The following is a 144,179-nucleotide window of genomic DNA, read 5'->3' as shown; positions in this document are numbered from 1 at the left end:
CGTGTATATGTTTAGCCGGACTAGAGTCGTACTTGGTGTTCTGCACATGCACCAAAATTCCCTCCCCCGGTATTTGACCTGGAAGTAGAAGATATTTAAACTTCAGTGCTATCACGATTGACATACGTTAACAGACATGGGAAACATACAGGACTACAGCACGGTCCATCTCACCGTCCATCTCTCTGTTCTCTGTTTTTCTGTAACATAAAGGTCAACAGGTAACTGATTAGATACACACTAGCTTGTAGAGAGATACAGCGCCACCTACAGAGGCGGAGTCAGACATACATGGCCAATAAATCGATAAGAATGTTGTCCGATTGCTTGCTCTCTCTCCCTCTGCTCTCATTTTACCTTATACGACCTTTATCAGCACTAACACATGATAGTGTTTGATAAAGCTTCCACACAACCTTTGCCAGAGATCCAGAAACCTTCCCCTCCAGGACCTGAGCCATATCAGTGGCCATTATGTGAACTCTGCTGTCAGTATCAGGGCTTTTATTTACACCAGGCGGACAGTCCTGAATTAGCTTATGACCTCAGCGAACTCTAGGCCATGAAACTAGGAAGGTGTTTTCATATTAGTCAGATTATGGGAAGAAGAAAAACATACTGGTGTGTTTTATTAATGTGCTGCACCTTATGCAAAACACCCTTTAGGCCATGTTGCCAAAAACATTTTTTTATCTCAATGTATTTGTCATTGTCTCATGACTTAGTTCAGGAATGCATTCAAAAACAACTCCCAAGAGTAAAACAGTGGTGTTTTGTATTGTTATTATTATTATTATCTAATACTAGAAATAAAGTCAAAAACATGAGTGCAGCTGAGAGCCTTTTATTCACCATAAAAACTCCAAACGAGTTCTTTAAATTGAGTTTCTTCCTCGTAGGCTTTTTGGATCATTTTCTCCCCAACTTTCATTAGTCTCCCATCTTTTGTTATTTCAAGCCTACACCCATGGAAACTTAGGTCTCTACTCTTACTGACATAGACTGTCATTACATCTGACATAAGAAATCAGCAAGTCTCCACGATGGTTCACCAAATAAGGACAAAAGTGCGCCCATGCATGTCTATGTGCATAAGTGTCACCTTTTAATCTCTTTTTACATCAGCAAAGACATATTGGGGGGGGTCACTTTTATTGAATTGGAATCCCAGCCTCTACACCCATACATGACATATGCAAAGGATATAAGGGTAAAAACAAATTTGACTCATTTGATTCAAATATTTTTTATGCTGATGTTTGTGATTCACCCTTTGAACATATTGGAGTTTGTGTTGTAAGCTATGCCTGCTCCAACATCTGTCCCACATTACATCACTTCATCCACACTTAGGTCAGGCACTTGTCCTTTGCCTCAGTACCTTCTGTCCTCAAACATTCTGCACACTCAGAGGCTGACTCTTTTGTCTCACCTCGTCTTCCTGCTCGTCTGTCCATCTGTCTTTGAGACTGACTTTGCTGATTTAACATTCATGGGGGGGTGGGGGCAGCAGGTGTACGTTGCTGGTGTATGTCTTGCACATTCTCCCAGATTACCACACACACTCCGTAGTTGCTTAGTGTTCTTCTGCCAGCGTATTTCACCAATAAACATTTATGGGTTTCAAAAACTGTCCTTATCAGTTGCACATGGCCTTTGAATAAACCCTATACTACAGCAATCGATGATGATGTATAAACAATGGCTTGCATTAATGTTTTTGTGTGTGTGTGTGCGTGCGTGCGTGCGTGCGTGCGTGCGTGCGTGCGTGCGTGCGTGCGTGCGTGCGTGCGTGCGTGCGTGCGTGCGTGCGTGCGAAACCCACAGATAATATAACCTGACTCTTTAGTTTGTCATCATTCCCTATGAGGCTCATATTTTTCCCTCAGCGTCAATAGTGAACCCTAGCATGTTCTTATCCTTGAATTGTCTTTAATCTTAAATGGTAAGAATCTCAGAAGTGTTCTTCTGTTGATTTTCATTTAGTATTCAAAATGGCACACTACAATGAGGTGAACAACATAAAACAACACACTGTGCATTTATTGTCACCATAAAAATGACATTACTGTAACTGTTTAAAAAAGAAATTGCAATGTGCAAAAGTGCAACAATTAAAGAGATATAAAAATAGCACTATAATGATTCACAAACAAATGCACAAAGGTCAAAGGTAAAGAAATAATAAATAAAGAGATGGAAATGTACCAAGATAACAAAATGGTTGGTGGTTGTGACCATAAGGAGTTAAAAGAAGAGTACAGTTGTCAGTCATAATTATACTCGCTGGCCGGCAGAGGTCCTGCCTTCCCAATTCTCCCAGTTTGCAGTGGGCAGATTAAGCCCAGCATGCCAGGCACATGGAGAGCATTGTCCTCACATAGAACTATGAATCAATTAATTTCCGGTTTGTGAATGCAGTTCTGTATAATATTAATATATTTCAATAATTAATGACACTGTGTTGTTGGAGCTGATGTCAGGTATCAGCTCATTCCCACTGTTAGGCTTCAAGCCTTGTCCTTTTATGTAATTGTGCCCTTTGGTCTTTGTGTGATTTCATCAAAGTGGCGATGAGTTAGAGGGAATGAACAAATGAACTTGGATCATGTATGCAAGCTGCTGTTCAACCCTGTAGAAGAAAACGTAACTAAAGAGGCAGGATGAAAGAGAGCAGGTGAGAAAACAACGGGGAGAACTGAAATCCAGGACAACTTCTTAGGGTAAAAGTATAATAAGAATAATAAGAATAACGACCTGCAAGCAGACACTTGTCAGGACCATTAAGTATGAAAAGTAAAGGAGCAATAACCCTAAGATACAACCAAGATCAAAATTAGTCCATAAAAACATTACAAACTTTTATTTATGATAACATGAGTCATATAAAAGTTCTAAAAAAAATTTTTAGAGGACATAATAAAAATTGAGCCATCCTCAAAGATGATTTGCAGGTCAGTAAAATATCAGCCACCTTAACTAAAAACAGAAATCTGTTTTATCCATTTGGATTCAATTGGGATACACTTTGTTTCATCTTAATATTTTAAGATTATTCCATATGCAAGCCATGGCAATCAACGTAAGTGTGAACACAAAAAATATTCAACTGTCAGCATTTCACCACATTTATACTCATTTATAGCACCAAGATGTTAATTATTACTGTGTTTTAAGTGATTAACCACCTTCCGCTCTTTCTCTCTCTGTCTCTCTCTCCAGGCCTTTGCTCCAAACCAAGTGAAACCTTACATTTGCACTAAAGAAGCCTGTCCACCCCGTTTGTTCATAAACTGAGATCCAGCAAAGGGCTTCAAAAGAAAAGGAACTGCATTTGTAAAAAAAAAAAAAAAAAAAATTGATACATAAACACAAAAAAGAAATTCAAGAAGGCAGCTAAAGCTTTTTTTTGGACAACAAATAACCAACCAAGTCATCAACACGTGGCAGTTTAGGTAGAGTCAGTCATGTTTCAGCGTCTGAGCAACCTGTTGTTTGGGGAGGTGGAGGAAGTGGCAGCCGAGCTGAAGGGACCCAACCCCTGTGTGACGGAGGCTGACGAGGAGGGATGGATGCTCGTCAATCTGCCTGGTGAGTCTCAGCAGAGGGATTGCAGGGCTGCAGAAATACATCTGGAAAATACATGCATGCATCTGTTCATTTTACTGACATAGGTGTACAAGTTTGAAGTGTGTACTGAGAGTAATGATGGGTGGGGGTGAAGAAAGAGTCAGGGTGTGGCTCAACTCCAGTGTTGCGTGCCCATATTTCGACTGCAGGAAAGCTGTTATCGTACCAGAATGTAGAAACAAACCTCCTTCTTCCTCTTTGTTAATGACCTCGATTGTGACAAAAAAAAGGCAATTAATGAGTATGAAATTCTGCTTTGCCTGTTCAAACATCCAAAGCAACATAAAAGTGCCTCTCTGGCAGAGTCAAGATAATTAACCACCACCTTAGAGGGTCAGCACAACTAATGATATGACTCTTTTATGTTCTGTGTTTCCTTACCCCCCTCTTCTTCCTACCCCCCTCCAATTTTTTAAACACCCCTACATTCCCCACACTGGTATGTGTGCGCGTGCGTATGTGATCCCTTTAAAAATTTTCCTCCTTCAACATGCATTGCTTTAAAAAAAAAAATAATAATCACTAAATTTGAATATTTTTTTTACAACCTGGCCCTTCTACCTGTCTTTTTTATTGGCTTTCCCATCCCTGATGTCATCACTGCCATGTGCTCAGTAGAGGGTGAGACCGGAGCACCGCCGATAACACATTCATCCCCCGACAGTAGCCTTTCCCATCATCAAGACACACATTCTAGGACTGAATGCCTGACCCCTATTCCCCACCCGTCTCGCAAGCGCCGTAGGACATATAAAGGTCAGGCGCGGATTGCGGTGGCATCATCGAACCCTCTGTCTTGCCCTAGCGCTAGCCCATCAGTGAGCCTGCCAAGGCGGGCCAGACTGTCCACACACTCGTCCACCCCGTCAATGTCCCCTGGCTCTGGGAGTGAGTGTGGGAGCAGTGGGGGTAGCAGTAAGGCAGGATCAGAGAGAGGCTGCATGGATGAGAGCTGGTTTGTCACCCCTCCCCCCTGTTTCACTGCAGAAGGCGCAACGGCCGAGGCCAGCCCGATGGAGGACCTGCTCATCGAGCACCCCAGTATGTCTGTGTACGTGTCACCAAACAACTTGTCCATGGTCTCCAACAGCAACCTGTCTGTGGTGGGAGAGGAGAGCGTGGTCAGCCTGGCGAGCAGCATGAGGTGAGAAACAGCATTTGTTCATGCTAGCTTAGGCTACATCCACACTAGCATTTTTGGATGAAATAATATCTTATCCAGACCAACACACCTGAAGAATACAGTAAGTAATGCAACAAGTAAGAGTGACATTACCCACGAGTTCAGTTGAGAAGTCGGAAACATAAACGTAACTGGGGCTGCCATTGTTAGCCATCGTTAGTAATACAAATTCCAATCAAAGCACAGTGCTCTATGTCGTATTTTGCACACAAAACAGTGTAGCAACATGTCTATGTCTTTAAAAATCAAACAGTGTGAAGTGTACGACTGATTTACTGTGGAACAAATCAATATGCGATTAAAGCTCACCTAGACCGGAAGTTCCAATTAACGCTGTTTTTTAGTGTGTATCTGCGTCATTACCTTGTTTACGAAGCCCTGAAGTTTCGAAACAAACAGTTCAGCCACTGCTGAGAATGCCGTGTTTTATTGTAATCTCGGGCTCAGCGAGATCTCTGAAAAAACCCGGTCCGGTTACGTAAACACAGTTCTCCTGAACAGCAGATCCTCCTGCACTAATCCGGGCACATCCGGTTGCGTACATTGAACTGCAGAAGAAGAATAACGTCCGTTGTGGAGGTGTTTCACAAACGACAGTGTCTTCTGACTCTGGGTCTGACTCCGGGTCAAAGTCATAAAAGGGACTGCGGCGGGGAGTCGTGACGAAGCTATTTTTAAACACTGTTAAAACAATGTTTTGATAATGAGTAGCTGTGCATCCACCGTTCAGAGGGGGGTGCTGCGCTTCTGAGAGCGGGTGTGCTGAATATGTCACTTCCGGGTACTGGCCAATCATAAGACAGTTGGGAAGGCTCTACACTGGCTGGCCAAAACACACTTTGTCTTCTGGGTGTGAGATTTATGTCTGAAATATCGCGGCTCAGGACAGCGTCAGAAAAGACAGATTTCTATCGGCTCATTTACAGCAACTAGGAGGTTAATGTATGTAAGTAGACCACCATAACTAACATATAATGTGCAACAGGACCACTCTATGTGAGCTTTAATGGTAAAAGTACTTTTTGATCAGTTGGGATGTGTTATCCCCGCGGCGTGATGCGCAGTGCAATGCAATGCAAATACATGTGTTTCAGCCCAGCTGCGGATATTCACCTTGACATTCCACAAGTGATAGGGTGCAAGAATACGTCTGACATTAGCTATGGTTGATGGTGAAAGAAGAAATAGCCATTACTTCTGTCTTCTTGGCCACACGGAAAAGAGAGAGCCAACATTATGCTACCTGTTCTGTTAGGCAAACACAAAAACTAACTTAACTGTGTATGAATGTATGTATCTAATCATGTAAAAAGTCCAGTTAGCAGCACTAGCATTAGCAGAAGTTTGGTTAAGTCCAATGCCATTACATAACTGGCTCATGTAAGCACACTTTCTTATCGGCCCAGTCCAGTTTGCACTAGTAGTGCTAGCATACTAGCTACTAGCTAGACTTTTAAAAGGCTCACAACTATAACACCTTTTCTCTCCCTGCCTCTCTCTTTCTTCTCCTACAGCAGAGTGACTGAGACAGCTTCCGTCCCCGCCACCCACACCACCATGCCCACCAGAGTGAGCCGTGGAGCCGCTGCCCAGGCTGGAGCCCTGGCTAAGGTCACCCAAGTGGCCAGGGTCCAGCGTAGCAAAGCTCGCATTGAGAGGCGCCATCTGGGCCGCAATCGCATCCAACGCCAAAACCGCACCAGGGAGCAGGTCCCGCGTCACGCAGCCCACGTCAGAAACACCTTCCTTCACCAGCCCAGCAAGCGTAACGTCTGCCACTGAACCCCCCAACACACAGGGGGCGTCATTCACTCTGAGGGCATTAGACACACATGATAAAAAATATATTGACCCACTGCATATTCACTTTCATTTCTGCACATTATATCACATTAACTCAGATACCAGTAGACCAGTAGCTCTGATGGATGTTTTGGTTATAGACAAAGAGTTATGCCCCACCCTGCTCTCATGAACCAAGTCCTCTGAGTAGTTAGATCTTTATTATACTCTTATGTCCATTGCAGTATCCAAACAACAAAAAAAATCTTCAAAATATTTACACAGGCTGTACTTAGTAACAATAATGTCTGAAAAACAGCAAAAAAAAATAGCTTTATTACTTTTTCTTTCTTGCTCAGTCAAATATTCTCCTTTCTCCCACTTTTCTTGAAGGCATGTTTTTGTCCAATCAGCCGTGACATCTCCATGAAGCTTCTTAAATGTGGAGATAATGATTTGAAATTAAACAATTTTTCTTTTTGATTGAGGAACAGGAGGTCTTTTTTGTAGGAGCCACGCAGAGACAGAGTTCTATCCAATTATAATTTTAATATTACTTAGTTTTGGTGGAGGGGAAAAAAATACCGTGTGTGAGAGACGAGAGGGATGGGACAATCACGAGACATTTGTTTGCCCTTCAGCTTAGTTTGCCAACATGCAAAGTATTAAAGCTGTGGCAAGCTGTTGCATCATGGGAAACACAATGCAGTGAGAATCCTCTTTTCTCACTATTTTGAGAAGGTTGAGAGGAAGTAGAGGATGGTGTGAAGAGTATGAGCAAAACAGACTAAAGAGTGAAAGAAATGACACTGTGGATTAGAACTAGAATGTGGGTCATGTGGAACTGGTCACAGGAAAGTTATGTAACCCCGAGAGCAGCCTGTGAATGTGCAGGTGCAGTCAATCCAATGGGGTTATTCTGCTGTCTCTTTTTTGCACAGATTAAAAATATTTGTGATATCAGCAACTGTGAGTGTAGCACAGGGATGCAGGGCTTGCCTCTGGGTTACAAGGTATATTAGGTTAAAGTAAGTATAGAAAGCGGGTATCCAGGGGCGTTGCAACAGGGCAGGCAAGGCTGGGGGGGGGGGGGGGGGCACGCTGAGAGGGGGCCTTTGTGAGCAGCTGAATACTTCCACTCATGTCCACGACAGTTGAATTTTGTGTCCAATACCAATTTAGTCCGAATTCAGTCTTATACTTCTATTAAACAACTAAACTGTTAATAAGACGTTTGTGCTAATTCATTTTTTTTTGTTTGCTGTAAAACGAAAATGGTTGACAACCTTCCAAATATTACTCCAGATGGTAACACACACCTAAACCAAGTTATATGAAGACGACTTTCTTACACTTTAGTTGAATGAACTTAATCCATTTAGGTGTTGAAGTGGTATTTTTAAGTTTGTCAACCACTTTATTCTTTATTCAAGCAGCTGTTTAAAACAACTGCAACTGTGTGAAAGACATTTGCACGGTTTACAGATTTGTACCAAATTTGACTTTTATTCTTTTTTCGGAAATCCAATCCAGCGATTTTCATCCAGTATTGGACGAATATACAGTAGATACTATATAGTATGATACTGTATAACACACCCGGCTACTATTAGCCCAGGTATAACAATGCCTGAGCTAACTACTTCATTGTAGTTTGCAATCATCTGTGAATCTGAATCAAGTGACAAATGTACATAAATGTCCTTTGGGATGTTTAAAGAATCTCAAACATCCTAGCCATTTGTGAGGTACAACATTTAAATTCAAGCGACTGAAGTGATTGAGGCAAATTTCATGTTTTGACCTAAAATCGTGCATTGACTTTGTATTTAATCACAAATGTCATTGAATTTTTGTGATTGCTTTTTCGCTTCCTAATTTCAAAATGGAAATGTATGAAGTCAAAAAAGTAAATCAGTTGCTTCAATAGTGGGTCCCCTCAGCTTCCATTTCATCCAGGGCCCCCCAAAGTCCCTTGAAACGCTCCTGGCGGTATTGGCGTTAACTCTTTATTTTGTTTTGTGACTCTGTTTTCTGCTTCTTTAGTTCTGTTAATTATAAGATATCATTGTGAAAGTTTTCTCTGTCTCTGTGGTTCCAACAAAGAAAAAAAAAAACCTGCTCCTGTCAGACAAAGAGGAAATATAATGTCTGGCTTTCAAAGCTGACACAAAAAAAAAACAAAGAAGAAAAGAAAACAAAAAAACGCTGCTTGGTGGTCAATCATTTGTTGTTTGTACATTGAAGTCAAGTGCCCAGCACACATCGAGTCACATTCACCCCCACACTGCGTGTGTGCTGTGTTAGTCGTGTGAACATCAGAGAGAAAAAAAGTGCGTCTACACGTAACTGACGCAATAGTTTGGCGAGAAGTAAAAAGGAAGCAAACTTAAACCCCGACTATACAAACATCTTCCCCCCATACATCTCCTGCTCATTAAACTGTCCCTGTCTCATCCAACAGTGTCCACCTAAAGATCCAGCTTACTGATATGTGTTCTACAACAATAGTAAACAATGGTGCTGAAGTGTATACTAATGTTTGTAAATTATTTGAGACATGGATGTAAGTTTGCACTGTTATTATTATTTTATTTTTTTAATTGTTGTGAGTCCCAAGTTTTAGCAGTGTGCCGTGTGCTTGTTTTTAATTCTCGTTTTACATTTATTTTGTTTTGTTTATTTTCGTTTGACTTGAACTGTGCGTGAGAAGGTGTACTGACACATAAACTGCTAGAAACTCTATGAATAATGGTCATTTATTTCTCTTGTAAATATTAAAAAAAAGGAAGAAAAAAAGAAGAAAAGAAAGAAAAATAATTTATTATGCTTCGTTTAGATGTCAAAAAGCCTCTCAGGATTTGGTGTCCAATGGGACTGATGAGAATCCTCTCTCTCTGCCTCACTCACCTCTGAGGGCACTTGGGTGGCCAAATGTGGCGTTTTTCACCCCCCATGGCCGTGCACCAACCACACAGAGCAGCACAAGACTCAAAGCTGATGTGCCATAGGAAACGCTGCCCTCCAGGGGCTCCTTTTAACACTGCATCTGCTGTACAGATGCTGATGAGGATGCAGTACAATCTTTGCTGGTGCGTTCAAGTGACATTGAGACTTTGGGAGAGTGGGAATTTGTTTGCATTGTCCGGGGAAATGTTCTCTCTTTGCTCTCTGTTCTCATTTTGATCATCTAGAAGAAAAAAAAAAACTGATAAACCATTTTTTTCCTTTGACTCTTGTTCCTTTTCTGCCACAGTATCCTTATAAATGTCTGTCAATTTACAGTTTATTATTATGTTTAAATGGTGTACCCTGTTGATTCCTATGAGTAGTGAGCAAATGCATCTGAGGTGAATATGCACGCACATACACGTGTATTTGGACAGCTGTCTTAGTGAGGACACTCATGGGCGCAATCCCTAAAGTCTTAACCCATAAACAGCTCTTTTATGGTGTGTCTGAAAGTGAGAACCAGCCCAAAATGACCTCACTGTCCCACAAATGTCCTAATTTCCTATAAGTAAAATTGGTAATTTTTGTCACACCCTCAGGGCTGACGATAATATTGCCTGTCTGTTTGAAACTATATAATATCACTTGTGTATGTGTATGTGTGTGCGTGTGTGCATCACCACAGATTCCTGTGCTGCTGCAAACCTGTCCATGTTTTCCTCCATTTTCTTTTTGTGTCAGCCCAGTTTTTTTTTTTTGTTTGTTTTGTTTTAAACAAAGTGTTCTTGGGTGTGTAGTGTAAGAGTGTGTGAATGTCATTCAATAATTAGGGGGAGAGGGTGTGGTCACCCAGTGTGTGTATACAACCTATATATGACATGAGAGATATGGTGCAGGGAAAGGATGAGGCAGGAGACAAAATAGTTTCTATATATTTAAAAAAAAAAGATTTAATGTATGAGAAAAACACAATAGAATATGCTTGTATTTTCCCCCGTATAGGTATTGGAACATTTCTTCACCGTTCAGATGTTCAATGAAGTGCTGAATGTCTGGGGCTTTCATATGTTTTCGTTGTGCCCTGAAATAATGGCAGCTTTTAAACACTTGGGGGTTTGTTCCGTCTGAACTAGCACACCCACCAACCCACCTGTGAAAAATGTAATATATAGGCATATAAAAATGTTGGTGTATCTATCTAGTATGGTGATTGTGCCTTTCAACTTATCTCTGCATGGTTTTTGTGATGTATGGACTTTTCCATCCCTAACGGTGGGCAAGTTGTCCACCGACAGGCAAGACTATGCAAGAGTCAACGGATGGGTTTTTTCCAGCATCCATTCAGAAAACACAGGTACTCGCCAAAACAACAACAACAACAACAACAACAACAACAACAACAACAACAACAATAATAATAAATACTCAGGTTAACACCTGAATCTTGTGTCATTATTTCCATCACGCAGGACACGGGGGGGGGGGACATGGTTTAGAGGAGAGAGTGTGAATTGAGCTCTAATCAGAACATTTACTTTAAGCTCGAAAGACACATTTGTTTGGCTTTAACTGGTCAATATGATGTGAAAAATGATTTACTTTTATGCTAATTTCCTCCTCCCAACACCTAGGAGTCACCTCTGCAGAAATGTTGATGTATAAATTGCAGTAATTATATTATAATTGTGTTAATTACTCAAAACCTGTGTAAAATCACAAAAATGGCCTTGTTTTAATGTATACTAATTGGTGGTGATACAACAGCAGACATCACATTTGCTGCAAACCGTGAATCAGTTTAATAGCCATTGTTAAAAAAAAAAATTGGAACAGATGCGCAAATTCGCATTAAATGTGCAAATATCTTCAACTACAAAATAAAACCAAATAACTTACGATTAATACTATTTAGTTATTTGAATGTGTCTAGATTTCTTATTATGTTAAAATGTTTCTCTTGGGCATGCTTTACTAGAGCAATGTTGCTGTTGCCTCCGTCTGACTTGATATAAAACATACATATGACTTCCTGTGTGCAGTGCAGGAACGTCGCCGTGGCAACACAAGCGTTAGACACTGCTGCTGTCATTTGCACGCATGTTAAAAGTCCAATTCAAGTCGGGCTAAGACAGTAATTTGGTTACGTGATGTAAACACATTAGTCCAACTAAAATCGAGCTATGTCTTAGTCAGACTAACATACCTGGATAATGCGATTCATAGTCAGACTGGAGTGGGACTTGGTGTTTTTCAGTGCCATAAATAACTTTATTGACAAAATCTCGTTTATTTAAGAAAAAACAATAGAAAAATGTGCAAATATGCCAAATGTTTTACATTAATCCAAAGTTTTCATAAAAACCTTTCCATAATTTTTGGAAAGGTTAATGTGAACATGTGATTTTGCCAGTCAAGAAAATCATGTTAATTATTTGTCAAACGACACAGTGAAAGTCCATTTATATGAAATAAATAATATCCCTGTTAAAGCACTGAAATAGAGACATATCTTTCAGAAAATGTATTTCTCTTTTATTGATGAGTTTCTTTTCCTTTGTGACCACATTCTGTCCTTAATTTAAACTAGGTCTATATTAATAATGTTTAGTTTCCTTTTGACCAGAAAAGGCTAAGGATAACACTAAAATCTCTTCAACATATTTGACCAATTTGTATATAATTTGCTAAGAAGTTATAGCTGCCTGATTCAAGTGCAAAAAAGTACTATATTTCCTGTCAAATCCATTCCATGAATCCATTATTGACATCCTCAGAGATAATGAGATTACTCTAAGCAATAAACAGTTGGGTGTGGTAATGCTGTCTAAATATGAGAATAGGTGTGGTGCCACCATGCAAAACATGGATGCATTACTGAGGATTAGATCAGGTCGGGGTGGGTAACTTTGTTTCCTTTCCAGAGGGCCACACCTACATGAATGAAGCAAGTGAAGAGCCACAAATTAAAGGTTTTGAAGAAATAATACTAAGAAATAATTAAACCCATCTTCATATGCAACAGTTTATTCCATTTTGAAAGTAAAAAAAATACTGTAAAAGTCTGACATGTCTCACCTTCACCTTTTAATGGGCAAAAAAACAACATATATTTGGTAACTTCTGCAGACAGCCAAACAGTTCTGAAGCAGTTCCAAAAGGCAAAAAGTATACGGTCATATGGCTCCTGCATCTATGGTTATAGCTCAGAAACTAATTATGGTAAGGTGATTAAACCAATCACGTGTGTTGGAGCAGGGAAACATCTAAAACTTGCACAGGGACAGGGGTCCCCAACGATTGGGAAACGCTGTTGTTTCAAATGTTCTAAAATAATGTTCCTTTCATTTTATTTTTACCATAGAGGGGCAAGGAACCATATGTGGTCCCTTCATGGACCTACATTAGTTGTTAAAAGAGTATGCCTTGGTGACATACAAAGGTCTGGATGGGTTCTTAACATTTGGTATATTTGAATGAAAAGAAGACAGAGGTGATGGTTTTTGGTGGAACAACTTCTGCTGCTTTTATGCCTTTTATGTATTCTGCCTTTTGTTTTGTATTCTAGTACAGCTCTTGTTGGTCCACTGTGCTTGTTTTCAAAGTGCTTTGATCAGACTTGCAAAAAACATTATTTAGATGTTAAAAACAACACATTCTGAGGCGCGCCGCTCATCTGTCATCACAACTGCCAACATCACAGCGTTGATCTGTCATTTGAGCTGAGCAAGAGTCACCTGAGGACGTCCTGTGCTGGATAAAACTGGTTTGCCCCAGAGCCTTACTGTATGTTGACTGTGAGTGTATTAGATGCTTGAAAAAAGGAGGAAAACGGTCGGGATTGGTACAATATTCAGTATAAGTATCGGCCTGATACTGGATTGGATATCGGACAAATGAAAACATAAAATGTGTTACAATCGAAAAAAAATCCTATAGGTCACAGATTGTAAAAAAAATTAAATACAAATCTGTTTATTTCTTCTTTATGGGAGAAGACTATTTGTTACGCAGTTATGACAATTATGTCTTTGAAATAGTTTGAAATGGCACAACTGTTGTGACATCTGTATCGGACACAACAAAAGTGGTGTCGTGCCATCCCTAGAAAAAAGGAAGCATGGTGAGCAGAGTGGAGGTGGTTCGTGTCACGGTACTTATGGTTTCCTCCCACAGTCCAAAAACATGCAGAGGTTAACTGTGGACACTATATATTGTCCGTAGGGAGTGAGTGTGAGAGTGAATGGTTGTTTGTCTCTATGTACAGTATGTTGTGCCAATAGATCTCTTCCGTGAACGCTGACAGCTGACATGAAGATGTGAGTTATAATAATCTGTTTGAGCTTATGCATTTCAGTTCAATTCAGTTAATAAGAAAAACCTGCAAAATTGTGGGCAAGTGTCAAATAATGAAGTGTTCTATTTGCAGTGTGTTAAACATCAAAGCCTGAACTAGAAAAGCACTCGGAGAGCGCAGACCTCCGCCAAGGCAGCTCACCCTCCCCCTTGGACTTTGAAAATCTACTCCTGATAACGTTATGGTCACCCAGTGAGTGTTGTAACCAGTGATAGCATCTACAGATCACGCCCAAAATTGTTCCTGGTCCCATTGCGGACATCTTCTGAAAATGTCATCCAAATCCGTCCGTGACTTTTCGAGTTATATGTTGCTAACTAACAGACAGACAAACAATCTCCGACGAAAACATAACCTCCTTGGGGGAGGTAATAATGTCTTAATAAGGTCAATAATTGGATTATTATTGGTGGATTGCCCTGCGATGGACTGGTGACCTGTCCAGGGTGTACCCAACCTTTCCCCCACTTGCGCAGTTGGGAATGTTGAACTGAACTGAGTGTGTTGGACCAGTCATTCCTGTTTCTGTCATGTGATCCTGTAAGATGAGAATCTCTCCACTCTGGACCTCTAACTCTTCTTTGGCATGGTTATTACGAACCAAAACTGCAGGCAAGGGTGTCGATAACAAATAAAAAAGATAGGGATGGCTACCGATACCAATATTAGTCCGATACAGTATTTTTTTACACCGTCTAAACTACAAAGCTGTTAACAACACCTTTGTGCTGATACATTTACCAACGACAGCCATTTCAAGCAACTTCGAGATAATAATTGTCCAACTGTGTCACAGATATTCTTCTCCCATAAAGAAGAAATACACAGTCCCCGAATATGACTTGGCTAAAATGCTGCTGATGATTTTTATTTAATTTTTTTGCAGTCTGTGCATAGTGAATTTGATTGTTCATACATATGGGAGAAATATTGGACAAAATGTCAGACATTAAAAAGTACAAAAAAACAAACTAAAAAGAATGTAGGGGATAGCAGCCAAAATATAGTTTATATGGTATAATTTAAGACATTTACTGTAACAATTACATATAAATTATGTAGTTTATATAGTAAATATAAACTCTTAAGTTAACATTCTTGGTTGCTTGTGAAGTTTGTTAGTTGACAACATTGAGTAATCCCTAATAACTCTTTAGAAAAAGGCTGATCAATGGTCAATTTCCTTTGGTTCTTCTGTCTGTTCTTGCTGCTTACTACGCTCACATATGGCATACTACATCAGGGGTCTCAAACTGGCGGTTGGGGCCACATGATTACATGCGGCCCCCCAGTTATGTCAGTCTTGTAGAAGTAATTACTATTATTATCTTTTGTAGAGCTTTTGTGGCCTCAGGGAAGTTGACTCTACAACTTGTTTATCCAGTTCTACAGTGTAACAAAAACAAAGAGAGTTAAAAGTTCCCACATTTCCTACAGTTTTATTACTGAGGGTGGAAATGGATACATTTACATGAACAGAGACCATAACTGACTTAAGTGCCATGTCAACATTTTGTCATTATTGTAAGGTCATACGACAATTCTTTATATAAAATACCAGAGGTGTGTACAGTATTTTTTAATGTATTCTTACATGTAATCCAAATAAGACGATAAGATGTTTACATGGACAGGGAATATTATGACTTATTTAATTCTAATTCAATCATTCATCAATGGAGGTTGAACTTACTCACTCACTTACATAATGTTGATTAAGACAGTTAAGAAAGACCTGCAGACCTGCAGAATTGTATAATAACGTGTAGCGTGTTCCATTTGCAAGTGTGTGAACATCAAAGCCTGAATATTTTCATAATAAGGTCAATAAGTGAGTTATTGGTGCAGTGAATGGGATGACTTGTTCCGTGTGTGTGTGCGCGCGCGTATGTCCACAGCAGCAGTCCGTATTAGAGATGTACCGCGAAGTCGGTCTGATACTGGGACAAGACGGAAGACAGCCAGTAGCCGAACTTCTTTCACGAATACGTGTATCTCGAGGCAACATTTTGTACATGCATTCTTTGTAAAAAAAAACTAATTTGAAAAGGGTGTATTGTAAACATTTTTACAAAAAAATCCTTTCTGCCAGACAAGTCCTACCGGTTGTGCGGCGCTGTTGAAGCTAACTTCTCTGTGTGTGTGGCAGTGATGGCGGTGTAACGACGATGGACGGGAGCTGAGGTTGTCTACTGCCCTCACCTCACCCGGTTTAAACCCTGAACAAACCCAGACCAGGATGTTTTTTCATTTGACCACGACAACAGTAAGTAGCGTATAGCTCTTTTAGCCGTCTAGCTTGTGCCAGCGCGGCGAAGCAACGTGATATATGCATTTAGATAATAGCAGCGCCTCGGGGCTTGACTCTGTTTTAGCTACACTCCGTTCAACCGTCAGACATAACGCGAGGAAAGAGTCGTTTCAGGCATGTGACAGGGACCGTGCTAATATTTACTTTGAATGTAATGCTCCCACAATTTAATACATAACACAAATGATGAGATAACTGCTTCCTGAAGACGAGGCAACTTGCTGTGTTTTCGTCTGCAGGTGCACGTGAGCGGAAAATGCACCATCATCATCATGATCTGAGCTACAGAGAAGAAGAAGAAGAAGAAGAAGAAGAAAAAGCACCTGCAGTACTGATTTGGTGAAGGAGTTACTCAGCTTGTACCGCACGAGAGAACTACAACTCCCAGCAGCAGGAAGAGGATGATGTAATGGGATATTAAAGGTAATTCATCAGCACAGCCTGCGTCAGTGGTGCATTCAGGTACATTTTGAATGAAAGGTGTGTGTGGAGCTCATTGTGGGGGTGTGAATGTCCTCCCTCAGCTCCCACAAGACCGAGGCAGTAAATATCAGCTCAGCTGTGTGGGATCAGCACCATGCACAGTCCTGCTCCAGATATCATGGCAGGATACCCAAGTGGATCTGTGGCAGCAGATAAAGACGCAAATCCAGAGACAACCTTGGGAAGCGCCTACTCTCCAGTTGACTACATGAGCATCACCAGCTTCCCCAGGCTCCCAGAGGATGATGTGACGTCCGGGGAAAACACCCTTAAATCATCCCGTAAAGATGATGACAATGTCCTGAGTGAGCAGGATACAGGTCAGTCACAAACATCTATCTACAAGTGTCTTTTTTTCTATAAAGAAAAAGATATAAGGCAGTGTGACTGTGGTTTTCTGATTTGTCAGCTTGTAGAGTATTTTCCCGATTATTCAATTCATTGTTTTGCCCCATAATCCCCTCGTATTCCACACCTCGAAATGACGTTCTCAAATGTCTTGGGTTTGTCCACAAAGCAAAATTATTCAGTTTTAATGATTTCTTTGTTATATGGAGAAAAGAAACCAGAAAATATTCACATTTAAGAAGCAGAAAATCAGAGAACTTCTGAAGAATCAATTATCAAAATAGTTTAGTTTAATTTAGTGCTGGATAAATCATTGCAATCCTAGTGGTCTCCGTTTAAGTACGAACCAGGGTCTGTCTGGGTTTGCAGATTTCTTTATTTACAAAAAAAAAACAATCTGCCTTTTGTCAACATAGTAGCCAATTAATTTAGTAATTCATTAATGATGATGGTAATAATAATGCAGCCTTAATTTGTACCATAACAGAATAAGGTCAATAATCAGATTTATGGTGTCCATTTAACCTCAGATAATATCTATAAGGTAGAAACCCTGAGGTCTACATGTTAGCATATTGTCTCTCTTTTAAACATGACCTTTTTAAAATTTGACATCATTTTGCTGGAGTTTGTTCTGAGGAAGCAGAACGTCTTAAGGCTTTTTGTTTTTGTGCTGTATGTCACAGACCCAGATCTGTTCCTGAAGTCGGCTCGCCTCCAACGTCTCCCCTCTTCAGCCTCAGACCTGGCCAGCCATGATGTGTCACTGCAGGAAACCAATAGAGACCCCTTTAAAGAAGACTGCGCTTGCCAGCGTGATGGACTAACCGTCATCATCACGGCGTGTCTCACTTTCGCCACTGGAGTCACTGTCGCTCTCATCATGCAGATCTACTTTGGAGACCCACAGGTAGAGACTTCAAAATTGTCATTATGAGGCCAATCAGTCCTCTCAGTGTCAAAGGACTTTTATAGGGTTAGATTATAGTCTAAATTGTCAGGATTTAAACCGTACAAGAAGCCCAAATTTATGTACTATGTTCCACCAAAGCATCTTTTCGGAAACATCTGATTAGAAATGTGACTACAAGTCAATGAAATATGTATGAGTTAACAACCTCTCGAAATCACAAAATTATTCAAAGCCAATTATGTCCCTCTAAACTCGAAAATTAAATCTGATATTCTCAGATAACTCATCTGCCATTCCTTAGTCTGTCTTCAAGGATTGAGTCAATTAAAATGGTTATTTTACTGTGTCTGTTATATAATTTACAATGTGCATCTGGATGGGTAAGAAACCAGGAATAAAATATAAAGTTGATTATAATAATACAGCCCAGTTAAGACCTTTATGGTGTGTTTCCACCGGCTGGACTCCCCTTGCATCAGCACGGCACAGTTAAGTTGCGTTTCCATTAGCATAGTTTTAGTACCCGCTCTGGCGACGTTCCAAGCACGCTGAGTAGGTACTGTGGCGACCGTCGCCAGGAAGAGACGTCCCACAAGTGTCAAGCCAAACAATGACGAACTGTAGGTCAGTTAAAAAAGACTTGTCAGTCCTAAAAATGACCAGGGAAATGTCTAAAATCTCAATATTTAATAGAGGAGTCTGGTGTATTTAGACAACACTGCTCATCACAACCCTACTGCTGTATTTCAGTCCAGTGGCTTGTGTGTCACTTGCAAAACGAAGTCGCCTTGCAGGAAAAGGGCCATAAGTGTGTGTTCAGGTCCCCCAGTCGACACCCCCCCAGTTTCTCAGAGCAGAGAATGTTGCTGAATTTTACATGATTATATTTTCAGCTTTTTTTAAACGTTCAAATTTGGTAAGGTGGTTATTAACACACTTTTCTGTGGGCTGAAGATCAGAAGATATATATTTTTTTATCACTTTAAAGGAACTTTAATGTTGGGGTAAAGACAAAAAATCCATTATGTCTATTAGTACAGGGTTTCCTCCAGTGGATTATATGCCTGGCGGGCCACTAACACAGTGAGTACACTGTGGAACAGCACCTATTAAACGCTGGAAAGTCTCTTGGCGCCAAAGCGAAATGGCGCAGATTATGAACTCCCTGTGACATTAAATTCACACCACAGATCATTCTCTCTCTTTGAGCAGTTAAATAAAGAGATCAGCTCATCTGATGTATCTGTTATTCCCTTAATTACAGCGTTAAAGCATAGATTGAGACCAAGGAGTGAAAACTATGAAAAGTGCGCTCTGCTCTTCAGAGTCTGTCACCACGTTTTACTTAGATCTACTTGGATCACCTGCACTTTATCGCGACTGTACTCCATCCTCGTCATAAAGATAATTATTTTTATGTGGGGATAAAACACGTAAATGATCCAGTCTGCTTTGGAGACACAGGAGCGACAAACGGCGCAGGAGAAGAGAACAGCGCAGGGACAGTGCGCAGAAATAAAAGGGCCGTTTGTCTGCACCAGATGAGGCAGATGAGGTGGCACTACCACTTTTTTATTGATGTTTGATTTATTATTTGATTTATTATTACATGGCTTGTTTTAAGATTCACTGGTCAATTTCTTCATTAGTATTTAATTTAAGTGAAAAAAAATTTATATTATTTATATGTCTGTGTGCCGCTGGTGGGCTGCCTGAGAGGTCGTACCACCAGGCTTAGTAGGTTTTCTGGGGGAAAACCTGTATTTTAAATGTGTGTTGCTTCTCACAGATGTCTTGTAACCATGTTGCAATGTTGTTTCTCTTCTCAGGTAGGGTTAGAGGTGACCTTACAGGTTTCCTCCAACACATGTCTGACTGCTTGGAGACATTTTAACAGCTTCTTTCTTTTCTGTTCATGCAAGATCTTCAACCAGGGAGCAGTGGTGACGGATGCAGCTCGGTGTACGTCTCTTGGTTTCAGTGTTTTGGGGAAGCAGGGCTCCAGTGTTGACGCCGCCATCACTGCTGCCCTCTGTTTGGGAATAGTGCACCCTCACACCTCTGGGATAGGAGGGTGAGTGCTAAAACAACCTACACAAGACTCACACAGAGGTTTTTTGAGTTGTCTGAGAAACTAACTTGACTATCTGTGGGTGTTTCTATACAGTGGTGGAGTAATGCTGGTGCATGACATCCGTAAGAACGAGACAAGAGTCATCGATTTCAGAGAGATGGCACCGTCTGCCATCCATGAGGAGATGATGCAGACAAACCTCGCTCAAAATGTATGACATTTTTCTGGAATGCTATATACAGGGTTCCCATTGGTCCTTGAAATCCTTCAAATAGACATTGGTCATTGCTTGTTTTTTTCAAGAAAGAAGTCATAAGTTGATATTTAGGTACATTTTTCCACCTACTGTTTCATGCGCTCTGCATCCATAGCTTGGCTGCCAACGCAGAACAAATGCAGAGTTGTACTTACTAGCGGTGTTGTGGGCACTGTCCACTGTCTCTCTCTCCCCTCTTGACGTGAGATTCCATGCAGAACAATGAGTGAGTAACGTTAAGCAAGACGGAAGCAAATTACATGATGCTTGGGAAATGCAAATCCGAAGATTTCTGGCTCACCAAAGAAAATTACAAAGACCGTCTTGTCCAAGATCACAAGGACAATCAATTGGCCGGATGCAGAGCGTGTTGCAAATCAATTTGCCAAAATGGCCGACTTTCTGTTGAGTTGAGGCCATGGTTACGGTCAACTTTTTGGTTTGTCTTGGTCTATAACATCTTCCCACCAAGTTTGGGGAAATTCGGTGGAACTCAATTTTGCCTCTCTCACCTTAGGGGGCGCTATAGAGCCCTTGAGCAATGAACACGAACTATGCCAATATCTCTTTTTCGTCGGACCTGACCTCCATGCCAAGTTTCAAGAGTTTTTATGCACGGAAACCCCCTCAAAAATGACCGGAAATCCACAGATATAATAATAGGCTCCTCGCACAAATTTGTTCCAGTAGTCGTTTCGACTCCTGCCTTTCGTGGCTCTGGCCCTAATAAGCGAAACACAATTAAAGCAATACAGAAGCAATAAAAAACAGCTGACACTATATTGCTAAAGGTGAAATAAATCTTGTTCTAATCATGCACTGAAGTAAACTCTCTTGTTTTTCAGCCTGGCTTGTTGGTGGGCATACCGGGCATGCTCAGTGGGCTGCAGCAGGCTCACCAGCTTTATGGCAGGTAGGTGCCATCGTTCACTAAAGGACAGTCCTGCCATTTTCTTTTTCCATTAATGTTGCTCGTTGCTTTTGAGACAAAATAATAATGAAAGCTACGTATAATCTCTGAAAAGCCACTTCTCGTGTCAGTGTGTGTTCAGAGCTGAAGCTGTGAGAGGATGATCAGCTGTGTTACACAAAAACAGGTTTTTTTTTAAACCACAGTGTTGGGCTGCAATTACTCTCATGCTGTGTTATTATCCCTGTCCTAATGCTTCAGCTGCTGGAGGATGTTACAACACTCTCTCCTACTAACTTTATCCTCTGCATTTACATAGATAAAGTGTTATGCCAGGTTGTTCGGTGTTCGTACGGGTGCTTGAAAAATGTATTTTGTAAACTGCTTGAATTTAGGATAAAGGGGTTTGAAGATGCTTGAAAGTGTGACTATTTATAGCTGTTTTACAACAAATAGCTATCTGATGTTTTACTTATTAGATGGAGACTGCTCTGCTGGGACTTGCTTGCTTGTGTGATTGTGACAAAATATTAACCAGAATTGTGGTTGTTTTAAACACAATTCAATCTTAATATCTAAAATAATCATTTCAGAAGCATGTATGTATTATTAGGGCTGCCACGACTGATTATTTTTCCACGATTAATCAGTTCATCGTTCCAGTAAAATGTTGATCAGTGTTTTTCAAACCTCAAAATGATGGATGTTTTCAAATGTCCACCAAAACCGAATGATTCAGTTTTAATGATTTATTTGTGAAACAAAGCAGAGAAACTAGAAAATGATTACTTTTAAGAAGCTGAAAAAATCATCAGAGAACAAAAAAAACCCAATATCCATAAACCAATAATCGATTATAACATTAGTTGACAATTAATGTAGTAATTGTTGCAGCCCTTATTTTTCTTTAAATGAAATAAGTAATATACTACAGCTGTACATTGCTAGAAAAGCATGACAATTTACCTTGAAAGTAGGGCTGGGGATTAATCGATTTTAATTCGAAAATTGGATTTATTTGTTTTCCCTTTTTACCGCGGTCGCTCAGCTCCATTCCCCTCCCCTCACAAGGCAGTGTGCGCGGAAAACAGTGACAGTGCCGTCACAGGAAGAGACCTCCGACACAAGAATCAAGCCGAACGCTGCGGAACTGTAAATCAATTAAAAAAGACTTAACGATCCTAAAAACATGGGTTAAACTCCAAAAATTACCAGGGAAATGTCTAAAATCTCAGGTGTCTGGTCCGCCACCGGCATCACACCGACGCTGTATTTCAGTCCAGTCTGTGCTCCGGTCATGGAGGACGTACTGAACAAATTGTTTTACAAGTCATGAGACGCTCGTTTGTGTGTGCATGCACGCTTGTGTGTAAAACATAATTTATTTGCATAATTATAATAACAAATGTAAAAATTATTTTGTATTTAGTAGTTTAAAAAAATCGATTAAAATCGGATCTGGAATTTAAAAAAATTAGGGATTTTATTTTTCGGCCATATCACCCAGTCCTACTTGAAAGTGCCTGAACTTAACCTTGGGTTTATATATGTTAATATATTTCATAGTAATATTCAAACAAATCTTGAGTTACAACTCCAAATTTTTGTTTTTACTGTAGCAGTCAGGAAAAATTGCAAATTACATATTTTCTTCACATTTGTTTCCACCATTGAGTGAATGTGTTAAAACTTGATGACCTCAAATTTCCCCAGAATGCAGTGGAAGGATTTGGTTACCATGGCAGCAGATGTGGCCAGAAATGGATTCAATGTGACTCAAGACTTGGGTAAGGATTGTGTCATGATGTGGTACATACCAGTGGGCAAAATTCTACTGTTATGAAGAACAGCACTTGCCCTTGTTGTTGTTCCTCAGCAACCTGACATTGAGCTCTTCATTCCTTTTCTTCCATCTTTCCTTCTCCACAGCTAGCTCTCTGGCTAAAGTTAAGGACCAAAACGTTTCGGATGCATTTCGCACGTTGTTCCTCCCCAATGGCCAGGCTCCGCTCTCTGGACTGTTCACCAGACGTCTGGATTTGGCGTCCATTTTGGACGCCGTCGCAGTCAAGGGGATATCGGAGTTCTACGCTGGAAATCTGACACAGGAGATGGCGGCTGCGGTGAATATCACATTTTCTCAAATATTAATTCCTGTTGACATTTTGTCATGGCTGTGGTAATAATTCACTTCTGTTCTATTGTGATCATAATTGTGTGGACTTTATATAAATATATACACCTACATTTTTTAGTGATGAGCCGAAATGAAAATTGTTGGCTGAAACGGAAAAAATCATTATGCAAATTCTGTATTCTGTGTCATTGTTTTTTTTTTTTAGATTAATTATGAGTATTTGATTATGAAAATAGTCGTTCGTCGTTAACTGCACACTTACAGCTTTAATTTGAGGGTATTTGCATCCAAATCAGGTGAACGGTGTAGGAATTACAACACTTTCTGTATGTGCCTCCCACTTTTTAGGGGACCAAAAGTAATGGGACAAACTAAACAATCATAAATCAAACTTTCATTGTTTAATACTTGACATAATGAGGGAATAGCCCACACCTGTCCATAAAATAGCTTTTCAGTCAATTGTCCCATTACTTTTGGTCCCCTAAAAAGTGGGAGGCACATATAGAAAGTGTTGTAATTCCTACACCGTTCACTTGATTTGGATGTAATTACCCTCAAATTAAAGCTGAAAGTAGGGATGGGACTTTTTTGTCGACAAATCGACCGACAATCGACACGTGCGCACCTTGACAAGAAAATGAAAAGGAAAAAAATCGAAGTGTCACAAAAACGTAAAGTTCACAACCACGGAGGTTAAAGAAGCTGTGCGCGAAAAGGTGATCCTGCTGTCCAGGCTCCCTGCGCTCTCACATGATGGTGCACGCGTCACCGGCTCGTTCTCTCGAGTGCCTGTGCGCCTCTAAGCGTGTGTGTGTGCGTGCAGTGCGAACGAGGTTGCGCTTAAGTTTAGGACGGGGTGGGGGACATAACACAAGCGCTACACAAATGAAAACGGCATCTCACCCAGTCAGGATCACTGTACTTCACTCTGGTGGACACCTTACGAGCGCAGGTTCAAAAACCTGAGCCGTCTGGCGAGTGACGACACACGTATTCCAGCGGAGAGTCCGCTTTTTTTCCTTTCTTTTTGCCCCTCATTTTAATTATCGCTGTTCTGATGGTCAATAATGGACATTACAGCCATGTTTTTGAGCCTAAAATGAAGTAGTACACTGTAGAATAATTTCCACCCCCGCATTGTTGCTGCTGCTGTAAAAAAAAAAAAAAAGTCGACAAAAACTTCAACACGTGGACCTCGACAATCGACTCTAAAAATGTGTGAAATTCCCATCCCTAGCTGAAAGTGTGCAGTTAAAGCACATCTTGTTCGTTTCATTTCAAAGCCATTGTAATGGTGTATGGAGCCAAAAAGAACAGAATTGTGTTGATGTCCCAATATTTATACACGAGATGTGTTTTTTACGTGGTCTACTGAGATCAGTGCCGGTCAACCGGTTGACCTAGCAGCAGTTTTACTACTTTTTACTCTTCGTAATACATTTCTGAATCTAATAGTAGTTCTAAATCAAAGGGCATGCATATTTCAGCGGATTAATTTCCCTGACAGTGACGGGATAACTTGTCAGCTTTTAAATTTAAACACTTCCTGCATTTTTAATAGGTGCAAGCAAAAGGTGGAGTGCTCACAGACAATGACTTTGGAAACTACACCACGGTCTTACAGCAGCCAGCAGAGGTTACCTATCAGGGTAATTTATATTTTTATTTCATTCCTTGTTTTCTGCAGCTCATTTTTCCATTTTCTGTTTTTGTGTATTTTATTGTATTTATAAAGAGAAAACCCATGAAATTCTCCTTTTTAATAAGATTATTATTCTGGTTTGTTGTGGTGATTTTGAAGGACATCACGTGATGGCGGCTCCACCTCCACATGCAGGTGTTGCCCTGATCACTGCGCTCAACATCCTGGAGGGCTACAACATCACCAGCCAGATGCCCAGGAACAGCACCTACCACTGGATTGCAGAGGTAGTGCACCACCTGCTCCACTTGACTGAACAGTACAAACACAACATACCAAGTGAAACCAATGTCTGTTTGTGTTAATATTATGTTACTTTACAAGGCTGTGAAGATAGCTTTGGCTCTTGCTAGTGGACTGGGTGACCCCCTGTATGATGCCTCTGTGTCAGAGACTTTCACAAAGATGCAGAGGTAGAGAACATTCATTAGTTCTACGTATCCTTCTCAAGTCGGTGAGGAATTTTCTTTGAGCGCTGCACTTTTTTGTTCTCACTTCCAAGCAAAATGCAGGCTGCCCTGCTCCGCCAGATGATCAGTGACTCTCAGGCGTTCCCCGCTGACCACTACACTCCTTCATTTACCTTGGAGGAAGGTGCAGCAGCTGCCCAGGTCATGGTCATGGGTCCAGACGACTACATTGTGTCATTCATGAGGTATGGTTAGCTTTAACCAAACTGCTGTAGTTGTATTTGTGCTGCTGCCTGTCTTGGCCAGGTCTCCCTTATAAAAGACATTCTTAATCACAGTGGGATTTAAATACGGCTTCTCTGTCATCTGCCTTCATGTTGTCCTTTCTCGTGTGTCCCTTTCTGTTCTTCATATCCTCCTTCACAGCAAACATGAACCTTCTTCTCTGTGGTCTTCCTCATTTCCTCCTGCCTGGCAGCTCCATTTTCAACCTCTCCTGTTAATTGACACTACGAGAATTGTTCTAATTGTTTTTATTGTCGTTGGCTTTTGTAGCTCTTTGAACAAACCGTTTGGCAGCAGGATAGTGACTCCCTCAGGAATATTGTTGAACAGCCAAATATTGGACTTCTCCTGGCCAAATAAAACACAGAGTTCATCACCAAATCCGGTAATTTCACCTTCTTTGGAGTCTCACTGACAGGTGAATTATATCATTTGATTTGGTACTCATGGTGTTTGCTCCAGCACAACAGAATCCAGCCTGGGAAGAGGCCCATGTCCTTCCTGATGCCCACAGCAGTGAGGCCAGCTGTGGGGTTATGTGGCACATACGTGGCTGTCGGATCGTCTAATGGAGAGAAATCTCTCAGTGGCATCACACAGGTGAAATACACAGATGACTAATCATTAGACAGTTGATTCTTATAGTTCCCTGGTCCCTTCTTGTGGAAACAGACCTGGGAGGAGTGTCATCAAATGCACTGGTCTGGAAGGGGACAGAATCCCAACCCTGTGGGATTCTAGATTTTATTAGCTAAATAAACTACTGGATGTTCTGGTTGCTAAATACTGAGGAAGGGTCTGAGTTGGCCCCGGGGGCCAGATCAGGCCCTTCAAGCAATTTGGACCGGCCCACGGTCCATTAACCAATAAATAATGAATGTATTATTAAAAAGCCAATAAAACCATAGCTTCGGTTCCTGGCACTTTGCGACACTTCGCGACACTTTGTGATACTTTGCGTCCCTTTTTGGCAAATGCTAGTACAGCTGTAATTGTAGGCGGCCTAGGTATGTACCAGAATATTTTGCACTATGAGCCAACTGTAGCGGTACCCGTGTCTTGTCGGTACTGTAACTTTTATTTTTTGCATTAAGAGCCAACTGTAGCAGTTGTACCTGAATATTACTGGTACTGCTACTTATATTTATGTAAAAATAGCCTATTGTGGCCATTGCACCTTAATGTTGTTTATATTGTTACCTCTAATTTTGTAAGCGCCAATTATGACTATTATACCCAAATGTTGGTGTTACTTACGTTTTTAGCAGAAAACTAGCCGCTATTTCAATACATAAGTTCTAAATAATTGAAAACATTTTGTATCTTTTTATCTGTTTACTGTACATGCAACACAATAGTAGCACAGGGGTTGACTGGCTGGACAGCCTCCTGAAAAGCTAGCCTTCTGGAAATTTTAGTTGAATAGCCCTGCTGTAGAGAGTAATCTCTGGATCGCTTAGACTGCATTTTACACTGCATGGTGCAAGTGAGCCCCAAAAAGCTCTTATATTTAGATATTGTCAGATCGGATTCAGGCCTCATTTGTATGTGGAAATGAATCGGATCAAAATCAGATATGTGCAGATCAGCGTTGAGGGAAACGGCGACAAATGATATAAATACACATGTACACTATTATGATCACATGATTGGAGTGTACTGAAAGACAAGGGCTCAAACCAGTGGACTCATCCCGATGGTTCCATGCCTTTTTAGTGTTTAAAGCAAGGATTTTTGGTGTAAATGTGGATATGAGTCACTTTTGAAAGACAACGTAAGCAGAACCTCTAAAGAAAATATGATATAGGCAACAAATCAGAATTGACCTGCAGTGTGAATGCAGCCTCGGATTAACTTGGATAGATGATTTATGAGTGCCTGCTGAGATTGAAGATCAAAGCAGTCACTTATATTTAGGGATGGCTCAATGCTCGATACCTATAACGTAACATTAATAATATCGTTCCAATAACTTTTTAAAAAAGATATGCATTACACTTCAAATAATCCTCTTCATTTTCCAACTTGCAGAACGATAACTTCACAAAGGTTAAAGTGAGGTGGGGCCCCTTTAGGGAGGTTTCCTACTGAGATGTCATTGCAAATCGCCCATTGTTGTTTAAGGGCGACGGGGAGGCGGCTGGTCACTGCACATTTCAGTAAAAACAGCCCTCAGGCTCCAAGTGTCGGTGCTTAGGGCCCCTATAGCAGTTGCCTGCCTTGCCTGTTCACAAGCTGCGCCTCTGTGCATTTACCACCTACAGCCATTTTAAGCTAATTCAAAGATATAATTCTCCAATTGTGTCTCTCCAATAAAGAAGAAATAAGCAGCCTCCACAGCACGACTCTGCTAAAATACTGTTGCCAGTATTGGACTGATACCAAGTATCCCACTGGCTCTTGCCAGTTTTTTGTGATAGTCATTGTATTTATTTTTTATTAATTTCATTCATATTTAGCCAGTAACTCATCTTGTAGCCAAATCTTATCTTCAAACACACAGTTCAATCTGTCATTCTTGAGTTATGGCTCTTCTCAGCGTTTTTGAGTAGCAGTGAAAAAGAAATGAGGATTCTGTTTCCCTGGCGTCCTGTATTTAGTTCAAATGATGTCCACCAATCGGCACATGAATATTGTAGTTTATCTGTACTGTTTTTTTCATTCACGTTTTTTTTGTTTGTTTCACAGGTGCTGATGAACGTTTTGTCTTCACGTAAAAACATGAGTGACAGTTTAGCGTACGGGAGACTCCACCCACAGTTGCAGCCCAACACCCTCCTGGTGGACTGTAAGTTTTCCCATTTAATCAGTTGTGTAGTTTGATCCTAATATGAACAATTTAGTGCAGTGACTGTTTTTGACTTGTGTGTCATCAGATTAGTTTTGTAGACATTGATTGATTGATATTGAAGGGAAGTAGGAAAAACGGCAAGGACGCTTGTTGTCGTCAAAAACACAGATGGCATACAGCAGTGGGATTATCATAGTACAATATAATGTTACGCTTCCCCCTGTGCTGGGTTTTATTTTGTTGGAAGAAGCTAAAAATTGGAAGGGAACTTCCTCTAGGCATTAATACAATTTATATCCATCTAATCTAATGTAGAACAAGGGTCTTTCTGCATGGAGTTTGCATGTTCTCCCTGTGTGTGCATGGGTTTTCTCCCGGTTCTCCGGCTTCCTCCCACAGTCCAAAAACATGCAATATTGGGATTAGGTAAAATTGGACACTCTAAATTGAGAATTGAATAGGTGTGAGAGTGAATGGTTGAATTATTGTTTTGTCTCTATATATGTGTGACCCCGCCTATCGCTCCAATGTCAGCTGAGATGGCACAGCACCATATAGCGTTACTCTACATTTAAAATGACCTTTTTGCACATAAAATGATGGATGTAAATGGCTTCATAGATATTGTTACTTTTTTTTTTTTTTTTTGTCATTCCTTTCCTCCTCCTAACTTCTGACCTTCTTCCTCCCTCCTGAACTTCAGCTGAGTTTCTAGATGAAGACGTGGAGCAGCTGAGGGCCAAAGGTCACAATGTGGAGAGGACACACATTCTCTCATTGGTGGAAGGAACACGCAGAACAAATGACCTCATCATCGGTGTGAAGGATCCCCGTAGCACGGACGCCTCTGCCCTCACCATGTCCAACATGCCCTAGTGTGTGTGTACCTCATGCTCACGTGGGAAAAGTAAGATTTACACCAGGATCGATGAATAGTAACGTGAATGAATAAAAACAATTGAATGCAAAGTGCTGCTGCTTGACTGAGAAAAACGTTCAACAAATTGTGCATTTTTTTTGCGAAAGTAATGGGGATTCACTGAAGTTAACTGGGAAAAATCACAAAATTGCACCATATGTCACACTTTAAAATTAACAACTTCAACTTATCCACAGTCGCAGTGAAGTTTGTGTTAAAATCAAATGTTCAGTCAAAGTTTGTGAACTAAATCGCAGAGAATCTGATGCATTAGTACATGCAAGCAATGTAAATCTCAGCAGGTTTATGGTGGATTTATTAGCAGGGTGTGAGAAAAAGAAAACAGGAAAACATCACAATGTTTAATGGTCATTTTTAATATCTTACACTTACACTACAGAAAGAAAGCCGCCTTTACAGCAGTTGCTTGGTCCTTAATTTAAACCATCCATGATAAGTCCTGTGCCGTCACATCTGCACCAAGGCCATTTTCCACTTCCTGCGCTTTACTTGATGTGTGACTGTGGTTTGATGTTTTATCTGTTGCTAATAAAACCGCATTATTCACACAACTTGTTGTAAGACCTTGACAACAGGATCTGCTTCAGTTTAACAGATGAATAGGAGTAATTGTAGCTGAACTGTATTTAAGTATATGATTTAAGACATTTGAATTGTTGCATACTGTAATTTAATTTTTATTTAAAGCTTTAGAGTCAGGGTACTTGTTTTTAGAATGGGACTAATTCATTATTTATAGATGGATTAAATGTAATGTCTATTTTTATATGAATGAATTATTTGTTGGGCTGTTGTACATTATTTCTTCTGGTTTTCACCTGCTTTCTTTTAGGTTTTCCGATGTGGTATTGCAAGTTCTTAGTAGTTGTTATATGTAAGTAACAACCATCCACTTAGTGGATCCAGCTTAGTGTTGTACTTTATAATTTGAATTGTGTCCAGAATGGCCAATGCTGACTGATGAAATATTTCCTCAACCTTTTTTGTGTCTGTTGCTGGGTACTAGTGCAATAATGCTGTCTCGATGCTTGTTTCTTGTACTGTAGAGTACCACGCCTTAAGGCAAACATTTGCACAACACCTGATGTTTCATTACATTTGTATTTGATTTGAACAGAAATCAGCATTGTCAAAACTCAGTAAATAAAATGTTTTCACACAGGCTTTCACTGGAAATTTTCTGCCGCTTTTTTTCCTACATACATTTTTTTATTTATTCATTTATTTGATTCAAGGCTCCAAGGACCTAAATAATGAATTTTGATTGCCTTTCTGCATGGAGTTTGCATGTTTTCCCCGTGTGCGTGGGTTTTCTCTGGGTTCTCCGGGTTCCTCCCGTGGTCCAAAAATATGCAAAATGGGGATTACACTCTATTGGACACTCTAAATTGACCGTAGGTGTGAGTGGATGGTTGTTTGTCTCTATATTTGGCCCTGTGATGGACTGCAGTTAATTGTCAGAGGAGCAAAGAAACAACTAGGCATCCACATTTAAGTAGCTGAATGCAGAGAATTTATTTTAAAATGTATAATTTATTGAAATCACTTGAACTGATTCATATGGTATGAAAACCTTGCAGCAGTGGGTAATTTAATATAGACATTTTATTTAAAAAAAATATATATAATTTTGATTCAAAGTATGGAGAAAACAACGCGAATTGAGGTTTTATTTTGAAAGGCTCCACCGGAAGCGGTATTTTCCGCTTAGCTGTTTGACATAATCGTTTCAGGCTTGCTTGTACTTCATGTTTTGTTAGCTAATCTGGCTAGCAGATGTTGACCGGTTGAACTTATCGTCAAATGAATATATGTGGTAAGCATTTTTGCTTTTCTCATGCGCAGAATACCGCTGTTGATATTTAGCGTTTCGGAGCAAACCGAGAGGGAAGTAATGTAGCTGTGGTCCTGTGTGATTTAATGAATTACGTGCAACGCTACCCAGCTAACATAGCTAGCATTTTGCTAGCCGGGGATTTTGGGGAGAAGTCAGCAGGAACCGCCACTTCGTTCACGTATACCTTACTGCGTGTGCGTTTTCTGTTTTAAACGCATTAGTTGGACATCTACGTGCTGTTCGTACAGATACGGAAATGCACAATGTCATGGTTCGCGCAATGTTTGTGTTAGCCTGTCAACTCTGAGCGCTGAAGGTTAGCTTACGTTTGTGCTAAGGCCCGTGTTACTGCAGCAGGGCCGATCATGTTCACCAAGCTGCACACACCGTTAATGGAAGTGTATTCCCGATCATCATTTTTATTAATTCACGCAAATCAAGCAGCAGTGGCGATATAAAGACGGCTTGTGTTTTTGTTTTTTTGACACCTCTGCCTATACAGTAGCATCATCGGCCATAATGATGTCATAGCTACTGCACAGGTGTGCTGTGATGCCACGATATCTAATGTGAAGATATATTAGTACCGCGTTAACAAACCCACTGTACGATAATTATGACAATGTTGTGGCGGTAATGCAACCCAAGTCCGACCATCTGTGGTGATTAAAATGCACCCTGGTTGCTAGGTGGTGTAGGAAAATATTAATACTATATCTATATATTGTGATATTCCATAGCTATTATATCAATATTTGACATGGAAACGTTCTCAATAGTTGTTTTGTATTGTATTTAAACCTCAGACAGGATTTCAGCCATTTGCCTCTGCCCCCTTCTTCCACTTCTTTTACTAGACAAAGAATATTGCACATATTGATATTAATTTATTTTTTCCATGAAAATGTTCGTAGAACATAGCCTTTCTTATCATAATATCTTGCAGTACGTAAATGTTCATTTACATGGACTCTGTCCTGACCATTACACCAACGGGGACTGTTGAAATACAGAGTTGCAATCAGAATTATTCAACCCCCTCACCTTAAAAGACATTATAGTGATGTGGATGAAAGATAATGACAATAAATACTCAAAAAACTCATTAATCAACAACAAAATTATTGATACATACAAGTTATTTTGACAACAGAAGTTGACTTAACTTCGAAGTTAAATTGAATAATGTAACTCTTTTAAAACATGTGCATGTGCGGTATTATTCAACAATATTTTCTGGTACACGCTTAAGCTTTTTTTTATCATGGTTTCTGTAATGTTGACAAGATTTTTACACCTCTCCATTGGAATCATTGCGCATTCTTCATGTGCAAAAGCTTCTAGCTCAGTGGTGTTCGATGGCTTCCTTGCTGCCACTGCCTACTTTAAATCCCACCCCTTCAGGCAGGTCTCGGACCGCTTTATCTGCCCTACTTTGGTACGGTTCCTCTGGTGTGAAAGAAACCAAGCCAAATGGGACAAACGGTCTGATAAAATGCACGCATCACAACTCCGTTTATTCATATGCCATGAACTGACAACAACACAAACACGTCACCCTTCTCTGACGTCACACCTGCACGACGCATACATTAGCTCTGTTTAGCAAGCTTGCCGTTTGTATGACAACTTCATAACAAGCCTACGCCTCTCTGAATTCACGGTAAAGATGAAAAATGTGTGGATAGGTTGTGTTGATAGACCAATGGAATACCTAGTTGCTGTAAATGAGCTGATAGAAATCTGTCCTTACTGACGCTCTCCTCAACCGTGGCGTTTCAGACCGAAACCTTACACCCAGAAGACAGACTCTGTTGTGATTGGCCAGCCAGCGTAGAGCCTTCCCAACTGTCTTGTGATTGGCCAATACCCGGAAGTGACATGATTAGCACACCAGCTCTCAGAAGCGCAGCTCCCCCCTCTGGAACGGCGGATGCACTGCTCCTCATTATCAAAACAATGATACAATTAACAATGTTTAAAAATAGTTTTGTCACAACTCCCCGCGGCAGTCCCTTTTATGACTTTGACTTGGAGTCTGACCCAGAGTCAGAAGACACCGTCGCTCGTGAAACACCTCCACAGCGGAAGTTATTCTTCTTCTGCGGTTCTATTTACGCAACCGGATGTGCCCGGATTAGTGCCCGGACCAGGAGGATCCGCTGTTCAGGAGAAATGCTGGTTACGTAACCAGAAGGGTTTTTTTCAGAGATCTCACTGAGCCCCTAAACAAGGTAATATCGCAGATACACACCAACTTCATTGGTCGAACTTCCGGTTTAGGTCCGCTTAATTGGAGAAAATGACCTACACTTGCAATGTAATGCGTGAGGATAGAAGCTGTTCCTCCATGTTTATCAGAGGTGTCACGTTAGTCTGGTTCCGGTGCCGATGGTCTTCATGGTCTATTTTGGTTCGTTTAGAACTATGCATATGCATTACTACATTGTAATTTTTTTCTGACTGGTGCAGACCAAAGCAATTGAACTATAGGTGTGAAAGCGCCCTAAGTGGCGATCAGCGGTGCTGTCTTAAAGCCCAATTTATACTCCTGCGTAAAGTGCTCTGCGTAGGTTACGCATAGACTCTGCGCCGACGCAGAGCCTGTCGTAGAGCCTCTGCGTCGTCTCCGACTGCACAAAATATTTTTTAAGTGTCCGTCACTCCGTCAAAGGGACAATGAAGACGGCAAGAGCTGCGATTGGTCCTCAGGACAGGCCGAGCGGAGCTGCTCTGCGCCGGCTCACAGTGAGCACCGAGCGTCCACAGATGCGTGGCTGATCCCCACCGAGAATGTCGCTGCCAAACTATAAATACATCATATCTTAACACACACAGCACATGTTTAGACTCTAAATGGCCAATTTCTCGCCTCAAATTGAAACGGCCACTGTTTCAACAACAACAGTCTTTCTCTTTCTTTCTCGGACGCCATTGCTCACTGTAGCCTGAAGCACAACAACCTTGCGCAGCGACCCCTACTGATCAGGTGGAAAATTGCAGCGCATATCCGTCACCACGACGCAGAAGTATGAAGGCTCGAGTGGTCTCTGTGGTTACGCAGTCGGATAACACATAATTCCAAGACGTATTGCCGCTGCTGATTTTGGATCCGACTTGGGCGAACTGCGGTCTGGTGGGCAAACTTCGCGAAAGAAATCGTCCTCCCGGAGGAATGGCCTGAGAACTTCCGTGTTAATCGTTGTTGTTGATTCTGAGGATTCTGATTGGCTTGCATGGCTTTATCCTTCTCCCTACACTGCTGCCCATAGGTGTATTTATGCTGGTTGATTAAAATTCCAACTTTTTTTATTTTTTAAAGCGGAGCCGAAGAAATATTTGTTTCTCTAAATACCCTGCTATGTATAAACGTGGCCTTAATTAGGCTTCAACTCCACTTTAGGCCATAAGAACTGTCAGACAGTTTTGAAAACAAAAATATTAAATAGGGGTTGAATAATTGTGACATGGCTAGTTAATGACTAAAATAGACTGTTAAGGCGGATTTCCACTGGGCGCGTTACAGCCGCGGCACGTCAGAGGCACGGTTTTGCTTCATCCTCTGCCCGGTGTCAATCCCCACCGGGCGTGTTACAACAGTGCAGCGGTGCCTTGGGAGCCATCGGTATTCACGGAAGATCACGTAATAATCCTGAACGGATGCGAGTTTGCGGGATCCTGCGATAGACTGTGTGTATAAAGGAAACAACAACACAGCTTCTTTCATTCTCCAACATGGAAGAACTGTTGATCTGGTGTCATAAATGATTTAATGTTTCTCCACTTCAACAATCAGTCTCTCGTCGTACATTATGACTTCCGAGATGCTCTGATTTATTGACTGTTGACCTGGTAGCACTGGTCACGACGTAATGTTGATGTGAAGTTGTGACGGGCTATATGACCTAAATAGAACTGCTACCTATCGATAGCGCTGTGGCGCGGCGAGCCGCTTCTGGGACGCTGCTGAGACGCTCCATAGCACATCCAGTGGAAATGCTCACATTGATTAGAATGGAAGCGTTTGGCAACAGTGACCACACCGCTGGCGTGCTGCGGCTGTAACTAGGGCTGTTAAGTCAAAGTTGACTGGTCGACTGATTGGTCGACACGCTCTGGCTCGACCAAAATTGTGATTGGTCGACTAATTTTTTAAAAACTATTATTATTTAATTTTTATGGTGAATTTCATTAGGAGGAAAGTCTAATAGGGGTGTTTTAGAGCACCCGTTTTTCACAGGTACCAGCCTGTCTTCAGTGAACACCCCCCTTGTTTTCCACTATTTTGGTTTAGTCCAGCCCAGTGGGTTGTTGTTGCTCCATGGCTAATGAGCGACAGACAGATTAGCGCTGCCAATAATTAGATGTGAATTTTGAGCTTTTAATTTTAGGCTACAGTCAGTCCTCCTGTTGCATCAATGTCAAAGACATCAGCAGTGTGGTAGCATTTTTCAAAAGTAGATGACGGTAAAAAAGTGGAATGCAAACTTTGCAAGCAACAGTTTGCTTTTCACAACTCTACTACAAACATGGCATATCATTTAAAAATGGTAAGCTAAGGTCGCAATGTCCGTTTTGAGTATGAACATATGATTATTAGCATATTTCAATGATTTAGTCTAATAATCGTTGATTGGTTTTATAACTGCAGACGCACCTGCCCGGCCCGCAGCAGCGTCCCGCGGTCTATTTGTGTCTCAGCCACAAAGCTGCGCTCCTATGTTCAGTCTCGCTCTGTATTCCTCAACAGTTATTGTGCTGATATTACTAGTTTACATAGTACATTAATTTAGGATATTATGGGCTATGATATTGCGCAGATGAACGTAATGCAAAACGCTGTCAGAGCCGTCAGACTCTGTTGAACTCCAGCCGCGGCTGCTGGTCTTTTCAAATCAAGAGCCGCAGGCGCACAGGTGCTTTACGGGTGCGGCTCTTTCAAATTAAAATAGCCACACTAACCCCTCACGATTAGTCGATTTTTAGTCAAAATTTCAGGGCTTTAGTCGACCAAGAGTTTCTTTGGTTGATTGCAGCCCTAGCTGTAACGTGCCCAGTGGAAATCCGCCTTTAAACACAAATACTACATTATGCATTTTCTCTGTTGATTTTATGTATCACTCAACTCGTAAATAAGTAATTTAAAGCAGAATCTTGCTCTCTGAGAAAAATTTAACTGATAAATCCATTACATTTTTGGGGGTTGAATATTTCTGATTGCAACTGTACATATACAGGACAGGTGTGGCCAAATACTTCCATATTGTGTATCTTATTGTCAGACTCTTGCAAATTCAAAGCTCCACTAATTGTTACCTTTGTCTCTTTTAGAGCTGAAACGATTAATCGATTATTAATCGATTACTAAATTAATCGCCAACTATTTTGATAATCGGTTTGAAGCTTTTTTCATGATTAAAACATGATTTCTGATTGTTTTAGCTTCTTAAATGTGAATATTTTCTTAGTCTTTGCTCCACATAACAAATAAATCATTAAAACTGAATCATTTTGGTTTGTGGACAAATCGATTCATCAATTAAATTTAGAAAATAAATCGTTAGTTGCAGCTCTAGTAGCAGAGTCAACCAGTATGTTTACATGCACAGTTTAAGTGAGGCCAATAGTCTAAGACAGGCAATGGGACAACTTGCTAAGTCCAAGTATATATGTGTAGGAGAAAATCGATTTATTAGCTGTGTCTGTCTGACTCCGCCTCTGTAGGAGGCGCTGTATCTCTTTATACGCCAGTGTGTATTGAATCAGCTTCCCGTTGACATTTATGTCACAGTAAAACAAACTGTCTACAAGATGGACGGTGAGGTGGAACGTGCTGTGGTTCTATATGATTCGTACCTGATGTACATGCTAAATCTTCATCAGTCCAAAAGTGGGTCTTCTCCGTAGTTTTCTCTCTAGCCGACACCATCATGTTGTTTGTTCTTTTAGCTCCATTTTAGTCAGACTAACATTTTTACACTGACATTGAGGAAGCCGATTATTGTCTTCGTCTGACTAACAAAGGACTTTTAACATGCATGTGTCGATATCTCATATAATGTCTCTGTCAATTTCAGCATGAAACGGTTCAAACGCCACTCCTAGTCAGGAAGGAGGATGGCACATCGCCCCGCTCTACCTGAGTTGTCCCAGAGGACAGAGCACCTGGAACTAGATAATGATTCCGACAGGGACTCTGGTGTTGGGGATGATGCAGGAGAGGATGCTGACAGTTGCCATGGAAGCACAGAAACACAAGAGGAGCAAGTCAACACACAAGATGGCATGGAAGAAACTGGAGGGGAGGGAGATGTCTTCACAATTTTTGTTGCCTTTCAAGGGAATATGGAGGATGAGGACTTCACACAAAAACTTGACTCTATCCTTAGTGGGATCCCTGACATGCTTGATATGGGTCAGTTTTATGATTTTTCTTTATTTTTTCTTTTTTAATAATAGGAACAAATAGTATAGCATTACTTGCGAACGCAGTAATGGAGATATGGGCAAAAAAATAATATATTGATATTTTGTGTTTATGTCAAATAAACATGATGTCTCAGGATAACAATTTTTATTTCCTATAAAACAATTTCAAAGACTTAGTTGTGGAGGCTGGTGTCGCTGTGTTTTCTCCCTATTGGCATAACCTCATGCAGCGAGCCAGGAGTATGGCACAGAGGATGCTGGCGAGAGGTCATGTGATCACTTATGTGACACTGAATTCTGCCCACTGCTGCAAGGAGAGCTTCTGCTGCATGCATTCAGGGAATGTGGGGACTGTGCGTTTCATTGATTTTATTATTTTGAATTAATTAATTTAAATAACAATAATTAGAGTCACCTTATGTCTCTCTCCATCCTAATCTAATTCCGCCCCTGTGAAAAGTCCATTACTGACTTTGCTCTGCCTTTTTACACCACTGCATTTTAATGTTGGTGATAATGGTGTTACTTCGAGAGCTCAATATTTTCTGCGGTGGTATTTGGTATAAAAAGTTTTAGAATCACTGTTTTAGATGATCTTGCCTAACTCTACTGGTATGTCATATTCTTCTGTATCATTCTGTAAGTGCTTATTTTATGTTGTAGCAATATTTCTGTAGGATTCATGCCTTTCTCATTCGCATTCTTTGCCCCCCCCCCATTTAAGGCTCTGAGAGGCTAAAGCCACAGCATGTGGAGCCATGGAACAGTGTTCGTGTTACCTTCAACATTCCTAGGGATGCTGCTGAGCGACTCAGACTGTTGGCCCAGAACAACCAGCAGCAGCTCAGAGACCTGGGGATTCTCTCTGTGCAGATAGAGGGTAATATCACACCTTTTACTATTGTTGAGACTGAAAAAAAATCAAGAATACAAGCTGGACCTCATGGGGTAAATGTGAGATTTTGACATGCCTGCTTTTCATCATCAGGGGAAGGGGCCATCAATGTGGCCATGGGACCAAATCGAGGACAGGAAGTAAGAGTGAATGGACCAATTGGAGCACCTGGCCAGATAAGGATGGATGTCGCCTTTCCAGGTCAGCCTGGACCAGGTATTAGTTTCATTATAATTTAGGGGTGTGCATCTCTTTCTAACAGGATTTGATACATATCTCGATATATGGGCTTCTGATTCAGAAATTATTAGGGATGCACCGATTGCCATTTTTGGGGCCGATTCCGATTACCGATTTTTCAAGAAGTATGACCTGCCGATACCGATTTTAGCCGATTCTGATTTCAATTTTTTAAACCACTTTTCAGCATACAGAAAGATATATATTTTTGCATCTTTTCTCCTTAATAGAACATTTTCACATAGAAATACAATCAGTTCACATCCAATATCCAACTAAAAATACAAAACGAATCACTATAAAATAGAAGTATATATAAAAATACAAAAACAATTGTCATGATACATTTGAACATGCTACCATGGAACATAATAACTTAAAGTGTGACTTTTTGAACAGATTACCACTATAAAATAGAACTAAATAATGCTGTGGAATATTCACACACACCTTAAAAGTGCAGTGTTATGGAACCATGTTGTTCACATCCAATATCCAACTAAAATACAACAATGAATCACTACCTGTATGTGTAGTTTATTTAAGCTTAAACATATTTCACAAATATGACAAATGACCTCACTCTCTCTCTCTCGCTCGCTCGCTTTCTCTCTCTCTCTCTCTCTCTCTCTCCCCCGCCCCGTGCCAACAATGCCTCGCGCTCTTTGCGCGCACAGGTTTAAATGACAAACAAACAAATGCTGATCAAAAGTTTTGTGCAAGTGATTTAAGGTCCTGACTCTTGTCTTAAATATGACAGGCTTCATTCAGTGATTGAAACAAATATATAAACATTAATGAAACGTTTACATGCAGAGCGCTCACTCGCAAAGCAGACGGCAGCGGCGCAGCACCGCCACAGCGCTGCGGGTGCGCGGATGTTGTGTAATCAAATACACCGGTACGGCCGCATATTAAAAATTATATCATAAAGGAAAAAAAACGTATTCAGTGTGAACTCGTTAACCACCATACACTCTACTACATGTGTGTGTACGTGTGTTGCTGATGCTGCGCGATGCGGGTGCATTTTGATCGGCTTATTAAAATCGGAATATTCTGTCTGATCGGCCGGTCTTCGTAGTCTATTTGTATGTTGAATATCTGACATAGAAGTGAGTAGGGAAGTGATTAGTAAGCATGTGAGAGATGCATATTAATTATGTATCAGCCAAAATGACAAACCAAAAGGTCATTGAAAATGGGATCATTTTTGGGGTGCGTGCGCACACTGCACTGCCTCCACATGCAAGACAATAACTATAACATTCACAGTAAATCCCTGATAAGTTGCTACTTTTTTCAAGGTTCGCAGGTCTGCACCAGACTCCTATGTTAAATATTGAGATTTTAGACATTTCCCTGGTAATTTTTGGAGATTAACCCACATTTTCAGGATTGTTAAGTCTTTTTAACTGATCTACAGTTCGGCATTATTCGGTTTGATTCTTGTGCCTCTTCCTGTGACTAATCAGTGCACGGCACTCTGACAACGCCACATATTTTCCCTAGTTATAACATCACGGGTCGAGCTAGTGGAACAATATCAATAAGCCCATTATGCAGGGCCATGTTCGGGCACTTTACTTGAATGCCTAATTGAATGTTTCAAATCTTTTTTTTCACGAGTGCAATAAACATTTCGATTAATGATAAAAATGTGCCAGAGAATTGTGATCTCAATTCTAAGCAAAAAAATTGTGGTTCACATTTTTCCCACAATTGTGCAGCCCTACCCCTAGTACACTTGGTTACTTCATATCGTATAAAATAGAATTCAATAGCCTTCCATTTTACAAATATGCAAATATTTGTATTAAAATATTAAATTCAAATCTTTGGAAGTCAAATACATCCATATAGACATTATAACTGTATAAATATTGGCTATTCCGTTTTACTCACTCGATATATTTAAGCTATTTCCTTTTGTGTACATAATGTTGTGTTTATTCACTATATTTCCCTAAGGAGGAGTAAGGATGCCTAATCCGCAGATGGCTCCTTCTGGTCCAGGTATGGCAGGTCAGGCTGTCATGCCAGGCAGCAGTGGACAGATGCACCCTCGCATTCCAAGACCATCTTCGACAACAGGTTGAGGTCTTTTTTTCTTCCTAAAATGTTGTTGTAGTTGGAAGTACAGCTTGGGCTGTACATTCATGGAAAAACATATGTATCCTCCATTTTCACAGATGTGATGGACCCAATGATGCCGGGTATGCCAGTTCAGCAGCAACAGCAACTTCAACATCAACAGGCTGGTCCCCATGGCCCTGGTCCCATGCCTCCGCAGGCAGCCCATCACATGCAGACCCTGCAGGCTGGGCGACCACTCAACCCTGCTGCACTGCAGCAGCTACAACAACAGCACCATCAACAGCAGCAGGCCCAGCAGCAAGCTCAGCTCTCTCAGCTCGGACCGAGACCTCCATTCAACCCAACAGGCCAGATGGCCGTGTCTCCTGGCTGGAACCAGTTGCCTGCTGGAGTTCTTCAGCAACAAGCTTCCCAAGCAGGTCCTGCCTGGAGAAAGCCCCCACCCCAAGTACAAATGGTTCAACGCCCCCCTTCCCTTACTACAGTTCAGACTCCCAGCCACCCTCCGCCCCCATACCCATTTGGCAGCCAACAGGCTGGGCAGGTATTCAATGCCATAGGACCAGGACAGTTACCTCCACAACAGCAGGTGGGAATGGGCCAGTTTGCTGCTCCACAGCCTAAAGTTCCACAGGGTGGCCCTAGTGGTATTGCAGGACCCAGACCCCCGCCACCACTTCCACCAAATTCTGGACAGCAGGGCAACCTTACTGCAAAATCTCCTGGTTCTTCTTCGTCCCCTTTTCAACAGGGTTCACCAGGCACCCCCCCTATGATGGCTCAGAGACCTACAACTCCACAGGGTTTTCCCCAGGGTGTTGGATCACCAGGAAGATCCGCTCTTGCCCAACAGGGTAACATGCAACAAGCATTTGTGGGAATGCCCCAGCATGGTCAGCCTGGGGCCCAAGTTCATCCAGGTGCGTTGCAGTTGGTCCATTTTCCTTTTTAGACTGTAACTCTCTATATAATATAATAATAATATCTTTTTGGGCAGTTATTCAATAGTGACATCAATCATTGCTGATTACAGGTATGCCAAAGCGTCCAATGGGCTTTCCAGCACCAAACTTTGTCCAGGGTCAGGTGAGTGTCAGCACTCCGGGAACACCTGGTGGAGGACCCCCACAACAGCTACAGACCACTCAAGCAATGACTCATGCAGGTAAAATGTTTGAAACATTGCATTTGTTTGGGAACATGTTTTAGCGAAAAAACAACACCAATTCTGGATGTGCTAGGTAAATCAAAAATGATTTAATATGATAATTTTTATGGAGTCATTGAAGGTGTACACTTGTATTTACTTTAATCTGTATGTTAGCGACAAGTAGAGTAATTCCTCTTCGCTCTGACACAGGAAAGCAACATTTGCATTAAAGCACAGCAGGTTGTCTACATAACAGCGCTGTGTGGGTATGAAGCCTTTGCTTTAGCAGCTTTAGTAGGTTGGCAAGGTTTTCCACATCGAGTTGTTACTCTTAAGTTTTGGTTGTCTAGTTAGTGGCAATATCACAAACCTTTGTCAGAGCTCGTTCTTCCTTTGGTAATTGAATCCACCATATAGTTGAGATCAAGTACCGTGAAAGAAACGTTAAGTGGCCCCATCATTCTTAAAATTATTTAGAATTAAGTTAGAATGACACAAATGCCATGTTTCCTTTGCTGTTAAATACCTTTTTTCCTGTTTCAAGTGGTAATGCATCAGTCACACTTGAACATGGTGAAACAGCCATAACTCAAACACACCAGGATAACAGAGTCTGTACAATAAACACATGTGGTTGTATTTGGACTTTTTTGCTCATGTATGGCAGTGCATGGAGTGGGTTGTATTTTATATTAAAGAGTTTGGGGGATTGATCCCGTCACCACATTGCTGGTAGTGTGTGAATAGGTGTAAATGATGTATAATAGAAAAAGCCTTGCAAATAGATGTTTGTATGAAGGGCAAACAAAAGCTCCTTTTTTTCAATACTAGCTCTATTTTGTTGCACTTTTAATGTATTGCTTAAAACTAGTTGCCCTAATGATGGAGACTTAAAACAGTTTGTTCTGGGTTTTTTCTACATGAAGGCTTGATAAACTAATAACATTTCTCAGCATTAGGGCTGCACAATTGATTGGAATCACAAAATCGCAATGTGGCCTCCTGCAATTTTCCACGTTTGTTAATGCCGAAATGTGTCTCAAAATACAGTTTTAGATTAAATATTGTGACCTACACATCATATTCTACAGTCTACAAAATCACAGTGATCATTTTAAAAACATTTGTCAATGAAAATCTAAAAAATTCTGTAAGTATTACCATTCCCTTTAATATTGAGAATCATAATACAATTATAGTCAAAGTAACCCCAATTAAGTATTTATTCAAAATCGCTTTTTTTCCCTACATGCACTTAATAGAAGGCATTTTTGATTATCACCTTTAAAAACCCATTTAAGTAATTAAATCATTTCCCTCTCCATTTTACATCAGGATCTCAACCTTCAGCCTCTACACCAAACTCAATGCAGAGTCCAGTCCATGTCCAACCCAATGTCATGGGGGTACAAAGCAGCATGTCAGGTGCACCTCCTGGTACAGCTGCTGGGCCTAGCATGTGCCAGCAACAGCCTGGCCTCCAGACCCAGATGATGGGCCTCCAGCATCAGGCCCAGCCCGTGTCCTCCTCCCCCAGCCAGATGGTTCAAGGCCAGGGTGGTGGTCAGACTGTCCTCACACGGCCCCTCAGTCAAGGCCAGAGAGGAGGAATGACCCCACCCAAGCAAATGATGCCTCAACAAGGCCAGGGGGTGATGCATGGGCAGGGTCAGATGGTTGGAGGCCAAGGGCACCAGGCCATGCTCCTGCAGCAGCAGCAACAACAGCAACAAAACTCCATGATGGAGCAAATGGTTGCCAATCAGATGCAAGCCAACAAGCAGGCATTTGGAGGCAAAATGCCAGCTGGGGTCATGCCTGGCCAAATGATGCGTGGCCCATCTCCGAACGTTCCAGGTAACATGGCTCAGTTTCAGGGCCAAGTTGGCCCACAGCAGATGACTCCACAACAGATGACTCCACAACAGATGACTCCACAACAGCAACAGCAAATGGTTCAACTCCAACAACAGCAGTTACATCAACAGCAACAGCACCAATTGCAACAGCAGCAGCTTCAACAGCAGCAGCAACAACAGCAACAACACCAGCAGATGAACCAACAGCAGCCCCAACAGGTTCCTATTCCTGGAAATCCTAATCAAGCTATGGGCATGCATGGGCAACAGATGAGACTTCCTGCCGGTCACCCTCTAATACAACAACAGCTGCAACAGCAGCAGTTACAGCAGCAGCAGAAACAGCAACAACAGGCCATGCTGCAACAGCAGCAGCAGCAGCAGCAACAACAACAGCAGCAGCAGGCAGTTCAGCAACATGCACATCCTCTGGGTGATCCCAATAATTCCACAGGTGACTTAGGTGTCCAACAGATGGTTCCTGATATGCAGGCACAACAACAGCAAAGCATGATGGCAGGCCCTCAGCACATGCAGATGGGAAATGGCCACTTTGCAGGTCATGGTATGAACTTTAACCCTCAGTTCCAAGGCCAGATGCCAATGGGGGCACCCTGTGGCCAACCAGGTGGCTTTCCTGTTAGCAAGGATGTTACACTGACTAGCCCACTACTTGTCAACCTACTGCAGAGTGATATCTCAGCTAGCCAGTTTGGTCCAGGAGGAAAACAAGGTGCAGGTGGAGGCAATCAAGCAAAACCAAAGAAAAAGAAACCAGTACGGAAAAAGAAGCCGAAAGAGGGAGAAGGACAACAGCAAGTAGAGGGACTTGGGTAATGACTAGTGGTTACTGTGTCTTAGTTTGAGTCACACCCTTACATTTATTTTATAATTTGACTTCATTTATTTATTCCATTTTGTAGTGGTCTTGATGCATCTGCTGGTTTAGACGATTCCGATCTGTCAAATCTGGGTGGTGAACAACTCGGCTTGGACAACTCTGGTCCAAAACTGCCTGAATTTGCTAACAGGCCTGCCGGTAAATCACATTATAAATGATGGATTTATGCAATTATTTTCTGCTATTATTTATTTTTTAGTTTAGTCGTTGCTTTGTACTTTACTTTTCAGTAAATGTATTTTTTATATATATGCCTTCTCTTCATTTCAGGGTTTCCTGGCCAACCTGGGGAACAGAGAGTGATGCCTCAGGTTCCCATGCAGTTTATGCAGCAACAGCAGCAGCAACAACAACAACAACAACAACAACAACAACAACAGCAGCAGCAGCAGCAGCAGCAGCAGCAACCACCACAACAACAACAAATACAGCACATGCAACAACAGCAGATACAACAACAACAACAACAAATGCAGCAGCAGCAACAACAAATACAGCAGCAGCATTTGCAGCAGCAGCAGCATTTGCAGCAGCAACATTTGCAGCAGCAGCAGATGCAGCAACAGCAGCAGATGCAACAGCAGCAGATGCAACAGATGCAGCAGATGCAGGGTCTCCAGAATGTTCAAGGGCAGCAGGGAATGATAGGACCACATACTGCAGGTCAAGGGCAATCCCAGATACACCCTCATCAGCTGCAGCAGCAGCAGCAGCAGCAGCAACAACAGCAGCAACAGCAAGTGCAACAGCCACATCTGCAACAACAGGTAAGGCTACCATTATAAAAAAAAACACATTGATAAATATGTGGAATAAATACAATGGTTTATGGTCCATCCATTAACACCATACCTCTTTATTTAGCAACAGCAGCAGGTGATGATGATGCTGAAGATGCAGCAGGAGCAGGCAAAAAATCGGATGTCTATCCCACCAGGAGGCCAACTCCCTCCAAGGGGCATGGGCAATCCATCTGAGGTGCAAAGGCTTCCTGTCTCACAACAAGGCAACATGCCTGTAATGATCAGCCTTCAAGCACACGGAGGGGTTCCAGCTTCACCTGACAAAGCCAGAGGGATGCCCCTAATGGTGAACCCACAGGTGAGTGCCAAATGCAGTGGCAGATGTTTAAAAAAAACAACAACATTGCATCTTATAATCACATTCTCACAATTTCCATTGGATTCTTCTTTCTAGCTTGCAGGCACTGCACGACGAATGTCCCATCCTGACATAGGTCAGGGTCCCCAAGGCACTGGATCTGAAGAGGCCTCTGGTGGTACTCACCAGAAGCAGGACAGGCCTGGAGCCCCAGAGGTGGGGGTGCAACCTGGAAATGGGACTCAGCAGATGATAGCCAATCAGGGCCTCAACAATCACATGATGAAGCAAGGCCCTGGTCCACCACCACCAATGCCACCTCATAGTGGAGCCAGTCCCCAGCAACAGTTACCCACTCAGCCACAACAAGGAGGCCCCATGCCTGGCCTTCATTTTCCCAATGTCCCCACAACCTCACAGAGTTCCAGGCCCAAGACCCCCAACAGAGCTAGTCCCAGGCCATACCATCATCCCCTTACTCCAACTAATCGTCCACCCAGTACTGAGCCCTCTGAAATCAATCTTTCTCCTGAGAGGCTAAATGCCTCAATTGCAGGATTGTTCCCTCCTAAAATCAACATTCCTCTGCCACCCAGACAGCCCAACCTAAACAGGGGATTTGATCAGCAAGGTCTCAACCCAACAACTCTGAAAGCCATTGGACAGGCCCCTCCTAGCTTAACTCTATCAGGCAATAACAACAATGGCAGTACGGGTGGAAATAACACAAACAATGGTCAACAGCCTTTCTCTGTCACAGGAGCAGGAGTTGCAAGTGCTAAACAGGACAAGCATCCCGGAGGGCAGGGTAAGAGGGCAAGTCCCAGCAATAGTCGGAGATCGAGTCCAGCCAATAGCCGTAAGTCGGCCACCCCAAGTCCAGGAAGACAAAAGGGAACAAAAATGGCAATCACATGTCCTCCTCCTCAGCCGCAGTTGGTTAGTACTCAGGGGCAAAACATGCTGCTAAACCCGACTTCAATACCCCCAAGTCCAGTATCTATGCCTTCACAGGTAAGTGGGGGTATGGAGGCACAACAGACTCAGAGTCCCTTCCATGGGATTCAAGGTAACCCTGCAGAGGGACATAGGGAAAGTCAGGGTATGATGACAACACCGGAGCAGAGACCGATGCCTCAGCCTCAAGCTTTGAGAGAGTTATCAGCCCCTAGAATGACCAGTCCACGTTTTTCTGTGCCTCAGCAGCTTAAACCTGACATGGAACTGCAAGCAAGCACAGTTGACCGACAAACAACACATTCTGCACCTATGCAGGATTCTGAGGTCTCACCTGCTCTCAAACCTCCAACATCCCTTAACCAGCTATTGGATAACACAGGTGTCCCAAATATGCCTCTTCGCTCCATGCAGAATAATACTCTTAGGGATGTAATGGCAAAGGACAGCCCCAAGTCTGTTTTGGATTCAGACAGACAACCCCAGAGTGCAGATTTGTTGCCCTCTGTTCCTACCACTACAAGTACAGCTGAATCAGAAACTAAATCCAGACCTGTCATTTCAGTTCCTACCAGCAGTCCTAACTTTCCGTCTGCTTCAATTCCCAGCTCATACCCTAGCGCTATCATAAACTCCACTACTACCCCCAGCCTTAATCAAAACCCAACCCCAAGTCATGGTGTGAATCCCAGTCAGAATGTAAACCCAATAGCTACTCTCAATAACACCCTCGGTGCTAACACTAATACCACCTCGAGTGTAGGCCCCCATCTTGTCTCATTCAGTCAGAGCGGTTCTGTCTCAGCTGTAAATACCAGTTCTAACTACAGCTCTGTTCTAACCCCAGTCACGAATGCTTTAAAATCAAACCCTAGTCCTAAACCTGTGACAAGTGTTCACTCTGTTATACAGATCCCTGCGTCTTCTAGCACCATATCCCCCAATCAGATAACAGTGTTTGTCACTTCCAACCCCATCACATCTACCCCCACTTCCCAGACACCCACATCTATGGTATCAACTATGATGGCTGTTCCTAACAAGAACATTAGGCCTCAGGACATCCGACAACAGACCCCCGTTCCCCGACCTCAGTTCATTACCACCACCCCTGTATTTATTAACCCAATATTCCAGGTACCAAGTGCGTCTGTGCCTCCCAGTACCTCAGTGGTTTCACAGCCTATGACCATGGTGGGGTCAATCCAAGTGTCAACCACAAACATTCAACTTTCATCTTCCCCAATCTTTACCCAGAGCTCCTTGGGGGTTAACAAGACCAGCACTCAGCCTACCAGAAGTACTGCTGGACAGGTCCAGATTGCCAGTACTATGCCCTTGTCCTCTCCTCAAGTTGGTACTACCACAGCTCCTCAACAAATTAACCAAGGGATTCTTAAAATGGAAAATCTTGGTGAGGCAGGCTCTGCTCAGAGAGGAACTCCTCCAGTTCAACAGCCATCTCTTCATCAAACTCCTTCAGCATCTTCTCCTTTCCAGCCACCCAAGGCTTCTCCACCACCCTGCTCTAGTCCTGGGGCTGTGAACACCATTCGAAAGACCACTATGTCTCCTTCTCCTACTGCCCAATTGAAAAGCAAACCTGCACAGTTAGCTGTATCTGTTTCTGGTACAGCTGACTCGGTGCAGAATCCTGTGGAAAGGTCTGTGCAGGGGCCTCCTGTGGCTGTGCCAGCTAAGGTCTTTCATCCTCCTGCCAGTCCTGCTACTCAGATTGATGTACCGATGTCCCGTCCTATTACTGCTGCGCCAAACAACATTTCTCTACCTGCACACTCCTCTCCAAACCCTGTTCCTGGTCAAGTTGCTGTACCCACTCAGATTGTTAGCCAGATTACCATTCCTGCACCAGCTCCAGTGCCGGGCCCAGCCCAGACTATAAGTTCTCAAGCTCCTGTTGTCAATATAGTTGGTACGACCACAAACGTCACTTCTGCTACCTTAGTTTCAACGGTCACGCCTGTGCAAAGTCCTATACCGTCCATCGTTCCAATTGTTGTTGCACCTGGGCCTGCCCAGGAGGTTGCCCCTATCACAAGGTCTCCAGCTGCTAATCCTAGTGGAGTTGCACCAGTTCAGTCTGACCCCCCAGCCGTGGAGCCTCCTATGCCTTCAGCGGCAGCACCTCATGAATCCACTCAGACAACTGCAGGTAAACACATGGTTATGAGTTAGGAAAATCGTGTCCGTGTTGTATGTACCATGAAAACAAAACTTGGATCTTATTTTTGGCCATGATCCTGGGTAATATTTAGCTTATTACAACACATATCCTGTGTCTGCTATGGTCAGGGTTTGTTATTATGTTTTTAAATGCAAGAGGAAAAAAGTTTAGTTTAGGGTTGCAAAAGGGCATTGGAAAATGGTTTTCAGCATGGTTGAAAAACTTAAACGTGTGTTTTGATCAAATTTTCTGGTGCTGTAGATTATGTCCCATTGAATACATTATTTGATTTTAGACTTTGCAAGTGATTTTTCTCTTCAGAGCCCTCCCTAGTGTTTACCTACCCTTTCGTCCTTCTCGTCCTCCCTTCCCTTTTCCGGGCCATGTGCCATTTTTTTCCAATGGAGCTGGCGAACACAAGCCATGGAGCCATTTTCAATGCCGATGGAAGAACAGCCAACCACCCACTGAAAATAAACCAGCAACAGACAGCAAATACACATAAATACATAGAGAACAGATAGTTTATCCCAAAGACCTTGTGAGACCTCCCGATTCTGAGGAATCCATGTCAGCGGCCATGATCTTTCATTCTCCCCGCAATAGTTAGCAAGGCCTCTGCTAATTGCCCACTTGACACATACAGTCACTTTATTTATAATTTTAATTGAGTAGTCACTGATACGTATAAATTGTTTTAAATATTCATGTGTAACAATTAAACAATGTAAATAATTTTTTAGCACCCGCTCAGCAAGATGTCCCACAGTCACAAGAACCTATTGCCAGTGAGAAAATGAGTGAGTATGGTCGTCGTTTTAGCTGTTAAGACTACTTGCTTTGTGTTTTGAAAATACAATAATTAAATAGAATATAATCAATTACTCAGAAAATGATGATGGAAATACCTCTTTTTTTTTTTTTTAGGTGAAGAGGTCTCAACAGGACAAGGGTCTTCTGAGCAAGGGTAAGCTCTCTTTTAACACTTGTCCTCTTTTCATTGCTGTGCAATGCTTCGTGTGCTGGGGGTGTTGAGGTGTTCCTTACCGTTTGATCTGTGAAATGTTGGCCTCGACCTAAAACCTTTGCTCTTGAAGGAGAAATGCTTAGACATTTCTAACGCTACTGAAACTCTGGAGTTGATTTGCTTGTCCATGGGGGTACAATCAATGAGCTGCGTGGCCTCAGCACTTGGTATGTATGATTAGCATGCACATAAATTTACTAATGCATGTCTGAAGCTTGAGCAAAGAGCAGCCTATTGCAAAGATATTGGGCACAAGAGGTGGACGTCTTGGCTGATTAAACAACTCCAATGGGGGATTTTTACAATCTGTCAGGATCCTTGGACCCTGCTGTGATGGCGCGTGATGGCTGAGCTGCCTTCGCCCATCATGTGGAGAAGCACAGGCCTTTGCAACTACTGGTTAGCAGCTAAAAGCATCTGTCAAATCTACATGACAGACTGCCAGAATGAGACTATACAAATTCAGGCCGATTTTCAAGAGGTTTGGTTGTGACCAATACATTTCCAGTGTTGGAAATGTGTTATTATATGAACGTCAGGACCGATGAACAGACGTGTAGTGTATCATAGATGAAGAACAGAGCTTTGCCGCTGGGGACGCTCTGCGACACCACAAAGAGAAGTCCAGCATAGTGAGTTTTCGTGCCCAGTCTGACATATCCTATGATGTACTCCTGGACGTTAACCAATAGGATAATGGAGTGCTCTGATTGGCATAACAGACATTAACGTTGCAAAGAAGAAGAGGGATGCTCGCTGGGATTTCGTTGAGCCTCTGCAACAATACCCTCCTGCCTCTTTAACATCTTTTTTGTGACCATGAGCACCACCCACAACGCTTCAGTAGCCATGATTGACGTCGTATAGTCTGATTCCAGCATTAAAGTCATCGAGATGCCTTCAAGGGACCTTGTAAATGTCATCATTCCACAAAAACACACATGGATTAAACTAACCAAATGTCTGCTGGTGCCAGCTTATGGTAATAGACGTACTACTAATTCGGTTGTCATTAGCTATGTTTACATAGTTCGGTGCTATCCCACATGTCCAACATGTCCCAATCAGAACTAATCTTTTCGGAATTAAGACATTTTGCACATGTAAACATAGCTTCTGACTGATCTGTCTTAATTGATTGTCCAATGTGTTTTTTGTTTGTTTTTGTTTTTCTTTGGAAAGGGCAGGTGTGGACTATCAGTTGACTCATTGGCTATCAACTTTTTCCTACTTCATACTTTCATAATATTGGGGAAGTGAAGCCATGTTTGTTCATTAGAGTTTATAGTTTACCGCTGTTTTTCCACTTCTATCACAGATGGGCAAAGAAAAGAAAGACGCCCATCAACTTAGTCCCAAGGTATGTATTTTAACATGTTTAGGCTGCAAAAGACTCGAGCAGTGGTCATGTCGACGTAGTGGATGCTGTCGGGATGAAGACGGACAGTATCTGTGGTAGAGGAGGAAAAACAGCAGACCTGTGTGGTATTCTATATTTCTCTGAGTAGAGCAGAGTTAGCTCCCACCATTGCATGTTTAATAACGCATCCTTGTGTTATCCTTGTCATTGTCTTTCTTTCTTTTCTTTTTTTCTCTCCTGTCTGGTACTCTCAGAGCTGCAGTGGAGAAGCCCAAAGGACCGAGCAGACGCAGCTCCCGGGCAGAGAAGGAGGTGGAGGAGGAGCCAGTAGCCGACAGCGGCATTAGGAAGAGATCAGCCAGGCCTGGTGCCAGTGCTGCTGTGAAAGGTAAAGACACTCAGGCAGATTTACATGACAACTGGGGTTGCAAAATTCTGGGGATTTTCAAAATTGGAAATCTTCTATGGGAATTTATTGGAATTAAGTGAAAATCTTCAACATTGAAGGTTGGGAACTTAATGTAGTTGGTAAATAATATATTGTAGCATAATATTGGCTAAAACAATAATATTTAATGCAAATACAGTTGAATATCAATGCTATTCCTCAATCACTGGCACATAGCACACTACTTACGGCAGGGCTATTGAGGCCACGCCTCCTACATGCACCGTGTATTCCTCCATCACATGCCATGGATGTATTACAAGAACTGGATACAGTCACAACTCTGGCTTGCGAATGCTGTCCAGTGGTACTGCAACAAAAAATAAAAATTTTCCCCATTGACCACAATAGTAAAAGTGATGCCTGCTAAACTGTTTACAGGACACCTCGAGACATGGACATAGACGTTTATAGATCGTTATAATCTGCTTCTTATTTACGGAGCTTCAATTTTGTAAAAACCTTTCTTAAGGCCATAAAAAGTCCAGAAATATTGTATTTCCATGAGTGAGTCAAATACGTTTTCATGATATTCTAAGGTAGGTATCTCACCTATGGTGTTTAAGTCTAACTAGCAACTATGAACAGGGTTCCCACGGGTCCTTGAAATCCTTGAAAGTTTGTGAATTTGAAAACGGCTCATTGAAAGTGCTTGAATTTTGTGCAAGAAATAAATTGATATTTAGGTAGATGTATCCCAAATGTTGACTCACTAGTGGTGTTGTGGACACTGTCCACTGTCTCTCTCCACCGTTGATATGAGATTCAATAATGAGCCAGTAAGACCTAAGAGAGAGCAATTACATGATGCCTGGGAGATGTTAATTCCAAGATCTCTGTCTTGCCAAAGAAAATTACTTTTAATTACAATATAAAAGACTGACTTGCCCAATATCCCAAGGACAATCTCTTGTCCAGATGCTGAAATTACTCTTAAGCTAAGTGCATTCGATTCGGTTGACAGAATTGGTCCTGGAAAGTCCTTGAATTTGATGCCAACTAAGATGTTGGAACATCTACATATCCCTCTATATATACAAAGTAATCGGTGTCATGTTTTTGTGATTGCATCATTTTGCACGCACACACATCTGCTTATGACAATACACAATGTTTTTTATTTCTATATGACACAGTTTCTACAAATTATCCAGCATTTCCCAATTATTACTCATTCATTCCCATGGGAACTTTCCTGTTTGCAATATTGCTGAATCAAACTTCCTATGGAAAGAAATTGATTTCCCCTTTTGCAACCCTAATGACAACATATCTGGTACCTAACACCACACACCTATGTGCTTCCTAACAGAAACTGGAGCGAGCCCCACCCAAGCCAAACGAAGGAAGTCTAAATAGGCACAAACAGTCGTGGCGACCTGTAAACTGTACTGTAAATGTTCTAGTTTTCCGCTGTGAATCATTTGAATCTCTCTCTCTTTCTATCTCTCTCTCCCTCTCTCTCTCTCGGATCATGAATTACCGTCAGAGAGGAGGAAACCATGTACAGATTATTTTAAAAAGAATTATGCTATTGTTTTGTCCATGCTATTATTTTTAGACCGTAGTTAGAGTGCGTGCCTACAGTATGTGTTTGTGTGAATGTGCTTTTTATATTAAATGCTGGATTAATCATGTGAAAACTGATAACGGAGCTTGTTATGATTGTATAATTATGCTGTAAAACTGAATTAAATTTTTTTACTGCTTTTGTTCTGTGAAACTCAATGATGTATTTCTTACGGCCCTCATGTTTTTTGTGGGCAGAAATGCAGATCTATACAATCATGAATTGAAGGTCCTACAGTAATTTTCTATAAGCAAGTTGTGATTGTAAAAGTACCACAAATTTCTGGAATTATATTTTACAGGTCTGCAAATATTTTTCAATGATCATTTCTGGCTTGGTGGTACGTTTCATGATTTTTAATTCTAAGCCTTGAGGTTTTAATGAAAAGTTAAATTTGAAGTCTTAACTGGGATATATTTTTTTTAAAGATTTTTTTTTTTTTTGAGTATTGGGAAACAAGCTGAAGATTACAGGGGTTGTAGGGTGTAAACAAATATTGATAAATATAAAATAATAAATGCCCAGGAAGACACAATGTTGCCACAAAGTCATCCAAGAATACCCCACAGTGAGTCAAAAGTGTTATCAAGAGAGATAACATGACGCAAAAAGACACAAGGACATGATATACAAAAATGCAAAATGTAAAGAAAGGAGCTAAATTGCCACACAAAATGTGTCCTTATTAGCCTTTAGTTCCCATTTACAAGATCCTAATGATGTGGGTTTATATGTCCAGTTATTTGCTTGTACTTGCCTTTGCTCTCTTGTTTTTATCTGATGTGAAGTGTCCGAGCATTGTTCAAAAGCACTATATGAATAAATTTTATTATTACGTCTACTCTAATTTCTCAAAAGTCTTTCATAAATTTTCACCTGGTTAACAAACCGTGATATGAATTTATTTAGGATTCAAGAACTTGTTTGTGTTTGGTGTTCAAATGAGAAAAAGCCTCAAACCAAACTGCATTGTAATAAAAAAGATTTACAAACAAAATATGATAATCGACAAAGAGAGAGAATACCATGTGTAGATAATGAAATGTAAAAAGAACACGGTAGTAGGGCTGCAACAATTATTTCATTGTTAATCGACGACTAAATTAATCGTCAACTATTTTGATAGTCGATTATAGTTTTATATTACAATTAATCCAAGCATTCGGATTTTTCAGCTTCTTAAACGTGAATATTTTCTGATTTCAACAAATAAATACAACTGAAAAGACATTTGAGAACATCATGATTTCCAGGTTTGGTAAACACTGATGTATGAATGTGAACATTTCTAATCTCAGAATGTGAACATTTTCTCATCTCAATGTGAACGTTTTCTAATCTTAATGTGAACGATTTCTAATCTCAGAATGCGATCATTTTCTAATCTTTGAATGCCAACATTTTCTAATCTCTGAATGGCAACATTCTAATCTCGGAATGTGAACATTTTCTAATCTCAGAATTTCAATATTTCCAAATCTCAGAATGTGAATATGAACATTTTCTAATCTCAGAATGTGAATGTAAACGTTTTCTAATCTTGGAATGTGTTCATTTTCTAATCTTGGAATGCGAATGTTTTGTAATCTCGGAATGTGAACATATTCTAATCTCGCAATGTGAATATTTTATTATCACAGAATATGAACATTTTCAAATCTCAGAATGTGAATGTAAACGTTTTCTAATCTTCGAATGGGAACATGTTAAATCTTGGAATGGATTTTCTAATCTCAGAATGTGATTTCCAGTTTTGGTAAACAATGATCGACATTTTTCAACATTTTCCTACATTTTATGGACAAAAGTATATTCGATTAATCGAGGAAATAATCGTTAGTTGCAGCCCTACACGGTAGCAGTGACTGATCATGATAATAATGAGGTGGAAAGTAATGGATTATTTCATTTATAAAGTGTGATTTAGTGATTTGCAGCATGAATTCACTGTTGACTGTGTTTGTTGGAGAAGAAAAGGAGAACCATCTACAGAATATGCAATTTATGCCACCTTTAATAGTTTAAAAATGTTTTATGGGATGGTCTATGTTAAATTGACATAATAATGTTCCTTTAATTGAAAATGACAATTATGAGATTTGTCCTTTTCGCAATATAGAGACTGACGACCCAGAAAATACAAGAAATATACATGTAGTATAAAAAAAACAAGTTTAAACTGGAACTTTAATGTCATTGTCCTATTGTTTCATGTTCAAACTGGGTTCTATAATGAAGGTCTATTATGTCAGCTTTATTCATAAGACTACATTTCACATCCTTCCATTCAAACTTCCAGAATCTTATAGATTTCAACAGAAATCATAATTTTGCTCGCTAAGAAAAATCTACAAACAGCCTGGAAACTGGAGATGTGGCATTTAGGCTGTTACAAAGTCATTTCTTCTGCAATGAGAGTCTGATTGAGAATTAATTGTTTTATTTTTCAGCCTGACAAAGATCCCGAGCACAGTCGAATCATTTGGAACTGGAGGAACAGCTGATAAAGCACCTTCACAGAGTCTGGACAGGGAAATAATTAAAAGACTAAAGAAAAAGAAACCTTGTTTAAAATAACTGAATTTAACTTTTAAGACGGTTTCACCAAAATGTTGCCTGGAGAAGCATTCTGTTCTAAAATATATATTATTACACTCTAGTGTGCATACCCTATAGTTGTATCTTAGTAAAGAGACCAAATATATGTATGTGTAGTCATTAAAACTATATTATTAAATATACTGCATTACTAGGTGTACTAGTGTAGTGCAGTATAGTATAGTTCAGTAGTGTAACGTTGTATAGTAAAGTATGTGTCCTGGTTCAGGTAGAGAGAGGGTGTAGGTAGGTTAGTATGTGTATAGTAGACTAGAGTATGTTTATAGTATAGTATAGCATTGTATTGTATACTACAGTAGTATAGGTAGTATGTAAGTAGTATAGTACATGTACAATATATACTAGTGTAGTAAAGTAAAGACTGGTACAGTATGTGTATAGTGTAGAATAGTATAGTACAGTGCAGCATGTGTATAGTAAAGTATGTGTCCTGGTTCAGGTTGGGAGACTGTGCTCAAGTTAGTATGTGTATGGTATAGTATGTTATAGCATTGTATTGCAGTTTATAATACAGTATGGTATGTGTATAATATAGCATTGTATTTTATATTATTGTATAGAGTAGTACAGTATAGTATGTGTATAGTACAGTATGTGTGTCCTGGTTCAAGTTGGGAGACTGTGCTCAAGTTAGTATGTGTATGATATAGTATGTTTATAATAGTATGTTTATAATATAGCATTGTATTTTATAGTATTGTACAGTATGTGTATAGTACAGTATAGCATATGTACAATGAATAATAGTGTAGTATAGTAAAGACGGTACAGCACAGTATAGTATGTGTACAGTGTATAATAGTATGTTATGTGTATAGTAGAGTATGTTTATAGTATATAGTATATAGATATGTATAGTATCACATTGGTTTGTGTAGTATAGCAAAGTATGTGTGTCCTGGTTCAGGTTGGTATGTACAGTATAGTATGTGTATGGTATAGTAAGGCATTTTATTGTAGATTATAGTATGTTTATAGTATAGAATGTGTATAATATAGTATTTTATAGAAGTATACAGTGGTATAGCATGTGTATAGTATATAATAGTACAGTATATTATGTGTATAGTGTAGTACAGAATAGTATGTGTATAGTGTAGAATCGTACAGTATAGTATGTGTATAAAATGTGTATAGTATGTGTATAGTGTAGTACAGTATAATATGTGAATAGTGTAGAATAGCTCAGTATATTATGTGTATGGTGTAGAATAGTACAGTATAGAATGTGTATAATAGCATTATATTTTATAGTAGTGTACAGTATTATAGCACGTGTATAATATATAATAGTACAGTATAGTATGTGTGTAGTGAAGTACAGAATAGTATGTGTATTGTGTAGAATAACACAGTATATTGTGTGTATGGTGTAGAATAGTACAGTATAGTATTTGTATAATAGCATTGTATTTTATAGTAGTGTACAGTAGTATAGCATGTGTATAGTATACAATAGTACAGTATGTGTATAGTGTAGAACAGTATAGCACGTGTATAGTGTAGAATAGTACAGTATAGTATGTGTATATAATGTGTATAGTATAGCATGTGTATTGTGTAGAATAGCACAGTATAGTATGTGTATATAATGTGTATAGTGTAGACTAGTACAGTATAGTATGTGTATAGTATAGTATGTGTATAGTGTAGAATATATATATATATATATAATAGCATTATATTTTATAGTAGTGTACAGTATTATAGCACGTGTATAATATATAATAGTACAGTATAGTATGTGTGTAGTGAAGTACAGAATAGTATGTGTATAGTGTAGAATAACACAGTATATTGTGTGTATGGTGTAGAATAGTATAGTATAGTATTTGTATAATAGCATTGTATTTTATAGTAGTGTACACTAGTATAGCATGTGTATAGTATACAATAGTACAGTATGTGTATAGTGTAGTACAGTATAGCACGTGTATAGTGTAGAATAGTACAGTATAGTATGTGTATATAATGTGTATAGTATAGCATGTGTATTGTGTAGAATAGCACAGTATAGTATGTGTATATAATGTGTATAGTGTAGACTAGTACAGTATAGTATGTGTATAGTGTAGAATAGTACAGTATAGTATGTGTATAGTGTAGAATAGTACAGTATAGTATGTGTATATAATGTGTATAGTATAGTATGTGTATAGTGTAAAATAGTACAGTATAGTTTGTGTATATAATGTGTATAGTATAGTATGTGTATAGTGTAGAATAGTACAGTATAGTATGTGTATAGTGTAGAATAGCACAGTATAGTATGTGTATATAATGTGTATAGTATAGTATAGTATGTGTTTAGTGTAGAATAGTACAGTATAGTAAAGGTATAATAGCATTGTATTTTATTGTAGTGTACAGTAGTATAGCATGTGTATAATATATAATAGTACAGAATAGTATGTGTATAGTGTAGAATAGTACAGTATAGTATGTGTATAAAATGTGTATAGTATAGTACAGTATAATATGTAAATAGTGTAGAATAGCACAGTATATTATGTGTATGGTGTAGAATAGTACAGTATAGAATGTGTATAATAGCTTTATATTTTATAGTAGTGTACAGTATTATAGCACGTGTATAATATATAATAGTTCAGTATAGTATGTGTGTAGTGAAGTACAGAATAGTATGTGTATAGTGTAGAATAGTACACTATAGTATAGTATAGTATGTGTATAGTGTAGAATAGTACACTATAGTATAGTATAGTATGTGTATAGTGTAGAATAGTACACTATAGTATGTATATAGTATAGTATAGTATGTGTATAGTGTAGAATAGTACAGTATAGTATATTATGTGTATGGTGTATAATAGTACATTGTAGTATGTGTATAATGTAGAATAGTACAGTACAGTATATTATGTGTATAGTGAAGTACAGAATAGTATGTGTATAGTGTAGAATTACACAGTATATTATGTGTATGGTGTAGATTAGTATAGTATTTGTATAATAGCATTGTATTTTATAGTAGTGTACAGTAATATAGCATGTGTATAGTATACAATAGTACAGTATGTGTTTAGTGTAGTACAGTATAGCATGTGTATAGTGTAGAATAGTACAGTATAGTATGTGTATAAAATGTGTATAGTGTAGAATAGTACAGTATAGTATATTATGTGTATGGTGTAGAATAGTACAGTATAGTATGTGTTTAGTGTAGAATAGTACAGTATAATATGTGTTTAGTACAGTATAGCATAGTGTGGTACAGTATAGTATGTGTACAGTACAGTATAGTATAAGTATAGTGTAGTACACTATAATGTGTGTACAGTACAGTACAGTACAGTACAGTATAGTATGAGTATAGTAAATATGTGTCCTGGATCAGGTAGGGAGCTTTGCGCACGCGCAGTCAGTAAACATTGGGACTCCATTCCAGTGAGAGTGAGGTTTCCCTGTTCTCATCACCATCCTCCTCCTCCTGTCTGTCTGTCTGTCTGTCTCTGTGTGTGTGTGTCTGCGGAGGTAACTTCAACTCCGTTACTATAAAAACCTACACAGCCATGAGTGGAGACCACGGACAGGTACTTATATCTATTATTAAAATTATGTTTTTAGCACCTTTTTTGGGGAGGTTCAGTTGGTGTGAATTCCTTGTTATGAAGTGACATGATGTGAAATAACGTTAGTAAGTGACGCTGTCTTTGTGAATTCACTGGACAAACGTGTATAGTAGTGTGTCTTTGTTTTGTTTTTTTTGTGTGTGCTTTTATCATTATCAGCAGCAGCCGCAGAATCAGGACAAATACAAATCAGATGTATTTTGTCGGTGACATCTCTGAAACTTGAATATGCCTCAGCTACCGGCATTTTGAAAATTGCGATATTAAAAACGTGTTTCCCCACATTTTGCAGGTGAATTCCGGCTGTAAAGAAAGCGGTAGGTCCTCTGCTGAGGCTTTTTTTCATTAAATTCACATGGACTCTTTATTTTCTACTGTGTCCACTGTTAGTTTGTGAAAGGACAGAAATGGCGTCCCAGAGACTAAGTCCCTTCTCCTCCACTCTGTTGCGGCTATTGTTCAAAAACAGGCTCTGAATGAAAGCCTTGCCGCCCGTGTTCGTTGAACCTGACTGGATATTCGGGAAGGGTCTGGCGTCGTCTTTCATTTGCATGCTTCACTATGGTGTAAATGACGTGCTACTTTTGCGAATTTTGCAGCCGAAAGTGGCGAAAATGAGGCTGAGGACTTAGTCTCTGCGCCATTTTCTTTTTCACTGTGTAGCAGCCTGAGCGCCGAGCACTGAGCCAACTGTCTGCCGTGATATGGAGGCGAGAGCCGGGGCTGTGTTTCCTCTCTCTGCCCCTGTATCTCCAGCAGCAGCAGCAGCAGCAGCAAACCCTCACACACACACACACACACGCGCACGCACGCACACACACAAACAGGCAAGGCTTAAAAACAAGTCAAAGTCACACTGAACAAAGTTATTGTTGATGAAGAGCAGATGCTTCTCTGAGGCTGAACAGTTGCACAGACATACAGGTCCGGGTTTTGCCAAATTGAGAACAAGATAACAACATTTTTTTTTTTTTTACAGATTTACGATAATAATCAGAATCTAATATTACTAGATCATATTATGACATCAGGGAAATTAACTTGTTTCACTAGCAAAAAGGTTCTGGAGTACAAGTACAAGGGGAAATAATAAGTAATACAATACTTTAAAGGCAAATGCAAAATAGAAATAAAATATCAAAGTCAATGTCAAAATTATCTCATAATTTCAAAGTACAGTATTTGAAAGCATGTAATACAGATCTTATATATTTTGTTATTTTATTTCAGGGTATCCACAGTGTAATGTTATGTCACGCAGCTTTATATAGCCCTCAATACTGAGGTATTATTTACGATCACAGTACAATATTGGTTTCACTGACGTAATTATATATTTGGTTTATATTGAATTATATAAAAATATTTTATCTTAGTAAGATTTATTTCCTCACATAGCCCAGCCCTAATAAACAGTACAATAATAATATATTATATATACAAGAAAATAGGGCTGGGGGTGATCTGAGCCAAAACTTTTATCATAAAAGATACACCAAACAATAATTGGAGGAAAAACAAGGTGTGTTTGTCTAATGCATGAACAATTTATATTTAAAGAAGTGAAGTAAGTAGTTTATAGTGACATCTAGATGAGAGGCTGAAATTTACAACAACGAACTGCTCCTCTGCTCACCCCCTCCCTTCCCTGAGCGCTACGGTATCCTCAGCCGGTCAAATGTCGTCCTCGTCATCTTTCTCCATGTCAGCAGATGAGGTTCTAGTATTTATTCAGATGTATAAGTGTGTCTTTTGTATATCATATCTGCTCCGTCAGTGGAGGCGGGACTTCCGCTACAAGTAAAGCGACGCTTGATTTGTTCTCTCTGGTTTGTCTATACAGGCTCTGGTAGAAACATGGCGTCTTGCTGCTAACAGTGGCCCGTGACCATGTTATTTTACATGACTTTTTGAAAATGAAACAAAAACTATTATACAGCGACTAGACAATGCAGGACGCAGCACATAATATGTATAAAAAATTGGATTTTGGGTTATATAAACATAAATACTATGCAGTGTCCCTTTAAATTGTCTTATATTGACATCAAAGTGTAATATGTTGCAGTTTAATTATCATCTGGCCCTTGATGAAAGTATTAAAATGTTATTATTTCACTTGGGAATGCACAATATTGGACATTTTTTTGTCTATATGTGATACCAGGATGTAACGATAACCGCTACTCATACTGGATATATATATATATATACACACACACGTATATATATATATTGAGTCAGACGTCTCTTCCTGTGACAGCACTCTCACCAATCAGTAACCCTAACCCATGTCACGCATAGTCAGACTTTTAGCCAGCAGGGCATCCGGGCATCCTGGGACCTGTACTGAAAATAATAAGAAATTAGACAACCTACTTTTAGGCAGGATAAAAAAGACGCCCTATTTTTCTTCCCTCGGTAACTTGGCTAAATGTGATCAAAATTAGGCGCAGGGTTTTTTCTAAACCTGAGGAACAAGGGCGCTGCGCCCCCATGTAACTGGTGAGAGCCCCCTTGTCCAACCCAAGTTACACTATCAAATACATTATTATTACGGTTATATTCCTGCCAATAAATATGTTATAATTAGGGATGCACCGAAAATTCTGCTTTTATCACAGAGACAAAACCACCGAAACGATGTTGTGATGACGCATGCAAAAACTGCGGCCAGCACGCGCCTGTCTATACACGCTGTCTGTCCAAGATCAATAAAACGGTTCCAACAAGATGTGAGCACACTGTGGAACAGCACCTATTAAATGATGGAAAGTCTCTTTGTGCAAAAGCGAAACTTGGATGCTTACGACGCAGATCATCAAGACTTCATTGCGACTTTACTTGATCCTCCTCCTTAAGATCATTATTTGTATGTGGGGATAAAGCTAGAGAAATGATCCAGGCTGCGTTGGATGGGGGGGCTACTTGGAGACGGAGAAGCGCACAACGCAGGGGCGGTGCACAGAAAAAAAAGGCCTGTCTGTCACCAAATGAGGGGCACACTCTATAATATATATGTGTGTGTGTGCGCGTGTGTGTATGTATATATATATATATATATATATTATAGAATGTGTATATATACTATAAATGCAATGACTTGACTTAAGTGAGGTCACCATAACAAATAAACAAATAACAAAAAATTCTGATAAACTAATAATAGTAATCAGTAGAGTCATCTTATCTCTCACTCCATCTTAATCTAATGTCACTATACCAGTGTGACGTGAGGAAGAGGAGGATGATGATGAGAGATCTTGACTAATGAGTAATCCGTATCTGACATTGCTCGACCTATTTATACCACTATGTTTTAACGCTTTGGTAATGGTTTTACTTCAAGAGCTCTATATTTTCTCAGGGTGGTACTTGGTATAATCTGCTATAATATATTTGCATCCCTACTTTCACTACTAACCCTGAGAACACAGAGTGTTTAGGCTGCAGTTTTCTACTTACTAATTACTGTGTTAAAAAGTATATACAGAAGCTATAAGAATTTGCAATATAGAGTGTCTTTTATTCTTTTTTCAGCACAACCCATTGGCAACCAACTGTATAGACCAGTGCTTTTCAAGCTTTTTTGAGATGTTTAAAAAATGATACTCTGTAGCCTATATATTAACAATTTAGTCATTCTTATCAAAGTGTCTTGAATATTTATATCCATATTATTTGCAGATAATTAATTATTTGTTTTCAAAAAATGTTTTAGACCAATTAGGTGAAATTGGATAATTTCCCACGGCACACCTGACGATCTCTCACGGCACACTTGTTGAAAAACACTGGTATAGACACACCTGAGCAAAAATGACTCATTCTTTTTAAAAAGAAAAATCGGATTGAATTTGTGAAATTTAGGAATATGTCCCATTTCATATGAACAAAAATAAAATTTGGTAACACTTAAAGGGACAATGTGTAGTATTTATGGGTTTATATAACCCAAAATCCACTTTTTTTATACATATTATGTGCTCCTGCATTGTCTAGTCGCTGTATAATAGTTTTTGTTTCATTTTCGTAGTGTTTCAAAAAGTCATGTAAAATAACTTGGTCGCGGGCCGCGGTTGCATAGCCACTGTTAGCAGCGAGACGCCATGTTTCTACCGGAGCCTGTAAGGACAAACGCGAGAGAACAAATCAAGCGTCTCTTTACTTGTAGCGGAAGTCCCGCCTCCTCTCTCTCCGCTTCGTCTGCTACGGCCGCCGTAGCTCGCCCTCTCCCTCCCCTCACGAACCTCATCTGCTGACACGGAGAAAGATGACGAGGACGACATTTGACCGGCTGCGGATACTGTAGCGCTCAGGGAAGGGAGGGGGTGAGCAGAGCAGCAGTTCTTTGTTGTAAATTTCAGCCTCTCCTCTAGATGGCACTATAAACTACTTACTTCCCCTTTAAAATTAGGAAACACATTCACCATTAACTTATGTTAGTAAGCCCCTAGTTAATGGTGATATGCTAGTATGCTACTTATATATTATATAAGTAGCATACTAGCCCTTTATTAGTAATCATTAAGTACATATTGACACCTTATTCTACATAATGTTATTCTACCTCTATTACGACATGACTTAAGATTTTTCCTACATAAGGTGTTAATACATGCTTAATATTTACTAATTAAGGGCTAGTATGCTACTTATATATGTTAGTAAGTACCTAGTTAATATTTAATACGTGTTGCCTAAAGTGTTATTGCTACTCCCGGTTTTTTAAAGCGGGTGATTCATTTTATGTGAAGTAAAATAAATCATAATTTAGACTCAAAAACACGTAAGACACTTGAAAAATGCATTTTGTAAAGCCTGAAGATGTGACCTATAAACACACACACGCACACGCACACACACACACACACACGCACACACACACACACACACACACACACACACACACACACACACACACACACACACACACACACACACACAGGATGTCCATAGAAGGAGTTGTGTATTATTCCCATGGCGATTTTGGTTGCGTGGGAACAATTAAGGTTTAGGGTGTGCCTGTGGCAAGGATCTCCAGTCACATTAGCATTAAGGCTCATAATAGTTTGAAAAAGTGCAGTGAGACAGGATTGTTGCACAATAAAATGTTATTGCACTTCTTTTAAGATGTGATCAAGCATACAGGTGATTGTTTTCACAGTGTTGTGGACTATAGCTGTTCAGTTTGGTATGTATTTCTTGGAGTTTCCAGCACCAAAATAACTGTTCACAAACGTTCCATTTTTGACACCCTTCCTATGGGGCACCAGAGTAAAATGGTACAGAATGGTCTGGATGGAGCTAGACTGTTTTTCCAACGTATGCAGTTTTTTCTCATACAAAGTTTGACATCATATGACATTACACCGGTAATGACAGGCAATAAAATGTTGAAATGGTTCGTATATGAACAGGTAAATTGTTCCACACATAAAATTAGATAAGATAAGGTGAAACATTATTGATCTTATGGTGGGGAAATTACTTGACACTGGACAATAAATATTGATATGAAAAATATGTTCAGCGCAAACAAACAAGACACATCTCATTACATTTGTTTACATTTATGTAAAAACCATAGTCCTACATGTGGTTATGCTTATACGTCACTACATACATACACACATTGGACTTTATATACATCACAAATGAACTACAGATTAGGCTAACAAGCATAATAGAGGAATTCAGAGGTATCTATTGTGATAATGGTTTGAGTACATAGTACAGTTCAACACAGTGACTTCTGTTAATAATAGTTAATAATAAAGTATAGTATAGTATATGTTTTTCCTTGCGCCCCAACTGCAGAGGTCATTAATAAGCTAAGCCTCAAAATGTCCGTCTGTACTTATTTTAACCATAAAAGGGCCAGAATAACTTTCAAATTATTCGGCAGTTATTTACAATTGTAGAGAGGAAAAAAACAACAAAGAAATATACATATTATTTTGGAGTTGAAGATTGCTCATTTAGTGCACATTTGCATCTATTCATCTATTCTAAGTTTTAAAAACCAATAAACTGGTTTGCTTTGCTTCACTTGCAATACAAAAGAGTGCAAATCAATTCAATTCAATCACTTTCTGTGATTTCACTGCTCTCTATGGTTCCAGTCCATCACAGGGAGATCTATACGGACACAACAACCACCCACTCTCACACCTACGGTCAAAGAGTGTCCAATTTACCTAATCCCCACATGTCATGTTTTTGCACTGTGGGAGGAAGCAGTAGAACCTGGAGATAACCCGGGCGCACACGGAGAAAACATGCTATGTCTCCAAGACAAAATCGTAAAGCAGGCAAAGAGACACATGGACATGTACGGTCATTTAAGAGACAACTTGGATGTTTCAAATGAGCAAATAGTGACTTTTTCTTTATCGCCGTAGATCCTCACAAACATAAAGATAAGCACAAGGACAAGGAGCACAGACATAAAGACCACAAGAAGGACAAGGAGCGGGAGAAAGTCAAGCACAGCAACAGGTGGGACATTTGCATCCTTATTTCTTTATGACACACCCAACGTGATGACCAGACCTTAGCTAATTAAGGCAGGATTTGTTTGTTTTCATCAGTGTACAAATCCAGATGATTAAGACAAACCTTAAAGGAATACTTTTTGAAAAATTTTGCTTCCCAACCTCAGTTTCCCGTGAGTCGGGAAATATCTTCATTCTTTTTTTTTGTTACATGCCCACCAGTGACACTGTTAGAGTAACTGTTAGCAAAGATGGCGGACACTGTTTGCATTCTGGGAATGAGGTCCCATCTCCCTGGGTGAGTCTAAATATTGCGGAATTAGCATTGCAGTTTCAAGCCGTAACTCAGGGGAAACTGAGGTTGGGAAGCACAAGTTTTCACAAAAACTACCCCTATTCTCTTAATACAAAGCTACATGCAAATCTGTGAAGTATTCCTTTAAATGAGAAGAATAAAAGTAAAAAAAAAAGTATTCCAAAAGGATTCCTAAAATATCTGCTTTTATGAACGACATCTGCAGTGCATTCGTAATGTGAAACATTTGCTGTGGTTTCTCTTTGTCTTGATGAAATACTCATGGGCTGTGACACATTAAGCATTAAGAGTCACGACTTCTGTTCCGTGCGTGCGTGCATGTGTGTGTGAATGTGCATCACTGGTGGTTGCTGCTTTCTGCTTTGTCATCTCTGCATCAGGTTCAGCAGGTTATGACCTCTTGCGCTCACTTGTGGCTTTTTCTGTTTTTCCAGCGAACATAAGGAGCACTCAGAGAAGAAACACAGAGACAAAGAGAAGCTGAAGCACGGCGACGGCAGCGCAGACAAGCACCGGGAGAAGCACAAAGAGAGGAGGAGAGAAGAGAAGGTTTTTTCATAGTCACTCTGCCTTTTTTATTCATGGTTTTATTGAGTGGTTAGCTTTAACCCCACCTGTGCCTCACAGTAAGGATGTTCGATATGCAGGCTGGCCTCCTTTTTAGACATAAAGAAATGGACATTTCCTGGAGTTCCCCAACAGTAGAATATCCAAAACATCCAGGATGGGGGGATGTAACTTGGTTTATAAACCAAAATAATGGTGATTCACGATATTGTGATGACTGTAAAAAATATATTGTATTTAGATTCTTAAACTTTTTCTGTCTGCACTCACAGTGGTCAGAAACATTGCAGATACTTTTTTGGGGTGTGAAAAATAATGACTTGTGATAAGTCATGAGGAAAGATGCAGCTCCTCGGTGCAGCACATATAAAAAATAAATATTTATTTCCCTCTCTCAGATCAAATCATCCCATGGAGACAAACATAAAAAGGAGAAAGAGAATGGATATGTAAGGTATGAGCAGCAGCAGCAGCACTTCTCTGTGTTTCATATGAAATAAAAGTACCTCTTGCCACCATATTTATCAGTTCAAAATGTTATCCTTTCACTCAGAAACACTAGCCCAGCTGCCATAAAGAGTGAGCCTGAGGAAGACAACGGCTTCTGCCCCTCCCCCAAACACAACAAGAACTTCAAACAGGAGTACGATGATGAAGAGTGGGTATTGTTCAAAGTGGCACATGTTTAATATGTCCTCATTTTTTTGCTGTGTTCTGTATCACAATGCGTTGCAATACTTACAGATTTGAGCACAAGCCCAAAAAAGTCAAGGCGGAACCCGACAAAAAGGCGAAGAAGAGGAAACGGGATTATGAAGACGACGAAGAAGACGAGGTTTCTTTTGTTTTTATTGTCAGATTGTTCCCTGTGCTGTTAGCAGTATTAGTATAACACTCCCTCCTCCCCACGTCAACTTATGAACACATTTGGGGGGTGGGGCATTTATTCTGTGTTCCATTTACATCGAGCTCGGAAGACTTTCCACTTGAGAAGTCCGAAATACAAACATAACCCACATTTTAACTACTGCATGTAAAAAGTGGACATAGATCTCCTGAAAGTGTCAATTGACTGACGACATGACAGGTTTCAGACGTTCATAAATCACATAAACTTTAATTAGGATCCAATTGGGTGATACCAGCTGTGAATCACACTGGTGTCTGCTTAAATGTTGTGCTTTGTTATCTATTTTCCTCTAAAATGTAAACATCATTTACAAAGTTGTCATTATGTTCTACTAAAAAAGACCTCAAACTATTGATTTAGACCATCGACTACTCCTGGGGTCCGTTTCACAAAGCAGGTTTAGTGCAAACTCTGAGTCTGTTAACCCTGAAATGAAGGAAACAAAGGGAGGTAAGTCAAACCAGAGAAAGTAGGAGGAGTAACTCTAGCCTGTTTCACAGAGAGAGGTAACTTAACCTCTCGGTCAGTTACCATGGTAACATGCTCTTTGAAACTAACCTGGTCGGGAGCAGGTTTTTCTCCGCAAACCTTGAGTTTCTCTCTGTCTCCGCCCTCTTTCAGACACCCACTTTATTTGATTTCCTCATTCATTCAGTCAGCAGCGTTTTGGCGTAGTATAGTTCTGCGTCTGTTCTGCGTCTACATTAGAAGTTAGATAATGTGTTGTGGAGACTATTTTCACTACCATGTCCTTTTGACAGTGATCCCGTGGATGAAGGTGCAGCTTTACTGCGCAGAGAATTAAATATAGATGATTATCAGACCGCGCATAGATGTTCTTACATTTCCAGACACTTATCTTTTTGAGCGGAACTGTTTCACTTCACAGTTCATCATTTACATTCACAACCTAATCAGTCCTTACATTTCCAACATTAACAACCGGAGTCATGCTCTCACATCACAGCAGAAACTGTGTTGCGCTGTGGTTTTTTTAAATAATTTTTTTTATTTACAAATTTTTCTTTTATACAACGTCATAGATGCAGAGCACTTGAACGTGATATAAAGAATGAGAAGTCATTTATGTGTGAAAACATCATTATGTTGGTGATAAAACAACTGTCCAGTCAAACAGCCACTTCATATTTACTTTATGGAAAACATGATCAAATGATCAAAATGAGGTAATCCCATGAGATTATACCGAGGTTTTACCTGTTTGAACAATGTTTTTATGTTTCATATTAAACTTCTGCCAAGTGCGCTTCTCCCCCGCGGGATTACACCTAAATTAAATAAATTAATAATCTACAACTCAAGCAGTTTCCTCCTGTAATATTATCGTGATTGTGCAAAGGGCGACATTTAAACTTCCGCATCAACAGCAGTGTTCTCAGACGCCGTCTCCCTCTCTTTTGCTGCAGTTACACTTCCTTCTAAAAACATGCTCAAACTCACGCATTAATATTTTCAACTCCAGTGGGTGAAGAACGTGACCCTCCGCTTCCCCGTTGTCATGGTGACTCGTCGAAACGGGGCTCCATTCATTCTGTCTTTTTATACTTGGTGCACGCGCTTAACTCGAGGTGACACTACTCTGAGTTGAACAAACTAACTCAAATCAGCTGTTCTGAAACCGAAAACTCAGAGTTTCCTATCTCAGAGTAGATCAACTCAGAGTTCAGGGTTAGACTGAGAGTTTGTTGAACCTGCTTTGTGAAACCGACCCCTGGTTAGACTCTCCCTGCAAACTTGAAGACTATGTTCACTTTTAATAGAGTAACTTCTCCATATTTATTCTCTACACTTGTTTTAGGACACCAAGCCCAAAAAGAAGACAAAAGGCAAGAAGGTAATAGAGGGAAAGAAAGTCAAAAAAGAAGAAGCGGAAAAGTGGAAATGGTGAGATAATGTGTTTTTTGTCCACTGTCACAAACAGCTCTTAAAAAACAACAGTGATGCCTCATGTTTGTGTTGACTTTGTTGTTGTTGTGATCAGGTGGGAGGAGGAGCGATATCCTGATGGAATGAAATGGCGCTTTCTTGAACACAAAGGTCCAGTGTTTGCACCACCGTACGAACCTTTGCCCGACAAAGTCAAATTTTATTATGAAGGTGAGTTTGTGTGTGTACAACACACACTTATGTACTATAATATAAATGACCATTACTCCAATCTACAGTCTTATTATTATTCTGTATTTGTAGGTAAGCCTATGAAACTCAGTGCTCCCTGTGAGGAGGTCGCTACCTTCTTCGCTAAGATGTTGGACCATGAGTACACCACCAAGGACATCTTTAGGAAGAACTTCTTCAAGGACTGGAGGAAGGTGAGAAGATAAGATACGTGTGTGTGTGTGTGTGTGCGTGTGTGTGCGTGTGTGCGTGTGCTTGTGTGTAAAAACTTCTGATGGCCCTTTTCCACTATAATCCCAGCTTGCCTTGGCATGGCACAGTTTACATTGGTTTTCCACTACACTACTGCAGTTGTTTTCAGTGTAACTGAATCATTAGAATCAGTTCATTAAAATTATTTGTTCAGTACATGAGCACAGACTCCGCCTGACACAGTCACTGTACTGAAGTACAGCAGCAGGGTTTGTGATTCCGCTCGTGATCAGCAGTGTTGTCGCTAAATACACCAGAATCCTCTGTTAAATATTGAGATTTTAGACATTAATTTCCATGTCTGTTTCTTTGAACCTCTCACTTTGTTTTATTTTTTGACACATTTCACATATTCTAATTTAAGAATATAATAGAACTTCATTGTCCACTGAGGTGGAAATTTGCCTTTGACTCACCAGCATTCAAATCATATAGAGATAGTCATAAAAACAGGAAATTGAAATAAGAGACAATGACAGTAAGACTGACACAGACAGGGCATTAGCATTACATCAAAAACTGCTCTTTTCTACATTCTCTTATCCCAACTTTTATTTTCTTTGTATCTCGATTCTTACATTTTAGTCCATTTTACCTCATCCTCTTATTAATATATCCTCCTTTAGTGTATAACCATTATTATTCATTTGTACATTTTTCTGTTTGCTTATGCTATGTGGCCCAGACTCCACCATCCAAGTAAAGGTACTGTTCATAGTGGAAAAAGCCTGTGTATCAAGACTACCGTCACTGCATTTGTTTCCTCGATTCAGTAACTTCTTATTCGATGGATGCATAAGAAATATATATACTTCATGATAATTTGTTGTATGTTGTCTCATATCGTAGGAAATGACATCAGAGGAAAAGTCGAAGATCAGCGACCTGAGCAAGTGCAAATTCAGCGAGTTGAGTGAGTACTTCAAGGCCCAGTCAGAAGCAAGGAAACAGATGTCAAAAGACGAGAAACTGGTAAACCTTTCTCTCATGGTGCTTTTTCTCATATACAGTTCTAGCACTACTATTTTTTTGGCTTTTCCATTAAGGGATACTTCCTGGTACCTGGTGGTTTTCTGGGGGGTACTTTTCTCTGGTGAGGTTCTAAGCGAGCTGAGCCGATATTAAAATGTGACGTCAACAGACTGTCGGCCTCTGATTGGCAGTTGTTGTCACTGCAAGAGTCATGAGCGCGACGTCCGGCACAGGAATCAAACCAAACAATAACGAACTGTCAGACGGAGTCTGTGCTCCAGTTTTGCAGGAAGTTCAGTTACACCAAAAAGAGCTGCTTTGCTTGCGCTTGTGTCGCATGTAAAATGGCGTCACAGTAGTTTTGTGCAGCCATGCTATGAAGTAATGTTAAAAGACGTGCCTGATACCAAACTGAGTAGATTTGAGTAGAGTTGAACTGATAAGAGAAGTGCTAGAACTGTATCATGGAAAAGCACCATCAGTCTCTCTGCATTGAAAGTATCATAAAAAGCTTGTCTTCTACATAACATAACTGTAATTTGATTTTCACATGCTGTAGAAAAACAAAGAGGAGAACGAGAGACTCCTGCAGGAGTACGGTTTCTGTGTCATGGACAACCACAAGGAGAGGATCGGAAACTTCCGCATTGAGCCGCCGGGCCTCTTCCGAGGACGAGGCGACCATCCAAAGATGGGAATGTTGAAACGTCGCATCAGACCTCAAGACATCATCATTAACTGTAGCAAGTGGGTAATCTGATCATCTCTAGCTGCACTCCTGTAAATTTTTTTTTTTTTTTTTTTTTATTTAAATTTTTGATCCATGAGAAGAACATTTAGAATCTAGTAATCTGTTGATTATTGTCACGATTAATTGAGCATTCTTTTTGTCTATAAAATGTAGGAAAATGTAAATGAAAAATGCCGATCAGTGTTTACCAAACCTGGAAATCACATTCTGAAATTAGAAAATATTCACATTGGGAGATTAGAAAACATTGGCATTCAGAGATTAGAAAATATTCACATTCCAAGATTAGGAAATTATTGCATTCATACGTCAGTATTACACCCTTCAAACCTGGAAATCATGATGTTCTCAAATCTCTGGAAATCACATTCAGAAATGAGAAAATATTCACATTCAGAGATTAGAATACCCTGGCATTCAGAGATTAGAAAATATTCACCTTCAGAAATGAGAAAATATTCACATTCAGAGATTAGAAAATGTTGGCATTCAGAGATTAGAAAATATTCACATTAGAAAATAATGACATTCCAAGATTAGAAAATTATCAGATTTCTTTCTCAAATGGAGCAAAGAATCCAGAAAATATTCACATTTAAGAAGCTGAAAAATCAGGGGAAAAAAACAAACTCTAAAACCGATTAATCGACTATTAAAATAATCAAGTAGTATAAATCTCTCTTTTCCGTAGGGACTCTAAGCATCCTAAACCTCCCCCAGGGACAAAATGGAAGGAGGTTCGCCATGACAACAAGGTTACCTGGCTGGCATCTTGGACAGAGAACATCCAGGGCTCCATCAAGTACATCATGTTAAATCCCAGCTCTAGGATTAAGGTACCTGTGCTCTCAAGACTGAGCCTCTTTTCTCCTTATTCTCTAAAACTGTATCACATTCTACCAATTTTCCCTCGATGATGCGTTTGTGCAGGGGGAGAAGGACTGGCAGAAATACGAGACTGCTCGGCGGTTGAAGAAGTGTGTGGATCGCCTTCGGACCCAGTATAGAGATGACTGGAAATCCAAAGAGATGAGGATCAGACAGAGATCTGTGGCTCTGTATTTCATCGATAAAGTGAGCAAAATAGAGTCAAACTATAATATAAACATGCGGGGCAGAAGGAAAAAAAACAAATTTTTAACTATTTAGTATTTGTAACTATTCAAAAAAAAAAATTTAAAATAAAAAAAAAAAGGCTCACCCAATAAAATCTCCACCTGACAGGAATTGGGTGAGAATTAGTGACATCTAATGGTGAGACTGCAGAGTGCAACACTTTAGGGAAGTACAGTGGCTTTCTAAATGCTCATGTTATACAAACATACCTTTAAGTAGTATTATACATTCTCTGCCATCTTAAATGTTACACACGGCAGAGAAGAAGCAGTGGATGGCGTGAATCAATGATGGACTCAAAAATATATCAAAATAAAGTGTAACCAAAATGATTTAAAATTGGAATTTTAAAATATATATTTAAAATAATTACATAACATACTTATGAGTAGTATGTTTATTTATTTTTTTATCAGTGAGCCCCCTAAATGTTATACACTAGTCTATATCTTAAGAACACAAGCTTCCCCTCCTCATCATCACCTCAACATCACTAGCCAGTAAGGCCAATTTTCATTTTAAACTCTAGTTTTATTGTCATGAAAGCTGTTTAATAGTGAGAAAACATAGCCAAGTACATTTTTATGATATCACAGAGTAAAGCAGTCATAAGAGGTGTTTAGTTATTTTTATTTTTTTTACCCTAATTGCAAACAGCCTATGAAACATTTGAGGAAGGACATATTTAGTCCTACTTGTTAGCCAGTGTGTTGCCTTTCATTTGTGTGTATTTGTCACTAATGGATCACGACTTCCCAGGATCCCTCACTGCTTTCTGACAAACTAGGTATTTTGTTATTGTTATGATCGAGAGACCCCTGTCGTTACATACTGTGTATTTAAATCACAACGTATGGTGTTTCCCCTGCAGCTGGCACTGAGGGCTGGTAATGAGAAGGAGGAAGGTGAGACGGCCGACACGGTCGGCTGTTGCTCGCTGCGAGTGGAGCACATCAAACTGTATCCCAAATTGGACGACCAGGAGTATGTGGTCGAGTTTGACTTCCTTGGTAAAGACTCCATCCGGTACTACAACAAAATCCCTGTGGAGAAGAGGGTAAGACATCGGGGAGAGAGAGGAATTAGATTGATTTAAAGGTGTAGTTGATTTGGGTCATCCATCCATCCATCATCTACCGCTTTATCCTCCACCAGAGGGTCGCGCCTATCTCAGCAGACATTGGGCGATAGGCGGGGTACACCCTGGACAGTTCGCCAGTCCATCACAGGGCCACATATAGAGACAAACAACCAATCACTCACACACTCACACCTATGGTCAATTTAGAGTGACCAATTCACCTAATCCCCATATCGCATGTTTTTGGACTGTGGGAGGAAGCCGGAAAACCCAGAGGAAACCCACACGGGGAGAACATGCAAACTCCTTGCAGAAAGGCCCTTGTTCCGAAGTTGTTCCAAACGGGGCTCGAACCCAGGAACCCGGGCACTCTTGCCTTTGCAGTCTTCTTGCTGCAAAGGCAAGAGTGCTAACCACTACACCAACTGGGCCCTGATTTGGGTCATGTGAGCTTGAAATATGGCTGCAACGGAGGCTTTACCTGGCTGCCTTCTCTGACAGAAAGCTAAAATCTTGTGTAGCTTTCTAAACCGTTCAGGGCCTTTCTGCGCGGAGTTTGCATGTTTACGTGGGTTTTCTCCGGGTTCTCCGGCTTCCTCTCACAGTCCAAAAACATGCAATATGGGGATTAGGTAAATTGGACACTAAATTGACCGTAGGTGTGAGAGTGAATGGTTGTTTGTCTCTATATGTGGCCCTGTGATGGACTGGCGAACTGTCCAGGGTGTACCCCGCCTATTGCCCCATGTCAGCTGAGATTGGCACAGCACTTGCCCACGACCCTCTGGTGGAGGATAAAGTGGTAGATGATGGATGGATGAGATGAGAAGTTGCTGCACTGACAAGGAGGATGTTTGCACACAGGTGATCAGCCAATAAAAGCTTTCCGCTTGCTCTTCCTCACAGGGTGGAGGTTTGTTTCCTTCTATTACCGGACTGTAGCACAGACACAAAAGGTTTTGGTCTCCGTGAGGACTTCTGGTCCTTGACTAGATCTAATTTCATACAGACATGCAAACAAAAACGCACAAAACCATTCAGTGGACCACCTTTTCTTTGTAGCCACGTAATCACAGTTGACTTGTGAGGTGATTTCTTGCTGAGTAAAATCATGGATTGTTTCTTTCTAGGTGTTTAAAAACCTTCAGTTGTTCCTGGAGAACAAGCAGCCAGAAGACGACCTCTTTGACCGACTAAATGTAAGAAGCACACACGTGTGAATATGTCTATGTTTGAATTACATGATGGTACAGTGTGTGAAATGATGATAAGATGTTTAATTTGTCCATTGTGGGCTGCTATAAAAACACGGTGGGCCAAAATGAACTGAACCAGCTCCTGATATAAATATAAATGGCTCATTCTGGTGTAATAAAATGAAAATAAATGATATTATATTTTACACACTGGACCTTCAAGATGAAGAATCAGAAGAGGTTGTTTTGCTTTATTTCCTCTGGCTATTCCTCACGCTCTCCTTCCTCCATGTCTCCCACAGACTTCTATTCTGAATAAACACCTACAGGAGCTGATGGACGGACTGACAGCAAAGGTGTTTCGCACGTACAACGCGTCCATCACTCTGCAGCAGCAGCTCAAGGAACTAACATGCCGTGAGTGACAGCTACCTTCAGCCAGTCTACGCACATTAGAACCAATTCATGCCCGGAAAAACTGGTTGTATCACAAAATAGGACATTTACATGTTCACTTCACATGTACATGTAATTTATGGGCTTGGGGTGTGACAAAATATTGCCCCAAAGGGCAAAGAGTCACGGGTTTGATTCCATCGGCTGTCCTTTGCTGTGAACCAAGCCACAGGAGGGCCACATCCTAGTGTACTCCTGATGGCGGTCCCAAGCCTGGATAAATGGGCGGGAAGCATCAGGAAGGGCATTCAGGCATAAAACGCTCTGCTAAATCAATAAGGAAAGAGAGAAGCTGAAAGAGGGACAATATAATAGTCTCGTTGATATTTTAATAAAAAAAATTAAATAAAAGACTGCTTCATGAATCCTTTCAGTGGTACTTTGTATCACTAAAATGAGGAGTGAAATCCTTTGTGTAAGAATTGGGTGAGTATTAGTGACATCTAATGGTGAGACTGCAGAGTGCAACACCACTCCTATTTCCCAAGTGTGATAAGGGTGATAAGGGTAGAATTTTGTGTTCTTACTTTGAAGCATGAATATGCAATATATCTCTGATCGCCTATATTTCTGTTATCATTAGTTAATCCTGTGATTCCCCCACCCGAGTGGCTTCTACATTGCATTTGTAGTGTCTAGGGAAGATATTGACACCAGCTTTTCCCTTGAATTTATATCCCTGGAGTTTATATCTATATTATTTATTTAATATATGTATATATAAAAAACCTGAGTAAAAGAAGTATGAGCGATGGTGCGGTAGAAACCTGTGGGAAGCTAATAAACAATGAAAAAGTTTCCCTACAGAAAAAGACAGTAAAGATAGTATTGAAAATAATTACACTAACAACAATTGTAATAATAATAATAATAATACACAATGTAATTATGGGATTAAATTGTATACAAACATATTTAAAAATATCCACCATTGATTCCTGAGAATCAAACAATGATACACTCCATCTCCAGTGTAAATTTAATCAATGCTTAGTTTACCATAAGGTGAGATAGATAGGCTAGCAGAATTTTTTTTTTTAAAGATTTTCTATAATCACTGTATGATGGTTCAGTTACAAACAAACAACCTGATAAAATACAGTACATAAGAGCACCAAGGTTTAGTTTCAAACATCCCATACCTTGTTGTGTTGTTTCTTGTTTCTCCAGCCGATGACAGCATCCCGGCTAAAATGCTGTCGTACAATCGAGCCAACCGGGCCGTGGCCATCCTCTGTAATCACCAGAGAGCTCCGCCCAAAACCTTTGAGAAGTCCATGCAAAATCTTCAGACCAAGGTAAACTTTCTGCTTTTGTTTTTCCTCCACAAGCAGTGATGTGGACACAAAGAGGGGGTGTTCTTGATCTGTAGGGTAGAAGAACGATTTGTCATGGAAGCTTGTGTCATTATTTTCTTCACTCAGTGCAGGTTTGTTGTTTTAGATTGACGAGAAACAGAGTCAACTGTCCACGGCCAGAAAGCAGTTGAAGGCTGCGAAGTCCGATTACAAGGCTTCACATGATGAGAAGAGCAAAAAGTAAGAAAACCCTCAGCACAGAGACTTTTATTTGTCACACACTCTTTCATTTTGGTTTAAAGAGAAGATAACTGTTTTCACTAAACCATTCTCTCTCTTGTGTCAGGTCTGTGGAGGTGAAGCGTAAAGCTGTCCAGAGGATAGAGGAGCAGTTGATGAAGCTGCAGGTGCAGGCCACCGACAGAGAGGAAAACAAGCAGATTGCTTTAGGCACCTCCAAGCTCAACTACTTGGATCCACGCATCTCTGTTTCATGGTATTTAAGTGACACTGCACAGACACCTTTGGTTATTAAATGTCCAAAATATGCAACATTTATAGCGCGTTTTAGTGATGCACCGATCTGAAAATTGTGGCCGATACCGATATACGATATTAATGTTGCTGTTATGGCTGATACCGATATTTACAGATATCGATATACGTTAAAAAAAAATCCTGAATTTTTGGATGTCTTCCTTTATTTTCATGTTTCACCTCCAAATAACAAGGTTAATGGGCTACCATAAAACACAAGTAACCAACTAGAATGTTTCTAAAAGACCTTTACCACTTGTAGCAAGTGTGTAGTAAATTAAAGTACAGGTTCACTCCCTCAACTCACAAAACTCCTGTGAGAAAGTTTGCATCATAAATTACAATCTTAAGATTGTAATTTACACAATGATAATAATTGATAATATTCTGACAAAGTCACTTTATCAAACTACATCTTGTTGCAGCATCTTGGTTTTCATGCCTAACTTTTGCTGTATGTCTCTCAGCCCAAGAGGTGGAAAGTTGAGTGGTGAAAATGTCTGTCTATTTTCCTTTCAATAACCACACAGTCAGAGATGCTTCGCTCCATCATGCACTGCTAGCTGCAGCGTATGAGTCATGCAGCCCAGGCTTTTAACGCCGCACTCCATCGTCCATTGCCTCCTGCATATTCCGTGCATTGTCGCGAAGCACAACATGCACACTGTCTTTTTTTAATTTTCCACTGTGCAAGCATGCAGTTGAAGCGCTAGCAATGGGAGCCCCTGTATGCCATCCTGCAAACTCTTGTGCATGCAAAACAGCTCGCTGCATCTCAAAGTTGTCATCAATCCACTGAGCAGTAAGGCTCAACATACTCATCTGACTTGCGTCCGAACTCCATATATCCGTAGTGAAGCTAATGTCTGTCACATTGTCCAACAATTTTTGGCTATGCGTGGCCACGACTAACATCAGAAAAGTAGCGCCGACTTCGCAGGTTGTAGCGGGGTTCAATATGCTGCTGCTTTCTTTTTTGCCTGTTGGCTAACGTTAGCAGCATTAGCATCTTGCCATAGTTTGTGTACCTCTTGGTGGCGGTGACGCCTCGCATTACCTTGCCTTTACACCGCTGATATTTTTCTCCTCTTCAGTTCAACACACCACAATCCTTGTGTGCCCAAACAAATGCCCGTGGCCTCCCTCTCCCGACACCAATGCTGATATGTTAAAAAATGACGATCATCGGCCGATACCGATATTAATGCCGATATATCGTGCATCACTAGCCCGTTTACCCCCGCCAGGTACTTATTTTAGTACCTGCTCTGGCGAGGTTCCAAGCTGAGCTGAAACTATGTCTGTACTATGGACTGCCGTCCACTTATTGACCATCACAAGAAGACACATGACCTTGACGTCCGACACAAGAATCAAATCGACCGATGCCGAACTGTAGATCAGTTCAAAAGACTCAAAATATGTCCAAAATATACAACAGACTATCCAACAGGGCTGGTTGTTGCATTAGAGCAACGGATTTCAAACCCTGAAATCACAATATAAAACGTATGAACTTAATAATGGAGGCAGCAGTGCATCGATTTTTTCATGGACTTTGGTGTGGAGAGAATGTGGTTGACAAACTGCACCTTCAAGTTGGAAAAGGGCTGTCTCCTGGCAAGTAAAGGTGATTCTTAAGATATGACAGACTTCAGCAGGTGTATATTTTATTCATTGAACATTTTGTTAAGTTGTTAACATCTGTTTTTCCTTCTGTCCCTGCTGGCAGCCATGTTATCAGTAAGATGTGTGGGTGTCGGGGCCTCAGGATCCTTTTACCAGCCTTTATTTGGTAACATGTTATTAGAGTTAAAATAAGTGGGATATTAAATGAGTAAACCACCCACTGTTTAATAGACCAGCTTTGTGTGGGTGGATATATGTGTGTGTGTGTGCAGGGCTGCATATCTACCTTGGTGACAGAAAGGCAGGAAGTGCTCTTGCATTGTAGGAAAAGGAGCAGCACAAGCAAAAAAGCTAACGGCTGCAGAAGGAAAATAAGAGGAAGAAAAGCGTGTGAGCGCGAGGAACAATGGGGTTTGTTTCTGAAAAAGCAGGGAGCGTCCCCTAACAGTGCTCTTTCCTCCATGTGGGAAGTCAATGAGGAGCTGTGTCTGTGGCTGGACAGAGGGCCATGCCACAGAGAAGAGAAGGGGGGGGGGGGTTATAGTGGTCCACCTCCCTAACCCATGCTCCACTCACAGCTATTTATGGACAAGCCTCCTCCTCAAGCACAATGGATACAGGAATGCTCCATGTTTTGCTGGGCTGTGAGGCGTAAGGGAGGGTGGTGCATGGGAACCTGCTCTGTGAATATGTGTAACTGAGATGAAAATACAACAGTTAAAATTAGTTGCCAAGTCGGCATCTATCAGGACAGCAATCAGGACCTGTGCATTTTGGTGTCCGAGGCAAGATTGGGATTTGGTTCCTTCCTCACATCTCCTCCACCCACTGTCATCACACACACACTACAGTACAGCGGTTTCTAGAAACACATTTTTATGCAACTCCTCAGACATACAAAGCAATTTTCAATGAAATATGTATGACAGTGAGACTAACAAGACTAACAAGTCATAAAACACTATATAGTATGCTAGTCAACAGTGTAGTTTAGAGTAGAAATATGGACACTGCAAGGGAAAATTGCAAAAAAGAAATATAATATAATAATTAAGGCTGTCAAAATTAACGCGTTAACGCAGGATGATTAATTTGTGGAATTAACGCGTCATTTTTTTAACGCATTAACGCACTTTCTCACTTTCATCGCGCTACGGGTAGACGTGCAGTTTATGAACAGGCAAGGCAACGGGCAACTATAGGGGGGCTCCCGACACTCGGAGCCTAAATGCATCAGTGACCAGCTGCATCCATGGATGTATAATATGAACTGGATAGAGCTCCACCCCCTCTGCCTTGAAGAAAATTTTTGCATTGGCCACTGTGGGTACTGCAACAAAAAATCCCATGGAGCCCAAAAAGCAATTTTCCCTTTGACCGCAATAGTAAAAGAGACGCCTGTAAAAGTGTCCACAGGACACCTCGAGACATGGACACAGGCGCACGTCATTGGCATACTCCCATCATGCCTTTCGCTGTTCATGTACGCGATGATGGTAGTGACACTACTGCGCATGCTCTATGGGCCCCATAACCCGGAAATAAACGCGGAAGTCAAAAACTTTTTTGGCATATGCGCTGGGTGAGCAGCTTCATAGGAATGAACGGAAGCGAAGGGGCGGTGCTCTATCCAGTTCATTTTATACATCCATGCTGCATCCCCGTCTCCATTAAACAACAATGACATCGCAGTAGGAAACACCCCTAACGGGGCCCCACGTCTCCTCACGTAAACCTGTGTGAAGCTGAAGGAAAATGAAGAGGAGTTATCAATCAGGAAGTTAGAAGAGGAAGAAAAAAGAAAGAAAGATACACAGTTGTAAGTGGCGCTGCTGGCTCAGATAATGATATAATCATCAACATTAACAGTCACTGTCTAACTAACGGGGACATAGACAGCAGCTAACATTAGCGTCAGAATGCTAGCTGACGCTAACACTAACTAGTAGAAGCAGTGCTTCAAAGGTGCTGATGAGGAATTTCCTGCTGTGGGTTTAGTAAGAAAACTATTTAACTTCTATACTTTATATTTTGTTTATAATGTGAGTTATTTACAGTGCAATGTATAGTTTTTTTTAAAGTTATTTACAGCATTTTATTTTTTCTATTTATTTATATTGTCTTATAATGTGGTTTTTTTTTTACAATGTAATGTTTATTTTTTAACTGTATAGGTTTTTACAATTATTTACAGTATTTTATTGTTCTTTACATTTATATTTTCACATACTTTATTTATCTCTCCGTTCCTACAACAATATAAAGAGAAAATTAGAATTTTTTTGGCATATTTACGAATGGTAATTAATCCTGATTAATCGTGATTAATCCACAGCTACCCTGTGATTAATCTGATTAAAAATTTTAATCTTTTGACAGCCCTAATAATAATATTATGCATACTAATGAATAATAGTAAATAATAGGGCTGTCAATGGATTAAAAAAATGAACGAATGAATCTCACATTTTGAAATTCAAACAGCGATCTGGATTAATCGTGATTAAAAGTTGTATTTTCTTTTAATGAATGAGTAATCAGACTGTGCGCATTTCAGACACCCTTATGTAATTAGGGTTCGAGCACGACTGTGCAAGAAACTGAAGGAATTGAAACTGAAGGAATTCTTTATTATTATTATTATTATTGCGCAGACTAAATCGTATTTTTGTATCTTTCTTTTGAAACAACAAACAAAACTACACTTAGAACTGTGTGATTTCAAAGAGACTCTCAGGTCTATCAAGTGTGAACCCGGTCATCTTAAAATAAAGGCTCAACATGGATGACTGCCATCCCGTATGCAACAAGAACATGTGGTAACATCACAGCAACAAAAAAATCCACCTAAGAATGTCCTTCGAAACTCACACATTCACATTTGTCATGATAAAGTGAGAGAGAGAGCGAAAGCACACGCAGGGTCAAATAGAAGACACCAGACAGTCTGTCTGGTGACTTCTGGTGACTTCTGTCTGGTGACTTCTACAAATTAACCACTCTAGGCACAGATAGTGTCCGTAATATTATTACGGACACTATCTGTGCCTAGAGTGGTTAATTTGTCACTTCCTAAGGTCCAAGCAATTAGTCATGCATGTGTTTTTTTCTGGCAGTCAAGGCACAAGGATTGCATCTTCCAGTCATTAATTGTCAATAAATTGTGCCGTGACACCCAGGTAACTTTTGCTTTATTGACGGTTTCAGGTGCTCAGCTTCTTAAAATTAAACCTTTCCACCCCAACAGTCCCTCACCTCTCTCCATTGTCAGCTTCTATCTCTGTGCACACCAGAAGTAAACAAACAAACTTCCATGGACTTCCATGCACTCCTGTCAAGTTCTTCTCTTGTAAGAAAGTGAGAAGTCGCAGTGTGATCATGGTGGCTTTTGGCACATCTTGTAAATTCTGCATTTCTAGAGCAGATCCCTCCCAATCCAGGTCCGACTGTCCATTGCAGCTTAGAGAGTTGCTCAGTGTTTCACTCTTCCTATTGTGAACTTCACTCAGGTACATCACTATTCACCACCACAGTCAACAACAAAGTAAAATACAACATTTATAAAACAACTATATAAATAATGTTTAAAAAAACCAATACAAGATACATTGACAAGGCAGTTACAGTTACAGAACTAAAGTTGTCTCAATCAGTATTCTATCAAAAAATAATAAATAAATAATTAAACATCCTGAGTCTCAAGTTTGAGATGCTGCAATCACATCCTACATCCACAGAGTCCAGCTCGGATGGTGAGGAGAGTTCCATTGCGTATAGGATCAATCTTCGTGGAATGACCTACTGTATCACTATCACCAAACAACAATCTTGCCTACTGTGTCTTTAACCAATCCTTTGTATCACGTTTCCTTTCTTTTCCAGGTGTAAGAAGTGGGGCGTTGGCATTGAGAAGATCTACAACAAAACCCAGAGAGAGAAGTTTGCTTGGGCAATCGACATGGCCGAAAATGACTATGAGTTTTAAAGGAGCCTTCGAGTTTGAGCCTGTTTTTTTTTTTTTTTATAAGCCCATGCCTTTGAATGTAAAGTGGGTTTGTTGGTGTGACGTTTGCAGACGATCACAGCTCCTGGAGGAAGGGATTATGCTAAGACTTTTACCACAGATGAATAATTGTGCGGTACTGTATGTGTATATATATGGATTGGTTGTGGATATACTGTAGGAAAAAAACCTCAAATCAAAGTAGAGTGTAAGTAGCTGCTGATACCCTGATCAATCCACAAGCAACACGTTAGTATTATTAACTTTTTCTTCTGAAATGTGGAAGCCATCCGATTTTAATCGAGAAATTCTATATTCTCACAGAACAGTGAATGAAGAAATGTTTGTATGGGATCATCAATGAGATAATAATGAGATGAATTTCAATAAGTGGACTTTTAGTGTGTAAGAAAACGAGCCTGACAGATAATAGACATCGTAGCACTATTGTATATTCACGTGTAATTATTAGCACACAGAATGTCATGGTTTAGTTTGATTTGGATGTTTATTTCAGGGATGTACATATTTCTTTTGGTCATTTTCAGTTGTTTTTGTTTTATGTGTGCAACAAAAAGCTCTTCATGCCTCATAAGCAGTGTGTATGTGTGTGTGTGTGTCTTTGTTTGTGTGTGTGTGTTAGGGCTGCACAATTTGTCCTTTTTAAATCAAAACTGCCATTTCAACACAACACATTTGTGATTTAATCATTCAATATTTGATTATTCTGCATAACTTGCAAATTAAAGTAAATAAATCATGTTGGAAAAAATATATAGAGCTGTTTAAAGACCAAGTTTGTATATTTTAGTGCAAATTTGTCATTGGAAATTTGACTACAACATTTTTTAGTAACGGTAAATTGTCATATTTTCTATCACATACCCCCGGGCAGAGCCATAAGAAGCAATGTGGGGTCAACTATCTCGACCACTGAGCCTGAGTTTGTTTTCATTCATTTAGTATTGCCTAAAATTCTGATTCAGCCACTTGCAATATGCAAATTCACCTCTAGATGCCACTAAATGGAACACACTGGCCCTTTAATGTTGTTTTGATGTGTCAAACGCATGTTTTTAGGTTTTTACACAGTAATATTGAGTTTAAAATGATCATATTGCAGACCACTTACCTGATGGATAGTTTGACCCAAAAATTCATCAACATATTGTGTGTATGTGTGTGTTTGTGTGTGTCCACAGCTTTACAGTGAGTGAATGTAACATAGCAAGCGTACACCTGCAGAAACAGAAACATTGTGTGTAATTTGTCTTTCTTTTCTTTTTTGCTGTGATTAATCAGAAAGTGTCTTCTCCAAATGTGAAATAATATTTGAACTATTTTCATGAATATTTTTCCTGCTATTTAAACATTGATCACATGACCTGCTCTTGGTGAAAGGCTGCTTTATTCTTTCCCCTTGTTTTAAGCTTTGTAGTCTTCAGAATAAAACATCAACCTGACTCTGTGTGTGTGTGTGTGTGTGTGTGTGTGTGTGTGTGTGTGTGTGTGTGTGTGTGTGTGTGTGTGTGTGTGTGTGTGTGTGTGTGCAACTCAATAAATTAGAATATCGTGGAAAAGTTAATTTCTTTCAAACATGTGTATTATATACATTCAATACACACAGACTGAAGTAGTTGAAGTCTTTGGTTCTTTTAATTGTGATGATTTTGGCTCACATTGAACAAGAACCCAAAATTCAGTATCTCAAAGAATTAGTATATGGTGAAAAAGTTCAGGATTTTAAGTTTATGGTGTCACATGCTAATCAGCTTATCAACTCAATACATCTGACATTTGTCCAGAAGACAATCATTGACACTCTTCACAAAGAGGGTAAGCCACAAAAATGATTCGCCAAAGAAGCTGGCTGTTCACAGAGTGCTGTATCCAAGCATGTTAACAGAAAATTGTGTGCAAGAAAATGATGCACAACCAACGGAGAGAACCACAGCCTTGAGAGGCTTGTCTAGAAGATCGATTCAAGAATTAGTGTGAACTTCACAAGGAATGGACTGAGGCTGGGGTCAAGGCATCAAGAGCCACCACACACAGACGTGTCAGGGAATTTGGCTACAGTTAAGCCACTCCTGAACCGCAGACAACGTCAGATGTGTCTGTCATCTGCTGGTGTTGGTCCACTGTGTTTTTTGGGCACTTCATTCTTCCTTCTGCTGACGAACTTTTTGAAGATACTGATTTCATTTCACCTGCCCACTGCAAGAAGCACCAAAAGTTGGTTAAATGATGTATGGTGTTGGTGCGCTTGACTTGGCCAGCAAACTCACCAGACCTGAACCCCATAGAGAATCTCAGGGGTATTGTTAAGAAATGCAGATGAGATGAAGGCCACTGTCAAAGAAACCTGGGCTGAATTGAGGCAGTAATTCAGTAATTAAAGCAAACGGAGCCCCAACCAACTATTGAGTAGATATACATGAAGATACTTTCCAGAAGGCCCAATTTTTTTTTATGTATTTCAGTTTTTTTGGAGATATTAAATCTGTTTGCACAGTCACATAATGGGGACTTTTCTTCAAAAAAGTCCCCATTATGTGAATTATTTCATTTTAAGGTGAAGACATTGTTGTATGGTCAGTGTGTTGTGGTGTGAAATCAACATATTACTGTCGATGAAAACATAGTCACTCAATTAACCAGTGATCATTGTTAGAAGACTATCCTACACAATAATGCACACACGTGTTTCATGGACACCCATTTTAACCTGATTATAGCATTAGTCTGAATAAGATGAAGAAGTGCCATGTAAACAGCATTTCAAGCTTTACTGTACAAGAAAACTTTTGACATTTACATGAATAAAAAGTGAATAGATTGGATGTATCCTTTAGCCATATTATATAGACAGGAATATGGACACAATGTTAATATTTTAGCAACTTACAATCATAATCTAAATGATGTGTTCATCTCAGAAAAGAGTCAATCGATAGTATTGGTCTCAATGCAACAAGTTGTTTATACTTTTATTGTGAAAAGACACACCGGAAGTGTAAATGTTTGAGGTTTTGACTCGTTCACGCAGCTGGTGGTCGCTCTGGGGGGAAGGGCCTACGCTGCCTCAGTCTACAGCAGCAGACTAACTTGCGTAGACTCTTCACTGTCCTCGCAGTCCTCGCCTATCTGTGTGGACATACGGCAGGAGGGCTAGAGGCGGACGCTGTGATTGTGGCCGTCCGTGGGACCACAGCGCCTTTCCGTCCGGGCCCTGGAAATGATTTAATCACTGAAAAACCTGGGGGACGCAGGTCACAGGGGGGGAAACGGAGAAAGGACGAGACGGGAGGGAGGCTTGAAGAGGAGCGGGCTCCGCTGTTGGGAGATGTGCGGTCGGGCCGAGAATGCGGCGGTAGGTTGAGCAGAAACACGCACAGCTGCCCCTGCGACGTGTTTGTTTTTCCATTAGTTTTTTTTCTCTCAACATGGTGAGGCGAAAGCACATAGGAGGTTTGTGAAGGCCAGGATGTAGCTACTGCTACCTGAGCTGCTGTTTTCCCCTTTTCTTTCCTCCCCACGGGAAAGAAACCAGCCATGACTCTTGCCTTTTAGCCCACCGACATGCTAGCACACACCGGCCCCCGTTTCCACGCCGTGAAATTAGCCACCAGACATTTTCTTCTTTCACTCTTTTATCCCGCGCTGTCACTGACATTGCTATCCTTAATAATTTAAACGACATGGAAATATCATATCACGCCACGGTATTTCACGATGTTTTTTGCGATAATCGTAAAATATTGTTGCTCAAGTACTGTATTGCAATTGGTTTGTGTTTAAATTTGCTTCGTATTTCAGTGCTAATGTTGCAAAAAACTACTACATTACCAAAGATGTTGTAATGCTATAAAAATATATAAATTATATGAATTATATATCAATTACGAAATGAATCACAGTGTCTGAATTTTCCAGCTTTTAAAATGTGAATATATTTACTAATTTATTTGCTCCATATAATGAAGAAATCATTAAAACTGAGCAATTCTGATTTCTGGGCATTCGAGAGGCATCCTTTTTGGCACTCTACTTGATTATTAAACGAATCGTTAGTTGCATCCCTAAGTATTCTGTTTAATACAAAAAGGTTATTATACATGTTTTTTTGTTCTGTACATTAACCTGTAGGCCATATCTATATCATCGAAACCTAACATAAACGTTAAACTAAGAAGAATGTATGTATCTCGTGGTGGTTTTTACATCAGCTAAGTGTAACATTTTGCTTGAATATAATGATTATATAATAATATAATTTCAAGCTTAAAAAATAAAACCTCCAAATAAAGCAAATTCACATCTCGTATGAAAATATAGTTGGAGAATTTTACGGAAGAAATAATAATGGTTCAAAATATGTAAATGCAATCACATTAAAAAATCTTAAATCTTTTGACAGCTATTCTGCAGGATTACAAATGCACAACGTTTTCCAGTGCTTGAGTAGAATGCACTGGCACACTGTAAGTCCCAGAGGATTTGTTGTTTCATGAGTTTCCCCTCCCTCTCTCTCCTCCTGTAGGTATCCCTCTGTAGGCCTGGACTGAGCAGATTGTTCTGAGAGGAAACGGATAACAAACGGGGGAAGTGAACATGGCGGGGACCTCCAGCTTCTTTTCCAACGGACCTGTTCCGTGGATGGACAACGACACGGAGATGAACAACCTCTACCGCGACCTGGAGCTGGGGACAGTACTGACGCTGTATTATTCAAAGAAGTCCCAGCGGCCAGAGAGAAAGACCTTTCAAGTCAAGCTGGAGACCAGGACTATTATCTGGACCCGGGTCACGGATAAAATAGAGGGAGAGAGTGAGTAGCAAGCAGACACCAACAAAAACAAGACACACACACACATAAGCAGGGCCAGAAAGGGTTGATGGCTGATGCACCTTTTAGTGTCCGATATCACAGTGCACCTATGCCAAGGACTGAATTGATGTAATAAACTTCTATATATATCGTGACATGGGACATGATCTGGTCTTAGATTTTTAATATCATATTTGTGACTGTGTTTTCCACAGGATTTTAGGAGACTCTGGTGGAAGAGTATCTGACCCTCTGGGGTGGGGGTGCGTGTACATTTTCAAGCCCCATGTATTTCTTTAATGCACTTTGAGACGACTGAATGTAATGTAAATTGCTGTATACGAACATAACTGGTTGGTAACATCCATAAGAACTTTCAAAGGCATATCAGGAATATTTTAAATTTAATCTTGAAATAAAAAAACAATGACACAAAGACATAAAACACACATTGAAACTCGAGTGCCTTGTGCTCTCTCAAGGCACTCTATTTTAAACCAATGAGACATGTTTGTTTTGCCCGTCTCATTGGTTTAAATGTGTTATGTCTTTGTGAGTTCTTTCACTATGTGATGGATTTTAAATTTTGAATCATTAGATTAGGTGGTGTGGAAATTGTCAAACATTGGCAAAAATGCTTAAGAATACTTTAGTTAATACTCGGTAAACAGTACATAAGTATATACAGGAAATAACCAAGTTATTTAAAATGGCATGTTTGCACCCTCACGTGATGGGATTGTGATCGGTTAACAGTTTATCTAAACTCACTGATCAGAAATCCTGATCGTGTAAATTATGTAAATAGCCTAGGCTGTTTGGTTGTTACTGAGGCCTACAGCTTCTTACTAATGAAACACACTGCAATTCTGAGCATTTATTGTTTTCATATAATATTCATTTTTATAAGGAGAGAGACAGACAGACACTCGGTTTGGTATGTTAGAGGTTGACTTGCGCAATAAGATCATCATTAATTAATGGGAAACACTGTTGTGATAAAGGTATCTGTGATGACTTCTTCCCAGTTTAAAAGGCTGTTGCACAATCACAATAATAATCATCATATTTATTATATTGAATAAATCTGTGCAATACACTGAATATTATAGGTTTATAATTGTTATATAAATTACAATTAAATAATCAATATAATAAATAAGTACATGCAATTGCCAAATGTATTTTATAAAAAAAGTAACTTAATAACATTTCTTTGATTTTAAGGCTAATCATGTGCTCTTGCAGATTTTGACCACATGTTTATAACAAAACCAAAGAAATAAAAAAATACCAAAGAAATAAACCGGATCAGATTATCTGTTCTCTGTCAACAGACTGCATTGCGTCACAGGAATGGGCATTTACATATTCAATGGCCTTATTTGTTGGGGCAATGGTAGTGGTGATGGTGGGTTTGATCCCCTGGGCGATATCCAAAATCTGAGACCAATCTAATATCTAAGACCATATCATGTCTCATGTGTCTGATACAGATGAATATATCTACACGTTGCTCCTGACTCCTTTGTTGGCAGTGTGTGAATGGGTATGAAAGGGGACTGATAAGTGCTGCACATAGATGTGCTGTATAAAAGTGAGTGAATGAGTTTGAATGGGTGAATTGCAAAACTGTTGTGTAAAAGCAGCATTGAGTGGTCATCAAGACTAAAAAAGTGGTATATAAAAACAAACCATTAACCATTTATTTGCTGAAAATTTTGCATTACTAGTGTTAAGCTAACAAGATTAATTCAAAGACCCTGGTCAATTTGAGCACTACTGTAGGAAGTGGGTTTCAAGGTGCATTCAAGAAACCTCGTAAAACTTAATCACTTCTGAAAACACACAAGAAGTCCATTACCTAAATGCTTGCTGTTGCTGCTACCACCTTGTGACACCAGCAACACACACACACCTGGGTGGTGTGCAAAGTGTTGCCTATTAAGTGAAAAATCACGATTTGGCCAATGAAAATCTTCTAAGTTTTACACCAAGATGGATCAGAGAGAGAAAAGAAAAATACCATTATAATATTATTTATTTTGGAATCATGAAATTGACCTAGGAACAGATTGTACAATGTTTGTCCTTGCATGTCACTCCCTGCAGTTTTTTTGACTTTGTAAAAAAGCCAGAGACTTCCAGTCAAACATGTCTGGTGGAGGCCCTTATTAGGGTATACCAAACTAACTTCACTAACTTAGTAATACTTGTAATTCATTCTCCACTCCACCAGTCTCATCTGGTTGGCTGGAAAAGGTTGGAGCAAAAACCAGTATGTCTATGGATAGACAGGGAAAACCCTGCACTTTATAAACAGAACATTATTGCTGATCGCTACAATATAAACAGTGGATCCGATCATGGCTTCCTGGTTTGGTGGCATTACGTGTCTGTGATGTGAAACGTGACGTGTTTCCATTTAGTCATTGCTGTATTTTCATCCCCAAAAATGAATAATGACGAGACAGGAAAGTCACAGACTGTGAAAAGGAGGAAAATGAGGTGGGTAGTGAACGGTTAGGGGGTGAGCAGACGCATGCAACATTTGTTTACTACAGTAGCAGAAGTGAAGCTTCTACTTCTGGAGAATTAGATAACACTGCATATGTCAAAGTAGTCCATTCTGCTTGATGCGCGTATATCCAATGTATATCTACATCTGCTGCGATGTCAGCATGAAAAATATTATGAGACTAAATAATCTGTGCATTTGGGCACAGGGAAAACTTGTTTATACATCGGCTATCAGCACAAGCACTGATATATACATATACGTGTATATATATGTATTACGTACATATTTTTTGTATATACATATGTGCTTTTATTTTATGTGCTCTGGGAAAGTACAAACATCACAAAAGCGAGAAGAACAACCTTATGTAGCGCTGTTTCTTGTTTACTGACATATGAAATGTTACGGATTTACATTTTTACCGTTGCCTTAATTGTAAACATAAATAACTGAGATAAGCCGAGCCTACCTGTTGTGTGAATAAATCTGTGAAGTGGCTGCGCGACGGGAGCTTATACCACGGCTCCAGTGTCTTCAGCAGGTGACGAAACCCGGTGTTATCAGCAACAGAATAAAGCCCAATTTATACTCCTGCGTAAAGTGCTCTGCGTAGCTACGCAGAGTCCTCTGCGTCGACGCAGAACCTGTCGAAGAGCCTCTGCGTCGTCTCCGGGTGCACGGAATATTTTTTAAGTGTCCGTCACTCCGTCAAGGGACTACGGAGACGGCAAGAGCTGCGATTGGTCCTCAGGACAGGCCGAGCTAAGCTGCTCTGTGCCGGCTCTCAGTGCGCTCCGGGCGTCCTGACAGAGGCGGAGCTGATCCCCGCCGATAACGCCGCTGCCGAACTATAAATACGTCATATCTTAACACACACAGCACATGTTTAGACTCTAAATGTCCAATTTCTCGCCTCAAATTATCTTAAAACTGCGTTCCGTGACACAGAAAAGTGAGAAACGGCCACTTTTTCAACAACAGCAGTCTTTCTCTCTCTTTCTTTCTCGGACGCCATTGCTCACTGTAGCCAGAAGCACAACAACCTTGCGCAGCGACCCCTACTGATCGGGCGGGAAATTGCAGCGAGTGTCCGTCACCACGACGCAGAAGTATAAATGCTCGAGGCGTCTCCGTGGTGACGCAGACGGATAACGCATACGCAGTCGGAGAAGTATAATGTGGCCTTAAGAATGTAGATCCTTGGCTATGAAAACTGCCACAGATTGGGTTATTCTCTTCCATTTCTCCAAGTTGGATGGCAGAGTTGGCAGCGTTGTGTTAATTCTTGGCTGGGCTTGGTCTGCTGTCCCTTTGGCAGCTGCTAATGTTGACGTTAGCCTCTCCGGGTGAAAACAGCTAACATGGTTTCACACGTTAGTGGTATTCCCGAGGGATTTGATTTTTTTGTGACACACTTTATACATCGCGTGTCTTGTCCAGTTTGTGCTTGTCAGTGTCCTCATAAATACCTGGAATTTGACCAGACGACCTCTTTTAAAATGCTAAGTGCATTTTTAATCACCTTAACCTCAGCCATGTCGCAAAGAATGAGTTGACGTCAGTCAGAGGAAACACATTTACCGTAATTACTGTGAAGAGTAGAATAATTTGTAATTTCTCGTTTGCCACCTTTTTGTATTTTGTTATTGTTGGCCTATTATTTTACTCAAAATACTTACTAGTTACTCGCTACTTCCGTTGGGTTATTAGGTTGTATAGCTCAGTGTATCTGAGCAGGAAGGCCTCATAAGTGTCATTGGGTATTTCTATTGTTTCTGGTGTTCTGTATCTAATAAATGAATTTAGTCTTGTGACTCATTTTGAAACGAAAACTGCAAAAACAGATTGTGATTTTGAAGATTGTGCATCTCTGATCCTAACTTGCATTCCAGTCACATGACTTTGTTGACACACACGTCTCATTTTACAGCCTATGCTTAGTGAAGCATTTATGCGACGTTAAGGTGTTTTTTGATTGTACTGGATTTTTAGATGCATTGATTTTGACCAGTATCAGCCTGATATTGAATGTTATATTGTCTCATCCCTGTTTACTTGCTAGAAATATGATATATACTAGTTTTTAGGCAGTCACCATATAGGTATTGGTAGGTATTGGCTTTAAAATATTTTATTTGATATCGCCAAACATGCCAAAATCCCATGGTATGACGAATTACATAAGACACAAAACAGGAGGTTAATAGGCTGATACTTCCTTGACTTGTATGCCTGTGCTCTTTACAACTATTATTTTATATTTATTAATTTTGCACAATGAAGAAACTCTACATCTACATCTGCTGACATGAGTACGAAAAATATTATGTTAATGTCACTGCAGAAGAGACAAAATTATCTCTATCAGTATAACCTGTAAATACCTATATTGGTGTAAAAGTTCAAATACTGTACGTCCCAACACATTTCTACAAGATGCTTGAGCAGCTCTTAAAATCTATAGATCTAGTGACATTATGATTAGGGATGTGAATCTTTGGGTAGCTCTCGATTCGATTCCGATACTTAGTCACGATTCGATTAAAAATCGATTCTCGATTCATGCGATTCTCGATTCAAAAATTGACACAATGCATAGTGTGTTAAGGAAATTTATGGCATCAAAACAATAGTTTGTATAAGATAATGTGATCACACAAAGGCAAACTTAAGACAAAAGTTAACATGTATTCATTCAAAACAAATAAAAACTTACTTACTGTGCAAAAAAATTACATAAATAAAAGTTTAGGCTAGCTGCCTTTTTCTCACAGAAGTTACAAAAATAAACACAAACTAGTGTTTTGTGTGGTTTTTCAAAATAGAAACTTAAATTTCTTTCTTTTTAAAAAAATGGATTTATGAAGTTTATGAATCGATTCAGAATGCAGATGATTAGAATTACAATTCCTATGTGAATCGATTTTTTTCCCCCACCCCTAATTATGATATTGTGAACACCAATCCACCAACACCAAGTTTTTTTGATTAAATGTGAATATTTTCAGGTTTCTTTGCCGCATATAAGAAATAAATTATTACTGTAACATTAATTCCAGATTATGGAAACATCAATCAACATTTTCTGATATTTTGTGGACCAAACAAGTACTCAATTAATCGAGAAAATAATAGTTGCAAAAATAGTTGTCCAAAATCCAATAAACCACATGTCGGGTACAAAGGCATTGTTGACAATAAGAGGAAATATTGCTTCCTGGAACACTGTTGCATTAAAAGGAGTAGACTGTCATTTAGCAGGAAGCTGAATCTGAAGTTCATCTTTTACAAAAACAGTGAGTTTTTTTTTTCTTGTTGAATAACGGAGGATACATGCAGAGCTTGAGTGAGTCGTTAAGTTGTCTGTCTTGGGGTTTGCAGGATGCCTTGTGCACAGCTGCACTCTGCTCCGGATGCAACAGAAAGAGAACACACACACACACTCTTTTTTTTTTTTTTTTTTTTTACATAATGCAATAACAGTATCGTCTTCTCTGGGAAGAACAGTTTCCTACACATATGAGCTCATAGCTATAATTTGATACTCCTGGAGATTTGAAATTGGCCTTGGCGGCACATTGATGTACAGAAATAGAATATGCGGGTGTTTTATTTATTTATTTTGGTGTTTTTTACTTGAAGTGTGTGGACATTTCAGAAGAATGTGGCCTTGTAGTATTTACATCTTATCAATAATGTCAGCTATAGAGACAGCAATTTGGTGTGTTGCTAAATATAGAGTGCGGAGTACTAGTGTACCTGTTGACTGCATACATTCTCTCTCCCCTTTAAATTGATTTCCTTTATGGAGGCGTCACTCTGTTTCTTGCTGCTTGTTTCATCCATATGATGTCTTGCCATCGCCATTATACTACAGTGGTATTATATTATAATGTTGCACAGTCAAATGTAGGTCTGTCTAGATTGATAACAAAGCCCGCGACTTGTCTTGATGAAGCCAGATGTGGTCGAACAGAGATAGTGGTGGTAATGGACTGAGTGAAATTAAAAGCAACCATGAATCAGTTAATAATCAATAACTGCTAGATAGTCAACTATTTTGATAAGCCATTGATTGGTTTACTTTTCTGGTTTCCTGGTTTCTTTGATCCATTTAATAAAGAAGTCATCAAAAATAAATAATTTTGTTTTGTGGACAAAACAAGACACTTGAACATCATCATTTTTGAGGTTAGGGAAACATTGATCAACATTTTCTGACATTTTATGGACCAAATGTGTAATCGATTAATAGAGAAAGTAAGTGACAGATGAACTGATGATGAAAATAATTGTTAGTTGCAACCCCGCTCGGTGTGCTTCTATGCACAGGAACTATACTGTTCCATTAATTCAATGTTCTTGCCCCAAGGACATAGTAAACGAGCACCAACCATTGATTTATTGAATGACACGTGTCCACCTTCACTACCCTAGGTGACAGTACATCCTCTTTAAGCTTGTTAGTATTAGCAGAATTTTTGGCAGAAAAAAAGGTATAATTTCCAATTCTTAAAGAATAAAATCAGTCTCCTGCGATGTACAAAAAAGTATCATCCTGAATTTTGCCATTTTAGTCGCTGTTGTCCTATTCTTCATTGTAAATGGACTGTATCTATAGGCCATTTTTCTATGGCTGCTGGTTAGGGATTACTGGCAATTGTAAATTGTAACTTGTTACAAGCATCTATTCTGAATAAACAGAAATACTCATGACTAATCAAATAATCAACTACTAACCAGTAATCTTTATTTCAGTCTTTATGGTCATGATCATGACCCATCATTTTAATGCTCCATCATCCTTTTGAAAGCCACTGAAATGTTAAGGAGAGTTACCTGACTGATTCCGACACGTGCTGAATGAACCGATTTTTGTCACCGACTTGCATGTGGTTTGACACTCTTGAGTAGGGGTGGTGTAAAACATTGATTCTTACTGTAGATGCATCTCGCTTCAGACATGGACGATTATGATTTGGTTCACAGATGTCCAAAATCCGATTATTTAAATGTTGAATATTATAAAATAGATGCTACGAAAAGCGGGAACTCTGGAGTGCAGCGTGCCCGTCGCCTTGACATTTTATGGGGCGCACATAACAAAGAAGCATGGAGCCGTGATACAGTGGCGCAGCACAGCACCTATTAAATGCTGGAAAGTCTCTTTGTGCAAAAGCGAAACGGCACAGATTATGATCTCCCCGTGGCACTCACTTCACACCAGAGAACATTGTCTCTCTTTAAGCAGTTAACTTAAGAGATCAGCTCATCTGATGCATCCGTTATTCCCTGAATTGCAGTGCTGAAGCATCTTCTACACAGAGATTAAGACCATGGAGTGAAAACAATGAAAAGTGCGCTCTGCTATTAAGTCTGTCACTACGTTTTACTAAGATCTACTCGGATCCCCTGCACTTCATCGCGACTGTAATCGATCCTTGTCATAAACATAATTATTTGGATGTAGGGATAAAGCTGTGTGTAGAGAAATTCCGGTCTGCGTTGGATACGGAGAGCCCGCTTGGAGACGGAGAAGCACACGGGCGGTGCGTTGGAAAAAAAAAAGGCCATCCGTCTGCACTACCACTTTTTTATTTATGCTGATTTATTTTACTTTTAAATGTGACCAGCTTGTTTTAAGATTCACTGGTTTTCTGGGGGAAACCCTGCTGGAATAGTCGCTTTAACCCAGTTGAGTTGCTTGACATTTTAAAAATTAAATGAGTAAGTGAGACAGTACTTGGGGCAGTATACAGAAACACAGTTGTTAGCCATTGCCCTTATGTAAATGGTAAATTGAATCCAGGAAACAACGCACGTCTTGACGGGTATATCCTGGAAATTTCTTTGACAGTGAACCTTGTTAGTTCTGATTTAAGTGCTGACCCTGTAGAAAATTTCATCATTCTGACCTGCTTTTTCCAAACCTCCATTCCACACACACGCTTTGACATACACGTCTGATGGATGTCAGTTCTAGTAAACACACATCTCCTTCTTTTCAGTTCCACATTTGATTTAGCTGATTTATGAAAAGAAACACTGACAAATGAGTTCCACAAGTTTAACCTGTAGCATTGTTGTGTGCCTGCCCTTACATTGTTTACAATGTAAAAGTTAGGTTCAGGTCATCACTGGTGGGGAAAACAAGTGCAACTTTGCAGGTGACTCACTTAGACACTGGTGGAAAGGGGAACAGAATCCATATAAGTGATGATGGTTGTTTGTCAGAGGGAAACTTTATCCCATGAAATATGAAAGAAGCTTGTGTGAGAAGCTGATGCAGAAGTGTGCACTGAAACTCTCACACTGTGGGTTGACAAACAAAGAATCTGAACTTGTTTTAATTATGGAAAAACAAACTGATTTTTAAAATGAGTTGACTAGTTGATTAATTGTAGCAGCCCTAGATTATTATTATTGCAACAGCCTTTAAAACCAGGAAAAGTCATCACAGATATCTTTATCACGATATCATGACGATCCAAAATCTCATCCCTATTTGTTTTTCTTGATAGGATTAATCGGTTCTTGTTTGGCTGCCTGTGAAGTTAAGAATTAAAAAACATTGTCTTCTTTTATTAAATTGAATAGTAGCCTTTTGCGGGAAAATGTAATATACATTTAAATATGTGTATTTGGTTCTAAAACTCTGTGATTTATTAGCAAAGGCTTGAAATATGGGACTAAATGTAGCTTTTGTGAGGAGTTGTGGAACATGGTGTGAAAGGGAGGAAAGGGAGCACAGAAGGAAGTGCTGGTGTGTGGAAGCAGGATACCTCCTCTCATCTGCTTTGGTGAGGTTACACCTCTGGCTATCTCTTCATTTCCTGCATCTGTCTGAGGATGACGGCTCCAAATATTTTGACTGAAATGACTGTCAGTGTTTTATCAGAGCCACCTCACTCTCAGCGGAAGTCTGCTGGCTTGTCGGGCAGGTTCAAGTAAACTCAGATGTGATGTATGATTAAAGAACTCTGCATTTCTGCATGAGAAGATACATTTTTCTTCTCATGTTTTCAGAAAATGAAAGAACATGCACATTCACAGCTATATGTGAGCACAGATGTGGGGTGTAGGCGACAAAAGCACAGGATGTGCGGTTTGTCAGTGCAGGAAGAGGAGCAGGAGTTGTGTGTGTATGTGTGTGCGTGCGTGCTCTGTGTGCGTGTGCGTGCATACGACCTCTTAAGTAGCTTTTCTAGCAGAAACACTGACATGGTTAAGACCAGTAGTCCTTGATGGAGACCTAACTCTGGTACTGAGGGAGAACTTCATTTCAGATTAAAATTTTGTTTAGGGTTGAATACCTTACGCCAGAATCCAGACTCTAATTGGAAGCTATAGGAAGGGTTTAGAGGTTATTTCTGCAAAAGGAGTATGCACAAAATGTTTCTTTTTCTAAACTTATGCACATGCCTAATTTTGTTTAAATAATTCTTGCACACTTTCTTTAAATCATATAAACTTTATTTCACTTCTCAAATATCACTGTGATTGTCTCCTATATGATATATTTAATTGAAATTTCTTATCCAAACAACCAATGATTTATAAAGGAAAATCATGAAAATTGACAGGGGTGCCCAAACTTTGGCATACCACTGTATATTTGACAAATGTTATCCAAGGCTATTTTTACTCTGCTTTGCTGACATCTATCTATGTGTCTTCTCAGTTGACATTCGAGAGATCAAGGAGATCCGTCCTGGACAGAAGTCCCGGGACTTTGAGCGTTACTTGGAAGACTCGGCAGCACGGCTGGACCAGGCTCACTGCTTTGTCATCCTCTATGGCACAGAGTTTCGCCTTAAAACGCTAAGCCTTGCTGGTAAGCACAGACACACTCGGATAGAAGTAACACATTAGTATTTTATCTTTTCATCATATTTTGCACAATAGTGTGTGCGTCTCTCACATGATCAATATGCATCTGGATACACTGGCTGTTAGGGATGCAACGGTAAGGTTTTCCAACAGTTCGGTATGCATCACGGTTTTGGGCCACGGTAACAGTAGGGTTTTGATATCTTGATATAAAACTACTCAGAATAGCAAAGGCAATATTGCGTTGTACAAATAATTAAAAGCACAGATATAATCACACCACAAACTTTATTTATACAATAGTGCACAATCAGATCAAATTAAACAGCAAACACAAACACAAATTAAAAATAAATATAAAGTTTAGTGCTATCCAATAAAAATACAACAACATTTTAACCCACACAGAAACTACAACTACAAATACACCAGGGATGTTCTGATTGGTTCTGAAAGCTGCATGAGCAGACCATGGCACTGAGGGCAGTGCTGCTCTCATGTCTCATGACTCCTGAGTGGATCTAATCGCACGGCTATACAAAGTTTTGATAACGTTTGTGACGGGCCGAAAAGTACCGAAATACCGCTGTTAGCCACTGTGAACCGAACAGGGCTTACCTAAAATACCGAATACCGTTGCATCCCTACTGGCTATGATATGATTCAGAGAAAAATAATTATTTTTTACTATGGAATGATTAATTTCACTTTGATTTAAAACAAATTTGTTATTTAATGGGGCTGATTACATATATTGAAACTCATATGCACTTATGGAGCTTTTCCATACAGTTTTTTTGCTTTTCCATTTGGGATAGCACCTGGTACCTGTTGCCTTGTTTTTGGTACCTGCTCTGGCAAGGTTCTAAATAAGCTGAGCCGATACTAAAATGTGATGTCAACAGACTGCCGACCACCGATTGACAGTTATGGCCCTTTTCCACTATGGTCCCACCATGGTACGGCATATTTTTGTGTTTCCACTACAAAAATACTCACTTAGTCCGGTTATAATTACACCTTTTTTTTTAAATGAGAGGGAAGGATTTAAATATCTTGGAATTAAGATTACACCTGAAATGAATACAGTTCTTCTACAGTTTTGTATGTTATTGAAATTCAATAAAATCATTGTTCCAAAAAAAAGTAACTACTCAAATTGAATAGTGCTGATCTTTAGATCTAATGATTCAGTTACACAGGAAAGCTGCTTTGCCCGTCTCTAGTTTTTTTTAGATTCTATGGAGTTATATTCGAACTGTATAATGGAAAAACGCCATTTGAGTAAAACTTAAAATCGCAGTCTAGATTTTGGTTAAGGTACAGTGTGTAAGCTTTAGCAACATTCACTAGTAATGTTGCAGCTGAATATCCCTCACCTCCCTCTTCCCTTCCAAGTGTGTTGAACAACCTATTTATCCTTCAATTTGCATCAAAACATCTTTACTTTGTCCACTGTGGGTGTCTGTAGATTTTACATACTGGACCTTAAGTTACAATAAAAATGTATCACATTGTTTATAATCCCTCAGCTACGTCCGATGAGGAGATGACTATGTGGGTGAAGGGCTTAAACTGGCTTGTAGCTGACACACTGAAGTCATCGACACCGCTCCAGATAGAGAGGTAAATAAACACAACATGCAAGGCATCCAAAGTTATTGAAACATTTTCTTCCGGTATGCTACATTAATACTATTTTTTTTTTTTTGTAGGTGGTTACGCAAGCAGTTCTATGCGGTTGATCGCAACAGAGAAGACAGGTAAGTCTGTGCTCAGTTAAAAGATGACAACAGCAGGTAATCGGATCACCCTCACAGGAAATGGCTGTAATTAGATATAAGTGAATTGTTTGGCTGTGTCAGTCGTGCATGCTTTCCCCCAGTGTATCATCTGAGAGCTTGTTTTGTGTGGCTGTGTGTGCGAGAGAGATCTGTTTGAGGTGTAGTGAAGGAACTGAGCTCTCAGCCACACACCAGTGCCTCTTCCTGCAGCAGGAAGCAGACTGCAAAGGATGGAGGAGATGAACAGAGGTGTTTGGCTGTTACGTCCCTGACAAAAGAGCCAGCCTTTGTTATGTAGTCAGGTTATTGTCTTCTAGGCCTGTGTAGTAAAAATGAAGCCAAAAAGGCAATGCGTGTGTCTACATATGCATGCTAATTAGGGACCTCGTACACAACAGTGACGAGGAACCTATTGTAATTGTAATTGGAATTATGATTGTATGTGCATATCCATGTTTGTGTTTCAACTAAAAAAGTGTGTATGTGTTTAGGATATCCTGTAAGGATTTGAAGAGCATGCTGAGCCAGGTCAACTACAGGGTGCCCAACATGAAATTCCTCCGAGAGAAATTTCCGGTAACCACCTCCTCTCTGTCTGTGACCCTCCTGCTACACTCCGTTCTGTCTGCCCACTTTCCTTTCACTGTTAATATGTGAGAGTGGAAGGTTTTGCTAATTGTCATTATTAGTCTTTTTTACCCTCACTCTTTTTTTTTCAACAGGACTCAGAGCTGAGGAATGGAGACGTGTCCTTCAGTCAGTTTGCCCACCTCTATCGCAGCCTCATGTTTGACGCACAGAAAAATGTAAGTGCAATCATTTGATGGATCCACAGATCGTTCTGTCCCAAGCCTTTTCATCCTACGAGCTCCTCATCCATCTGATGTCCCGCCAAGGCATCCACCTCCCCCCAATCTGTCTGCTCTCAAATGGCTGTGAGATCAATATGCACCAGCTAAAAACCCAGCAAACCCCTCTGGTGGAGACCATTAGGACACACACAAACCCACACATGCACTTAAACACACTTACACACATACAAACAACAAAGAAGGCAGGCAAGCTGAGGTCAGATTAAATGGATGACCTCAGTGACCCAATGACTAACCCCTCAGCCCCCTACAGGATGTTAGGGGCTGCGATATATGTTCATTAACATAACCTCTGCTTGGGTGGGACAAATGTTGATACGACAGTGTATTGTCATCCTGACTCTTCTTGAGATGTGATTATTGATACTCGGGCACCAAGTCAATAATCAAGGACCAGGACTACACTGTGTGGTCTATAGTCACTGGTGTCTCTCTGTCTTTGAGACAGCTTGGCTGTCCTTATAGCTATTTTTTGTTAATCTCAATATTTTTCTATGGATGCAAAAATCGTAAGTAGAAAAAAACATGTGAAATATGGAAATATGTCACTGTTCCATTTGTATTAATAATAATAAAAGTACTCTTTACCACCCATATAAAATTGAATTGACAGTATTGAAAGCAAAGCTTACATAGAATTGATATCAACCGTGATGGTGTAATTTTTTTCTATCGCCATACCTTCCAAAAATCTATTTTAGCCTCGTAATGACAAGTTTAAGCCAGGTGTAATTAATTGGATTTTTTTTTTTTTCAGATGGAGATCCCATTTCTACAAAGGTAAACATAGGACAAACGCAATCGCAGACAAACAGCATCACATGAGTGTGTGGTTTATTTTTGATCACTTTCTTTTTCAGGTTCATTAACAGACCAGAACAGAGGATATCCCTTGAAGACCTGAAGAGCTTCCTCCTCGAATCTCAGAAGGTAATATCTCTTATTTGCTGATGTTTGTTTGTTCTTACTTTTTAAATATAATTCATGCTCAAATGAATCGGTGTTTGTTTTTGCGGGTCAAGGAAATGTGGGCAATGGACAACAACAAGGTTCAAGAATTTATGTTCACCTATCTGAAAGACCCTCTGAGAGAAGTGGAGCAGCCTTATTTCCACCAAGATGAGGTACACACTTCTCACCACCTCTCACACTTTCCTTCCCCACTCCCTTTTTCTGACCTTTTTTGTCTTTTTGGGGGGGGGGGAGTGGGGCCTGTTATGTTTTCCAAAAGCACCCCTTGTCAGTGTGGGTGGGAGATGCTCAGACATTTGCCATAGACCGCCATCATCTGGGCCTAAAGCACCTTCACCCACACAGATACAGGGTGGTGTAGGATGGATGTTTTTTTGTGATCAACACAAAGATATGACTGACAAAAGAAAAAAAGTGAGCTTTTTGGTGGTGTGAGCCACTCTGAAGGAGTCGGTGCAGTCTTTCCATGCCTGAGGTTATGTTATTTGAATGGCAGGTTTACAGGCCCTGCAGTGGTTACACTCAGATTAAATCCCCCAAAAAACTATTGTTAATAATAAGAGAACAGGCAGTTGTTTAAATGGATAGTTAGATAGAAGGAAAGATATAAGATATAAAATGATAAAGGAACTACTTATGATTAGATTAGGTTGTGCTGGAGAAAGCAGTGACGCACAATACTTGCAATTGTTTATTGTACAGAAACTTTGCACAAATTAAATTAATCATAAAAACTACTGATGCGCATACATTTAAGGATTAGAAAACCCCTCATTTATGATAAATAATTAAGGATAAAACATATTTCTATTAAACATGCACACTCTGCCAAAAAATCTAAATCTATCTAATAATGACGTTCTTTGTGCATTGTTGTCCTCTTATTACCTATTACCTGCTTGAGTTTAGTGTTCTGATAGGACAACATACAGTATGTTTTATCAAAAGTGTTTGTATACAGATTTAATCCAAATGAAAATATGCTAGTGTAATGTGTCTTCTCTGCAGTTTCATAATGAACTGAAACCTTTTACACTTTTCTGTCATAAACTCTGGATAATATCTGTTGAAGTGAGTCTGGACATTCTCCAGAATTAGCCTTTCACACATGATAAATGTGGCGGGAGATTGTCTGGATGAGACTTGTTTACAAATCTACAGGATCTAGGCCTGCGTTTGAGCAAAGGAAGCAGGGCACTTGCCCTTTAATTTACTGTAGATTATCCATCCTAACACACCTAAAAATGTATTGTGTGACCAAATCTGGAAGCAGATTCTGCTGGAAAAATCTGGAAATCTGATTTTCAGAACTCACAACCAGGATACAATAATGGTGAAAAGTGAGCACAGGTATTTCTTCAAAGTGTTCACAGCTTATAGTGGAGCTGTGGCTGTAACTGTGCCATAGGCGTTTTCTGCCTATCCAGACTAAAACATAGCCCTGGAGTAGGGCTGCACAATACATTGATATTTTCTGTCATACATGTCATGACTTGAGAGTAGATATGATCTTGGATATTGTGCCATATAATGATAAGGTATCTGTGATGACTTTTGCTGGTTTTAAAGACTTTTTCATTGATAATAACTAATATTGACATGGAATTAACAAACTTATATTTAAAATGTCATTGATTATATTTTTTTATGTCAGTGTGAAGTTTAAGATCTCTAGGCTGAATGTCAAGCTGTATTTAATAGATATAGTTTGTAGAACTGCAACTAACATTTATTTTCATTATCGATTTCTCGTATGGTCCAGGTCCATAAAATGTCAGAAATAGTTGAAAAAGTTGTTCAGTGTTTGTCAAACCTGGAAATGATGATGTTCTCATGTAGTTTTGTCCACAGACCAAAACGATTCCCTTGATGATTTCTTAGTTTTATGGAGCAAAGTAACTTGCTCAACACTTTCCTTTCATGTTGTGCACCTAATAATTTTTTTTTTTTGCAAATATTTCGTAATATTTTGCCACACAGTGCGATTGTGTTTCCATATAGACATTTCATCTTGCTCTCTTAACCCATTAAGTCCTGAAGCGCCTGGAAAAAATGTCTCTAAAACCTGAGCTTCAATGGCTACTAAATGACTGATTTCTCAGCCTCTGTTGTCTTTGCATTCCGATTCCTCACTTCATTAGAATCATGAGTAGCTCTTCTTTGTAAACGGCATCATTCCCTGGGGCCATGTGAACCTGTACTAGTGTGGAGTTATTCTACAGTATTCATGACCGTAAAGTAGACCACCCTTAGTTAATCTACTGCAGTAATTCTGTTCTCAACCAGTAGAAAATGCTGTGAACACCTGATTATGCATGAAAAAAAATACCATCAGATACCGTGAAACCGTTCAAATTTTGAAAAAAATACCGTGATATATATTTTTGGTCATACCGCCCAGCCCTAACTTATCGTCATTATCACCGACCTCGTCGTCTTCAAACATAATTATGTCTTAACCATAAATCCCGGTCGATTTTTGTTCAGCGCGTTCGAAGTTATCAGCGATGACGTCATCAAAGACGAAACTCCTCAAAATCACTGCCTTCAGAAATCTCTCCGCTGTCAAAGTCCTCCATGTTTGTGTGAAGTAATTTCAAAACAATGTCGCGAGGAACCCTTATACCTCCCAAAAATTGACGTGTCCACTTAACTGGCATCAATTGTAGAATAAAACATGCAGCCGCTCTCCCGGCGTCAATGGTAGAAATGCGGCAATGCTTTCCCGACGTCAATGGGTTAATTGGTTTAACTGCCACACCAACCACTCTGGTTGATTTGAAATTTGATTCAAAATCTTTTCCTCCTCAATCCATCCATCCATCCACCACCAAATCATAAATAAAAATAGCTCAGACATATGTACAAATAAACAAGCATACAGGTGGATATACTGACCAGGGTGATACAATACTGAAAAAACTAGCTGGAGAACAGTGTTCACAATAGTGATGGCATACCCATATCAATATCAGTCCGATACAGTGAGTCATTGTAGACTTTTCAAACTATGAAGCTGTTAACAACACATTTTTGCTGATACATTTCAAACTATTTCAAAGACCTAATTCTCCAACCACATAACATTTGCACAGCTCTTAGTCATTTTTCAGAGGTGTTAAGCAAGAAGACTTCCAACAACGGGACTCTTCTCAGTATCACATTGGTGTAACTCATTGTCATGGTTCTCCTTTCTCCCGTGCAGTTCCTGACCTATCTGTTCTCCAAAGAGAACACCATCTGGGATTCCTCCCTAGACCAAGTGTGCCCGGAGAATATGAACAACCCCCTGTCTCACTACTGGATCTCCTCTTCGCACAACACGTAAGAATGGCACACCGCGGTTGACGTTTACATTCAGTTCAGCCAATTGTAATCGCAGCCTAGGAACACTGACTTCTGGCATCCTATCTTGTAAATCTCCAACCAAAAAAAAAGGGACTTTTTGAGCTGGTTTCACACATCAGATAAAAGTGTACTAGTTAACAGCAGAACAAGACCCAGGCAGGGAAATGTATTTTTCCTGCTATTGAAAAGTGTGTGAAAGGCAGCTCAGATGATAACCTTCTGCATCAGCTATGAAACAATACTGGAACTGGAGCAGTGGAATAAAAACTACCATGTTGCTTTGAATTGATATGAATTGATCTCCTGAAAGAGTAAATGGTGGTAAAGCCACACACACAAAAAAGAGAGAAACATCTATGAGTTGAGGCACTACCATTTTTTTTGTCTGTCTGTGTCTGTGTCTGTGTCTGTGTCTGTGTCTGTGTCTGTGTCTGTGTCTGTGTCTGTGTAGTGCAGTGTATGATGTGTGAATCCTATTTGAAAGACTGCTTAGAGATGTGTGTTTGTGTTGGTATGTTGACATAACATTACTATTTTCAGCTACCTGACGGGAGACCAGTTTTCCAGCGAGTCATCCCTGGAGGCGTACGCTCGCTGTCTGAGGATGGGTTGCCGCTGCATTGAATGTGGGTACACACACACAGACACTCACAGTAAATCATGTGACATTCAACCCCCGGTAATTAACTCTCTACTGCATAGAAGTTTGACTCTTTTCAGCAGCTGCCACACACTCGCACACTTTCTCTTACATAGCAGCAGAGTACGTAGGTTTCCTATGTAAAACCTCATGTACACAAGTGACACAATCACATTCATAATATGAACGTTCACCCTCTTTACAATTAAAACATGCATTCACATGTGTGTTTGTTTTCAGTGGACTGCTGGGATGGTCCTGATGTAATGCCAGTCATCTACCATGGACACACCCTCACGACAAAAATCAAGTTTTGTGATGTCCTGAACACCATCAAAGAGCACGCCTTTGTTACATCTGAGTGAGTGTCCGTGAATGCAACCCACCACTCCTGTCTTTTTTGCGGCTATCACTGATCATAAGTTGAGAGGTTTTAAGTATGACACAAAAATGTAAGCAGACTGCTTTTGACATCACTCATGATCACGGTGTGTGAAAAGTAAGATAGAAAATCATACCTCAGTGAAGATGAAAGGGAATATTCTGTGAATGTGCATCTCTTAAAGCGATATATTTGTAGCTTGGTTGAATTAATTACTGCTCTGAGAACCTCCCTGAGACATGTAGGTTTTCGATGTGACAAACTTCAGTGCCCAGCCAGAGGAAGTTGTCTAAAGCAAGAGCACAAGATATTGTAGACTTGAGCAGGTGTATGTTTTAATTAGGTAGGCCTTGTTATGTGGCTAAAATCAGTCTTTCCCCATGTGCTTGCAGTGAGAACTTCATACAACCACAGTAAAAACATCCACCATCCTTTAACTTCTAAATGTGTTATCCTTCGTCAGCTACCCCGTCATCCTGTCCATTGAGGATCACTGTAGTATTGTGCAGCAGAGGAATATGGCCACTTACTTTAAGAAGGTTTTTGGAGACATGCTGCTGACCAAGGCGGTGGATATCGCGGCAGACGGCCTGCCCTCACCAAACCAGCTCAAGAGGAAAATTCTGATCAAGGTCAGGAACAACTTAAAGTCATGAGACCTTATTTGATGCTGCTCACTGTTTTGGTTGAGGAATATCTCTGATTATAAATCTGCTTCTCTGTCCTCATCTTTTTTCCATTATGTGCAGCATAAGAAACTTGCAGAAGGCAGCGCTTATGAGGAGGTGTCCACCTCCACGCCCTACTCGGAGAATGACATCAGTAACTCCATCAAAAATGGCATCCTCTATTTGGAAGACCCAATTAATCATGTAAGCATGTTCACAATGTCTTGTTTGGAGTCTGGATGCTGCTTGAGGAAGAAGTTTTATCTAAGTTGAACCTGTTAGTGTTGTTTCTGATCTCATGTTTTTGGTAAACACACACTTTACTCACAACCCACTCCAGCTAATCTAATCTAAATGATCTTAATTACCTTTTATCACATCGATCATGTTTTTATTGTTACTGTCTGTATGTTTGTCTTCCTCTTTTGTCACATGAAGCAAACTAATTACAGCTTTTCCTGCCTAGTTGAATTCTGTATAAAAAGGCTTGTTCTTTCAACTTGGGCAACTTTTCAGTGCAACACCGTATACTCTCATGAGTTAAACAGTCTCTTCTTTTTCCACCCCTCAGGAGTGGTATCCTCATTTTTTTGTCCTGACCAGCAGTAAGATCTACTACTCAGAAGAGACATCCAATAACCAGGGGAACGATGATGAGGAGGAACACAGAGAGGTGAGTCTGCTGTTATCATACATGTGGGAGATGTGGAGCTCAAGTTGCGTTGCTGGCTTTTAGTTTGTTTTTCATTTGTAATACTCTGACATTATGGTCCAGGTCGTATGCTGCATCGTTGTCTATGTGATGTACATTTTGTTTTTTGGTTGTCCATATGGGCTCTGTGCAGACATACCCACAGTTTGAGTTCTACTCTTCCCTAACTTTTTGTGAGTAGTGTATGTTCAGAATGCTACACTGAATGCAGAACTTTATTTTCTTATGACTGGAACCGCAACCATGCATGAATGCAAAGTGACGCTCTCCAGACTCAGAATGTGGAAAGTATGTGATTAGTCTTGTGATATGTAAAATAGTCATTTAGGTCATAGTCTTCTTCTGTAGTTAGGTGTAGGCGACTGGACTTTTGTTACGACTCTCTATGCAGGTTTTGACCTCTAAGGTTAAATAGGAGCCTCTTTGATGAGAGGTGAAACGCTTTCAACTCGAGCCAAGTCCAGTCACCTACAGTACTGTGCAATAATCTTAAGCCACCATTAGATTTGTTGTTTTAGCAATGCTATAAAGACAATCGAGGATCATTTTCTATTTCACTTTACTGGAACACATCCAGAAAATATGTATGCATTTTTTCAGGAAAAACAAAACAAAAATATCCTCTACAGATGTCAAGTGTTTATCGTGATCTACATTTACACTTTACATAACACAGCTCTGTTAATACTGGAGTGGAACCTTAATTAATGTTACTGGTAAATCCTGTGTTTGTCCTACTATTTCATTTAAAGAAATATCTGCTGTATAAAAATGTCTATTACGCCAGGTTTATTCAAGACATGCTTGAGCATTACATACACATGTTGCATGAGTTAAACCAATTGACAGCTCACTAATATACAAGACCAGCTTGAAGTCGCATCACTTCATTCTAAATTCCAGTGATCACAGAATTTTACAGACAGAAAAAACAAGAAAGCTGGTGGTGCCTGAAACGTTTGCTCAGTACTGCACATCAACTACAGAAGAATATTGTGAGCAGTTTCACTGTTTTTGTGTGCTGACAGTGTTATCATTTTTAAAGGCATTATATACAGCTGAGTTCTCCCATCTTCTAACCCCCCCCCCAGGTGTCTAATGGTATGGACCAGCATGTAACAGAGAAATGGTTCCATGGGAAGCTGGGTGCAGGGCGAGATGGGCGGCAGATAGCAGAGAGGTTGCTGTCTGAGTACTGCCTAGAGACCGGAGCTCCCGATGGCTCCTTCCTTGTCAGAGAGAGTGAGACCTTTGTGGGAGACTACACACTGTCATTCTGGTATTGTGCACATGATTTTTACATTAATAAAACCTGCACACATGAGGCTGTAAGTAGAGCAGCCCCATTTGTACACGGTTATTGGTAATGATACAAGTGCATTGAATTTGCATTGAACTCTTCATTTGCTATCGAACACCTCTGGTGTTCTGTCAAATGTGACCCATTTTACAGCTTTCCTAAAGCATAAATATCATGTTCTACATCTTATTTCTTTATGTAGCATACTGTATACATCAGTGGGAAACTCCATCAATGATTGTGATTGTTGTCACGGCTTGGATTGTGATCGTTCTTTCTGTCAGCTCATGCAAAGGGTCTGCGTTGGTTTAAAGCTAATCAGTATTTGTGTATATCATTCACACATAATGTAAGGAAGCAGCATATACATATAGAATACATGTACTCTTTTACGTGCAGAATGTTTTAAGCTTTCATGTCATTTTGTGTTTGTTTTCTTCCATATCAATCACACGTGCACCAGGCGTTCTGGACGGGTGCAGCACTGTCGTATCCACTCCCGTCAGGAGGCCGGCAGCCCGAAGTTCTACTTGACCGATAACCTTGTGTTTGACACGCTCTTCGCCCTGATCACCCACTACCAACAGGTGGCGCTACGGTGCAACGAGTTTGAGATGAAGCTGACGGAGCCAGTGCCTCAGACCAATGCCCACGAAAGCAAAGAGTGAGTTTGAGCACAAGACTGGAGAGAATGTTATTTAGTGAAGCACAGGATGTTATTTAGTTGATTTCAAGAAGAACTGAAATGGTAATTTGATTGATCTTACCTTTGTCTTTCATTGTGTGTTAAAGGTGGTACCACGCAAACCTTTCCAGGAGTCATGCTGAGAACATGCTGATGAGGGTTCCTCGTGATGGAGCGTTCCTTGTCAGGAAGAGGGCAGAACCCAACTCGTTTGCCATTTCCTTCAGGTATCTTGCAACATATGTTTGGTGTAAATGATTAATAATTTCATAATAACCTTTCTGTATGTCCATGTAGATGTAAATTAGGGCTGCAACTAACAATTATTTTCGTAATCGATGAATCTGTTGATTATTTTCTCTATTAATCGAGTAATCGTTTGGTCCATTTAATAATAATTATAATGCATTATGTCTTTTTTTTGTCCACAAACCAAAATTATTCAGTTCTAGTGATTTTTTTGTTATATGGAGCAAAGAAAAGATGAAGAAAATATTCACATTTAAGAAGCTAAAACAATCAGAAATATCGTTTTAATAGGGAAAAAACTGATTTGACAAATTGATTAAAAAATAGTTGATGATTAATTTACGAATCGATTAATTGTTTCAGCTCCAATGTAAATCAAGTGATCTGAGAGAAAACAATGGGAAAACAATGATGTCATTGTCCCAACTCTCTTTTACACTGGCATTCACTGTCCCGTCTTCACTGCCGTTGTCGTTATCATACTCTTGTTGAAAGATTGTTAGACAGTGTTGCCGACTTCTGTAACTCAAACCATCCATAATGCTAGAACATGTCCTGTCCTCAGCAACTTACCGGTGAGAGTGAATCGTAAAATAAAGTAAACGTATTGGTTCATTCTGTCTTCAGTGATTGTATCCATTTTGGGTAACACTATTAGCATTAGTTAAGCATTAATAAATATACTGAATTCATCATTTATAACACATGAATACTCATTAGTATGTTGTTTATAAACACAGTTATAAATGTTTTACTCATCCCATCAGCTGAGGAACAGTGTCCAAATAGCTGCTGGACTCAAGCAGCCAATCAGCATCCACCTCCAACACACAAGCTCTTTGACTTGCAAGAGACTGTCTCTGTGTCCAGCAGTCGCTCAGTGCATCAACAACGCTTCAGCACGAGTAAAACATTTATAACTGTGTTTATAAACTACATACTAATGAGTATTGATGTGTTATAAATGATGAATTGAATATTTATTAATGCTTATCTAAAGCCAATAGTGTGCACTTATTATAAAGTGTTACCTACAATTTGTGCAATGTGTATAACACTTTCTTATCCGTTTTTGGTGTAGTGTTACAGCGCCACTCACAGGCCTGGCGTATGCACTACAATGTTTTGAGAAAAAATAAAAAGATTGCTTACTTTTTGTTCTTGTGTGAATTATCAAAGCACCTGCATGTATACACCATATTTGGAAGACAAATGACTATTCTAGCATTGTTAACAACTCCCTATGCTGCAAAGCAACCAAAAAAAAGAGCCAGACAATTAGAAATTTGAAAATATAGGTGTATATGGGCTGAGCGTTTCAGAGATGGAGAGATTACCTCAGAGATAGAGTTTTTTTTGCAGAGAAATAAAAATCTTTATTTTCCAGTTAACAAATAATCAGAAAGGAATTGATATTATGTGTTTGTGGTTTCTCCACAGGGCTGAGGGAAAGATAAAGCATTGCCGTGTGCAACAGGAAGGTCAGACCGTGGTGCTGGGCACCTCAGAGTTTGACAGCTTAGTTGATCTCATCAGCTACTACGAGAAACACCCTCTGTACCGCAAAATGAAGCTGCGTTACCCCATCAATGAGGACACACTGGAGAAGATCGGCACTGCTGTAAGTACACTTGTACTTGCACATTTTATAGAAGTTAATACACAGAGGTAATAAGAGAGTCCTTCAACTTTGTGGTGAAAACCACAGTTAAATCAAATGTTTAACCTCTTGCCCAACAGGAGCCAGACTACGGGTCACTGTACGAAGGCAGGAATCCAGGCTTTTACGTGGAGGCAAACCAAATGCCAACATTTAAGGTCGGTCATGTTTTTAATCATGTTTTTTTAATTAATTAATTAATTAAGATCTGCCCCTTTGGACCTGTGTATCACGGTGTTAAAGCCCTCTGCTTTGTCTCTTCAGTGCACAGTGAGAGCCATGTATGAGTACAAAGCTCAGAGAGACGACGAGCTCTCGTTCACCAAAAACGCCATCATCTCTAATGTTGACAAACAGGAAGGAGGATGGTGAGTGATCAGCATTATTAAATAATCCATTTAGACCCAAGGTCACAAATGTGGACTACAATCCAGATCTAAAGCTTTGAGGTGGTTTATTAAGCGTAGTTTCAGACCAATAACTGCCACCACTGGTATTGTCATTGGTGCATTCCTAACAATGAGGTTAGTTAGAAATTCGTTTTTTTATATGTTCTTACATCTCTGTTCCTCTCAGGTGGAAGGGAGACTGTGGAGGGAAGAAGCAGCTGTGGTTTCCTGCCAATTATGTGGAGGAGATCAGTCCTTCAGCTGCGGAGCCTGACAGAACTGTGAGGATCACACACACACACACACACACACACACACACACACACACACACACACACACACACACACACACACACACACACACACACACACACACACACACACACACACACACACACACACACACACACACACACACACACACACACACAGCATTCCTACTGAAGACACTCATAGATATAATGCCTCACCCTAAAACTAAGTCTTAACCCTCAAAAAGCCTTTAAAGGTTGTGAGGACCACAGATAAAATGTCCATCCCTGGGGTTTATGTTTTTCTTGGTCCTCACAAAGATACACACACACACACACACACACACACACACACACACACACACACACACACACACACACACACACACACACACACACCTGTGCTCCACTCAGGCCTCAGAGATTCATGTGTAATGTGTATCATAACTTCCTCCTCTTTTCTGTCAAGCAGGAGATCACAGAGAACAGCCCTCTTGGAGATCTGCTGAGAGGAAGTGTGGATGTGTCTTCCTGTCAGATTGGTGAGTGACCTCTCCACTTCCTGTTTGACTCCGGATTGCTGAGTAGGCAGTCACCTTGCCAGAGGGCCGTCCGACCTCCCGTTTCTGGACATCATTTGCTTACACATCATCTCTTATCTCTTTAACGACCCAGTCAACATTTTCTTTACTGTCTTTTCAGCCATTATCGGCCTCATTCATTATTAATCTAGTATGTCCATACAGTTTGATCATGACTGCTGCTTTTCTGCACAGTGCTCTAACTGGTATTTTTTTGACATCACCCAGTCCAGTCAATACACCGCCCATTAGTGTTGGCACACACTGTCAGGAATTGTTATGGCCTGTGCTCATCAGCTCATGAGCCTCTTTCTGTATTTGTGTATGACTCTCATGTTCCACCTAGTGTTACTTGTGAACGCATGACCACTGGCTAAAGAGCTCCAGTTGAAATGAGAAAGCTGAGGCTTAGAAAAGCTTCCCGAGGTACCAGGTTGGTTATTTTGTATATTATATTAGCATTTCATTTCATCTAGAGCTGCAGTTACAGTAGGTGTCTATTTATTAGCCCATCAAGTGAAAACTTATCTGCACTTTTTATGATAGTGGATTAACCATTTAAGTCGATGCAGTTGCCATTTTCTTCAAGCAAATCTATGATCAGCATTATTTTCAGACTGCAGTATTAAAGTTGAATTTTTCCCCGATTATAGATGTCTGGATTTTCTCGCTGTTTTACAGTAGGGTAACTGGTTTCCATTCATTCAAGTACAGTCAAAGTTAAGAGGGAATGATTTGTCCTCATTACTTTCACCAAGGTTCTTTTTCTGGGAACACTCGTCCGTCTGTCTGTGAGCAGCATAACTCAAAAAGTAATAGATTTTGATGAAATATTTGAGATATGGTTGACATGACACAAGGAAGAAATGATTAGACTCTGTTATGTGGTAAACTGGAGGAGTCTTGGTGGATGTTTGTCCTCTCTGAATGCTTTCTTTTATTGCTTTTTCTTATCTGCTTCCTTTTATCTTCTTCTGCAGTCGTGCGTACTGAAGGGAAAGGCAGCAGACCCCACGTCTTCTCCCTGGTGCCTAACAACATGTCCATGAGGACAGGCCCTGTGCTGGACGTGGCTGCGAGCAGCCATGAAGAGCTCAAGGAATGGGTGTCCAAGATCCGCGAGGTCGCCATGACCTCCGAGGCCAAGGTGAATTGCGCTGTGTAAAATGATAGAAAAGAGAATTATGACTTGCTCATGCCATGTTGTGCGTTTGACTTTTACTAGATATTATACATCCATCTGGCATCTAAAACACCACTCCCATTATGATAATAATAGAAATTCACCTCGATTCACTTATTGTTAGTGCTGTTTTATCGCAACGATGCCATATTATTGTATATTGTTCCATCACTAGTTGTAGCTGAATCAAGTTGTTTCTCTGCACAGCTGGAAGAGGGGAAGATGATGGAGAGGAGGAAGAAGATTGCACTGGAATTATCCGATCTGGTTATCTACTGTAGGCCTGTGCCTTTTGATGAAGACAGTAAGTGAATTACACTCGCTCAGTAGAGATGAATACACACACACGCAGCAGAAGCAGTACAGGCAGGTCAGCTCTGTCTTTTCTCCCCGTCACCCCTGTCAGAAATTGGCACAGAGCGAGCCTGTTTCCGGGACATGTCCTCATTCCCCGAGACCAAGGCGGAGAAGTACGTCAACAAGATTAAGGGAAAGAAGTTCCTGCAGTACAATCGACTCCAGCTGTCCAGGATTTACCCCAGAAGCCAGAGATTGGACTCCTCCAACTATGACCCACTGCCCATGTGGCTGTGCGGGTCACAGCTGGTAGCACTTAACTTCCAGACAGCAGGTGCTGAATCTTTGTTCTTTTTCAGTGCAGAGCAGCATCATTTGATAAAAGCTGATAAATGCTTATTGATTCTTCCCTCTCTCAACGGCAGACAAACCCATGCAGATGAACCAGGCTCTGTTCATGTTGAATGGAAGGAGTGGCTACGTCCTTCAGCCGCCCATCATGAGGGACGATAACTTTGACCCGTTTGACAGACAAACGCTACGAGGCCTTGAAGAAGTCACTCTAGTGATAGAGGTACATAATAATAATGAATAATAATAATGCATTATATTTGAAGGTGCCTTTCAAGACACTCAAGGTCACCGTACAACAAAAAATAATAATAACTAAAAATAACAGCAACGGGTAGGGTTAGAGAGTTAGAGGGAGTAGGCCTGTTTAAAATGTGAGTTTTCAGGTGGGATTTGAAGATGGGGATTGAAACAATATTCCTGATGCCGGGGGGAGGGAGTTCCAGAGGCGGGGGGCAGAGTGGCTGAAGGCTCTGGCCCCCATGGTGGGCAGGAGGTGCAATGAGGCTGATGGATGAGCCAGAGTGTCCGGGAAGGGGTGTTGATGTGAAAGAGGTCAGAGAGGTTATGGATGGCCTTGAAGGTGAGAAGCAGAATTTTGAAATCGATGCGGAATTTAACCGGAAGCCAGTGAAGCTGTTGCAGAACAGGTGTGATGTGATTGATAGATGGGATCCTGGTGATGATGTGGGCGGTAGAGTTCTGAACCAATTGGAGTTTATGAATGGACTTGTGGGGAAGACCAATAAGAAGGGAGTTACAATAGTCAAGGCGGGAAGTGACCAGGGAGTGGACCAGGATGGCAGTGGAGTTGGGAGTCAGAGATGGGCGGAGATGGTTGATGCTGCGGAGATGGTAATAGGCTGACCGAGTGGTGTTATTGATGTGGGTTTGGAATGAGAGAGTGCCGTCAAGGACATGCAACTACGATGTCGTTCTACATCTCAAACTGTGCATCAAACATATGAACTACTATACCGTAATTCAAGAATGAGAACTAAAATATATGAACAGTTTTAACATATTGTATAGCATTTTAAATTGCCATAGATCATACATGAGAACAGTCTAAAACTAGGGCTGCAAGCAATCGTCATGGTGGTGACTTTTGAAAGTCCTCAGAATTTGTTTCTTTACAAAAAAATAAATAAAATACATACTTTAGTGTAAGAAATCTAGACTTTTACATTTACAGTATTTGCATTCACTTATAGAAAATCTTAAACATAAACAATGTTTATGCTCTAATAAAAAAGCTTTTTGATACACTTTTTGAAGCCGTTCTATGGAGCACAGCAGGAACTTGAGGGAGACAAGTATCCAACACTTAATCATGTGTGGCGTAAATGGCACAGAGACTTGCTTGTACGTAAATTGATAATACTGGACCTCAACATTACTGTGGCCAGAATTAACCAGGTGAGAATGTTGTCACACAGACAGGAATGGCGTACGTGCTCAGGCCCACACTCTTCTGCAACACACTGGAGGTGCAGGTAATACCAGGTGTAAAGAGAGCCTAAGCCAATAACAATGGAGAATGTGACTGCACCTGAATCAGGTTCACTTTGGACTTCCTATGGATATTCTTATCTCTAATGTCCATAGAGATTGAATGTCCACAAAATAACATCATAGAAAAAAATACTCTCCTTACTAGGATATATTTTACATTTACCTGTATTATTTATCATCCAAAGGTTTTGGGCGCACGGCACTTGCCCAAACATGGACGTGGCATTGTGTGTCCCCTGATCGAGATCGAGGTGTGTGGAGCCGAGTACGACAGCGCCAAACAAAAGACTGACTCAGAAGGTGAGAGCAGCTGTGATTGTTTCCACGGTGGTGTCTGTGCCCGTAAAGAATTTAGAAACATGTAGTTACTGTTTACTGGATTCAGTGTCCTCCAGTGTCATTTCCTATCTGGTCGCAGAAAAACAGGAAGTCGTACAAAACAACAAAGCCATGTGTGAGGGAAACAAAAAGGGAAAACACTGCTGTGGTGTGTGGGTGGAGTTGTAGTCCAGCATTAGTTCATGGTCCAAGTTCAGACAGTTAAAGGGGAAGCATCCAAGAAAACGAATATTGTAATGATATTACGGTTTTTATTTTTCTCTGAGAAACTTACACTTCATTAATGAAGATGTTCACTTCCCACTGCTATTTTTCATGACATTCCTTGCAGTGTTTTGAAAGTGGAAGGAAAAAAAAACATTTCCCATATTTTGGCGGAGGTTTAATTAATATCCATGTAAAATGTATTATTTTTATTATTATTATGTGTAACACAGACGCTGTTTTATCAGGTCAGTGACTTGAAGAGTTACTGTGACATTTAATCCATAACTGCATCAGTGGTAAATAAGAATATTTCAATACAGTAACATGGGAAGGGAGAACAATTCCTCCAAGTTTTGTGGCTGTGTCCTTAAACATAAGAATTAAACTACATAACCCCTAAAGTCCCTAAAGATATTTTGCTATTGTGCACACTTATTATTGTGACATTTTACTCTAAATGCACACAAGTCTCATTTAGAGCTTCACAGCTACCATAACTCTAATCATGTTTTAATGAATGTCATATTAGGACATTCTTGCTGCTGAATCCACTCAAAAGGGTGGAATTCAAGGGCTGAAATAGCAGTCATTAAAAACAAAACAAACAAACACACAATGTAAGCAAGCTGTTAAGAAATGAAAGTGCATTCTGGACATGGGTGCAAACTGGAATGATATAAAAACAAATGTGTAAATAAATGCAGGTATCTAGTCATGCATGTACACACACTCACACACATTCACACAGTTGAAAAATCATCTTCATCATGTGAAGCACTTTCCAGGATTTTTGTTTCTCTTTTTATAAAAAAATTGGTGGTTACATGTTTTTATTTTCTTCCATCGTCTTTTCCTGTTCTGCAGCTGATAACGGTCTGAACCCAACGTGGCCCCCAAAGCCATTCCGTTTCACAGTGTGCAACTCTGCCTTTGCCTTCCTGCGCTTCGTAGTGTATGAGATCGACATGTTCAGTGACCAAAACTTCTTGGCCCAGGCCACATTCCCCATTCATGGTCTGAAGACAGGTAACGCAGCAGCAAAACACTACATGCTCAACCAGTTAACAGTTGAATATTTGTTCTTGTGACTATGTACTGTGATTAAAAAAGATTTTAAAAGTCTGATTTCCTCTCCAGGTTACCGCTCAGTGCCTCTGAAGAACAGCTACAATGAGGATCTGGAGTTGGCTTCTCTGTTGGTCCACATGGATGTCATCAGAGGAAGGGTGAGCCGTGGTTTGTTTGGACAAGCCTGACTTGAATGAATGAATGAAGGCTTTCAAACATGTAAACATAAACACACCAAAAAATAAAACAAACATAGTCAAAATTGTAAGGAGTTAAAAAATAAAAGTCTGAAAAGCAGTAGGAAGAATCACAAGCTTATTTAGTCACGTCCGTTCTCTACAACTTGTGCTGTTCCATTTGATTAAATTTGTGTTGGAAGATTATCCAATCCAACTTTATGTATAAAGCATTTTAAAAACAACAACAGCATAAACAACATAAAATGATGTCGGAGTAGGGCTGGACGATTATGGCAAAAATTATAATCCCAATTATTTTTGATTGACATTGAAATTCATTCATTTCAAAACTTGAGTATTTATTGAACCACCAAAACTCAAATACAACTTAAAAGAACAGGCAGAAATAAATGAGTAACAAGTACAATAATAATAATAATAATAATAATAATAGTAAATTAAAATAGTGATACCAATAAAAACAATATATAACCAATCTACTTGCACTGCTGCACAACTTGCAAAAAACACAAATAACACAGGCAATATCAAAACAAAATACTCTTCTTTTTCAAAAAACAAAACAGTGCTATACTCCCTCCAAAATTGTCCAGCCCTATGTCAGAAGGAAAGTCAATGCCAAAGCATATTTAAAACGTTCTATAGTTATAGTCTGTAGACCAAAGTGCTGTGCGGCAATAAAGCATCAATAAACACTGAAAAACAGCCAGGTTTTACAGGGTTTCCTGGAAACATTATAAAATTTGGAGTCAACTTAATGTGAACGTTTAAGAGAAGTTTTTAATGAGGGACTGCTCTGGGAAAAGACTCCACGCTGCATGAGTGTCACGTGATAAGCGAGGCATGCATTATGTTCATAATACGCATTATGACATTTCCCTGATAATTGTTGGAGATTAACCCACAACTGATCTACAGTTCGGCTTTGTTCGGCTTGATTCTTGTGTCGGATGTCTCTTACTGTGACGGCACTCTGACCAATCAGTAGCTGCCAGTCTGACGACGTCACGCATAGTTTCGACTCAGCACGCCAGAGCAGGTACAAAAAAAAGGTACTATGCTCGTGGAAACCCAACTTTGCCGTGCTGAGGCGAGTCGAGCCGGTGGAAAGATGCCATAAGAAATGATGTAATATCAAAGCAAGAGTCCTTTGGTCACTATCGGGGTCAACCTTTGTTAAACTACTTGAAGACATGAATGTTGGGTACAATGTTGTGGAAACGTTTTGAACATGATGTGATTTTAGCTCCACCTACTGTTAACCTCCAGTATTCTCTGAACAGCTGTGAATGGAAACAGAAAAGAGAAAAATGAGGTCTACATTTTCACGTATTGTCTCAGGAGGAGAACGGAGAAGCCCTGAGTCCTTTCCTCGCGGTCGGGGCCACTTCGGTGTCGGCCCAAGCCGGTGGACACGAACGCCTCGGGGAGCTGAGCCTGGTGTCTTCGACAACCTCCAGCATGTCCACTCTCCCTCAGTCTCCGGCCCAGGCTCTGGCCTTCAGAGGCATGGACGCCTCCTTCGAGCCTCGCTATCAGTCTCCTCTGGACGACTTCAGGGTTTCCCAGGAGACACTGCTGGACCACATGGACCCTCAGAACAGTCGGTGAGTGTCTGACTGTGCTGTTTTTATATGATTTTTTTTTCTTAAACGGGAGAAGCTTCTAGACGCTTTGTCTTTACCTCAGGATGTTGCAGAGGACCAGAGTGGGCGGAGAGAACCGCGTCTGAGTCCAAGCCAATCAGCCCGAAAAGCCCCTCCCCACCCAGCCGCCTCTCCTCGTACCGATGATGTCACTCACTGCTGTGAACACTGTTTCCATGGAAACGCCCGCCACCGCTTTTGGCCTACATTTCAGGCAGCTCTCCCTCCCTGCCTTCACTCTCCCAACAACCCTGCCGCTCTCTGAGCGCTCGCCCGAGGAAAGGAGAGGCTGTGGGGGGAGAAACACAAGAGCTGAACCTAACTTCCATCTCTGGAGCGGTCACATTTAGCAGGCGGTCAGGCGTGAACAACAACAGCAGCAGCTCAGTCAGGAGGTGAAGAGGAGAGAAAAAAGAGAGAGAGTTAGCTTCTTCTTCTTTTTTTTTTTAAAGGTTTAGGTTTGAAACTGTTTCCAGTTCCGTTTCCTGTCGCTCTCCTCAATTCAACAACATCTGAACATTTATATATTTATTCCTGCTCCGCTGTTGGCCAGAGAAAAGCAGCAGCAGCAGCTGACCTGCTCTCAAAGAGTTCCTGTCTCCATGTTTTTAATTATTCTAATTATTTAAACCTTTAAAACGTTCATAATGTGACTTCTTTTGTTATGTATATGTGTCAAACATGAGGGCTCTCTATGGCTGTTTTCAACATCTCTCTCTCTCTCGTTGCTTCGTGGAGTCTAACCCACCCTGATCCTTTATTTAAATCTTTAGTTTTCATTGAAATGGAGGAAGTGGTAAACCTGCTTTTAGAAGCAGAGGGAGAGAAGGAAATGGTTTATGTTCTCTTTGCACACGCAGAAATAACATCATTTCTAATTAACATTCCAAAAAAAGGAAAGTGCACATCATTCCATGTCCAGTGTGACACATTCATACATTCGTCTCCTTCACTAATCGTTTTCACACCTCGTGATGTCATAATTTGACCCCAAAACAAGGCTGCGTTCAGAGAATCGGCTCATAAACATGTTCATAAATCTCATATTGTTCTTTTTTTAACACTAACATGTAAACCTGTCGACTAAAACGATAACGGCGCTGAGTAATATATTCAAATACTGATAGAGTTCCATGAGCTTATATCAACACATTTTCGTGTGTGTACAATAATAAGTGTAAATCTGAGCTGTGGTTTGTTCCAGCTGTGCTGTGCAGCTCTAAATTGACAGGGTTTATAAGTGAATGTTTCTGATCATGTGGATGAACGACATTGGCACTAAATTAAGCACCAAGAAGCGTCTCCTAAATTGTTTTTTAATGTCCAAGTGAAGGTGTTTCCTGTTTGCCAGAGTAACCACTTCTGCAGCTGTCAATGTCACGGCACTCGATTTTAAGTTTCCACGAGTTAAAGCTGCTGACGCCCTCTACACCTGGCATTAGAAAAGTGTTTTCTGTGATCAGATACAGATCAGATTCACCACATTTACACCAGGTATAAACGTGTTTCTCCAGATGGCTCTCTGATCCCTACTCTAACGTCACCACTCCCTCTAGACCACAGTGCTATCGTATCGACTCCTCTTTGCTCTTCCCCCGCTTTGAGTGCAAAACCGTTCTGTTACACTTGTGTTCAGTGAGTTCATAATGCGTCTCTGACCCACTTCCCAAAAGTGGTTTGGCAGATCGGACAACAATCCGTCCGGGCGTGGTGTTTACACCTGTGCTCACAAGTCATCAGGGTGCCGTCCCACTGCAGTCACAGAAAACAAGTTTTAATGTCATGTGTAAAGGAGGCCGAGATCACTGAGAACTGATGCAGTATGAAGCTATTTAAAGGTCCAGTGTGTAACTTTAACAGGGTTTGTTTACAGAAACCACAGAGAATACAAACCTACTTAAAAGGTATTAAGTGTGTAATCACTTTATATAAAAACGCTATTGGATTTTGATGCCTTAAAATACGCCCTCTTGTATTTTAGGCTTTACAGAGGCAGCCATCTTGTGTAACCCTGTTTCTACGGCCACCAAAGCGCACGTTTCACGTGGAGAAAGCATGTTACGCGAACACAGAACGACATCTTTTGCGGTGTAAAGGGAGGAGTGAGCGGAGTGAGTCTGCTGCTAACACACTGGACCTTTAACAGAGATTTGAACTCACTGATGGCAGCTTTAAATCACCACTGCCCCATGAGTTTGTGTAACATCCTCTTTACTTCTTCCATTCAAACCTTTCCCTTCGTCTGTAAAGGAGTTCTCGGCTCCTGTGAGAACGTGTGTGGGAGTAAACATGGTCATAGTTGTTGATAATTCTGCCCGAGGTCTGTGTTAATCCCCACTGTTCATGTTCTCACAGGTTTTTGTCTCCGTGTGATGACGTGGAAACACCGAAGCCATATGGTTGTGAATGATTAAGGTCTTTAAAGAAACCTTTTTTTAAATTCTTTTTTTTTATTTTAATCCCAAAGTTGAACCATGTTATTCTCAGTTTCTCGGGGCAGTCGATGGCGACGAGCTCCCCCTCCTCCTTCGCTCCACTGCTCTGATTGTTTTGCTAATGTCCATGTGCCTCCATCTTTGTACACGTCATAAGTCGCACGCCCCCTGCTGGACTTAAAGCGCCCTGCACAGACACAGGGACACCCACACAGTTGGATCCATCCTTGACTCCTCCTGTTATGGTTTTTTTTTTTTCTTGTGCATTGGCAGGAGGACCATCTGTGTGATGGAGGGAAGGGGGGCGGGGCTTAATGTGTCTTTTTTTATTTTGTGACTGTTTTCTTACGAACGAGTCTCATTTACAGTCGACCTCTCGGTCATGTGCCTCAACTCTGGAGAGGAAAAGTATTCATTTAAAATGTTTGCCTTTCATATGAAACATATTCAAGCCTGAAAAATAAAATACTACTTAACACCACGTTGTTCTTCTCTGCTTTACAATTCACTTACACTATTTATTTTATAGTTTGCTTTCATCAGCATTAGAAACAGAGTTGACTATGTTCAAATAATAGAAGCTGTTCCAAGAAATATAACAAATATTGCTTCTTTTTTTTTTACTTCTCTGAGAAAGTTTAAAGTTAATCTGCAACTATTTTAATCATTGATTAATTGACAAGTTGATTGTTTTAGCTTTTAAAGCAAGAACATTGTAACACCCATGGTAAGTTTTTTTTGTTTTGTTTTCCATCTCATCTGTTGTCGTTATGATTCATTTAATATAATTTCTATTTTAGTAGTGATTTAAAATAGATAAATTGTTTTTTTCTTAGATTTTTGTTTGTAAAACTCTGAACTGTGATATTTCTAAATTTCACTAATTCAATCTGATTTTATGTAGTGTGTATTAATGTAGTTGGTGAAAAAAGGACATTAGAAACTCTGTATTGCACATTCCTATAGCCTCTGTATATTGTCTACGTCAGGGGTCTCAAACTCAAATGACCTGGGGCCCAATGTGCATCTTTTGTGGTCAAGAGGGGGCCGGCCTAGAGAACAAAAAGTGGGGGGGGGGAAAACAACTGTTCACAACATTGCATCATGATATCACACGTATTTTTAATACTATGATGCTAAATGTATTATGTATTAATATTTATTTTAAATTACATAAATAATAGTGTGGACAAATGTAATTAAAATTCGTACCAGGAGCCGTTTCGGCCACTGCCATTTGTAGCGTATTTATATATGTAATGTGTTGTATATGATACATTTAATATTGGGATAATTATGACCAAATGTCTTATTACTGTTATAATAAACATTACTAGCAAACATATATTCACCAAATCACCTCGCTGGCAGCTGTGCCTCAGCTACACACTGTGTTTAAAAGACGCTGAGGTCGTGGGCCATGTTTTGATTATAACATGTTATTTACATGAACTTTTTAATCTTTTAGTACTTATATTTGGGACTCAGTGGGCCATACCAGTCCCCAAAATGTGAAAAAACAAGACTGAGTCATGTTTAGGGCCGCCAGAGACCCATGCTCTACGTTTTAACAAAGTAATGGAAACAATGGGGTTGAACTTAATTTAAAAGCTCTGATATTGATTCATAATATGTTTGTGATTATTTGCTTTTGTTAACTTGGTTCGTTTTTTTTTACAAATTCTAGCCACATCAGAGAGAGCAGTGAAGCTGAAAACATGGTAAGAGTCACTAGTAGATTCTTCAGTGAAGGCATTGGCAAACATCTCATTTCATTTCTGAATTTAAAACTACAAAAATAATTTGTGGAGAGCTTTTTTTTCCTCCACATCCACGCAAAATTGGTGAACTAACTGAAATGTCTACAGCTGCAACGATTAATTGATCACTAAATTAATAATCAACTTTGAAAAACAAAAATTATTTAAACAAGTAATCTGGTTTTCGAGCTTTTAGAATGTGATTTTTTTTTCTTTCATCTCATTAGCTCCACAAAGAACAAATTTGGTAACACTTTATAATAAGTACACACTATTAGCATTACTAAATATTGAATTCATCATTTACAACACATACTCATTAGTATGTAGTTTATAAACACACTTATAAATGTTTTACTCATCCCATCAGCTGAGGAACAGTGTCCAAATAGCTGCTGTACTCAAGCAGCCAATCTGCATTTTTGACAGCTCTTTGACTTACAAGAGACTGCTGTCTCTCTGTGTCCAGCAGTCGCTCAGTACATGAGTAAAACATTTATAACTGTGTTTATAAGAAATGAGTATTGATGTGTTAAAAATGATGACTTCAATATTTATTAATGCTTATCTAAAGCTAATAGTGTGCACTTACTATAAAGTGTTGCCAAAAATAATTCAAACTTGATTCATTCAAGTTTGTGAACAAAACAAGACTAGAGCTGTAACTAACTATTATTTTCACGATTAATCGAGTAATCGCCATAAAATATTTTGTCAAACACGTCTTGTTTTTGTCCACAAACCAAAATGATTCAGTTTGAATGATTTCTTTGTTACATGGAGCAAAGAAACAAAGAGAATATTCACATTTAGGAAGCTAAAACAATCAGAAATCTTGTTTCAATAATGAAAAAGATTATCCAAATTGTTGATTGTTAAATTAATTCATTATTTGATTAATCAATTATTAAGAGTTGACGATTAATCAAGTTATCGTTTCAGCTCTAAAAGAGACATTTGAGAAACACAAATCAACATTTTAACATTTTCTGATACAAATGACGATTTGATTCATTGAGAATGTAATTGTTCTGAAATCAAATGATGTCCAGCCCTTATTAACACAGCAGGACAGTGTAGAAAAACTACACTGCATCACATTCATGCTGGAAAGTTTCTGGACAATAATAAATATTTGATGTTTTATTTCAAGGGATTATTTTGTCCAATGAGGCACAGAGGCCACACGTTTTTATTACATTCTTATTTATTCTGCAAATACAGTTTGTAAAAATTATACATCAAGCCTAAGTTATGGAACTCTGCTAAAAGTTTCACAGCTCTTTTACAGTCAAATTTATTTCATAAGAAAGTTCCACGATGACAAAACGTATGTACTTTAGTACACGTCAGCGACGCTAAAGAAGAAGCAGCAGCAGCAGCAGCAGCAGCAGCAGCAGCACAGTCGATGCTACGACACAAACCATGATTCCACAAAGTCTTCATCTACCGCGTCCTCCTGTCTACGTTTTTATCGTTTTGTTTGTCTGGGACAGAACGAGGCGGTCTCTCGTTTTCATGCGTCCGCTCAGCCCGAGAAATGAAAAATGAAGGGATCAGTGTCCGGGTGAACAGCTGAGCGAGGGTGTTTGCAAAAAAAAAAAGAGAGAGAGCAGGAAGGAGGGGGAAAGAAAGTTTCCTTTAAGGCCGTTAAAAAAACACCCTGGGGCTGTTTGTTGAAAGTTGACTTGATCGATAACCTGAACACCAACATGTCTGCTGATGACTAAGTCTTCTCCCTTTTTGTTTTTTTAACTCATTTTGTTCTTCCCCTCCACGTCTACGTTGTTGTGTTTTTGCTTTTGTTTGAATCCAGCAGGTGAAGTGAAGTGACGCTGCAGAGAAGCGCCTCAGTCTGCCTCCTCCTCCTCCTCCTCCTCCTCCTCCTCCTCCTCCTCCTCCTCCTCCTCCTCCTCCTCCTCCTCCTCCTCCTCCTCCTCCTCCTCCTCCTCCTCCTCCTCCTCCTCGTCCTCGTGGTTCACACCTTCACTGCATTCTCAAGGTAAAATGGTGGACGTGAAGAGGACACTGGTGGTGGTTTTAACGGTCGTCTCACATAGAGGTCATCACTACCTCTGAGGGTGTGACTGAGACAGTGGGGGGGGGGGAATGAAGGAATGAAGGATGTCTGTGTTTTCGATCCAGTGATCCAGTAACAGCGTGTGCCGCCTTTTCCTCCGACTCCAGACACAAAGAGTCCAACCACCTGCACGTGAGCGCCATCTTCAGACTAAAATTGTCTGTCACCTCCTGTGGAAAAAAAGGGGAGAAAAAAAAATGAGATATGTCCACAAATGTCCCTAAAGTGTTTTATTAATATATACATATGTATGTATATATGTATATATGTATATGTATATGTATATGTATATATATATGTATGTATTTATTGTTTCCCAAACACTGGGTCACAACCTCCGGATGGGTCGCAGGAATTTTTGGGGGGTCCCCAAACAAAATTGGCTGAAAACTAGCCTACGCTGTCGGGGGGCCGACAGCAAGGGGTATATCCGCGAACTTGTCCAATATACCCAAAGTATACGCACTCGCACCTGCCACCAACTGTTTAAATTAATTATTAATAAATTCAACAAAATAACTGTTAAATATTATGATATAATGCTGACTACACTTTATACATGTTCAAAGTATCCATATAAACTCGATATTGAACACAGAATACCTGAACTCATAAATTTCTCTCTAGTTTTTAATAAAACTAGTTCACCTATTATACCTTGTTAAATATTATGAATATTAAAATGCTAACCACACCTGCCATATCTTCAAAGTGTCCAAATTTCATGAAAAAGCATACACTATGTTTATTCAATTTCATGAAAAAGCATACAATATGTTCAAATTTTCCATTCAATGCATTAATAAAGAAATGGAGGCTTAACTATTTTTTATATGATAATTAATAAATGTATATTATAATGTAATAAATATTATGAATAAGTGCTAAATAAACCCATGATATCCTCAATGTGTCCAAATGAGCTCAATAATAAAGAAAAAATGCCTTAACTATTTTTTCTGTGTTCACTAATAAGTTAACCAGTTAACTTATTGTGTAACTATTACCAATCATAGTCAAAGTAATAATGATTGTACTTGTAGATAGTTGTTACATGAATCATTGTACAAAATTTGAAGGCGATAAAGCCGAAAATGTGTTTTTAGCATAATATATTAATTAATAATAAAGCTACAAAGATAGGGATAATGCTCAGGTGGTATGTGATGCCCATGCAAAATTTGAAGCCAATACCTGCAATACTTTGGAAGATACAGGCGAAAATATGGTTTTTATATCATTATATAATTAATTAACTAATTAATAATAATGGTAGACAGCTCAAAATCAATAGGGATCATCTACAGGGGGTATGTGACCCATAAAAAAAAAAAAAAAATATGTTATCTCAAACGCCTTTCCAGTTATCGCGTTAACGGCTAAAATCTGCGGACGCGGAAGATGACGCGGACGCGCGAGACTGATTACATAATATCCGCATTTCTCGCAGATATAATTATTAAGATCTATGTGGATTTTAGGGCAATTATTTTTGATTAAGCAGGACTTGTTTGGTCCACAAAATGTACGACAATGTGGAAAAACGTTGATTTACCAAATGTTTTATTTTGTCCACAAATCAAAATTAATGATTTGTTAATGATTTATTTCTGTTATACGGAGCAAAGAAACCAGGAAATATTCACATTTAAACTGATCAAATTCACCATGAAAGTGGTTTACAGTTAACTTCAGTCATCATTTTGAGTTTTGATTCCACATTTCCCACCATTTTATGCCCAAAACCAATAAATGGATTAATTGTAATTTCCACCTGCGACGTGACAAAACGAAATGCAGCACTCTGGGTACATGAGCAGCGTTTAAAAGGACACACAGAGAGAGAATAATACTATAATACTACATTAGAATACTTTATAAGTATAAAGTTAAATCCATAATGAAGTTGTGCTTAACAGCCTTGCCCCCCCTGCCTGAGGATCGAGGGACGAACGTGTGTGTCACTCATGATGCAGGACATTTTGTCCAAACAATATTGAATATATAATGTATGTATAGACTAAATACATGAAAACGGGTCATGGAAAAACTAAACCTTGTTTTATTAACTTTTGGATTAAAAGACTTCACTTTCCCAGCAAACATTTCTGAGAACAAAAAAGTTAAGTCGAAGAACTAATAATCTGATAGTGATGATTAAAAAAAAAGCAAACATTAGCTTTGTCTTTAACTAATGTGAACAAACATCAGCTCAGCTCATTTTCATTTCAGTTAGATGACGTGTTTTTGTGTTTGTTGAGCTGAGTTTGGGTCTGAAGCTGTGAAGAAAATAAGGAGCAAAAAAAACAGAACAACAAAACAACAGAAAGAAACTCACATTAAGTTGAAGAATCAGAGAGCTTGTTTTAATAATAAAAAAATACAAAATAAACTACCAGATTAGTTGAAGAATGGTTGCAGTCCTGGTGTTTGTGTCACATTTAGAGGCAAAACATTCCTGGCAAATTTCCAGAAACTCTATGAAAACTTTAGTTTAGGAATTTGGGAAAAATTCCAGATACAGCATCATATTCCAGGTAGCTAGCACCATGATAAATTAGCCCCTTTAAATGGTGCTAGCTGTTAGCCTTTTAAATGACCAGCTAGCCTCTTAAATGAAAGCTAGCACCATGATAAGCTAAGCTATAAATTAAATGATGCTAGCTGCTAGCCTCTTAAATTATAAGATAGTTCCTTATATTATAAGCTAGTCTCTTCAATTATACGATAGCCTCTTAAATTATAAGATCTCTTCACTTATAAACTAGTTCCTTAAATTATAAAGGTAGCCTCATAAATTATAAACTAGTCTCTTAAATTATAAACTAGTTCCTTTATGTTAGCTTCTAAAAAAGCCTCTTAAATGAAATGGTGCTAGCTGCAAGCCTCTTAAATTATAATAAAGCCTCTTAAATGAAAGATAGCACCCAAGCTAGCACCATGATACGCTATCCTCTTAAATGAAAGCTAGCTCCATGATAAGCTAGCCTCTTAAATGGAATGGTGCTCGCTAAACTTACATTTAGCTTAACTGGTTTACGGGCTAGTCAACTACCGTAATAGATTTTAAATAGTTGCTAGTTAAACTTTAACATCATTGACCAGATATCTACCTCATAATATCATCAAAACTTTCTTGACTTTATTTAGTCCTGGTACTGTAACTTTAATAAGTTCATGTGTGTAAATCATCTGTGAGGTCATGTGACATTGCATGTAGGGGGAGTGGCCTCAATAGCCCTGCAGTGAGCTCTGTGTCTGTGATTGAGGAATCACATTTATATTTAACTATATTTGCATCATATCTGATTGTTTCAGCCAATATTGTGCTACAATATATTATTTAAAGACTTGGTGACTACCTTCGCTGGGATCCAAGGTCTTGTCATCGTTGACTTCCTCTGCGTCTGCCGCAACAGCACCACACACCGACTGCTCCATCTTCTCCTCACTTCCTCCTCCCGGCTGGGACTCCAGAGGGGAGGAGCCTGTCGCGTGCGGCTCGGCGGCCACGCTTTCCAGTTCTGTGACGTAAGCGTTGACGTGATTTCTTGGTTCCGCCTGGAGTAAAGTGGCCTTGGTGGCGAACCAGTGTTTGACCAGGTCTGCAGTTAAGCCGCTCTGCTGTACCAGATCCTGCAACTGTGAAGAAAACAATGAATTTTTACATTTCTGTTCATCAATTATTACAAGATTACAGCTGAGGAGGTGGTCTCTGATGTGTCCTCAGGACATATTGTGTTCATGCTCAGGAATGTGGACAGACATCTTCAAAACCCCCTCCAAATTTGTTTTTTTTTGTGATCAGATCCCAAGACATTCAGAACTGAATTCTGTTAGATCTGCTTCTGTCAGAGGACTGATGTCAATACACAGGTCATTTGCTGCGTTTCACTCATGGTACGGTGCAGTTTGGTACAGTACGATGCACTTTGGAATGGTACAGCCCTGGGTCAGGCTTGCATTTCGAATGAGAGCTGAACCTTTAGTTGGTAGGCAGAGTGTGGGCCGTGCCCACTGGCTGGTGATGCTGTATCGAGGCAACCAACGACGGTATCAAATGCGACACAACAGACAACAATGGAGGACATACAGCAGCTCGTTTGTCTCAAAAATACATCAAGATTTGTATGAGAACAGACTGCAAGTGGAAGAGACATTTTTCATTTGCCCCAATCAGCTGACGGGCGTGGGTGGAGCCGGTCTAGCTCCAACCTGACCCTACCATTTTACTCTGGTGCCCCAAGGGAAGGGTGCCAAAACAATGGAACAGTACGGGTTGATTAATTTGGTACTATTCCTCATGGAAACGCAAAAACAAAAAATGACATACCATCCTGAGAGCGAACCGTTCCACTCGATGGAAACACAGTTATAGTGAACAAAAGACTGACTTTTTAGAGCAAAAACCCTCCGGTCATATCTGTCATCTAGGCACAGAATGAATGAACTGCTCTTATAAAGCGTGTTGATGTTGTGGTCAGTACCTGTGTTTCGTCCAGCATGCCGTGGTTTTCCAAGTGGGTCTGGAGGATTTGTGTTTTGTCCCTCAGCAGTTCGTCCTCCAGAGCTGTCTTCTGATACTCCTCCAGCCACTTCAGTTGACCATTTTTCTGCACGTAGCGACAGTCTCCAAACCAGCGCACCACTTCCGGTCTGGACAGTCCAGACACCAAGATGAGGTCATCATACTGGGCAGCAGACGGCCACTGGGTGCGAGCGTAGACTTGTTTGAGCATGTGAAGTTGCTCTGCGGTCTTCTTACCTCGGCCAGTTGAGGGTTTGGGCGAGTGCGATAGTTTGAGAGCAGTGGTGGAGGACAGGGAGGGTTTGTGTGTTAAGGTAGAGGACTGGGAGGATTTGGGGTTCGATGAAGAGGTGGGGCCTGGGGAGGACACAGGCGATGAAACCGAGGTGTCCAACCCTTCTGCCTCCGTTTTGCCACTGGCCTCTGTCACCTTCAGCATCTTCAGATTGATTTTTATGGGGTTCACCTTCAGTTCTCCAGAACCATCCTCTCTCTGACGCTCCTCGTCATACTCCATTTCCTCCCCCTCTCTTGTACGATCTGCCTCCTCTTCCTTCTTCTTCTCTGCTGCTACTCTCTTCCTCCTTTCTGAGAACCAGCCATGGATTTCCCTTCTGGTCATCTTGGTCTCAGATCGCAGTCTGTCCACTTCTTCTTCAGCTGGATCAGGGTCCTGGGCGAAACTGGACTCGAGTGCTTTCACCTAAACATGACACAGGTGTGGACAAGGTCAGCACATTGAAGAAAACTCATCTGTAACACTTAAAGTCTGTCACTGTTCAAAAATACTTTTCCAATCTCAGAGTTTACTTGACGCCTCAAACCACTAACTTCCAGCAGAAATGAAGGTGGTTACAGAGCTAAGCTCACAAAAGGGCTGCACCAAATACCAAATGATCAATGAATCCACTATTAATAAATTACTACAATAACTGCAATGTTCCAATTGTTTAGACAAACAAATAATGTTTTGATTAAAACAAGTTTGGTGACAATAGTTCCTGCTTTCTTTGCTGCTCTACAACAGTCAACTGAATGTCTTGTGCAAGACAAAACATTTGAGGATGAGGATTGAGGATTTTGGGAAGCATTGAGAAATGTAATAATCTTTCCGCTACTCCCTACAGCAGGTCATCTACCTCCATGTTATCCTGTCCTTTATGTCCTCTTCTGTTACACCAACTGTCTTCATGCCCTCCTTCACAACACAACATCCATAAACCTTCTTTGTGGTATTCCTCTTTTGAATATGCTAATTTCTAGTCCTGTTAAAAGACCCCCTTTTGTTGGGTCACTCCCAACAAAAATTTCAGCATATTCAGCTCTGCCACCTTCAGCTCTGCCACCTCCAGCTCCGCCTCTTGTCTTTTAGACAGCGTCACTGTCTCCAATCCATACATTATAGCATGTCTCATTAGGTTTTGTAGACCACCCCTATCATTTTTGCTGCCATCCATCAGCCCAGACACTCTTCTCCACCCACACCACCGTACCTCTCCTACACCTCTATTGTTCACTGTCCATTGCTGTGGATGGTTGATTTAATCTCATCCACTTTCTCTACCTCTACTCCAGTCTCTTGTCCACCTGTCCCCTACTCTCACTAGATTTGAATATCATCTGCAAACATAGTCCACAAAGACACCTGCCTGACCTCATCCATCACCAAGTGCACTCCAAGTACAGCACTGTCTCACTGTCCTCATACATGTCCTGCACCACCCTCACATACTTCTCCGCCACTCCCCACTTCTTCATTCCATTGTCTTGGCACCGATAAGCGTTCTCTATACTTCTCCATCACCACTCTCAAAGCATGCGTCCTGGTTGCCTCTTCTGTGCGCACCATTGTTCGATGCAACATTACACAAAGAATGACCTTATTTGTATGCCATTTACAGTCATCGTCATAGTGGAGCATTGTTGCAGTTGACATAAAACCAATCACTTCCTGTGTGCAGTGCAGAAACGTTGCCATGCAACACAGGATCTATTGAGAAAGAGCGAGAAGCTGATGGGCTTTTTTTTTTACGCACTACTGCTTAAATATACACAGGATGGGAGTCATTTCTATACAGCTGTCAATGTATTGCCCGAGTAGTGTAAAAAATACTTTTGATTCATTGTGAAACTGCAGTGGGTGAGAGGACATCAGCTGCGCAGGTGGTCTAAATGCCTGGGATTTAGATGCATTTATATGCATTCACACCTGAACTTAAAGGTGAACATTGTAAACCGATCACTCAGGACTAGGTGTGCATTAAAGAACCAATTAATCAGTAACTATTTGGATAATTATTTAATGCGTTTGTGTTTTATTAATAATTAAAGCACATTTTCTGTTTTTTCTTTGTGAATATTTTCAGCCGTTTTGCTCCATATAATAAAGAAATCATTAAAATAAATTCATTTTGGTTTAAGGACAAAACAAATAATTTGAGAACATCATTATTTCCAGGTTTGGAAATAAAATGACCCACATTTTTCAACATTTTCTGAAGCAAACCCCTGATCGATTATGGAAATAATTTTAGAGGGGCCTGCCTGGTTTATGTCACTCAATGTTCTCACCTGATGTGGTTCTCTCTCCTTGTAGCGAATAGCTGTGAAATCAGGAGAAGGTGGTCTGTGGTGTCTACGCGATGGTGTGGTGGGTGAAGTGGGAGTCTGTGTTGCAGTTGGACTGTGAGCTGCAGAGCTGTGCTGGGGTGTTTTAGCACCAGAATTGCTGCTGCTGCTGCTTTCTGACAAGTCACCAGGGTTGGTACTGCCTGCCGTGCCACTCCCTGGTGTACTTGAACCACTCCCTGTTCCCACACTAGTGCCAGACCTATTACTCTGTGCACCTGTGCTTATGCGTGGGCCTTTGTGGTTGCGGAAGTGGTAGCGCCGATCGCTGAACCACTTGCGAACTTCTCGTACTGCGAGCCCAGTCAGTGAAGTGAGGCGAACCACCTCCTCCTGGTCGGGAAACTGAGTGACCTGGAAACTGTCCTTCAGAGCATTGAGTTGCTCTTGAGACTTCTTGCTCTTGAAAAAGCTGGGGTCAAGGAATGCGTTCACAGGTGTCCGCGAGCCAAATGCGCTGCTGATAGGAGCTGAAGGGGAGGGGGAGGAAGATTTGGAGCCAGGAGAAGGAACATCCTCCATTTTGAAGGACAGAAGGTCAGGGTCAACGTCATCTGTGCTTATGCTTGTTGCGTTATTTTTGTTGCCGTTACAGTTTTTGCTGCCTTTTTTGCCGTCTGTGGTGCTTTTACTGTCCATGGTTACACTCTGCACAACACTGATATCACTGTTCTTATCATTTACATGGCTGCTAGCATTCCTTTTACTCTTGTTACTGCAGTCTGCATTAGCTATGCTGTGTTTACCATTGACACTGTTCGCCCTACTGTGACCACTGCTTCCAAGACTAAGGTTGATGACACTTGCTTGACTGCTACTAACAATGCTGGTCAAAGCCCCTCCCCCACTCCGACCGCCCTTGCTGCTGCTAATAACAGTGCTCCCACTGCTGCTGCTGCCCACTGTCCCCACAAACATGCTGACGCCTTTGTCTGCCACCAGGGCTGCAGCAGGCCGCGCCTGCATCATGGGACGAGCCGCGGCCTGGGGTTTAGGTGTGACGGCCAGCGCTACAGGAGCACTGTTGACCTGGATACCGTTGGCCATTACAGGCTGTGTGACGATTACCCCGCCTTGGCTGACAAGAGACCCTTGCAGGATGTGAGGGATACCAGCAGCCCCCAGTGATGCAGGCAGGACTGTGATGGTGTGCTGGCCTGGACTTTGTTGGCTCTGGTTGTGCATGCTGGATGGTGCCGTCTGGATGATGGTATTGAACATCTTTCTCCTGGCCTCCTCGATCTCCTCAGGAGACCAACTGATGCCTTGTTTAAGTCTCTGGGCTGTGAACCAGATCTTTATCTGCTCTTCGGGGAACCTTGTGACCACAGTCAGGTAGCACAGCTCAGCCTTGGTGGGGTACGGGAACTTATTGAAGGAGGTCTTCAAGAAGGAGGAGGAGTCCATGGAGGCACTGTATGTAGGGATGCTGCTCAAAGGAATCATCACCTGGCAGGGAAAATTAGAGAGGAGATGATTGTGATTCTATTAACTGCTTAATTCAATACAGATAAATATACAATATAAATAAAAACAATTACTTTGGGGAGGTTTTCAGAGGAGGAGGGAGAGGAGGCTGTGACTGGGCTTCTGTTCTGAACCACTGAAACCACCTGTGGCAAACAGATTATATATATATATATATATATATCTTAATAAAAAATGTGAATAATAACTTAACTGGGTGTATAGAAGAAACAGAAACACCACACACCTGTGAGATTGGGGTTTTGAGCACAGGTAATGCTCCAGAGCCGTTAACTATCTGAATTGCTGAGGATAGGGTGACCTTGGTGGTTCCATTTTGAACGATTGTGGGAATGTGGGTGACCTTCACTGCAGCAGTCTCTTTTCTTTCTACATCTCTGGACGAAGACACAGAATGAGGGTCTGGGGAAGAATCATTGCAGACTGGTTGAGATACCACAATCCGCTTGGGCTCCGACTTGCCCTTCAGCATCCTCATAATGGGGGTTTTGCTTATAGTAATCTCGGCATCCTTGCCTGAATCTGCCTCAATTATCAGATTCTGCTCCACCACAACCCCTTTGTCCTTCTTCCTCAGTTGTAAAGTGGTGTTCCACGTGCTGGGGTGAACTCTGGCATTGTGCAGGGCCAGACCCTCAAACTTGGGTGCTGAAATCCCACAGCTCAAACATAAGAAACTGGGGTCTGTGCGAAAGTCTGGGTGCCCACTGTAGACGTGATCCAAGAACAAATTTAGATCATGCGTTTCAAAGTTACAAGGCTTACAGGTGTAAGTGCCAGCACCTTCTTTGTCAATGTTCGCCGCCTCTGGTTTAGAGGACTCCCCAGGGTCTATGTGGACATGTTTCTCCAATCCAGAAATCTTGGTCTGACGGAGAAGAACCATGTCCTGTTCAACCTCCTCTGAAGGACGTATAATCTTGCTCGGTATCATACAGGGAACAGTAGATTTCCTTTTGCTAGCCATGGTGAGAACGCAGGGTGAGAAGGGTTGGACAAATGAGAGTGGGTGGGGTGTGAGCGAGAATGCAAGCCGACTATAGACCAGACGTGGGGGAAGGAGGACCGCGGTACTTGTTGTCCATAGGTCCACTTGCAGTTCTCACTGCTCTTCTGATTAAAAACCTGGAAATGAGAGGAGAACATGTGTCAGTTCTCATGCTTTCTGTCAAGATTACACTATTACAGTATGCAAAGAGGAAAGAAATGGAGAAGCAGGGAGAGGAGGGGAAATAAGATGGTATAGCTTACACTGCTGTACTCTCAGCTTGACAAAACATATGCACAGCTGGATGTTTTCAAGTAAAATATCAACAGTTCATGATATTAGCCAGGATTCTGACAATGATTAAAATCCTGAGATGTAAATATTTAAATATAAAAGGAGAAAAAAAGAAGTATCCCCCACACTCTTGCGGCTGTCTCTTTTATGGGGGCATTAAAACAAGCTCAGTCTGCTTCCTTACTAAAGGCATTTTGGGAGAACTCCCGTCCATCGCTTTCCCCTCCCCCACGCAACTCCGTCTCACTTCCCCTCCTTCAGACACACCCCCACAGTGAGAGCACATTCTGTATTTCTTTTTATTTCCATGTAGCTTCAATGGACACCTTTTCAAACAAATTTCAGAAATTAAAAGCTAAAATGAATGTGTTGCTTTTGATTCTTAACAACTGTGCAAGTGGGTGGTTCCACAGATGTTCCATGGGAAGATGCCATTCTCGCTAAACAATGGTACAGGCCGCACGACACCAACCTGCCAACCAAATATGCATCTTAACATTTTCACATCACCTCAAGATCTTACATCTAAAAAGTGGCAAAGTTCCCTGTGGATAACTTTTACGCTCCTTCCTCCAACCATTGAAAGGGTAGTGATGCAGGATCACAGGAGAGCTCTAGGGCAATTACTCCACCAATCACTTTGCACAGACATGACACCTCTCGCACAGAGCTGCACCAGCTCACAAAGTTGTTCAAAGGATTGTGAGAGATCAACATCTAAAAAAATAATACGCTTTGAAACATCTTGAAAGTCCAGTACCACCTTACGCAAACACATTTTACAAGCAAATACAAACCAAGTGAAGCCTTTTTTTTGGGTCAACGGCTCTAATCTAAAATAGTCTTTCCCTTCCCGCAGACAAACATAACCACTCCATGCAAACATTTAACTTGTCTGAGACTACTTTCAGATTGAGTGTAGCCTCTCTCTGCATACTATAAACATCTCAGGTGAGCAGGAGACGCCGAGTCAGTGTCATCATATGATGAAGTATCAGATAAAGCACAGATTAATAAAATCCATGTAGCCACAACGTGCACAGCACATGCTTTGACACCAAGTCCCAGCTTAAGGCCCAGTGAACCCTCCCAGGACTGAGGTGTGACCAACGTGCACACAGTTCATGTTTCAGTTCCAGTTAAAGGGATAGTTCAGGTTTATTGAAGTGTAGTTGTACAATGTGATAGGATCTGGCTTCACACGTGCTGTGTTTACATACACGGCCAGCAAAAGGTCTGTTCATGAGAAGAAGAAAAAACATGCTTAAGATGTGTCTGCATCTCTCTGCATTCAAATGGATCAACACATGATTTATCTTCTAATGGCAAATCTTTGGTGTTTCATGCAAAACAGCAGTGTGCAGAAAGCTTGTCCATTTGGGCTGCTGTAGAAACATGGTGGCGCAAGATATTGGTTACCTTTGAGCAAAGCCCTTGCTTAAAATTAAAGGCTTATTACTGTAAAGCAGTGGTTTATTAAACCTTTTTATACCAAGTACCACCTGAGAAAATATTGAGCTGTCGTACATTAAAATACAGCAGTTAAAATGGGACGAGCAAAGTCAGTTACAAACTTCTCACAGGAGGCAGATTTATTCCCAATGATAATTTCTTCTCTCATTTGTTTCATTTTCTATGCTCTCAGGTCAAATTTCCTAACTTCCTCAGCTACACTCTGATCATATACCCAGATATACATACTGCACTTCTGATTTTCCTCCAAGTACCATCAGAGGAAGCTTGTGTGCCTAAGTTTTAGAGCCATGGCTCTGAGACTATGAAAACCAAACCTTTTTTGTATACACTACTTGCAAAAAGTTAGGGATGTTTGGCTTTTGGATTCAATTTCAGAATGCACCTTAAATGCACTATAACCTTTACAGGTGAACTTAAGTTAAACTTCTCTAAATGTTTTAATGCACATGTCCAATTGTTTCAGTACTTAATGAATAACATGCTGGTCTCAACAAGGCGATTAACTGCAAAAAAACACAACTATCTGATGTAGTGGTTCAATGAATACAATTCAATACAATGAATTTGTATTCAAACAGTCATCAACACTTCAAAATTCATCAAGTTATTGAGACATTGAGATATTTTGTTGTGGTATTGCTAACACTGTTTATTACCAGTGAAAGCAGTGATTTTAAATGTAATTTACTCAAGTGACACAAACTTTCCAAACCAGGCAACAGCAGACCCGCAGCTCCTGTATAGCCACTAAAGCTAAAAATGTTGATTTGTCACTGTGGACTTTGGTGTGGGAGAGTGTGCCGTTTACAAAAGTCAACATATGTAAATGAATCATCACTCTACAGTTCTGAATAAACACCATAAATAGCAAAAATAAAAACAAAAAACATATTTAACTAAGCTGACCCCTCTCTTTGGAGGTTAAAGGGTTAAAAGCCAAATACTGAGAAGGGGAACATGATGCCCCCTTTTCCCCTGTGTACCCCCTGTAGTGAGTAACTGCCCTCAGCTGGGGCTGTTGTGCACACTCCTTCTACTCTTGCCCCATTCAATTCTGCAACAGGGGGCACTGCTCTGCCAAGGCCGGCAGGCAGACTGGTCACATGACCATCACAAAAGCTTATGGGTGGGCAGCCCCAGTCATCCATCACGTGGTTCTGTTGGGTGTGGGTGGGCAAGCGAGACGAGAGGAGAGGGAAAGAGGCTGGTGGGGGATGGGTAGTCGGTTTGGGGTGAGGAGGCGAGGGCAGGAGGGGTGGGTGCCTGTTGTGGAGGAACCACTGAGGTGTTTCGGTGAGGAATTTTGCTCCCTGATACCCTCCGCCAACCAGCCAACACCACACCATCCCACCCCAGCCTGCCAACCCCCGCTCCCAAACGCCCCCTTTTCGCTCAAAACTACAATCACATAGTCCTTCCCTCCTTTCCTCCCTCCCTATTTGCTGTGCTGCAAAGCCTGGAATGTTCCAACCCGAGCTTTTCAGCCACTGGACATAACGAGGAGTTCAGAGCCTAATGCAAAAAAAATTCCATCATTAATACACACGCTTGCAACTGTCAGACGACAATACAAGTCTGTGCCACATGCTGATGATATGTGGCAGATCAAACCACATTAAAGGGAGGCAGCTGCACCCACAGGTCTCATTCAGGTGAGGACTGAGAAACAATGTGCAACGCAGCAGCCAAGCTGTTCCTGTTGGTGGTGTGAGGGAAGGGGCAGCTCATGTCTCACCAATGCTTGGTTCAGACAAGTCCTGTTGACTCAGTCATACGAGTGTTGACCAATAACTTTAATTTGAATGCAGCACTGACCATGTGGTGATGGTGGGCTTGGGGCTGTTATTTGTGTTAGGATTTGCACGTGTCGGTTTCCTGTCAGATTGAGAGATGAGAGAGAGGTAGGGGTGGGGTGTGGACGGGGGTGCATTTGTGTGTATGTGGTGTGTGGGGGTGGCTGCCTGCATGCCTGTGTGTAAGACTTGTTTACTGAGGTGGGCTGCCATTTTGTCGTGTGTGTGAGAGTCAAAATTTTCCCAGTGACGCACAAACCGTAAACACAATGTTTTTATCCTCCTGGGTCATAACCTTTGTTATCCATGCCTGCTCAATGGCTCAGAACACTGTGCGTTTCCATGCGGAGTAGCTCTACTTAGCCATTTTGTTGGACTAATCTCATTGTCCCAGTATTCTAACACGAACGAATGAAGTGTGTCCTTTAGCTGGTGGCATTTCAAAGCCAATTTCATGTATTTTGACCATTCATTAACTTCAAAATCTCTCTTTTTTCCAATGGAAAAGGCCTAAATTCTGTCTATTAATTCTGTCTCTGTGTTTTTCTTGCCGTTGTCCTCTGCTTCTGTGAATTGGCTTCTTCTTTTATTTCCAGGTCAAATACTAGGGGTGGGAGCTGTAGAACATTCACAGAGTGCCTCGGCCTGTACACATGCAATGGTAAGTCGACTCCCAACCACATTATCTGGGTGTGTTAATCCCACTTTGAGAAAGGCGTCAGCTAGAACAACATGTTTACATGTATTTTACAAGTCTGGTTTTAGTCCTGACCAATGTAATAATTTGATTTTTCTAACGTAAAAAGGCAACAAGTGTGACCGCCTTTCATCCATGAGCCTGACTCGTGTCATGGTCTGGGCCACTTCCTGAGCACAGGCCAATAATAGCCCTCTAGTCACACACACACACTAAACCCTACTACTCAGCCACATCAGGTAGCATGTAGCTGTAGCTGTGTGCAAGCAGAAAATGCAGGTGTTAACTTCCCAATCTGTGTGCTCTCTTTACTATAGGTGTACTAAATATGAGATTGTTTTCTTGTTAGAAAAAATTACTTGTTTCTACTCAAGGCTGTTTTTTCCCTCCCTATTTTCCCCCCTCAATCCTCCCCCTCTTCACCCTCTGCTTCTCCCTCCCTCCAACGGTTCCTTCTTTCCTCCCTCGCCGAGCAAGTTTGGCCCAGGGAGACAGGTCGGCAGCGCCACTGGTGTGTTACTGTCCCCATGGCAACCACCTCCCACCCCCTCCCTCCCTCTCTCCCACCAGATCGTTTCTCTACAGCACATGCGTGTGGGTAAACATGCACACACAGGCTACACATACACCTTTACACACAACTCCTATTGCCATCCAGTCACTGGGTCCAAAGGAGCGTATCTGTTCCACAGACCCCAGTGAGTGTTATTTGGAAAGTCTCTACCCTGCTCCTGTTTCAATGCCTCACTCTCGCAGTGTTGATGTCTCCCAGTTAGGTGTGGTCACCGTCGTCAAGGCACGCCATTGGTCAGGGCTGATACCGTCTCTTCCTAGTAACCAAGTCCCTGTCGAGACATCTCCTTGGGCCACTGCTCCCCCACTTCAGGACTGTGGCTACAGTGTTTAGCCAGTAGTGGCCTGAAGCATGTTTGTGAGGCCTGTGTATTCACTGGAGGCATCGCTCGGCGTGGACACACACAGTACTAAACAGGACCTGAAACCCTCGCAGATACCATCTCTTTAACTGAGGAACCACTCCTGTAGCACCCCCCCTGGTGTATTCAGGATAATTATTGAGTCTGTACCAGGACAAATCCTCCTTCGCCATCTATGAGTGACATTTAAACCACAAACTTTGCACTTTCTTGCCTGCTATCTTAAAACACACACACACACCTCGTCAGTTATTAAATTTATTACCTTTATTACTTCAGACATCACTCCTCTGCAAACCTCATCCCTCCAATCAACTCAATTTCACCTCACTCTGGACATGGTGACATGGTTTTATGGCTCAGAAATTCTTTCAAACCCAACTTCCTGTCTTTTGCACAAAACTGGAAACATGGAAAACCTCAATGACAATGTTCCAAACATTGCGACTCCCATGCACTCTCAGCGTCCCTATATCTGCAGTGCTCTCAGGTCAGGGAGTGGATCACAGCGTGGGTTTGCAAACGGCTGCACTGCCGTGGCCACTGCCAGTGCATGTGTTAAAACTGGGTTGGCTGAGAGGGGAGGGAGAGAGAGAGGGAGAAATGGCGGAACACCACGCTTTGTGCTGTCCAACCTAAAATGGCTGACATCACAAGCTGTTAAGCAGCCAAGCAGAGCGAGAGGCTGCTGCTAATGCTGCCGACGACCCAAACCTTTTCACTCTGGACGATGTGCGAGAAGATCGCAAATGCTTACATCCCAGATGGAGTGACGGGTCAATAAGACACAAAAAATATTAATGAACGACTAAAGGATTGAGATCAATCACCTTCATCAGTAAGTGATCTGATCATTGATCATGATGCGTAATGGGAAAAGGTTTTTTGTTGTTGTTTAAAAAAAAAAAAAAAGGCTTAATGTGACAAATACTCACATTAAACCTGAACATATGTTCACGTTAAATGAAAAAAGTACATATGGATCCTTTAATGCAATGCTAAAACTGAAGGAAGGAAGAGAAAGGGGGGATGGGAGGTGTGTGTGTGTGTGTGGGGGGGGGGGGGGGAGTATGAGAGAGCGAGTGAGACTATTGAATGAAATGGGCAGTGAGTGAATTCTCTCACTACAGGCACACAAACGCACTCCAATAATAACAATTTAAGATGACCTTAAAATCAGTTACTCTATAGAAGGTGAGGTGTGCAAATAAATCACTGGATTCAGTTGCATATCTTTGCCTGATACTCACTGACATGGGCATCAGACAAATTAGCAGTCTGGAAAAAGCTTTGCTCTAATCCTTTAATTCACACATATCACCAACCACTGCATGCAAACTCAGGATTACCAGTTTAACAACATGGTATAAAATACTGCCTTACAAATGATGTGCAAGCCTTGATTTTAAACCAAAAATATTACTTATGTTTCCCTGTTTGGGTACGAGTGATGACACCGGTCTGGACAGCAACATCCCAGTGTTAACCAGATTTAGACTATTGCCATGTAGACAGCATTTTCTGATGACCGTATCAAAAATATGATCATATTCGGAATAAGCAAAGGTATAGTGTTGTGATTGCAGTCAAATAGAGAAGTATGTGTCTTATCCTGAATATAATATGGAGTTTTTAAAGCAGTGGACATAATTACAAAATGGAATTTATCCTAGAAACTGAAGTAAACATAACCTGAATAATGTCAGTATATTGTGTTTTCACTGATAAACTTCATATTCAAAATAACCAATAATCGGACAGAGGCATGTAGACTACGGACTAAGGATTAAGGACATGGATGCATCTTAATCTGATTACATGCTATTGAGGAGTTTCCCCAGCAGTCATAATCCCACTAGTCAGAATAAGGCTAATAGCCTGATCATTGGTGCCATAACCCAACTTGGTTTTGCAACATATAAAGGAATGCAACATGAACACACTATTAACATTATAATCTGACTATCATAATCTGTTTCATTCAGAACAAGGTTAACAGCCAGATCACTGGTACCACGATCCGACTAGGTTTTGCAACATATAAAAAAGGAATGTGAAAGTAATATTCCGTCTCATTCAAATTACTAATATCCTTGTAATTGTTGTAAATGAGAATAGAGGTTTTAAATAAGGGATACAAAAAAAATAATGTCACCAACTTGTACACATTTCTACTTAGGAAACAATGTAAAATTGTTCGTTTAAACTGATTTAAGTCAGGCATTTCCAACTTAACTCAACAACAACAACAAAACAATGCTAACGCGAAACTCTCACGCATTTGACTTTAAGACAAACAGTTACCATTTTAATTAAACTACAGTGAAAGTTTATAAAAATGAAAAAATAAATATGTTTGCTGCGACGGAACACCACAGTTCTAGAGGTGTGTGTTTGTGTGTGTCTGTGTGTGTGTGTGCGTGTGTCTACGTTAGCGCAGCGGCGTCACGGATTTTCACAAAAACGATGCGTGTTCATCTTCCGCTCAACTCGGGCGGAATGAGAACAACTTGAGGGCTTTGTCAGTGTTAAATGTTTCAAACGCTGACGCCAGGAAGGAGACGAGCCCGTCAAAATAACTCCTCTCTCTCTCACTCTCCCCCCTCCCGCTGGCTGTCGCCATTTTAAGCAGGCGACATGCAGCAGCTGGCCAGGCTGAGGCGCAGCGCTGCCCGCAGAGGTGAGGAGGAGGAGGAGGAGAGGCTCTACCACGACACCGCACTCAAGTTTGAGAAAGGTGAAACAGTCGTGTTCACGTGTAACAGTGAAAAAAAACCAAAAAAAAACACTCACCTCTCCGCGTAGGAGCTCAGCAAAAAGTTTACAATAATAGCAGGAGCTCAGTGGAGCCAAGACCTGCCGGAGGTTCGGGCTTCACTGATGGGGAACTTATAGGTGTGAGCCCCCCTCTGTCTCCCGCCGGGTTAGAGCCGTGACACCGGTGCCGGACCAGTCTCTACAATGACCTCTTCCCTTGTTTTTAGCGCCTGTTTATTTTGTGAGGCTCTCAGAGCTCGGGCTTTTCAGGCAGTGGAGGGGAGGAAAATACGACGGACGTGCTGAGGGAAGAGGCGGGACACGTGACGCAGACGTCACTGACGGTGGAGTTGGCGTGAGAGCTCAAGCTCCGCCGATCAGAGAACG

At 40.5% G+C, this 144,179-nt stretch overlaps 6 protein-coding genes across 11 annotated transcripts in view; 5 read left to right on the top strand and 1 right to left on the bottom strand.

Annotated features, from left to right (window-relative positions):
* The window catches only part of tp53inp2b (tumor protein p53 inducible nuclear protein 2b), a 12,851-nt gene extending 1,915 nt beyond the window's left edge, over nt 1–10,936 (top strand). For 3 of the 4 annotated variants that reach the window (XM_083894897.1, XM_083894896.1, XM_083894895.1), the window contains 3 exons: nt 3,223–3,591; nt 4,246–4,774; nt 6,328–10,936. In XM_083894897.1, the coding sequence (XP_083751023.1) occupies nt 3,468–3,591; nt 4,246–4,774; nt 6,328–6,595 (921 nt within the window). In that variant the 5' untranslated portion in view covers nt 3,223–3,467 and the 3' untranslated portion in view covers nt 6,596–10,936. The remainder of the gene's footprint in view (nt 1–3,222; nt 3,592–4,245; nt 4,775–6,327) is intronic. The other variant, XM_083894898.1, reaches the window with a different exon arrangement.
* A 5,117-nt stretch (nt 10,937–16,053) lies between these two features.
* ggt7 (gamma-glutamyltransferase 7) lies at nt 16,054–30,533 on the top strand. The gene is made up of 17 exons (XM_083894711.1): nt 16,054–16,167; nt 16,452–16,635; nt 16,737–17,015; nt 17,730–17,953; nt 19,879–20,030; nt 20,124–20,241; nt 21,132–21,199; nt 22,910–22,983; nt 23,126–23,319; nt 24,898–24,985; nt 25,138–25,265; nt 25,363–25,451; nt 25,541–25,693; nt 26,004–26,118; nt 26,196–26,333; nt 28,422–28,521; nt 29,228–30,533. Exons 3-17 carry the CDS (start codon nt 16,790–16,792, stop codon nt 29,398–29,400), a joined length of 2,040 nt encoding a protein of 679 aa, XP_083750837.1. The 5' UTR covers nt 16,054–16,167; nt 16,452–16,635; nt 16,737–16,789; the 3' UTR covers nt 29,401–30,533.
* A 664-nt stretch (nt 30,534–31,197) lies between these two features.
* On the top strand, nt 31,198–53,552 carry ncoa6 (nuclear receptor coactivator 6). Of its 2 annotated transcripts, none has more exons than XM_083894789.1 (17): nt 31,198–31,280; nt 37,379–37,716; nt 38,455–38,610; nt 38,719–38,826; nt 40,882–40,959; nt 41,058–41,882; nt 41,996–42,127; nt 43,448–44,804; nt 44,895–45,010; nt 45,143–45,639; nt 45,737–45,973; nt 46,070–49,103; nt 49,859–49,915; nt 50,043–50,082; nt 51,461–51,502; nt 51,757–51,890; nt 53,263–53,552. In XM_083894789.1, the coding sequence occupies exons 2-17, from the start codon at nt 37,419–37,421 to the stop codon at nt 53,307–53,309; spliced, it is 7,158 nt and encodes a 2,385-aa protein (XP_083750915.1). In that variant the 5' UTR covers nt 31,198–31,280; nt 37,379–37,418; the 3' UTR covers nt 53,310–53,552. The 2 variants fall into 2 exon arrangements, with proteins under 2 accessions (XP_083750915.1, XP_083750914.1); XM_083894788.1 differs by having other exon boundaries at nt 38,719–38,841; nt 40,837–40,959.
* Nucleotides 53,553–66,064: 12,512 nt separating this feature from the next.
* On the top strand, nt 66,065–83,434 carry top1b (DNA topoisomerase Ib; the record flags this gene model as incomplete). Its single annotated transcript, XM_083895021.1, has 20 exons — nt 66,065–66,071; nt 66,137–66,233; nt 66,980–67,094; nt 67,511–67,566; nt 67,666–67,770; nt 67,857–67,947; nt 69,842–69,927; nt 70,025–70,140; nt 70,234–70,355; nt 71,263–71,385; nt 71,945–72,132; nt 72,828–72,972; nt 73,067–73,210; nt 74,124–74,309; nt 75,464–75,532; nt 75,832–75,946; nt 77,156–77,283; nt 77,429–77,523; nt 77,630–77,779; nt 83,332–83,434. 20 exons carry the CDS (start codon nt 66,065–66,067, stop codon nt 83,432–83,434), a joined length of 2,241 nt encoding a protein of 746 aa, XP_083751147.1.
* Nucleotides 83,435–86,675: 3,241 nt separating this feature from the next.
* plcg1 (phospholipase C, gamma 1) lies at nt 86,676–122,784 on the top strand. 2 transcript variants are annotated; one of them, XM_083895051.1, is made up of 33 exons: nt 86,676–86,825; nt 87,996–88,283; nt 98,486–98,638; nt 100,167–100,260; nt 100,350–100,397; nt 100,910–100,994; nt 101,141–101,224; nt 102,048–102,070; nt 102,151–102,220; nt 102,313–102,414; nt 105,468–105,586; nt 106,151–106,236; nt 106,491–106,611; nt 107,096–107,264; nt 107,382–107,504; nt 107,872–107,973; nt 109,104–109,291; nt 109,776–109,976; nt 110,105–110,224; nt 111,687–111,867; nt 111,987–112,064; nt 112,171–112,274; nt 112,483–112,576; nt 113,019–113,088; nt 114,108–114,274; nt 114,518–114,614; nt 114,717–114,941; nt 115,033–115,181; nt 116,659–116,773; nt 117,884–118,045; nt 118,157–118,245; nt 119,629–119,894; nt 119,977–122,784. In XM_083895051.1, the coding sequence occupies exons 2-33, from the start codon at nt 88,067–88,069 to the stop codon at nt 120,017–120,019; spliced, it is 3,945 nt and encodes a 1,314-aa protein (XP_083751177.1). In that variant the 5' UTR covers nt 86,676–86,825; nt 87,996–88,066; the 3' UTR covers nt 120,020–122,784. The 2 variants fall into 2 exon arrangements, with proteins under 2 accessions (XP_083751177.1, XP_083751176.1); XM_083895050.1 differs by having other exon boundaries at nt 113,016–113,088.
* A 3,360-nt stretch (nt 122,785–126,144) lies between these two features.
* Nucleotides 126,145–135,819, bottom strand: zhx3b (zinc fingers and homeoboxes 3b; the record flags this gene model as incomplete). The annotated part of the gene is made up of 6 exons (XM_083895588.1): nt 126,145–126,378; nt 129,571–129,850; nt 130,696–131,439; nt 133,308–134,813; nt 134,906–134,977; nt 135,079–135,819. The coding sequence occupies 6 exons, from the start codon at nt 135,817–135,819 to the stop codon at nt 126,359–126,361; spliced, it is 3,363 nt and encodes a 1,120-aa protein (XP_083751714.1). The 3' UTR covers nt 126,145–126,358.
* Nucleotides 135,820–144,179: the final 8,360 nt, after the last annotated feature.

Source organism: Microchirus variegatus (genome assembly GCF_963457635.1).
Source record: "Microchirus variegatus genome assembly, chromosome: 9".
Classification (NCBI taxonomy): Eukaryota; Metazoa; Chordata; class Actinopteri; order Pleuronectiformes; family Soleidae; genus Microchirus; species Microchirus variegatus.
Note: the sequence above shows the minus strand (reverse complement) of the source record. Positions and strands in the feature narration are given on the sequence as shown.

What these genes read in the sequence shown, in the direction of transcription:
- ggt7 (XM_083894711.1), top strand. Translation starts at nt 16,790, where the DNA reads ATGCACAGTCCTGCTCCAGATATCATGGCAGGATACCCAAGTGGATCT. An exon ending in GCTCACCAGCTTTATGGCAG is followed by an intron (nt 21,200 to 22,909) that starts GTAGGTGCCATC and finishes AAATTTCCCCAG; the next exon opens with AATGCAGTGGAAGGATTTGG. An exon ending in CACAGGAGATGGCGGCTGCG is followed by an intron (nt 23,320 to 24,897) that starts GTGAATATCACA and finishes CATTTTTAATAG; the next exon opens with GTGCAAGCAAAAGGTGGAGT.
- plcg1 (XM_083895050.1), top strand. Translation starts at nt 88,067, where the DNA reads ATGGCGGGGACCTCCAGCTTCTTTTCCAACGGACCTGTTCCGTGGATG. An exon ending in ATGAGGAGGAACACAGAGAG is followed by an intron (nt 107,974 to 109,103) that starts GTGAGTCTGCTG and finishes CCCCCCCCCCAG; the next exon opens with GTGTCTAATGGTATGGACCA. An exon ending in ACCAAATGCCAACATTTAAG is followed by an intron (nt 112,065 to 112,170) that starts GTCGGTCATGTT and finishes TTGTCTCTTCAG; the next exon opens with TGCACAGTGAGAGCCATGTA.
- ncoa6 (XM_083894788.1), top strand. Translation starts at nt 37,419, where the DNA reads ATGGCACATCGCCCCGCTCTACCTGAGTTGTCCCAGAGGACAGAGCAC. An exon ending in TGGGGCCCAAGTTCATCCAG is followed by an intron (nt 41,883 to 41,995) that starts GTGCGTTGCAGT and finishes TGCTGATTACAG; the next exon opens with GTATGCCAAAGCGTCCAATG. An exon ending in CAAGGGTCTTCTGAGCAAGG is followed by an intron (nt 50,083 to 51,460) that starts GTAAGCTCTCTT and finishes CTTCTATCACAG; the next exon opens with ATGGGCAAAGAAAAGAAAGA.